General features: G+C 34.3%; 1 protein-coding gene and 2 non-coding genes across 8 annotated transcripts; 2 read left to right on the plus strand and 1 right to left on the minus strand.

Moving 5' to 3' along the window:
- The first annotated feature begins 4,494 nt into the window (after nt 1-4,494).
- Nucleotides 4,495-95,917, plus strand: garz (Sec7 domain-containing protein garz). 6 transcript variants are annotated; one of them, XM_069849350.1, is made up of 33 exons: nt 4,495-4,769; nt 9,039-9,138; nt 9,233-9,331; nt 10,947-11,065; nt 14,890-14,998; nt 17,801-17,907; nt 23,031-23,196; nt 23,987-24,685; nt 26,536-26,783; nt 28,961-29,138; nt 31,131-31,246; nt 31,388-31,523; nt 32,865-33,022; nt 34,932-35,134; nt 37,224-37,347; nt 37,562-37,770; nt 38,633-38,869; nt 40,676-40,952; nt 42,418-42,535; nt 43,383-43,525; nt 45,990-46,105; nt 47,327-47,486; nt 48,046-48,268; nt 51,268-51,440; nt 55,598-55,823; nt 56,120-56,307; nt 61,808-61,966; nt 64,177-64,488; nt 67,182-67,347; nt 69,969-70,204; nt 75,284-75,760; nt 80,717-80,908; nt 86,538-95,899. In XM_069849350.1, exons 1-32 carry the CDS (start codon nt 4,668-4,670, stop codon nt 80,894-80,896), a joined length of 6,264 nt encoding a protein of 2,087 aa, XP_069705451.1. In that variant the 5' UTR covers nt 4,495-4,667; the 3' UTR covers nt 80,897-80,908; nt 86,538-95,899. The 6 variants fall into 6 exon arrangements, with proteins under 6 accessions (XP_069705451.1, XP_069705450.1, XP_069705449.1 ...); XM_069849349.1 differs by having other exon boundaries at nt 80,717-80,903; XM_069849348.1 differs by having other exon boundaries at nt 80,717-95,917.
- Nucleotides 53,176-53,282, plus strand: LOC138692323 (U6atac minor spliceosomal RNA). The gene has a single exon (XR_011330071.1). It is a non-coding gene; the product is annotated as a U6atac minor spliceosomal RNA (small nuclear RNA).
- Nucleotides 76,825-76,900, minus strand: TRNAC-ACA (transfer RNA cysteine (anticodon ACA)). Its single transcript has one exon. It is a non-coding gene; the product is annotated as a tRNA-Cys (tRNA).
- Nucleotides 95,918-112,518: the final 16,601 nt, after the last annotated feature.

A 112,518-nucleotide genomic window follows, 5' to 3' on the forward strand; every position in this document is an offset into this window, starting at 1 on the left:
TTCTAACAGAGCTTCATTTTTTATTCTGTATGTCCACTTCACACGCTTCATTCTTCTACATATCCACATAGGGAAACCATAACACACGGAAATTCCGATATATTAAATCTGCAATGCTTGGGAAAAGTGGCATGTCAGTTTCCACAAACATTTTTTATTAATTTATTGACAACTTAGGAAACATCTGCTCGCTTGGGAAAAGAGACATAAGTATTTCTCCCATTACAATAATTCATACAGAAGAAAATCAAATCGACATAAACCAGTGTGAAGACAATTTCTTTCCTTATCCTGTAAAATTAACATTTTTGACTTGTGCCACTTTTCCCCGAGCACTACATAAATATGGCAAGGCGAATACTAGAGTTTTAAGTGTGGAAAAGAGACTTGTCGTTTCCGTATGGGTCCACGAGTCGTTACAAACTTGAAAAACCATGAGTAACATCATGCAGGATTCCAGGGCTGATTTTGGTAAGTTGCCACAGAGCATAGTTAATTTGGGAGAGAAAAGCTTTCAGCACGAGATGTGTTAAAGATGCGAAGCGAAGTGAGAGACCCTCCAATCGGCGAAAAACTGGTGCTGCAGTAAAGCAAATGACAGGTAATCTATGGTGAATTCTCGGTCTCATCTCGTCAAATACTATCTCGCTATCACCACTCCCATCGATGCTAAATAACCTCGTAGTTGATATAGCGTCGTTAAATAACAAAGTAAAAAAATGAAAGAAGGCTCAGGCGGTTCTGAAGAAAATGTCAAATAACAGTTTCCAGCATGTCTTTCAGTACTGCAGACAAGTCGGGTCAAGTGCATACAGCTCAATGGGGACTACTTCGAAAAATACCAAACCAATCTTGACCCTGCCTAAAGTACTTCGTAAGTACGAAATACATTCTCAGTCTTTATTGACTAGCCCTCGTATAAGTAAGGCAAATTTTAAAAATTTATGTTCTAGGAACAACCGTTAGAAAGAGTATTATACATTCATAAACATGTACCTATTTATTTATTTATAATTATTAATGGGCTATGTAATAGGCGCCTAGAATCAAAACCCTCCAAGTCCATAGAACAAAATTTGTGGGAAAATGGAAAGAAGTGTTTACATATGAATAAACGTTCTAGGGATATAAATAATGCTTTTATCAAGTATTTTACTGTATTATCATTAAATACAGTCAAACTAGAGATGAACAAAACTAACTGCCGCTCTCGCTCGCTGTGTTCGCTGCATTTGCCTTTCGAGTCTCGGCTCGTCGTTCTCGCTGCGCTTCGAGTCTCGCTCGTCATTCTCGAAATAGCATTTGGTCGGCGTGGAAAGATTTCGTAACTTTGAATAACATACATCATTGAAATAAATAACAATGTTCTGGTTTTATTATATTACCTATGGTTATAAATACATACATACATACATACATACATACATACATACATACATACATACATACATACATACATACATACATACATACATACATACATACATACATACATACATACATACATACATACATACTTGATCTTAAAGATATGAAAAGAAAATTCCTAGCCTTTTAATAAGGGCCTAGTAATTAAATAAAGATTGGGGAACGGATTATTATACACTGAAAGGTAGACATGTTTCAAAATAAATAGACTACTTGATTGTTTATATATATATATATATATATATATATATATATATATATATATATATATGACAGTTCAGTCATGTATAAACAACTGTGACGATTCAAGGCTGCTTGACTTCGGAATGTCGGGACTCATCAATATCGAGTCTCGAAATACTCACAACCAGTCTTTACGTCAAGGACGCGACGTAATACAACATTGTCGTGCGGGTTTTCGGCTTTGCGGGCTTAAGGTTAAATTAGCACTTAACCGATTTTGAAACTGAAAAGTGTATTTGGAGGTTTTTGAAAGTAAGAGAATTATTTCTAAGCATAAACAAGAATCAAAGAGGAAAACATTTTAACTTAAATCTTACAAATTATGTAGGAAATGAAAAACAGACATGAATTATTATTATTATTATTATTATTATTATTATTATTATTATTATTATTATTATTATTATTATGCACATGCTTTAAATATAACAGCAGTAGAAATATGAATATGTTACACTTTTTAAGTTCATACAGATTTTATATAATATTGTCGCATTCCTCTTCCTCCATAGTGCATGCGAGAACAACTATTTATCCTGAGCTACTGGACAGATTTTGTTTATATTCATTATTTACGAGTAAATTTAACCGGGGATAATGCGTACGGAATATAATGATTTCAAGTAAAAAAATAATTATCTTTTATTTCAAATAAGAATACACAATAAGAAGCTATTAATTTCAACATTTAGCGACGATTTCCTTCTTAATATTTTGTATTACGTACAATAATGTATGAATTCAGCATCGGTAGAAAAACAATTGCTAAAGTAAAATATTATGTATTAAATACATATATACATTTTTTTTTTTTGCGAAGCCTACAAACAGGTAGTGCAGTCATAGCTTTATTGTTTAAGAATTACTGTTTTTAGTCATTAATAGCCTATATTTTGTAAGCAGCCGTTGAATTACCGTAAGTTGTTGCAATACATTTTAAAACAAATATCCGTCATTTTTAAATACCGACTTTCGTAAATATAAAAATATTATAAATATTACAGAGTGGCCCAGGGAAACAGGAAAATTTGAAACGAATTTTAATGAATGAAGGAGTAAGTGAAATCTTGAATTTAACAATGAAAATTATTGTACATGTTATGCCATTATGAAATAACATTTTCATATTATTTTTAAAAGATCACATCGCTACGGCGTAGCTAATTTCTTCTTGCATATTCCGTCAGTCTGTTTGGAAATTCTTCATAGCACGACCTGACATTTCATTATGGGTGTTAGCGATCTCCTCTTCAATCCATCTTTTCAGTTCGTCAGTAGTTGCAGGACGAATGCGATACAAAAACTCCTGAGATGATTCATATCCTTTTTACCCACAGCGCAATAGACTTGTAAGGCATGTCTTATTGTTTGGTTTGACTATTTATAAGGTTTTGTGTTACTCACTCTTTGCAAATACTGAATCTGGTCTGGTTTTAAAAAGCTGTTGAGATTATTCTCCATTTTTGGTTTTCTGTGTGTTGTTTTATCTAAATAAAAACACAAACAAAATTAAATACATTTTCAGGCATAAACTATGTCAAGAAAATTAAGTGTTAAACACTTTTCAGTATTTCTGATCATTTAACTTTAAAATAAAGATACTATTTAAAAACCTGTACATTTTCATTTAAATACTGTACCTGATTTTTAACCTTTCTATTATCTAATTTCAGCTTTGTCATTTCATCTATAGTTACCATTCTGAGACTGACAGTCACTGACAGGCTCTTCGTTTAATAGTATGCCTGAAGACTCCTCTGAAAGGAAAAGAAAACATCACTAGTCTAAAAAACTGAAATGATCATTAATATCTATACTAATAATTGAGTAATAATAAAACTGTAACCAAAAGTTTTTCTGGTAATTTTCGACTTTTAAAAAATAATTGGTATTAACATGTATAATTAACTTTCCTGAGACCAAAAATCATATTTTTGTAATTTTTGTCTGTATGTTTATTAACTTTTTATGCAATAATGGATGAACCGATTTCTATGAAAATTAATATATAAATTGAGTCCTACTTAGAATTTAGGCTACATGGCATTCAAAATACTTTAAAATGAGAGTTATATAGGGGGCCGAATTAATTTTAGGAGAATATTACATAAAAAAAGTTGCTTTAAAAAGTTTCCGACAAGTTTTATTCTGTGCAAAATTTTGATAGGACTGATGATTAACGATGTATATCAGTTTTAAAATAGCAATGCGTTTTACGTCAGTGTCGCCTCAGACTAATAATATAACGCAGAGTGCCTCTGTAGGTGCATTAACACGGTTAAACTTTTCTTTCAATTTTACGCATTCAAGCAATGCATACAAGATTTATATTTAATACCGGTATTAATTTATATGTATAATATAGTGAAGATGACGTTCAAAACTGCGCGCCATGTAGACACAAAATCTTCATACAGCCTAATTGAACGTGCGTTTTAAACTTGATTCTTTCAATATATTCTTCCTATATTGCATGCATAAGCGCATGGAAAATTGAACCGTGTAGATGAGCAAATCGGTAGAATACTCGGTAGAGGGTCCCTCTAGTCGAGGGAGTAGAATAGAGTAGTAGTCGTTGCTTACGTGATTACACATTTTATGAGATTATGTGTAATCTCGTAAGCAACGGTAGTAGTAGAGCTGTTGAGTAGTATCGAACGCTCTCTCTATTTCACTTTAATGCTCGAAGGTTGTCCTACACACGCAGCTGCCCTCTGTGATATATCTGCAAGCTATGTCGACTTTGGAGAGTCGATACTGGGAATTCGATTAGTTCCAGCACGACACTCAATCGTTTTCATTTTAGTATATCGATATAAATCGATGTAGTTTGTACAGGTGGGATAAAAAATATTTTGTGTGTTGTCAATCAATGCATCTGTTTTGGACGGAATGGCGTGACATTTGACATTTTTAGAACAAAATTGAGAGAATCAGTGCAGCTCGTGTGACTGTGAGGTTGAAGGAGTACATCGGAGCTAACCAACGGAGTGAAGATGACGTGCCCAGGCAATGGTATCTACGTGGTGCAGGGGGAGATGGCGATTCTCCTCACCGCAATGAGGAGAGGAGCGCGGTGGTCTTCGCATTCTCATCAGGTTAATTCAAAAACTAAATTTTTATGAAGTCCCAGAATGAAATGCAACATATTGTGACGAATCGCTGTTGATTGATTGATTGATTTATTTCTTTGTGTTCAAAGACATCCCTTATTCCATTTCAATTCTTGTTGGTCAACTTTTAAAGTAACATTTTCTGTATTGCACATGTTTAAACCAATTACAATATATCCTGAACTATGGAATGCTATTATCTTGTACTGCCCTGAATTTTGTGTTGTAAAGAATGATACATTTCCTAATTCCAATTTATGGCAATAAAATTCCCTTCAATAATCCATTTTTGTAGGTATTTACCATTATTGACAGCAATTGTTGGACAGTTTTGTGTAGTAGTATGGTACCCAGTGCTGTAGTGGGGCCGGAACGCACCGGAATGCAGTTCTAGTAAAAAATAACATTAGGGTTCCACAGTTCCAGTATAAATACAGGAAACGACTGATGAAGCAATTTGAGGGCTTCTGAAGTAGCAGAGTTCCACTATTTTTTTTCAATTACAACACTGACGGTATCGGTACCAAAATATTGAACCACGTCAGTAAGAACTATAGGCTACCTCATTCATTGAGCTTCATTCAGTTTGTTTCATTTATAGGTACACATACTGAATTCTATTAGTCTGAGTATTTACAAGGAGACCTAGGTCTGTTTACAGATTGCAGGAATTTTCGTAGTATTATTTTTCAGCTGTGATTGCTTGAAACCAGCTTTCCCTAAGACTTCTAATCAGGAACATCATGTTCTTTCATCATGAAGCACTATAGCTGCATTGAAGTGCAGGCTATCTGAGTGATGAAACGCTTTAAGTGTTGCAACTATACACAATTTCTTTATAACCTAGATACCGGTACTTAAAACATATTAACAATTCTCACGAAGGGCATTCAGAAAATCACTTAACAGTTCACTGTTATATTATCATATTTTAGAATGAGAAAAGTGGGGAAATCCAGAGTAAGTTGTATTTATTACACTTATTATACATATTTCTGTCTTCAACATTCTTCAAGAAATCTGTCTTACTTACATGCATTCCATCATGTGGACATGGTACATCTTTCATGTTTTATAAAACTGTTAAGACAATAACTCATTCTGTCCATTCGTCCACTGAATATTTAACACTGGAAATATTCTTTCCACAGCTGGATTATGTGCAGGTATGACAAAAGTAATAGGCTTATGTACACTAGTTTTAACAATTAATTATAGCTACCCAGCGGAACAACTGCTCTTAGTGATATATTTCAGCAACATTATGCCGTTCAAAAATTGGTAGGCCTACCAGTAACTGTGCATCTTCATGGGCTATATTTTCAAGGAACAGTACGGAATCGTCAATAATAATAATAATAATAATAATAATAATAATAATAATAATAATAATGATGATGATAATAATAATGGTATTTACTTCTATTAAAAATAGCACATTTTTTCCACTGCTTGCCATTCTGGCTCTTTTTCCAAAATTAACCAGTGAAATAGCCTACAACCAAATCACTATATTGCGTCATGCACTTGCTAATATAGCTAATCACAACAAACGGTGTAAAAAGCATGCATGTCTTTCTGAAATAGGCCTACACAGATAAACTAAATTTTCATTATCGCATTTATGAATAACATCTCTTACTTTTAAGGACAACCTACAAAATTGTTTTATGATCTTTCTTTAGAACTTGAGGCAGATACTCAAAACAGAGTTACATTTCTAATACAGTTTTGTTTCCTCTTTCAGTACCGTACACAGTATTTGTTATGCATTAGGGCCTACACTTTGTAATACAAACCATAAAGTGTTTTATGAATTCTAACTTTCAGATATTTTTGACAGCAGAAGATTCAACAGATTCCTACTAGACGTCTCTCAAAAACACGCATTTTTACTCAAAATCTTGCTTGCTAGAAGTGCAACTCGATGTGTGCGCCTTAAGTTGCTCTGCAGACATCTAAATGGTATTCAACCTCCTGCCAAGTGTTCTGCAGCATTTATGGAGTCACTAGCGCAGCTGCATTTGTGATGCGTTGTCTCAGTTCCTCCAAAGTGTTAGTTCTGCCTCTTTGGTACACAGCATCCTTCACAAAGTCCCAGAAAAAAAGTCCAAGGGGTCAGATCAGATGACCTGGGTAGTCAGGCAAGGGGTCCTCGTCTTCCGATCCATTTATTGGGGAATTTTTCATCCAAGAACTCACGCACCCATTGATGATAATTGATGGGGCCCATTCTGCTGAAAAACCGATTCTGGGGGAAGTTGGTCAAAAATAAAGTTCGCAACATGTCCAGATACACATTTTGTGTGACTAGCCTCTACGAAGAAGAATGGTCCAATGATTCATGTAACACATTTTCCTTCTGCAAGTCATAGCACGCACTGAACTTTCTGTTGTGGTGTCCACATGGTGTTTACCATAGAGTGTTTTTCTACAAAATGGCTCTAGGCTTGATTTAGTGCCCTAGCAACAAACAAACGAAAGTTACGCATGCAGCTGTTTTCAAACTTTGTTGCATAAATTTGGACAGTTTCTCCATCTTGTCAGATGTAAATCACAACGATATCTTTGTGATTTTAAGTGGTGAGCATTTATTACTCGATCCCTCTAAGCGAGACACGGTATATAATTGCCATGATGTATGAAATGACTCTCGTGCAAACTGAACATTATGCTCCATTTTCTACCTCCAAAAGTCCGAAAATAAACTGATGGAAACAAAGACTACCTGAGACTGGTCTATATAGGAACATTCTGTATATTATATCTAACAAACTAATAATAATAATAATAATAATAATAATAATAATAATAATAATAATTGAGACTGGGTTTTTCCGAGGTTTTCTCAACCATAAGGCGAATGTTAAGTAATCTACAGCGAATTCTCGGCCTTATCTCACCATATACCATCTCTCCATCACGAACTCCATTGACTCTAAATAACCTAGTAATTGATACAGCGTCATTAAATAACTTACTACAAAAATAACAATGGAGTGGTGATTTTTCGTATGTTTGAAATATGAGTAAATTTAGGAAGAATCATGAATCTCCAACAATCTATGATGATAATACCCTCACAGTAGCCTATTGAGAATCGATAGCAGTCAAAATGATCACTGCGACAGTTCTAGCATTAACAAAACATCCCTACTTATATGTCTAGTGCACTAAACAGATGTTGAATTCTTACTTGCATGGTTCTCAAAAGCCTGGCTTTGTAGAAATGTGTGCTCCAAAGATGTGTTAAGAGATAGAGTGTTCTTCAGAACTACATTATTAAAAAATATTCTTTTTCAGATGCTTGTGATGCTCCATTTTGATTATTGCGATTCCTTGCTGATAAATGTAGCCCATAACCTAGCAGAGAGATTGAAGCTTGCTCTTAATATGTGTATGAGATTCATCTGCAGTACACGCAAATTTGATCATGTAACACCACCCTTCGAGTTTTTATCATGGGTTCACCTGAAGGAATGAAGAATCATACATTCATTGACACTGCTATTTAAACTCTTGCATATCTCTATTCCTACTTACCTAGCAGCATCTTTTCAGTTTCTCACAACAGTACGGAATCACAATCAAGCATTTTTTTTCTCTCCTTCATCACATCCTCGTATACAGTGTCATTACCTCGTCTTTGGAATTATCTACCCAGTGACATCAGGGATTGCCAGATGCTATCGAAATTCAATACACATGTTTTGTCTAACGAAATTTATTATTAATAAGTTACAGTACCAGATGTGTCGATTACAGCCTTTGTATAATAGGCCTAATTTATTATTTTATTTCTTGTTTACATTATTAATGCCCTTTCTCTTTTAGCCTAGTTATTTAGATTAATAATATTAATATAGATCTTAAGCTTTGTTTAATAATATACAAATTAAAAATTTTTAATGTATTTGGATTGTCTTCTTTGTTTTATGTTACTGCCATTGTAAACATTCTTATTTTGTTTGAATAAACGTTAATAATAATAATAATAATAATAATAATAATAATAATAATAATAATAATAATAATAATAATAATAAAAATAAAAATAATAATAATAACAACAATTTTTCCGTTCAGAAATAGACTTTTGGGTATTTCACCATGTTAAATTTCAGGGCACTGGAATACCCATAAGTCTCTTTCTTATCGCATTCACTGTTAAGATTTAAAAACACATGTAATAATAAATTTACTCACTCTAATTTTGTAAGACACATAATAAACGTTTCCTTAACTTTGTTACAGGATGAAGAACAGGACTCTCTCATTAGGAGTTTCACTGATTTGAAAGACATCCTAAACCAGATTGGAGATCTTCGTGAGATGGATCCAAATAGTTTTCTTGGTATGCTCATCTTACTCATCTTACATTAAATTGTGTTAAATGAATGTAAGAATTATAATACTTACTTAAATGATTTATGTTTGTTGCATTACAGGGCCTTTCCTAGAAGTGATTCGGTCAGAAGAGACAACAGGACCTGTGACGAGCTTGGCGCTGTCTGCAGTAAACAAATTCTTGTCATATGGATTAATTGGTAAGAATCCTACTTATTATAGTCGTAGAAGACATTCGGACATAGAACTACATTTTTCTTCTCACAATGTATACAGGAGTAACTTGGGATTTTTTTTTTTTTAAGAAGTAGGCCTATATTATGTTTCAGAATGTTACCAGTTATTTAATAGAAATACTTTAAATTAAAACGTTATTGTGGAAATGAAAACAGAAATATTTATTTCCTAAACTTCTTATTAAAATCCCTTATCAATTATTTTTTTGGAAATAAATTAATTTTGGGCAATATGAAATTAAAATGCAGCATCTTTTCAACTCTTTTCCCCTTAAAAATTATAATGTGTGAATGTAACATAGATAAACCACAACACAGCTACCTGGCTATTACCCAAGCTGCTTGCAGACTTCACTTACGCAGACAACTTGATATTATTGATATGCTGTGCAGTATCGATAATTTGACACACCATAAAGTATTAATGTAAAATATTACTAAATATGAGCAGTTAAAACTTTGTTTATTCATCCAAATTAAAGGAGATACTGAAACTGTCTATGTTCTTGTTCCAAACATTTGTCGCACTTTGTTAGGAAATGACATATCACTCATTGCAGGACTCCTTGAAAAGTGGAGGTGATGTTTTACAGATGCTATTTTCATTTCTTCCGGGATATGTGGATTATTTTTTTTACAGTTTATTTTTCTTGAGTTTTCGAGAGATAAAAGTGAAAGGAAAATGCAAAATCACGCCCTCTCTCCAACAATTATCTGTGACAGCACATACAATCGATTATTCCAGGGACAAATTTCATACGTATTTGAAGATAGAATTATCAGTAGGAATATATAACCATCTCGATCCCCCCCAACCTAAACCTTTGTGACTTGTCTTTGGGAAAACTCTAAAAGACGAAATGTACAAAAATAATCTACTGGGTTGCAACAAATGAAAAAAAAAAAATATCCAAGCAAACATTTCCGCCACTGCTCAACAGGAACTGCAGCAAGTGATGTGTTACTTGTTAAGTAGGTCTGGTGCAACAAGAAGGCAGACAGTTTAAGCATCTCCCTTCTTAATTGGGTGAGTAAGTGATGTTTTCACTGCTATATTTAGTAATTCCAGTCCGAAGATGGCAGGAGACCATAACAGGTCACTAGGCCTATTATGTGATGGTTGCGCGCAACCGCAAGTGTGCGTGCACACATACACACAGACCACCCCTCCTCCCACTCTCTCTCTTTCTCTCTCTCTGTCCTGCAGGACAAAATTCTGACACAAGAGCGACGCTGATATAACTTCGACAGTTGCGAACGTCGGTATTTAAAACATAATTATTTAAATTAAATTTACATAAGTGGAGTCTCTCAGCAGCTCAGCCAATAGCTGGATCGCTGCAATGAGAAATTTCTACATTCTATTCTTCCAGTATTTCACTATATAAATCCTATGTATGATAGAAAAGGAGATATTAGATTTATTTTTAATACAGTTTCAATTAGAATATTTTCAAATTGTACAAATTATGTATTGTCTGTAACTGTTATGTTTTCTTATAAGACTTGCAGTCTGAGTATTTGAGATTTAATATTGAAATATTAATTCAATATTTTCTGAATTTATTTTTCACATCAGATCCTGCAGGTAAATCGGTACCAGCCACAGTGGAGAACATTGCAGATGCTGTTACACATGCCAGATTTGTAGGCACTGACCAGGCCAGTGATGGTGTTGTACTTATGAAAATTTTACAGGTGTGTTTATTATGGTGATACACGTTCTTAATTTTTACATGTTATTTGTTTTATATATACGTGTGTGCGTGCATTTCTTTATTAGCAATTTGTATTGTAAACTTCTTCATTATGTACAGACCCAGAAACAAAAAAATTTGGACCATCTGAATTTTCCAAGTTCCAGTTATAACATACTGCGCATGGTCAGTAAGCACTGTTGTAACTAGAACTTGGAAAATTCAGGAGGTTCATATTTTGTTTCTGAGTCTGTAATATGAATTTTATGAAAATATTATTCTTCTGAAATATGTCTGTTGTTGTAAACAACTTAGAAAAATTATAAATATTAAGACGATGTTTTCAAATAAAATATAACAATAAACAATTAAGGAATTTTATAAAAGAAGGTGCATACCAATGTCAGATTTAACAATAATGTTCCTGGTGAGTTTTTTGAATGTATTATTCATAGACTACGTACAATGGTGGGTTAAAAGTCACTTTCCCCAAACACTTCCTTACATTTAATTACATTCAGTTTACATTTGACTACACATTCCTTCAGAGATTTTTTTTAAAATGGAGGCTTTAATCCCTCTATACACGATTCACAACCTTTGGACACTGTTTTACAGATGGCAGAACATAACTCACGATTTTCATCAATTTTCACGAATGACTGTCCGATCATCTGTCGCAACTGGTGCAGATCCTGCGGTTTCTGAGCAAAACCTTCATTTTTCAGGATACTCCAAGTGAAAAATCACATGGTGTCAGGTTGCATGATTTGGGTGGCCATTCTGTTGTGCCATGATGGCCAGTCCATTCATGGAATTGCTGATTCAAGAAGTTCCTCACTCCTACATCAAAATGAATTGGTGCTCTATCCTGTTGGCATATTAACTGCATTTTGACAAAACGAGGGCTGTTTTCAAGTTCAAGAATAATCACCTCTTCTAAGATCTGAAGATACAGGTCGCTGGTAACCATTCCTTCTAAAAAGAATGGCCCTATGACACCTTCAGTCCAAATGCCATCCTAGAAAGTTACACCAGCAGTGTTTAATTCTTTTGAGATAATTTCATGTGGATTTTCACTGGCCCAGTATAAGTCTCGCAAGCAGGGAATACTGATGGAAGGAATGCGAATGAAACACTGCGATAAGGAAGAGTGGGCGACAGGAAAGATCACGAGATATTAAAGAGTACAGTCGGAAGAGAAATGACATCGATAGAAGCAGTCTTGCGTTGTGATAGTTACATTACGACTTTTGTTTGTTCCATTGCATATGAATACATGTCTTGTATCGCACGGTATTATTATTTCATTCATAAACATATGTTGCACGTTTAATTACCTTCGAATTTTTCTCTTGCTACGTTCTTTATTTTCACAGCAATGTCCTCATTTGTTCATCTTCTTGGAGAGACAGTACTTCCATCAATTCAATTCAATTTATTTGGCCATTAGACATACAGTTTTAGGCTTCGTCAGAATACATTGATAAAACATATAAATACATTTTTAAAAACACTAATAATAGAAACGGTAAAATTTAAGTAATACAATGAAAACATGAAATAATTTGAAACTTTTAAATTGAAGAAAACTAACTAAATTGCAATTAAACTTATTTATTAAAATACAATTTCATACAAATTTGTGTTGAAAAACTCAGCAACAGAATAATAATTGTAACTAATCTAAATAACTTTATTTATTAAACAACAATTTCGCGTGAATTTATGTTAAGAAACTCATCTACAGAGTAGAAAGGATTAATTAAAAGCCAATTATGAAATCTAGCTTTGAAACTATTGGTTGGTAACTTATAATATTGACTGGGAAGCTTATTATATAATTTCATCCCCATGACAGAAAAATTTGTACTAGTTTTATGTAATCTACAGTATGGAATATTAATTTGTTCACTATTTCTAATTTCATGATCATGTATATTGGCTATTAATGAGTAATTGTCTATATTTTGTCGAGTGTAAGGGACTATGTCGTATATATATATATATATATATATATATATATATATATATATATATATATATATATATATAAATTTATGACAGTTAATATCTGTGATTGTTTGAAAAGAGGTCGACAGTGTTCAAGATAGTTTGATTGACATAGAATACTAATGGCTTTCTTTTGCAAAATCAAGAGCTCCCAATTTTGCTACCATTTTCCCAGAAAATTAAGGCATAGCTAATTATCGACTGAAAGAACGAAAAGTAGGCACATCTTAAATAATTTTGAGAAACACAAGTCACTAATTTCTTTAATAAATATATAACTTTTGATAATTTTGTGCATATATATTTGATATGTACCTCTCGCCCCCTCAGTGTGCCTACATACGCACGTCAAAACAGACAGCAACGCCACCATTGCTTTTAGGTAATCGTTCCTTGTGCGAGCTATAAACACAATTGTGTTGGTTCATTTTGCTGTTCAGCTTAAATGAGGCTTCATCAGTCCATAGAATTGTTTTCCAAAAGTCAGGATCAACTTCATTTCAAATGCAAGAAACTAGCAGTTATTACGTACAGACACAACCCAACACAATAAACACAAAACAATAATAACAAGACATGACATCAGAAAAACAGCTGATGCACGAACATGGTTGTCAACCCATCACTTATTACACCAGCTCTTCCTTCATTCAAGTTATGACATCTGTATTTTATGTGTACAAGTATGAAATTTAAGAATGTATATAGAGGAAAGTGACTTTTAATCCACCTAGATAGTTGGAGTGAAATTTAGATTGTAATGCAAAATGGTCGTTATTTCTTAACAATTGGTCTTTATTTTTCTCGCTTAAGTCGTGACAGATAAAATAACATATAGACACATTTGTTTTTCAGAAATATTTACTTCAGTAATATAAATACAAAAATATTCTTCAGATTTAAAATTACTGCTTACCGAACTTTGTAACTTTAGGATAATTTATGTAGTTTACTTGGGACAGATTCACGTGAAATTAACCATTTAGGAGACAGAGCAAAATGTAAATATCAGTGATTGTTTTTAGTAAATATTTGCATACACCATATACCTACTTAGAGACTAGAAATACCATACTTTATTGTATCTATAGCTTATCAGGTTTTACTCATAAAGTCGCAAAATTACGTAATATGTTAGGTTTATTACGTAATGCATAGTGTATATTGAGAAATTATATATAACAGCATCTTATATTAATTTTATATTTTATGGTTTAGGTATAAATTCATTATCAGTGTTTATTTTTTATCATTTATAATTCTTTGAAAAGAATTTTCAGGAGAGACTTTTTTTAATTTACTCTTAACTGAATATAAGTATAATAATGAAATTTATCTATGTTGGTTAAAGTAAGACCTTTTTCAATTTAAAATACAAGAAATTTTATTATTTCAAACATTAGAAAAAATATTTGACTTGTATGATTAGGTACAACAGAAAAATCGACTTTTTTTTACTTATGTGCCTTTTCCCACCTACCAAAGAATTTAGGTGTAAATTCATTACTAGTGTTAATTTTTAAGAACAATAGTATTTTAAAATAAGTATGAAATGAATAATTGCTATACCTAATTAAAGTGAAGTCAACGAAGTGTTTGCCTTTTCTCAAATATTTTGAATTACCTCATTAAAAGTATATCATTTAAAATTTTCTGAATACGTTCTTATATCTTTATCATTGTTATCAAAATTTATTTCGATCTTTCCATTCCTTCCATTTTTCTTTAATGCCTTTCTGCATTGTTATAGCCTTGGAACGCATCATGAGGATAGCATCCTAAGTGACATGTTATTATATTTATTAATTACAGGTTTTGAGAACATTAATGTTGTCACCTGAAGGAACCATGCTGACTAATGAAAGTGTATGTGAAATCATGCTGAGCTGCTTTAGAATCTGTTTTGAATCTAGACTTACAGGTGAGTCTCGTCAAGAACATTTTACTTTTCATTTTATATGCACATCAGTTTTTCTCTTACAATGAATAGTTTTTTTTTTTTTAATGAAGTCACTGAACATTAAAAAACTTGTGTTGTTGTAGTAGAATAAGTTTTGCATTTTATGTTTTTGTTTTGACTTAATTACGTATTTATATAATTATATACATATACACAGTAGCGTGCAAATTAATCCAAACACGACATTTTTTACATTTTCTGTCATTGTTGGCCTCACAGCTGCTCATACCGCTTTAATTGACATCTGTAGTACGTGTAATTCCATTGTTGAAGGTCTGTCGTTATTATTTTTTTATAATATGTGACATTTTGCTTGTCGTTTTGTACTTATAAGCATTTCAGTTGTGTTGAAGACTTAATACTGCAATCCCGTGTACATTCTGTCGTCTTCACAAATGGATAGAACTCCACGAAAACGGTCTAAAATTATAACATTAGCACAGCATTCTTCTATGACACAGAGGCAAATTGCTGCAGAATGTCACATCGGTTTGGCTACTGTTAATTCGATCATAAAATGATACAGGGAGACTGGATCCATCACATCCCAGAAAAAAGGAAACTGTGGCCGGAAAAGGAAGACTTCACCTGCTGATGATCGTTTAATTGCCAGGGAAAATAAATTAAATCCTAGACTAACTGCTGTCGACTTAACCCGCGAATTAATGGCTACCACTGGGGCGAATATTCACATCACAACAGTGCGGCGTAGGCTTTTGGAAGCTGGACGAAGGGCTCATAAGCCTATTAAGAAGCAACTGCTAACCCCTGTTATGTGCAAAAAACGCTTAATGTGGGCAAAATTACATCAACACTGGACAGTGAATGACTGGAAGAATGTACTTTTTTCCAATGAGTCTCATTTCGAGGTCCACAGCCACCGTGTTTCTTACGTATGGAAAGGATCCGAAAAAGTAACAGCAGCTCATCTCCAACAAGCACCCAAATACCCCCCTAAAGTAATGTTTTGGGGTTGTTTTACACATGAAGGGCCTGGAGCATTAATACCTATCAAGGGAATGATGAATTCTGACAAATATATTCACTTATTGGAAACCAGAATCGTACCCCAGCTGCAAAAATCATTTCCGGATGGCAGAGGTGTGTTCCAACAAGACCTGGCACCATGCCATACGTCTCGAAAAACTACAGAATTCTTCAACAAGAAAAATATTCAGGTACTCCCCTGGCCAGGCAACTCACCCGACATCAACCCCATTGAGAACTTGTGGTCAATTTGCAAAAGAAGAATGCAAAAAATTGATTGTTCTACAAAGGAGAAGATGATTTCTGCCCTCATTGGTGTATGGTTGCGCAATGAAGAAATGAAGAATATTTGTGGGAAATTAGTGGAATCCATGCCAAATCGTCTCAGAGCTGTTATTAGGAACAAGAGAGGCCACATAGATTACTGAGGTATGTCTTAGATCCTTTTTTTTATCCCGTTTGAGTGTTGTTCAGATTAATTTGCACGCTACTATATATATATATATATATATATATATATATATATATACACGTAATATATAATAAATTAATGCCAAATACAAGAAATAGGTGAGTGGGTAGAAACACGAAGATCACAATGGGCAGCACACATATCAAGGATGTCTGAAGATCGTATGACTCGAATAGTAAGAGACAGCATACCAGTCGGCAAGAGGAGTCCCATCGTCCTAAAAGAAGATGGAGCGACTCCCTGGAACTAACAGGTCTTTAGGCCTACATCAAGAAAAAGAAGATATAATAGAATATATTACAAATAAGAATTACCTCACAACTATATTGAAATCCTACACAAAGCCAAAGCATAATAAATATATGAAAAAAATAACAAAGAGTTAAAAGTTACATTGATAATTGACTCTTCTGTCATTAAATACACATAATTAAGAATACTAGTAAGCAAGAAATCAGCAGTAAGAAAATGAGTCGTCAAATAGTGACTATCATCAGAGCAATCTGATTTAATTGAATATTGCACTCACTATTAGGCTGCAAGTACTAGGTAGGTATCGTATTTGAAATGTCTGCCATCTTGTTGAATGCTTACCTCATACCTCTTCATAAAATTCTGGCACACATACTGCAGTACCGGTAATAGTCTGATGATAAGATATTGTTTTCCAGATCCTGCAGTGTGTATTGCTTTGTTTCGTAGACCTTGTCTTTAAGTTCTCTCACCAGGTAAAAGTGAGATGTGATCTCAGTAGTCACAAATTATGGCTTATTATTTTGGTCGCAAAACATAGATTAGGCCTACAACACATGTGTAAAATAATTGAGGACTGTTTTTGCAAAACTTGCTAACTGCAAAATTTGCAAAATTGAGATTTTGGGGGATTCGTTAACATAAAGCAGGCCTCTACACGATGTTAAAGTTATCTTAGTAAAATTGCATTATTTCTCTTCATTGTAGTGTGTCAAAGTGTGATGGTTGCACCTATAACCTATTTGTCTCCATTCAGTTTTTTGTGTGTCCTGTAAAATTTAGTTTTTTCAGTTATCAAGTTTTGCAATTGGCCATTTTGTACCAAATAATGGCAAAGAATATCTGCCTATATTTTGTGATAAAATATTGAGCCTATAAGCACTAATCAGTATCATCGAGACTTTTTTCAATTGTAACACTGCCATCTCTTTGTTTAGTTAAAAAAAAAAAAACTCTTTGTTGCATCTTTCTTCAGTGATATCTGAATTGTGTCATTGTGAGACATGGTACTAATTTTCGTAATATATATTTTTTTTTATTGTATTATGTAGAACTTCTTCGCCGGTCTGCAGAACATTGTCTCAAAGATATGGTTCAACTTCTGTTTTCGAGGTTACCTCAATTCTGCGAGGATTTGAGGATTCCAGTTAACATTAAGGTAAATATAATAATCTTGCAGTATAAGAGAGATAAGATTTTTATCTCAAGACTATTAATTCCAGCTTTCTTATTATACAAAATAATAATGAATGTATTGTGATAATATGGCAATGAAATTTTAAGATATTGAAGATAAATATTTTGGCACAATCAGTTAAAAGAACATTTATGTTCTGTGCCTTTTATTTTGTATACCGTATACAAAAATAGTAGGCCTACATAAGGGATATTCATAATGTCTGTATTTAACAGTGAAATAAGTAACATAAAAATATGCTTGTTGGTTTCCTTATGTTCCCAGAATGTGCTCTGTTTTCTTGCTTGTATATTTCTGGGCAGGACTAAATACAGATTTTCCAAAATACTACGGAGGGTTGTTTCTGATATCTGGTAACGAATTTCGGATGCTTTTATAGTGCTGCATGGTGTGTGCCAAGGTCAGTGTTCCAGGAGGTGACGAACCCAGATGCGTTTCAGTCTGTGTAGTATTCACAAGTGTCCAGCTGCAATAATGCCGAAGCAAATTACACCGTATGGGAAGACTACATTAGGCCCTTCCTGATGCAAACTAGCTATTCTGCTATTATTGAAGCATGCAAGAAGCGAAATTTCACAGTGTTAAAGAAAGGGATGAACTGCGTGTTGAATAAAACAGGAGAGGTCTGCATGGGATTAATTCCGACATGCAAAAACCAAGCGAACCCACGACCTGCAACCAGCCTTACTCCAGAGGTCATGAGCAATCCAGCCACACAAAAGTAGGTTGGGGACGTCTTTAAAAACTGTTAACACTATCATCAGCCGGGATTTGAACTTGGAGAAACATCACAAAAGCAGAGTACACAAATTATTGGATCATCACATTGCAGAACAACACACACACAGTAGGAAATTGTATGAAAAGCACCTGGCAGGAGAAAGATGGAAATTTGTGGTCACTTTAGACGAAGCGTATGTCTATCTCAGTGACTGCAACAAACCCCACAGGATTTATTACCTACAAGAGATGAAAAAAAAATTAAAAAAATGGTACTTAGAAGGTAAGGAAACTTTTTCCAAGGGGTTTATGATTATCGCTGGATACTGTTATAATGGGAAGTTACCTATTTGCTGTGTTGCTGAAAAGGCCAAGGTCAACTTCAACTCCTGTACTATCAAACTGAAGTCCTGACCCCAGTTTACTACACTGAGATCCCGATTCTGAATGGTACAGACTCAAACAAAGTGTGGGTGCATCAAGATAAGGCGTCAAGTCATACTTCTGGTTCAACCCTCTCATTCTTGGAGAGAATGGAACAAGAAACAGGAATACACGCTATACCCTTCAGTGGCATTCCAGTGAAATCACCGAATGCATTGCGCATGGATTATTGTGCCTTTGGACTTCTGAAAAGAGCATTGGAAAATAGGATCCTCGTACTGTAGAAGGCCTATGGAAAGCTTGTAAGGAGAAGTGGGAACAGATGGACATGGCTGTTCATTCATTCATTCATTCATTCATTCATTCATTCATTCATTCATTTATTTTCTTCCATAGATCTTACATGAGCAATGAAGCTTTAAGATGTGGAACAAGTCAAAATTTTACAATATTACAATTACAATTTTTACAGTTTTACAGTGTAGTAATTTTCTACAATGATGAGGTGAGGTCCGAGGATTCGCCAAAAGATTACCCGGCATTTGCCTTTTGGTTGGAGAAAACCTCGGAAAAACCCAACCAGGTAATCAAATGAAAGGGGGAAATGTGATCCCGAGGACTCGCCATATCCCGAGACTGTGCTTCGTTAAAGTCTTCTGCAGTGGAAATTGAGGTTCAGAGCTGTAGCCAGGATGAAGGGACATCAAATAGAGCACGACAAGTAGTGCAGATGCGGCTTTTCCTAGGTAAGACCTAAAGTGAATTTCGTTACTAGAGATCGGAAACAACCATTCGTATTTAGTACTGAAGGTCTCGTCTGCAGCATAAACAAGACTTGACCAGACTTACGAGAACCGAAAATAAATATATAAAACACTAGATACATTTGAAACATTCCTCTTTTAGGATCAATTTATATAACTTTTCAGTTAAATCTTCATGACTATTTGACTATAATTATGTGTGTGTATTCCGCCTTTGCTTATCATACAATTAAATGAATAAATTAATTAGTCATATTTTTCATTAACGTTTTCGGTACGTAAATTGTACCATCTTCAGATGTATGTATATGATGCTAATTGTTAACCAAGCCTATGGGTACATGTATCGTAGACTTAAATGATCAGTGTTTTTGTGCATACTGTGCTATGTCGGTGAAGTGTTGCCATGGTTACATGAATGAGTACCTTAACTCTTATATACTATTTGCTGGTACAACACGTTATCAAAATTAAATTAGAATGTTTCAGTTAATATTTAAAACACTATTTAAAAACACTATTATAAAAGAACACAACTCAGGAAAACCCCTACTAAATGAACAAATAGCTAACATAAATAATCCACTCTTCAATTTATTCAAACTATTCCCGCCCAAACAATCACACAGATTTCACCGATCCCCCCTCTACTTCCTGTAACAGACAACATAACTTAAAAAAAAAAAATACTGTGAGCAAGCCCACCGCTTTAGTATCAGCCTAGCATCAAGCATGAGCAGACCAATACACGTTAAAACTGTAAGTTACTTTTCTTACATAATAGGCATTACCCCTAGCAGTTAACCATAACCAATACCAGTTAAAGGAATTTCCAAATTTTCAATTACAAACATTCCCAATTTCAAATTCATAGACTAATACTTAATCATATTGTTACAGACACGCCAGGCGATACTAAATCCATGGACTTGACAACCTTCATTCTGTTATAACATTACATCTATGGGTACAAATCACAGTAATGCCATCAACTATTATAGAAGTGTCTCAACATCACTTTTAGCAAACATAGCCATGTTAACGATACTGCGTCCAGCTCAACGCTAAATAACAAGATCACCACAACTGCCTCATTTAACTTCACATCTGCAAACACCACACAATAAGTGATCACATACTTCATATATTTAAAGTGATGTACAAACTATGTGCTTTTTAAACAGTTTTAAACAGTGTTTTTTAAATAGTGTTTTAAATATTAACTGAAACATTCTAATTTAATTTTGATAACGTGTTGTCCCAGCAAATAGTATATAAGAGTTAAGGTAATCATTCATGTAACCATGGCAACACTTCACCGACATAGCACAGTATGCACAAAAACACTGATCATTTAAGTCTACGATACATGTACCCATAGGCTTGGTTAACAATTAGCATCATATACATACATCTGAAGATGGTACAATTTACGTACCGAAAACGTTAATGAAAAATATGACTAATTAATTTATTAATTTAATTGTATGATAAGCAAAGGCGGAATACACACACATAATTATAGTCAAATTGTGATAGCTTATCGGTATACCTTCAACATGAAATTCATGACTATTGTTACTTGTATCTTACAGTGGTGGCTCATGGCTGAAAATGAGTGTGCTACAATATAGAAAATTCACTTTAAACAAGTCTTCAAAATTTGGTTTACTTACTCACTAGTGGCGTAGTGTGAAGTCCATGCTGCGCTTTTTATTGCTGCAGAAGCTGTCAAATACTTTGGAGTTGAACACCTCCATGTCGGCAACCAGCAACCAAAACTTTAAATTCGAATAGTATTCTGGTGCAGTCAGGCCATGTGTCTGAGGTTGAAGGAGTAGAATAGGAGTACAGGATCTTTCAATTGAATTTTATTAAATATAGTACATATAAATAAGCTAATAATAAATTTTATAAACAATATGTTTCAGTTTTATAGAAAAGTTTAATAATTAACATAAGAATAAAATAGTCGTCCCTACATTCTGTGATCAGTCTTCTTGGCTGATGTTATACCGCCAGCATTCCATTGTAAGATGTTTAGTTGATTCTGTACCATTAAAGTAGTCCCCGCCCGGAGATCCGATTGGGGGACTATTTTACCTCCGGATAATTTTACCTTAATGGTACTCATTTCATATTGGAGTGAAAAATGGCAAGTTGTAGCCAATTTAAGTAATTCCCGATTTACCACGAAAATCGTCTGTAGCTGCATTTAGATTGGCAACAGGCCATGATTGTTTGGCCAAACACCTGCATAGAATTGGAATATATCAGTCCCCTAACTGTCCATTGTGCAACTCAAACCAAGAAATGGATTCGGAACACCTCAAAATCTGTGCTTCAGTGGCTGGTCATGATAATATCTTTGAAAAATATTGGAGTGCAAGAGGTCAAATGACTTTATTGTCAAACGCCTGGGATTGGAAAACAACAACAACAACATTCTGTGATCAGGACTTGTAAAATAGACACAAACTCACAAATAGTACACTACAGCTCCTCAGAGATGTCGTAATGTCCACGTTATATGTAGATTGTAACCCAACTACAAATAGTCACTCATTCCTGATTGGTTGTAGATTTTATAAAACACCAATGCGAACGAGCCATTTCAACTCGCTGCTTGCTTTTGCAGCTCACATTGTTTATAATAGGAAACCATAGATTACGTCAAACATCAAGCGAATATAAGTTCTGTGTGCATGTGCAAGGTTCGCTGCATTTCACTGCTGTTCATTGTGATAAGGAAGTCAGCACACATTACCGACTGGGACTTGCAGACAACACACAAGCTATAGACAATAGCAGTTCCCGATTCTTCGTACATTGGAGTGCGTAAAATGAATGAAAGTTAAAATAAGATTATGCAAGGGACAGAAAATTAACTGTGTGCTGCAGCACTGCAGCACATAAGGAGCGGCTGCCACTGGTATTGTAGTGTGCTTAACTTCACTGTCATTTAAATATAATGAAGTTTAAATTAATTAATTACGTTGAAATTATATAATTAGTTCTGCCACTTCGACTGATATTATTACAGTTACAGATTAGAAGAAACAGAACCTTTTAGTTATCATTAACTAATATTAGGAAGTTCTGATTTTCTTCATCCTTGTTATTATATGTGTTATTTCTGTTGGTGAAATAGCATCACATATTTTTTTTTTTTGGTACATGAAGAAATTGATATTGTATATTATATGCAATTTGTAGAAATTGAAGATGAGAACAGGAGGAATGGATCCTTCGAGAGGCAAGCGCAAGAGTCGGAACTCACAACGAGCCAAGGCAAGTCGTCCAGTTCAGAAACCTGATGACAACTCGGTGCAGACAATGAGGGAGAAGGCAGCTTCTAACCATTTGGAGAACAAATCACAAGGTGAATCAATTTATTGTTCAACTTTATCTCATTCATTCATTCAGTCCACACCTGTGGAGTAACGGTCAGCATGTCTGGCCGCGAAGCCAGGTGGCCCGGGTTCGAATTCCGGTCGCGGCAAGTTACCCGGTTGAGGTTTTTTCCGGGGTTTTCCCTCAACCCAATACAAGCAAATGCTGGGTAACTTTCGGTGCTGGACCCCGGACTCATTTCACCGCCATTATCACCTTCATATCATTCAGACACTAAATAACCTAGATGTTGATACAGCGTCGTAAAATAACCCAATAAAATAAATAAATTTATTCATTCATTTATTCATTCACTCGTCCATTTGCTATCTCATTTGTAAAAAAGGTTAAGGTGTCCCCTATACATTCGATCTGGTGATGTGGATTGAACTCGGCGTAACTCAGTGGATAGAGCGCTTGGTACATAGAACCAAGGACCCAGGTTCAATCCACGGCACTGGAATGAATTTTTCTCCTCTAATAATAACAGTCGAATGTTGTTTTATATATACCACAGATTTAGAATGACATAGAATCTCCAGCTTTATGTCTTTCCAACAGAAAACCATATTTTGAAATCTCTCATCCAAAAAAATTCGTTGCTCTTGGGCAAGTTTGAATCTCATTCAGTATAGAAGCAAACGTGGTAAGCACAAGACCACCAAGAAAGATGGAAGATAGGTGAACAAATATCTACGCCGTGCTGGATTCTTAGGTAATGAGTAGAGTTTCCAGAATATGATAGAGATATTAATTTCTCTTTCTTGCTTTTTTTTCAGCAATAAGTGATGATTTAGCCAGTCCAGTTGAAAAATTAAGTGTACCAGGAAATCTTCATCCCTCATGCCTGTCAACCTCACCTATTTCCTCGGGTGGAAATATTGTAGACATGCAAGGTGCAATTCATCAAGAAACTCCTGTATCAAATGATGAACCAAGACCTTTCAGGCTAGAAGAAAATTCATCTGTGGCAACTACCAACCAATCAGAACCCAGTGGGAAGATTGAGAATGAAGACGTATCTCCAGACTCTACAGGCACTGAGAGGTGCCCATCTGTTACTGAAAATGAGGACACTCAGTCTAGTTCTTGTGTTGTTATTAACGTAGATATGGAAAATTCAGTTTTTGATGATGGAGATGGTTCCTCAGTGTTGTCGAGTAAGACTTGTTCTGTAGAGGATGTCAGTTTAACGGGAGTTCAAGAAGACAGTAAACCTATGGTTTTAACACAAGGTGTTGAAGAAGAGGTTCCCACTGACACGAGATTAGAGACACAATCAGAAGTGAAGGCAGAGTCAGAGTGTGCAGAAACTGAAAACAATGTTAGTAGTTCTGCTGATGATTCTAAGCTAAGCACTGAATCGCAGTCTTTAACCGTTGAAGAAGAAGAGGGAACTAATATGAAACAGGCAGAGAGTCAGGAGTACATAAATCCAAGAGGAGTGCGGTTTATGAGTCAAGAAATTGGTCAAGATGGTGAGTAAATGACTGTCTTTAATCATTCAACACTTTTGAAATGACTGTATAATGTAGAATATTCATGTACAGTGGAACAGTGAATAAGTATTCAATTTATTTACACAGTAAAACTTCATTTATACATTTTTATGGGGAGGGGGGAGGTTTCTGAAGGAAAAAACACGCAAGTGAGAAAACCATAACTGAAATGACATTTAATAATATCTGAAATAGATTTAAATACTGTATGGGAAGAACGAGTTAAGTTAATTTGGGAACATTTTTACAAACAAAATTACAGTATAACTTCACAGTTAAGCCATCTTTGAGTCTGTACTACAGTACCCAAATTTATAACACAAATTCAATTCTTGGTTCATACCTGTGGAGTAACGGCTAATGCGTCTGGCTGCGAAACCAGGTGGCCCAGGTTTGATTCCCGGTCGGGACAAGTTACCTGGTTGAGGTTTTTTCCGGGGTTTTCCCTCAACCCAATATGAGCAAATGCTGGTTAACTTTCAGTGTTGGACCCCTGACTCATTTCACCAGCATTATCACCGTCATCCCATTCAGACGCTAAATAACCAAAGATGTTGATAAAGCGTCGTAAAATAACCTACTTAAAAATAAAACACACACAAATTCTTGAAGAATGTGACATTTGTAGGAAATCTTAGCTGCTTAAAGTGAAAACTGACTGATATATCACATTTCAAATTCTAATTCAAACAAAATTACGAAATTGACTTATCTTGCGTGATCTTCATTAATTAATAGCGTGTGATTACTTTACCAATAAATCACTTATTTTAGACGGTTGCTCTTGAGGAATACTGTAAACTATGCCTTCAAATTATAATAATTGTTCCATAATTTGTTTAGTTACATCATAGTGTTTTACGAAATGTTTCACTGTTTCTAAAGCAAGATTGTTGGAGGCAAGCAAGGGCAGCTTTGAATTTCCACGAATTTGAAAGTGGAACACATCTTAACAATGAACACAGGCTGTATTTTCGCGTTCTTCCATTTGAATGGCAAACTTAATTTCGAGTAAATCTGGTTTAGAACATATACATGACATTTCATATCTTCTGGAGTTTAAAATACGATCGTTAAGTGTAAAAAACGCATAAACGAAAGAACTGTAACTTGGAGCAACAGTAACAAATATAAATGACACTCAGGAGAAAATTAAACCCAGAATAAATATGAGAAATGCCTGCTATTATTCAGTTAAGAAGCTTTTGTCATCCAGTCTGTTCTCAAAAAAGCTGAAAGTTACAATTTATAAAACAGTTATATTACCGGTTGTTCTGTATGGTTGTGGAATTTGGACTCTCACTTTGAGAGAGGAACAAAGGTTAAGGGTGTTAGAGAATAAGATGCTTAGAAAAATATTTGGGGCTAAGAGGGATGAAGTTACAGGAGAATGGAGAAAGTTACATAACGCAGAACTGCACGCATTATATTCTTCACCTGACATAATTAGTAACATTAAATCCAGACGTTTGAGATGGGCAGGGCATGTAGCATGTATGGGCGAATCCAGGAATGCATATAGAGTGTTAGTTGGGAGGCCGGCAGGAAAAAGTCCTTTGGGGAGGCCGAGACGTAGGTGGGAGGATAATATTAAAATGGATTTGAGGGAGGTGATTGATATTCAGTTCAATCTATAGTCAAGTAATAATTGCTTCGAACTTAATCTTCATCAGTAGCAGATTTTCCAGGAAAATTATTTTTTTTTAAGTTACTAAGAATGAAGGAACATTATTAATTACTTACTGTGCTCATCCTACTCAAAATGGCGTCTTCTTGAAACCTTACCCTATTCTTTCTCCTTACTCTGCTCCTCTTTCTATTTACCACAGCCACAGTGGCAATGCCTACGTGTTCAGGTTCGCAGCCGCTGGTCCCATATGGAGTGGTGTGTGTTCGAGAGCTGTTCAGGTTCCTCATCTCACTCTGCAACCCTCTGGACAAACAAAACACAGAGACAATGATCCACATGGGGCTCACACTTCTTACTGTGGCACTCGAGATCGGAGCTGACAGCATTGGGAAGTACAACTCTCTGCTGAGTTTGGTCAAGGACGAATTGTGCCGTAACCTTTTCTCTGTAAGTTGTATACCTTTTTCTCTGTTAATAGTAAATCTGACTGGAAATTGATAATAGTTTCGAGTTTTTGAATTCTTTTAAATCCAAATTCTTGTATTTATTATTGTTTATGAATGATTTATATGTATACAAATTTTAATGTGGCTGCCATGGTGATCTAGTGACTAGAGTATTGGACGTATAATCCTGTCCACTTGGGTTCAACAAAGAACTGCAGTAGCACTTTTCATACTGGAAACAGACCACAATTGCTTAGATGAATATCTTCAAGGAATGGAAATAATTTGATACAAGCTGCTCCCTTTGTGGAGAGGATGTAGCTCCAAACAAGGAACACCGTTACATGCAGATGACTGGACCCAGGGAAAAAGGACCAAAAAGATTTGGCAGAACTCTACTGGGAAACACGAGAACTAAGACCCAGTTTCTTAAACCTTTGTTAAATTATAACAGTGTGTTATTCCATTTTAACTGTAAACTTAACAGTTGAAGCATTTCTTCAACTACTGTTAGTACTAACAGGCTGTTAAAACCTATGTTAATTTAACTGCCCAATTTCATGCAGTTAAATCATTTAACTCTCTGTTAGCATAGAAGTATCCAATATGGCTGGTGCATTAGATGCTGAGCTTATATATTTGGATTATTTAGAAAATGATATCCATGAATACATAAACAGAGCGGATGATTTCTGTGATTTGACAGACCAGAAGTTCATACAAAGGTATAGGCTATTTTCTGCCAAGCCTCACTTTTCGCTTTCAACTTAGGTCCATTTGTTTATTTATTCTCATTAATTGGTTTATACTGCGAAATAATTTCCAGCAGAAGATTTCTTTCGAAATTAGTCCCATGACTTCTTTTTGTTCCAGTGTTTTCCATTTCATAACAGCAATACCAATACGCCGCTCCATGCTATTGTGATACAGACGAGGAAAGAAGCAGAAATCAAATCTGAGAGAATAGAAAGACTTCTATCCTCTCTGAATCAAACAATGGAAACAAGCGAGAATCGCAATTGTCAGAGTTCAGAAAACAGAAGTGAGCCAATACTTGTTTATAGGTTATGGTTAAACTCTAGAATCTCTGGTCCTAACAGAGAGTTAACAAACAGAATGTTAAAATGTGAAATGTAAAGTTGAAGAAACGCAATATTTGTAACAGCAATTCATACTTTTCACTTACAGTTAATTAACGCTATGTTAGGTGCATTTTAACAAAGGTTGAAGAAACCGGGCCTAAGGCTCATAACGCACTACAGCGAGAAATATGAACTATGTAGTATGTGTGGAGACAGCTAGCAATGCTTATGTCTTCATACTACAGCGAGAAATATGTTTCTACACAGTGGAGCCATCTCTGTATAGATAATTAAAACACAAATTTTATTACATCATACAGAAGGCAGTTTGATCAAAGACCTTGTATATAATACTATACAAGGTCTTCAGGTTTGGTATACGCTGATAGAAATAAAGTTACATAAATTTGAAAATGTGACTTTCTATTAATTGTTTAATTTCATTCACGTAATATAAATTTTATAGGCTACAATTATGTTATGTTACCTGTGGGAGCAGAAAATACAGATGGTGGGGTAGCTATGTTTTCAAAAATTCACTATCCGACCAATGTCAACTATGCCTTGTTTCGAGTGTTACTCTGTGCTAAAGGAAAGCATTTTCCATAGCTCGACAAATGCATTACATATTTCTCGTTGTAGTGTGTTATGGGACTAGTAATGTGAAACCAAGCTACAGTCATTTGAAAACAACAACATAATAATTTCAGATTGCAACTTAGACAAATGAATTGAGGAATTTATCCATGAGATTTTCAAAAATGAGTTTAAAATTATTTGTAATATAGCAGGAGAATTCTTGAGAACCATTATAATTGTTTATTATAGTATATAATAGTAAAATAACAAACCTTTTAAATATTGGAATGTCATGCTAATTATGACTGTCAAAAAGTTTGTACAGGAATAAAAATGAAATCCTATGCAAAATTGTTCATGTTGATATATTTCATATGTTTTATTTCTTATTCATATTTCTTTATTCATACATTTGTTTCAGTTCGTGGTTTGCTAATATGATACTTATTATAGTTAAGAGAACACTATTATTGTACTGTGTTACTCCTCAAACCATTCATTGTTTTTCTTTGTGCAGTTGCTGAACTCAGAACGACTGTCAATATTTGCAGCAGATCTCCAAGTTTCTTTCCTCCTTTTCGAGAGTTTGCGGACTCATCTGAAGTTTCAGCTAGAATTCTACCTCACTAGAGTAATTGACATCATCATCTCAGACTCTCCAAAAATTACATACGAACAAAAAGAAATAGCTCTAGGTAAGGTTGCTCATTGTAGAATTTTTTTAAAATCTATGTAAAAAAAACATGTTATTTTAGAATATTTTACACTTTATTGTTATGCTGTTTGTTTCCTTCCTTGAATTCAGAGAGTATTTTGTTTTAGCTGTGTCACAGATTTTGTTAACTTTTTGTGTCTTAGTAAGCATGATGATAGAGATATTCCGATAGTCAATATAATGTAATATAATCTAATAATTTTATTTAGAGTTCAGTCTAATTGACACATCATAGTTTAAAATCAATAACACTTGCAAATGTAAATGATCATTGCATATTATACAATTGAAATGCAAACATTTTCGCCCTTGGGCATCATCAGGCATTTGGCTCACAATTTTTACCATATCTTTGGTGTGAAAGCAAAGATATGGTAAAAATTGTATAAGATATTGTGAGTCAAATGCCTGATGATGCCCAAGGGCGAAAACGTTTGCATTTCAATTGTATAATATGCAATGAACATTACATTTGCAAGTGTTATTGATTTTGAACTGTAATAAGTCAATTAGACTGAACTCTAAATAAAATTATTAGATTATATTTAAAGTTTTTGTGTGTTCCCCCTTAGACTCCCATTGTTCCTGTTTATGTGCAGGTTCATCTGTCCTCCTTATGTTCACACTGGTTATACTGACCTCATTTTCGTGGAGCAGTGCTATCAATTACATTACCAGTCATATAATCCTATTTACAGGAAACAGTTTTCTGATTTCAAAATCTGTTGTAAATAATCCTTTTCTTCATGGCATCTGTCTGCATATAGCCATTTCTCTTAAACTATTGTAAGAATTTTACAGCAATTTCTCCAAACTATTGTTTGGATTTCTCCCCCTCTCCCAGGTTCCGTATTTATAAGTCAATTTATGCAGGAATGATGCAATGAAATATAATTATTACAAAAAATTAATTGATCTTTAACCTTATTTGAAATCAAAACCATACAGTGGTGCTCAGTTTCAACAGTCATCACATGATTTTATTTGTACGTTAATTATATTTTTAGGCAACCTTTTCTGAAAGTAAACCTTTTTAACAGTTTGCAAGCATGTTAAAAATTTACTATTTTACGGTAGCATGAAAAAAGTACTTTTAACACTAGTGCAGAAAGTATTTTTAACATTTACTTTCAATTGTTTGCACTGATTGTCAGTTGTTTCCCACATGGCCGCAATCACAACTAATCATAAAGTCATTCAAACAAGAAAAATACACAAATTAAATTAATTGCTTCAACAGTTATTTCATTAATAACAATAACTTTTTACTGCTGGTAATAGATTTACCATAATTTACGGGAAATAAATTAGGGTTAGACATCATCTGAATGAGTGGGAAGAATTTTTTCTCTGTACTTACTTGAACATTATTCTTTACCTTCCACCATTCCATAAACCTGTTTTATGTTGCATCATATTGCATTTTTCACTTTGCTAGTAATAATTCCAATATTGCTCTTCCTGCAACTTCTTGTACTTCTTCCAATTCACTTTTAGAATTATTAATAATTATATATTAATGCAGTAACATCTTCCTTCACTACCGAATATAGTACCTATGTATTATCTGAAAAATATGTTATCAAAAACAGCTCTGCCGCCTTTAGTTTGAATGAATGGGGTTCTACTGTAGTTAGTGATTTTTCACCAGAGATACCAACATTTGATCACTTACAGTATTGTCTTTGTGATGTATAGAAGGATTGGAGGGAGGATAGGTTTTTCTTTATTATTAGGGTTTATTATCATTCCAGCATTGTTAACTTATTTTTATTCACTTTAAAAGGCTTAGATGAGATTTATTATAATAGGTCACAGTTTTAGTAGTTTCTTCAGCAATGATTTTCCTCTTCTTCTTTTCTCTCAGTTGTAGTATTACTATCTGAATTTATATTTGTGTCTGTATTCTATTATAATGAATACTTGTGCAGAATTTTAATAAATATTTGTAACAGTAATTTTCTGTTCTCAGATTCCGTGGTGCAGCTATGGAGAATTCCAGGTTTCGTAACTGAACTCTATCTCAACTATGACTGCGATCTTTATTGTCCAAATTTATTTGAAGATCTAACAAAATTATTATCCAAGGTGAGATTATTTACATTAAATCATTAGTCAGTTTTTACTTTTGTCAAAATTTGAGATTTGAGATCTTCTGACTATTTTTCCTTCAAATTAATTTACTAGCTTAACATTTCTATCAGAATATGTTTGTATTATATATTTCAGAACGCATTTCCTGTGTCTGGCTTGTACAACACACATCTGCTTTCACTGGATGCATTGCTAACAATCATAGACTCCATTGAAGGACATTGCCACAGTCGGATACTTAATGAGCGACAAGAGGATAAACGTGCTTTAGGTAATTAAGATGGAAATTACAGCATAAAATGTACAGAAGTGGCAACTTTAAGTTGAAGGGCAAGAGTTATTTCTGATAACATTTATTTTTGATTTCCATCACCATCTTTTTTCTCCATTCTGATGAAACAATTCTGAATAGATAGTCATTGCAGTTTCAGTTCAGAGGTTATTTTAAATAATTTACATGTTTCTCATAACACATTGTGTTTGGATAAATATTATATTGTAACTTTAATTCAAAACAATAATGAAATTTTATTGTTTCAACAATAGTCACTTTCAATAATTTAGTTTAAATACTCCCGTCAACAATGGGATTTCCACTCCACACAGTAACACAGTATTCGTTATTGCACTCCACAGACGACAATGACAATTTACTTGGATTATTGAGAACAACAATGAACTGTTAATCTTAACTAATGTTCACAAAGCACTATTTACAAAACAGAACTGTCAGTTTTCAGTTCACAGTTCGTTTGCCTTGGCTAGTTCTTCTAGCTCAGTCACTCGAGTTCACAGTATCTCGAATCCCAGACCTTCAGAGACAGTCCACTGAACTTCGAACTCAGGTCCCCCAACTGCGGTCCACTGCACTCGAACTCAGGACTCGGACGCTCACACAACTGCGGACACACTCAAGTCGAACTCCGGTCTCGAAGCTGGCTTCACTGCTACACAAGACTGGCTGGCTTGCTGTCCAACGACTACAACAACAACAACTGCTCCTCGCTCACTTGCCTCTCTTCTTTTATAACCAAACCATAGTTTCCAGAGAGTATGATACTGGAAATTTCTACTGATGTCCAAAAGATGGCACCTCTCGAATTCTCTGGATTTCTCCCCTCACTGCCGCGGTCGCCATCTCTCTCCTCTCTACGCCACAGCACATGCCCCAGGAAGCAGATGCGGTGCAACTTCTGTGCCGAACCACGGCCGACTTTGCCCTCCTTCTGCCGGTCGTGAGATTGTTTCCCGGCTGTCACAATATATTTTCATTTATTTCTTTCCTAAGAATAGTTATTTTATGATATTAGCATTGTTTGGGTCAGAAAACTTGTGACAGGCATAGAAAATTTCCTTTTGTTATTTATATAGAAATAGAGTATGAATTTAAATGGCTAATGGAATGGAATATTTTCTTGCAAGCCTGCAAAAGTATATTAATACTAACAAAGCTATAATATTTTAAAAGTCATATTATATTTACATTTTTCATTTCCCTCACCAAACAAATTCACAGTAGAAAAGACAGTATCGGTACCTAGAAACTACTACAACTAAACACACCTCATGAAGCCTGAATTTTAAAATTGTTTACTCTCTCTAATAATTGTAGACAGCAGTGCAGTTAAGGCATCTTCGTCAGAGGCTGATTCAGATGCTGGAGTCACAACAATGTTAACTTATGGTTACATTCCACGTGCAGGAAGGCAGCGTATCTCTGATAATATTCCCACCCATGAACAGCTGATGGCCATCAAACATAAAAAAAAAGTGAGTGAAATTAGATGCAGTTTTTGTTTTGTTAATTTGAGTGGCATTCTTTACAAACCAATTCAAGCAGTATTGCTGCTGAGATATTGATATATTCTTTAAGTTACTGAAATAAAATGATGAAAGAAATGGAACATTTTGAAGAATAACGTTTCCATTGAATATTGCCATAAATAAAATAAAGCAAATAATCTAAGTTTATAACGTAATAATATTATAATTCATTGTCTAAAATTAAGAAATATGCTTAATTATTAGCCTAAGCTAGGATTACGAATACCTTGTATTTTGTATGACTTGAGGCTTTCCCGACTTTGATAAGAAATAATTCTTCTTGGGTTCTCAGCCAAGTGAGTTGGAAGCAATTATCCAGCTCACCTGGCTGAGAATCTAAGAAGAATTATTCCACCTTGTATTTTGTCCCGAATGGTATTCAGAATATATATTTGCTAAATTGTGTTTTGAGAACAACACTTTAGTACTCACAAGTTCAGATATTTATTTATGTGCACTGTATTTTCATCCCGATGTCAACAAAAAATGTATTCATATGCAAGTAATGGCTGTGATGGAAGCAGCATTGTTCAAAAATAAAAATAAAAAATATATTGGCTGTTCCATTTAAAATAAGAAAGTTGGAGTTCCGAAGTAGAAAAAACTCGATAATACCATTATTGAGTTCTTAGTATATGGTTATCCCTACACACCAAGTTTCATGTCACTGAACCACATGCTTCAAAAGTTATTTAGGTAGTGCAGGACTTTTAACTAACCCTGTATGTACATGAGCATTTGTTGACATCAGGATTAAAAAGATATTGAACAGACTTTAAAGGTAAGCGTTCACTACATCGTATCACACTGCTCGTACGAATCACACACAACGGATATTTTAAGTGCAGTGTGTTCACTGTAACGGCTTCACCTCATAGGCTCATCGGATTCCCTATCAGCTGTTTAAAACATGACCTCGTGCGATGTTGACATTACTGAAAGCAGAGGAGTTGAGGTTAGGTCTATTAATTACGTCTATTAGTGAATAAGAATTTGTAATTGCTTCATGCGTCTTAATTAAAGAGGAAGAAACGAAAGAAATATTGGTTACATAATATATTTGCAAGAAACGACTTGATTACTGTAATGGGAACGCCTCAAATTATATAATTCTTCGCAATTTTCTACACGCGAAATAAGTTTTTCGTCTGCCATTTTGGCGCGACACTGAACATGGCATAACATAATAGTAACAGTTGACCAATTAAAATTGATTTATTAAAGAAGGCCATGATCGCACGCATCGGAAAAGTTGCCCATCTGAGAAATGTGGACAGATTTGCCACGAGGCGATGCGTCCGATACGATGTAGTGAACGCGGTTACATAACAATTACAGCAAAGATAGTCTTTTTCCGATCTGTGCGATTTGTCCGATGCATGCGATACGATGTAGTGAATGCTTACCTTAAAAGACAGCATTTTTACTGAAGCAAATAAACATTACCATACTTATATAATTTTAGGAGATCTTGAAGGCTATACATGTGCGCAAAAACGGTCTAACCCTCATTACTTAAAAGAGGAAAAAAATCGAGTTTTAAAAATGCTATATGAACAGGCAATAAACACAAGAACTTCGATAGGATATAGTAAATAGTATCCCTTGTAGCGAAGAGATATAAGGACTAACCTGGAAATTTTCAATTTTGTGGGATAGGGCGTTTTACATATGTCTTCAATTATATACATAGGAACTTGGTAATAATAATTTGATTGTAAATATTAATTCAGGAAGTTTTATGACACTTGTATAATGTGTTATGCATCAAACCAAATTCTTTCGAATGTTGTGCAGAACTGTTTGAATTTATGATGTGCCTTATTAAGACTTAACCCATCATTGTATGTTCTAGCTTCTTACCACAGGCTCAGAACATTTTAACTCAAAACCAAAGAAGGGTATTCAATTTCTACAAGAGCATCACCTTTTGTCAACACCTCTTGACCCACAAGAAATTGTGCACTTTCTACGAGAGAACCCACGATTGGACAAGAAAATGATTGGAGAATACGTTAGTAACAGGACCAATTTGGCAGTGTTGGAGAGCTTTGTTAAGTGAGTTGTGTGTAGATATGATTATGATTTCTTATATATTATTAATTAATACTTTTGTATTATGCTAAAATTTCAAATGGATGCATTGTTTCACTCTTGAAAAGATGATCTTCTCTCATAGTATTGGTAGGGGAAGTAATTCTAGAGGATTTTTCCTAAAATAGTAGTTTAATATATTAAGTAAGTGGAACTTTTATGAAAGTGTAATAATTTGGAGATTAAATCTAATTCATCATCAAGCAAAGAGAAGAGAACTTGACGTTTGTTATGATCAGAAGCGAATTTTAAGCTTTGGCTATTCTAATCTATAAAGTAAATGCCATTTTTTCCTCAAGCAATCCCATATTCTAAATTTAAATTTTTTGAGGGCTAAGACAGTTTAAAAGTTATTCATTAATAACTATGTTTACTACTTTAATGTAATGTTTAATAAAAATAGACTGATAAATGCGTTTTAAAGTTGTTTGACATCAGCAGTAGAGTAGGCCAAAAAAAAAAAAAAAAAAAAAAAATTAGTACTTTTTATTTCATTAAGAATTGTTAAGCTGTTTTATTTATGGTGTGTTCGTGCATGTGAAATGGGACCATTTGACAGCTTCTTGTTTCAGATATAATCTTAAAAAGAAAAAAAAAGGGGGGGGGGAGGATTCAAACTGGGGAATTTTTTCTATACCTTTGATATGATCACATCCTAAGCAATAAACTGTATAAATATTAAGGTCCTACATCAACTGATAATGCTCAAATCACTATGTATGTCTTAAACTAGAAGCTGCCAAGTTGTCCCTTTTCATATGCACGCACATATATTTAAACATTATGAAGATGAACATGGATTGCAGTACATAATTAAATAATAAACTTCTACCATAATAGACACACATGTGTACCAGGTCAGTTATATTGGCTTACAATATGCTGTGACCAAAATACCTAAACTATCACTTTCGATATCTTGACTTTTGACTAGAAAATTGCTTAGTTAGATCGTCATAGACGTCCACACCTGTGGAGTAACAGCACGTCTAGCCGCAAAACCAGGTGCCCCGGGTTCGAATCCCAGTTGGGAAAAGTTACCTAGTTGAGGTTTTTTCCAGGGTTTTCCCTCAACCCAATTTGACCAAATGCTGGGTAACTTTCGGTGCTGGACCCCGGACTCATTTCACCGGCATTATCACCTTCACCTTATTCAGACACTAAATAACCTGAGTTGTTGATACATCGTCGTAAAATAAACTACTTAAATAAATAAAAGTCGTCATAGACCAATAAATTATATTCCAGCAATTCTGATTAATACTAAGGATAACTAGTGCATTGTATTTGTCCTCTTTCATTTTTTTTTTTTAATGTAAGTAATCCTTAACTCACTTTAAACAAGAAAAGCTACGTCCATCAGAGGAATTATTTCTAAATTCAAGTGGATGGGTGTCAAGAATCTACAATTTGTCATTAGAAGATCATGACTAGAGGTGGATTTATCAAGAAGCAAATTTCAGAGGAAAATCAACAAGACATGGCCAACTATGAATACATCTCTTTTTAACCACAAAACAATACCGATTATTAGTTTCGATTTTAGCCACGGGTAATTGGTAGACTAGCTTTGAAATAATGCAATGTTGCCATATCTTGATAACAGTGCAGTATCAGCATACGTTTATATGACAAAATATGTTTGTTTTGGTGTATAGAATACTCTGCAATACTTTATAGCACATAATAATTATGTATGACTCACCCTATATAGCCTTGACAAGTTGCTTTAACTAATATTTGTAAATTATAAAGATGGTCCATGAAGAAACTCGTTAGAATTCATATTTTCTTGCAAGGTTAATTTGAACAAATATTTATACAAAACAAGTACATCATGTTCATTTAGTTTCATTAAAGTTGGCATGAATTATTTAGAATGATAATTTTATGTACAGTAAGCAATAATAAGTTTCACAAATCTATTGTAGAGATTTATAAAGCATTATTTACTGTTCATACAAGACATTGTGATTTTATTGTAATGTAAATATTTGAACATATTATTTATGACTTCATTATTAAAAATTGTGTTGGTTTCATTTCTTTGTAGATCATTTGATTTTACTGAAATGAGAATTGATGAGGCTTTGCGATTATACCTTGAAACATTCCGACTGCCTGGTGAGGCCCCACTCATTTCACTCATCATGGAACACTTCGCTGAACATTGGCATGTATGTTGCTTAAACTTAATCATACTGTAGTCGTTATTTGAAGTGTACAAAATCAAAATGCATGCTGTAATTTAGGTCTGATACACGTAGAGCACTTTTTAGCTCAGATGTAATTTAGAATGGTAACTTCTATCTTCAATGCCAAATATTGCATTATGTGACAGATTATTGTTTTATGCTTTAGCGTCATTTTACATGCACTTTTTTCTTTCAGAAACAAAATGGAGAACCATTTGCTGATGCTGATGCAGCATTTACTTTAGCATATGCTGTTATTATGCTAAATGTAGATCAACATAATTACAATGTAAAACGACAGAATATCCCCATGACTGTAGATGAATTCAAAAGAAACCTCAAGAAAGTGAATGGTGGACAAGATTTTGACCAGGAATTGCTAGATGATATCTACAATGCCATTAAGTGAGTAGACTAATTATAAAATAGTATAATGTGTGTCAAATTTTGCGTTCTTGTTAAATATTTTATGGCATTTTGAATTGTAAAGGTTGTTTAACAGAGATGCATCTATGTAAGTAAAGTATGACTTAACGGGCTAGCACCTTTTATTTTACATTTAAGGGACTAGCACCTTTATTTTACACGTAAATAACTATATGGTATTTTGTTTTATTTTCCTACCCTAGTAACTGATTATGGTGTTTTTTTTCCATCATAGTAACTGATTAAGACAATTCTGAATTGTTACTATATGTACAAATTCTCAATAATTTCTGTTCCAGTAACATGCAAAATACAATTATTAATTTATTTTCTCTTAAGATATACGATTCAAAATACCACAAAACGTTATACAATACACAACCGTTATAAGAACTCAACATGCTCACATGGATAACTAAACTCTCTGTTGCTCATTTAGTTAAACTCCATGCTCACATATTAAGTTCTACATAATGGTCCTGTATCGTAAATAGCTATGACTTACCAGCAGTTGGCTTCTGTGAGAAGTTGGTTGAATATTTTTGGTATGGTTTTTGTACATTTGTCTGCACTTGTAATTATTTATCTGTAACATGGCCACATTTATACAAAGCAGTTTGGAGAATTTCCTAAGATATGAACTTCAGGAAGGAGCGAAGATTACGGTGCCTCTGCAATCAAGAAGATATCTTATATTTAAAAAACTGGTTGTTATCATTTCACTTACAGCAGTGTGTTTCTCCTGTCCATTAATTTGAGCGCTGTCATGAGAATGAGAGAAAATAGGCAGGAGATGTCATTATGCAGCTTATGTGTATTTCATTTATGTGGTTTGTTTTAGATCTGATGAAATTGTTATGCCTGCTGAACAGACAGGGTTCGTGAAGGAAAACTATCTATGGAAGGTGCTGTTACGAAGAGGAGCTAGCAAAGATGGTATCTTCATACATGCTCCTAATGGTTTATACGATCACGACCTCTTCTCACTCATTTGGGGCCCAACAGTTGCTGCTCTCAGTTTTGTGTTTGACAAGAGTAATGATACTACTATATACCAGAAGGCGATATCAGGGTTCAGGTATGTATTTAAATATTGAATATCTACTCAGTATATTTTATAAATTAAAAGTATTTATTTGTTTATTACATCATACTTGTGATATGAGATTTATATGTGAGAATTAAATGTTGAAAATTATACTTTAAACAAGTAGATAGTGTTCTGAGGCTGTACAGAAGCATTCATTGGTATTCCCAGTCAAAGTCAATATCAGCTTGTATTATTATCTCCATATGAGGACTTCAGTTGGGAAATGAAAGACATATCGATATACAAAAGGCATTGTAAGTCCTGCTAATTGTTGTGTAATCATAATAGCATTCAGCTTTTTGTTTACTGTGTATTAAGAATAAATTGTAGAAAATAGCATGTCTTAGGTGTCTGAGGTGGCATACAGATGCATTGTAGGAATGTGGAAAGCAGGTCAGATGTATCAACAGTTTAACATGTGTTATTTCGTGACAATAGGTATAATCAATTTAATTTTATTTGTATTTCAAATGTGTAGTTACATGTTTTAATGAGATTCAATTTAAAGTTTTGTATTCATTCATAGTTTTCTGCCCAAGAGTAGGTCTTTCACTGCAAACCCAGCATTCTCCAATCTTTTTCTATTTTCTGCCTTCCTCTTAGTTTCTGCATATTATTAATATATTTTAGCCTTCCTCTTAGTTTCCGCATATGATTAATATATTTTAATGTCATTTATCATCTTCTTCTGCCCCGAACTTTTCTCTCATTCACCATTCCTTCCAGTGCATCCTTCAGTAGGCAGTTTCTTCTCAGCCAGTGACCCAACCAATTTCTTATTCTGTCTGGTTGAATAAAGTCGTATTGTAATTGAAGGTAACAAATTCTTTACAGGAACATGTTTAGAATTCACACTGGTTTGATTTAAAAATACATCACATAAAAAGACTCATTCCTCCTCATAGTCCTACAGAGGAACAAAAGATATCGTAATAAACAGTTTGTCAGTATTCTTCAGTTCTCACAGAACTGCACGAAATCACAAAGTTCTGTATACAGTAGCACAAACTTTTTATTTGTGTCAGCACTCGGATCTATATCGTATCAGCCAGACACGTTACTTCTATACCACAAGGCAGTTTCTTCTGGAAAATAATGCTATGGAAACAATAGTATGACTTCAGTTCGTTATCTTGCCAACTTAACTCTGAACTGAATGGATTTAGAAATATTTGAAGTCTAAACACATCACTGTCATATTTCGACTGTGTGTTCTATGTCATCTTTTGAGAGTGTAATATTGCTGGTAGCATTCCTGTGTTTGTAAGTACATTTTTTTCTATTTAACCAGTAGCATTGTTTTATTTCCCGAAGCCTTACAAGCGCTGTAGAGTATGGAGTGAGTGAATGTATTGTTTTATTACACATTTAACCTCACTGTAAATTAATAGAGACATTTGAATGAGCAGAAGAATGCATTGGACATGATCTCTGTAGGAAAGGTAAAAATGGAAATTGTATTTTTTTTTTTAACAAAATTTCATTTACACTGTTTGAATTTAACACAGTTCAACTCCTCAGGATATTATTTATTGTACCTCTATTGTAATGAACATTCTGTGTAAAATTCCCCTTGCGAAGTGTTACAAATTTAACAACAAAATTTTAACCTAAATTAACAAAATAATGAGCTTTGAACATGTTAATTTCTTTGATTTCATATTGTTGCTTATATTCAATCTTTGCAGAAGCATGTTATGATTCTCTGTAATTGAATGTGCTTCTAAATATTTCACTTCATTACTTGTCCTATATCTATTTTTTTTAATTGAAATTTAATTTTTCTATGTGCAGGAAGTGTGCAATGATATCAGCTCACTATGGAATGAGTAACGATTTTGACAATCTAGTGATATCATTATGCAAATTCACAACACTACTCAACACAGCTGAGACACCTGACAATCTAACTATCTCGTTTGGTGCAAACCCAAAGGCACAGCTGGCTGCCAAAACTGTATTCAATCTTGCTCATCGTCATGGAGATATCTTGCGAGAAGGATGGAAGAATGTATTGGATTGTATGCTCCAATTGTACAGATGTAAGCTCCTGCCAAAAGTTATGGTTGAGGTAAGATTTTTTTCTACTTTTTATAGCGAATATGCCTGATACTCAGACATATTATTCTTCTCTAATGGCTGAATTTGGGAGCATTTAACCCATTATTCTTGTTGCCTCCCAGTGGAGACCACTTAGGTTGTTTGATTTTTTTAAACTCCTTGTTTAATTTGGGACACTCTTGTAAGTGTTATAGTCCATTATTGGTCCTTGTTGTTCACAGAGGGTACACTCGTCTTTTTCATACACTCAAATTTTGCGGAAGTGGGCAGCTAAGCATTCGTGTCCTGAGTTCAAACGAAATATAGCTATGGCCTCCTTTCTAGGTCTCTGACAGTTGTTGTTCCAGATTTTATTGTTTGCCCAAGCCTTCCCTCGTGCTTATTGGCTAATTTTATTTTTTTATTTTGCTTTCACATCAGCTTTTATTGTGCGAGAGAGGGTATAATGACTTAGTTTTTTATTTTCTTTGTGGAGAGTAGTACCCTTTTTTGCTAGAAGATCTGCGGTATCATTTCCTGAGACACCTACATGTGATGATATCCATTGAAAGTGTATTTGTTTCTTTTGATTTTTTTAGAAGTTTTATTAGCTTTCTGGCTTCAGTGACTGTTGTGATCACTGGGTTATTATTTGAAGCTGTAGGTGAGCGATGATTCAACATGGTGTTGAGGAATTAGATGTTAATTTGAATAAGAGGAATATTACCAGTATATTCAAAGTGCCAGATAGAGAAAGAGTTTTTTTGTATACATAAAAGTACATTCTCCCTTTAACTGGCTTGTGCAACAGCACATACAGTCTACTATTCTATGCATGAATTTCATAGAGTACATTAGAACTGCAGTTATCCGGATCGACTTTCAAGAAATTTAGAAATTATTTTATTTATTCAGTGACAGAAAATGTTTTTCTTTACTCAAAAAAACTGCAAACATTTTGCTTTAGAATACAGAAGGCCTAATACATGAGTATTGTTGAATTCTGTACTGCAATATGAAGAGTTATTTTTAATGTTTCATTGTAACTACATACAGTACTTAAAAATACTTTTTTTATTAAATATTTGTAACTTTTGTTCTTTTAAAAAATATTTTTTGTGTTTAAATATTTGTAACTTTAGTTCGTTTAATAGATGCAGTACTAAACTTTCACAATAACATGTTGATAAAGTGATTTTCATCTCTGACCTAATCATCCAAATTTCTGCATATCTGGATCATGCCAATCCATAATTAGTCTCGATAATTGGAGTTCTACTGTATTCGAGAATAGGATTATCAGTATAAATGTGCAGTTCCTCTTAATCACTTTCATCTCTTGGAAACTCTAAATGAAGTGTAAAAAAATAATCCACATATGGAAGATCTAAAAATAACTTGTGCCTGGAAAAAATATAACTTTGCTTTCTCTCTGTACGTAAGTAATAGTTATGTTCGTATTTTTTCATATTCTAACACCTATTTAATTGTTGCAGGCTGAAGATTTCATTGAACCAAGTGGGAAAATAGCTTTAATGAGAGAAGAAACACCTTCCCAAAAAATAGAAACCGGTCTGCTTAGTTCCTTGTATTCCTACATTGCACTAGCTTCAGGTATTAAAACTTAATTCATGTCAAGATACGAGGTGCATTTGAAAAGTTCGTGGCATGACACATAGATGGCATTGAAAACGTGTCAACAATGGCGCCATTGTTAGTGACCATTTACATTAATTCAAGTACGAAAAATCATAATTTTCTGTTTTCTGCATTTTGTGTAGTTTAATTTTGAAGTTAGTGTGCTGAATAGATTGGCAAAAATGCAAAATATCGAGCCTCGTGAACTATAACCGAGAATATTATTCAAATCTCCTTTAGCAACTGAAAGAAAAAATTTGCGAGAAGAGGCGAGTATGGCCAAGAAGAAAGTGTTGTTTCATCATAGCAATGCACCTGCTTACATTTCTGCAATCACTGTTGCTAAACTACACCAGCTACGTTTCGAATTGTTGCCGCACTCCCCTACTCACCAGATCTCACATTCGCAGACTTCTTTCTTTTCCCAAAGCTCAAAACTCACTTGGCTGAGCAGAAATTTTCGTTAAATGAAGAGATTATTGCAGTAGCAGAAGGCTTTTTTGCAGACCTTGAGGAATCTGTGTACAAGGAGGGTATAGCAGCAATGCAGCACCAGTGGACCAAGTGTATGAATCTCAGGGGGGATTATGATGAGAAATAAAGATTGTTTCTGAGTAATCCTAGTTTAATTTCAATATCAAGCTATGAACTTTTCAAACAACCCTCGTAAGACCTGATTTCATGTTATTCTCTTATTTTGTTATTCTTTTCACTGCACTTTAAGTAACCATTATTCTAAATCAAAGAGTTTAGTGGGATTGTTCTGTAAGCAAGTTTTCTGTAACAAAAAAATTCTGTACTTAATAAATTTGTTTTGATTCAGAGCCTTCTACTCAGAAAGTGCCATCGCCTGAAGACCAAGAAAACATTCAGAGGGCACATTCTTGTGTCAGAGAGTGTCATCTTGAGCATCTTATTAATGAATCCAAATTTCTTCGTCTGGATTCCTTACAGGAATTGGTGAAGGTATTTATCTTATTTTAAACGTATTCATTTGCGATACATGTGTAATATAAATATTTTAATCAATGTGAAAAACTTTTCCATATGTGATGTGTATGTGTTTTGAGATTTGAACGTACCATTTTGAATTAATCTTACCAACAAAATTCTGCGATTCCTAATTCCCTAACTCATTCGTGATCAATTTTATAATTCTTCAGCTCAAGCAGATAACCATTTATTTATTTGCATCTATGTCTGTGTAATTGAATAATGAAAGTTGCTTGTCCTTGCATTGTGTCAAATACTTCAAAACAGCGGTTCTCAACCTTTTTCAATTACATACCACTATTTTTAATTTAGAATATTAGCTGCACCACTAACGAAATTTATAATGGCAAATCGTCAAGTGTCGCTCCCATGGTCATAATATATGTTTCTATGCTCCAGTACCAACAATTGATTACTTTATTTAGGCATGTTTAATTAAAAAAAAAAAATCAGTTAATATTTGGATTTTTTTAATGGAGTGTTTCATAAAATATACAGAAAACAGCTATATATGTTTATTTTTATGATAATCTATATTTTTATTTCACACTTTAAGTATCACCAGTAGTATGTGTACCATGGGTTGAGAACCACTGCTTTATAAGCAATAATTATTGTTCTATAAATCTACCAGACCAGGGACGTAACTAAGGAAGGAGGGCTTTATGAAGTTACAATCTCTCCAAAACGTGAGCAGTTTGGGGAATCTGTAGTAGTTATGTTGGATAATTTAGCATTATGCCAACCATCTACACTGTATCCTATCCTTTTCAGGAAGCTCATCAATATGTATATATTTTTTTAATGATGAATATTCTTCATATTTAGAAATTCCTTCTGAAACAAATTATGATATTGAAAATAGGAAACCCCCCCCCCCAATCCGAAAAAAATCCTGACTGTACCTCTACACCAGATTCAAATTCAATTTCTGGTAGGAAAAAGGAGCTTTATGTTCCCTTTAAGAAACTGTGCTGTGTTGTCTTGAACAGTGGATTTGCAAATGTACAGTTTTATGTGACGTAAAAAAGTATAGAGTTAGTCATGAATGTTTCCATTATCACATCATAGGAACTAACAAAGTACAGAACAGGCAAGACAAAATGACATCGCTCAACTAGTGATTTAATGGCCTCCTCATACTATAGCGGTAGCCCATCTCCCACTAAACTGCGATCATAATTTGCAGCAAGATAAACTCAAAAAAGCTGACTTTATTGTTGGAAATTATGACTGTCTACATTCCAGCATATTTCACGTCTATTCAGTACATTCCCAGGCACTTTCTCTAGTTCACTTTGATTTATGTTCTGTATTTTTTGTCGGATGTTTTCCTTTATCCTAGCTGCGTCATCTGGGAGCAAAAACACTAACTTACCCAGGATTTGTACAGTTTTAATTTCGACAATTTATTGGCGTGTTAAACTGAGGTTTCAGACATCCCTACCTATTGAGCTAATCGGCACAAAGATTTCCAACGGCTTTGTTCTAGTCGAAAATCTATTTCATCTAATTTTTCCTCTGTTAACCCTTAGAAGCCAGAAGACTTAAACCACTATTGCACGCAAATGTCTAACTCTTAACCAGGGGTTCGTATACCTGCATAATTGGGTAAATTCGTGTTAGGTTCGTTAACTGAGCAGTTTAAGGCACACAAGATATGTCCGGCCAGCATATTGTGCCTAAGATGCAGGTTCGTGTCTTGGTCACTGCAGACAATTGAGCCTGTGGTAAAGGATGGGGAGGGCCCATGTCAAGCAATCGGTGTAATGGTACACATGTAAGCTGACGGGGTTCCAGTTGACTGCAGTTGAAATGATTTTGCTCCTTTTTTAAGAAAGAAAAACATTACAAAAAATATTTTTCATTGTTTTAATAATTTGCAATGTCCTTAATGTTACATAAAATTAAAGAATATCAACGTATTTTATATATAACATACAATTTATAACATATTATATCATGTCATGACCATAATACTAGCTGGTCACTATAATGGACACACGGCTCCTAAGGGTTAATATTCGTTTATTCACTTCAGGCTTCTCATTTTGAACCAAGCCCCTGTCGTTAAATTTTTTACGAGCTTGTATATTCTAGCCTTATCCAACACAAGAAAATCGGGAAACTGACTACAGAATTTTTGGACACATTTTCTCCACGAAGATTAGTTTGTGAAAGTATTGCAAATAAAAATGTGTTGTTCTGCAGCTTTGGAGCAGAAGCAGAGCCGTAAGACCCGAGAGCATGTAGGAGCTCGCAGTTGTCTAGTTTCCTACAATTGCAGTGGCATTTCATTTCGTCTGCTCTATATATATATATATATATATATATATATATATATGCATTAAATGGAATATCCATAGAGCAGTAAATCTTAAGTGTTTTATAGGTTGATTATTTATGACGTACATACTGCATGTTACATATTTTGCAGGCATTGATATTTGCTTCCCATGGACCAGTAAGCCATATATCCTCTGGGATATCTTATGATGAAGATGCTACTGTATTCTTCCTAGAATTGCTCCTTAAAGTTGTTATTCAAAACAGGTAACGTCTTAATGTAAATTACTTACCATTGTAGTAGATTGAGCTATTTTTATTTTCTTTTTGCAAATATGTCATCCAATTGATTAAGCTTGTAACATAATCTCTCCTCCTATCATTCCATATGATCGAAAAAAATTCATTTTTGAAATTTGAATGTAATTAAGTTTCCTCAGAACAAATTACTCGTATAGGCATGATGCTAGATAGTCTAGTAATGGAATATCATGGAAGAATTATATAATATGCAGCCAGTTTTTTTATTTATTCAAGACTATGATTATGCTGGCATTTTAGTAGCTAAATTTTATTTATTTATTTACTTATTTCTGTTTTCGTATTTATATTACATAGTATTCATTATCTGTTCTTCGTTATTTGCAAAAGTAAATCTGGTTTTATTCATATCATTTCAACGTGACGTGACAAACACATTAAGAAAATCAGAGGATGATGCAAACAACATCGAAACTAGTCAATCAGGTAACATAACACCAACAATTTATAATATTAACGCAGTGAAGTCGTTATTTATTTATTTATTCAAATAACTCAACAGTACATCTTTGATTAAAAAGATATTAAAAATTTGATACAATATAATCACAGTCTAGTATATACTGTACAGTCATGAAGCTCAATACATAGTAAATATGCATCTATAGATAGTTGCTAATCACTAGGGTCGCTAACCGCCTCATTACAGACAATGCAAAATAGTACTGGCATGGTCAATTGTTCCTAGCACCCTCACAACTCAAGCTTCGTGACTGTATAAAATATATACTAGACTGTGGCATAATCGTACATTTTACACTACTGCTTTTCTCGTCCCACTTTCCTTAACCTTCTTTCTGGCTCAGCATAGTTTCTTTTCTTAAGGGAAATGAACTATAAATTAAGTCGGAAATCTACTTATTTTTTATTGTATAATATAATTATAACATTACAAAAAAATATTGAAATGTTTTCAATCATTCTTAGACATTGAGTAAACAATATTCTTACATAATGAAATATAAAATTTAATCTATGAACATTTGAGCAGCTTTAAGAGAAGGTAGATGAATAAGTGGAAGTACACAATGCATTTATCATCATCATCATTATTATTATTATTATTATTATTATTATTATTATTATTATTATTATTATTATTATTATTGATGTGGTTGTGATATGATATATGTTATGATATGATGATGAATTGATGACCTGTTTCAGGGATCGAGTCAGTACAATCTGGCAGAGTGTATGCGATCATATTTACAGCCTGGTAATGGGCGCATCTGCATGTGATCATCATTTTCTCATGGAGAGATCAGTGGTTGGTTTGCTCCGTCTTGCTATACGCCTAATGAGGAGGGAGGACATGAGTCCAGTGGTGAGTTCTTAAATGATTTAATTCCGTTCGTATTAATACAGTAGTAATTGATATTCTATTTGTCTTTCTTTTCGCTATGGACTCTTTCCTCTATTTTACGTTTCTTTTTCTAGTCTTCTAAGCTGCTTCTTGTGCAGCTTCTTTGAAATGCTGTTTGTAAAATCGCTGACTATTATTAGACATCGGTATATGCACTAAAAGCTAAAAATGTCACCAAGTGAATGTGTCCATTAGAGGATTTTATGTATTAGACCCCAGTGGATCTGTTACTGTCTTGCACCAGCATTTTTGAGGTCATCCTAAATTTTTTCGTCCTCTTGGGACATAAGATAGCCTCGGCATAGCTCGGTGGTAGAGCACCCAGTGTGTAGAACTCGGGGTCATGGGTTCCATTCCTGGTACCGAAGCTAATTTTTCGCCTTCTTTAACAAATAATAATCATAACAGAGAATTCTGTAGGACCGAAAAATTAACAATCTTTATTTCGTTTTAAAATTGTAATACAGTAGAACTACTTTTAAGGATATGCTCATATTCTTACATTGCCTGTAATATGTAGGTTCTGCAATCTCTTCGGATGCTGCTTCTTCTGAAATCTGCAACATTGTTTCGAGTGTCTCGCCAGATTGCGTATGGTTTGTTTGAGCTACTTAAAACCAGTGCAGCCAACATCCATTCAGACACAGATTGGTCCATCATTTTCACACTGTTGGAATGCGTTGGTGCTGGAGCACATCCACCCAGAGTTGTTGGAGATAGCAGTAAAGAAACAAGTGATCAAGGTTTGTTACATGCTTATTATCCATTTTGTTTTTATTCATATGCATTAAAATCAGTGGCAGTTCTAGGGAGTGTTATTGGTTAAATGCTGCATCCATTGCTGGAAAAGAAGAGTAAATTACGTGAACAGTCTTCCTGTATGAAAATCAGTGGCAGTTCTAGGGAATGTAATTAGTTAAACGCTATATCATTGTTGAAAAAGAAGAGTAAATTTCGTGAACAGTCTTCGTGCCCAACTGCTTGCTCTGAAGGCCTCTTTAGTGGCTTTAAGTGCTGCCTAGATTTGAATCCTAGTCAGGTCTTAATGAAATTTGTAATGGACAAAGACGATGCAGATGATATTTCTTAGAATATTCCCATTTCTGTCATTCCAACAACACCATCCACCTTCCCTTAATTTCGTCTGTCATCTGCAATAGTTATAAATACAGTAGAGCGTTGATTATCCAAATATTGATCAACCGAAACATCGGTTAACGGAAAGCATTCCAGCAGTAAATTCAAATTTACGTGCGCGCCATGTAGAAGTTTCGCTAGCACTGTTTGCGAGATTTAGCAGCAAAAAAAAAAAATGAGTCTCAGCTCTGAAGCAAAAAAAAAAAGTTGGACTTTTTTTTCCTACTTTAATGATCATTTTGAACTTGTCAAACTAGGCTAGTTAGTTCTCTGTGTTATTTGTAAGACGTGTGAGACAAAATATATATACTGTATGTACAGTTTTGTCTTTAATGTCAGTGTTTCTTTGTTTCATACTGCTCCTGTGACACCGGTAAATTTGTTTTCTTAAATGATCAGTTATCCCCAGTTGTTTCGGATAATCGATGCTCTACTGTAGGTGGGGTGAAGTCTTGGGGAAGTACGGATTCCAATACCGATATAGGAAGGGCTTGAGTCCCTGGACCATGACAATTATCAGATACTCGTCTGGGGATAGGACCCGACTCTGTCAGGGCCAGAGCAGGATGGTTTAAGTGTGAGCATTGGTTTCAAGAATACCACCCAGATCACCAGTAGGCTTTGACAATCATCACAAAATAAATACAGGGCACACAATGGGTCATATAAGCCTAAGTGTAAGGCTCCATCCTGGATCTGGCCTTCAAAAGGCTCTGTGGCCATCAGTCACACGAGGCCTGACTTAAGCTTGCTTGTGTGTGTACTTAACAGGGATCAAATGGAAGGAGTAGCTTGTATTTACAGCTCGGTAATATGACATTGTTTAGTTGTCACAGAAGTGTGCGCAGTTAGTTAATTGCTGTTCTGTTAACACATTGAATGTCAAAATTTAATACTGTATATAAACTTCAAATTGCCGAAATTGATAGGTGGCGAAAATGTAACCTGGAAGTGCATAGAAATAACAAATGGCTTTATGGCTGTAATGCATGTGTGCTTATTAGAGGAAACAGTTCCTGGTGTGAGGATAGTGTTATGGATCTTATGCATCTTAGTGAAAAAATTAAATAGCACGAAAAATCAAAGCAACACATGAGTAATGAGCTCATCTATGTTTAGAAAAATAAACATACCACTATTAAGCAAATCAAGATTTCAGGTATAACTCCCTGTAAAGTTGATTTGAATAATTTCGAGGGAAAAATTGTTCCGGGTTCGATGCCCGGCCCCAGAACAATTTTTCCCTCGAAATTATTCAGATCAACTTTACAGGGAGTTATACCTGAAATCTTGATTTGCATAATACACGTCACTGTTCGTTAACAGAAAACCACAATTTAAGTCACACGGAGTTAGTGTGCACTCGAAGTTGGTTGCTTGACGGTTGTCAGCCCACTTTGAGGTCTGTGGATATAGAGGAAAAATTGGATCGGTGTCGGGTTGAGTTCCCGGGTAGCTCAGTGGTAGAGCGTTGGTACGTTAAACCAAAGGTCCCGGGTTCGATGCCCTGCCCCGGAACAATTTTTCCCTCGAAATTATTCATACCACTATTAAGTTCGCACTATCAGCAGTCAGTTGTGCAATATAACAAACAAGTTAGGTCCACTGCTTTGGAGTAATGGTCAGTGTGCCTGACTGAGAACAGCAGGTCCAGAATCGAACCTTGATTGGGACAGGTTGCCAGATCGGGGTTTTCTCTGGGTTTTCCATCAACCCATTAAGAGCAAATGCTGGGTAACTTTTGGCGCCGGAACCTGGGTTCATTACGCCGTCATTGTCACTTTTATCTTCATCCTGCCTACTTTCATACTCATGTCATCCTATCATATGGATCGAACAGAATCTCGCTTAATGGGTGTCCCAACCTCAGAATAGGATTCTTCATTTTAATTGGCAGAAAGTAGACAGACACAAATCGCCACACACTAGTATGCATGACATTAGCAAAATAAATAAATAAACAAGTTAGTAAAAGCATATGTATGTTAAATTTAATTATAAACTGTATTTACTTTTGTGATAAACTTGAGTTGTCATTAAGGGGAAACAATAAATTTGAATATTCTGAAAATAAGAGTATCTTTCGTGAGTTAAACAAATATTATTATTATTATTATTATTATTATTATTATTATTATCATCATTATTATTATTATTATTATTATTATTATTATTATTATTATTATTATTATTATTATTTGTGCTGAACTGTAATTGTCCACTGGCTGTTGTACAGCACATTAAATATAAGTAAATAAATAAATTATTATTATTATTATTATTATTATTATTATTATTATTATTATTATTATTATTATTATTATTATTATTATTATTATTATTATTGCTGCTGCTTCTGTTGTTACTACCATTCAAGTTGTCACTGGCTACCACTGATGAAAAAGTCCTTCTTCTGGAGACTTAAATAAATAAATTTCTTTCTGAGATATAAATTCCAAAATTTCAGATTACAAATTTGTTAAAAAGAACCTATAAATGTGGTAAATCATTTAAGAGTAAATGAGCAACAAGCTACATACAAAACAATGTATAGATCAAGATTGATTTTCTAGCTTCTGTAACTCTTTTTTTAACTGATTTATAGCTGCAAAATCAGATGGAGATGTTCCCCATGAGGAAGACAGCGGTTTGGGTAATGAGCGTGGATATACTTCAGACTCAGAACTTAGTAGGGCAACTTCTAGACAGCACAGTAGCCTCACATCAAGACCAACTAGCCCAGAACTATCGCCTAATAGTGGTGGAGGATGGATATTGGTGAGTACTTGTGCATTGTACACACTGCATAAAGTTGTGACATATTCTGTTAACAGCTGTATCACAAGGGTAATGATATCAGAACAATTAATCTTCCCATCAAACTATGTGAGATACGTTTTATATTTGAGAACATATTTCAAATGAGATGTAGTGATCCTCCTCCCCCACGTAATTATATTCTCATAAAATTTCAGTATTTTTTCAATAGATTCCATTCTTTTTTATCAGTTATCCGAATACCCTGTCCCCAATTGTTTTGGATAATCGATGCTTGAGTCCCTGGACTATGGCATAGGGGATAGGACCCGACTCTGTCATGGTCAGAGTTTGGTTTTTACCTTACTTTTCTAGTCATTTTGCATTATCCAAGACGCACCACGTGGAGTTAATCAGATTGGGCCCCCTCCTCGTAAATGCACAAAGAAGTTGGAGCTGACATATCAATATTCAACAAATTCTCCCATTTTATACCAGTGGAGAAAAACAGGGCAGCCTCTGATACAGAAGTAAAAGCAATTCAAGTGGTGCTTCTGAATCATATTAGAATATTACTACAATATCAAAAAGTAATATTACTTGTACACTCCACAGAGCCATTCAAATCGTCACATCTAATATAACCCCTAAAAACAATACAAAAATAGAGTGCAGAATAAAAAAAATGAGTTTGTAGCCTCTACATGCAGCAGAAGTGGAACTACTGAAGTTGTAAATGTGTAGTAATCTTCTTAAATGCTCACGAGTGTAATGAGAGACGATGTTAAATTTAACGATTTATACTCAGTACTCTTCAGAATTGGACCAGCCTCATGGGCTAGTGATCAGATCTTCTGACTACAGTTCATAAGGTCCCGGGTTCGATTCCCGGTTAGAACACAGAAATTTTTTCTTAAAGGGGAATGTTCCTGTGTTCGTCCATGGTCTGGAAATTAGGTTAGGCTTAGGTTTAAGACCTCTCCTGGCACTTCCTAATCATCTTATCATATCATCAGGACAGCATAATTCCGCGTTCCAGGTGCCTCAACCTCAGGAGTGGGTTACAAATAAGCCATTGCCAGGAGAGACCAGAGATGTCGAATGACAACCTGGTGGCATTGGAGAGGGGAAAAAAAACTCTTAAGAATTGAACATGAAACTATAAGTTACAAATTTTTCGAAAGTCTGCAGATTCACTCACGTCATTGTCATCAGACTTTGCTCCATTTCGAAATCCATGCTGGTAGTTTGCCTATACAATTATTATAAATAAATAATGCCAGTAATGGTAATTATATATTAATATAATAATAATTTATAGGATTGTATAAACTTTGTGTACTTTCCAGCATGCTTTTCTGCTGTAGTTGCCTTTACTTTGAGTGCTGCAGGGGTGAGGGAGGTTACAGATCTTGGAAAGAAACAAAGGGAGTGCGCATTATTGTATTTGGTTATATAAAACGCACCCTAATTTTAAGGCCTATTTTGAGAGAAAAAAAACAGGCATCATATATACGGACAAATACCGTAAATGCGCCATTTTATGCTCTGAATTATGGTCCTAGTGAAATTTCTAAAATCTGTAAATATATCGCTCTTGTTTAGTGGAGAAAAATGTATACAGTACGGGAAAAATTAAATTAAATTCTAATTTTTACTTACAAATTTTTTATAGTAATGTTATATTTATCTCCTGCGGTCGGCACTGTGTGCTGTTTTGTAAGTATATATACAGCAGCGTGGAAGTTACGTATTCGTGTTGTACGAAAGGAGAGACGGTTAGCACTCCCCTAGACAAGGATGGAATACACATATAAATTGGTTAAGGCACTGCTGCCTGTCAGCACTTAACCACATTTTTTTTTTTTTTAATTGTATATATGCGCATGATGAATGGAATGTTTTATTTAGTTGCAAGACTTAGTTCTTCTTTCAGAGTAATAGACTTATTAGGATTGATTTTCATATAGAATTATAGCATAGAAGAGCTTGTATTTATATATACATACTCAAATCAATGAATTACCACATTCACATTGGGCCATCCCCCCCGACCCCAAGTCGTCTTCGTACATAGACTCATGAAGATGATAACACACCTGACGGAGAAAGTTACAGTGAATGAGTTTAATAAGATTAATTTCTCCCTATATCACAGTCTTCTTCAAGCTAACAACAAATTCGCATGTTTCATTAGGCTATTTTAAAACTGTAATAAACATAGTGTATGTGTTCAAATCCCCATTATTCCTTATTTTATTATTATTTTATTTTTTCTGTCTCTGTCTCCGTGATAGGAATTTACTTGAAAATTAATACAGTGGAATACTAATGTTAAAATAATATATGAAATATACTTTAAGGAGACATTTAGGCTCTGCTTTGTAAATGTCCTTTTACATATTGTGATAAAAACTTATATCTGAATACTTACTGGATTTAGATTAAATATTTTTACTAAAAGGCCAGTTTACATGGGGCAAATAGAGAGGAAAGGCAAGTGAACAAGTACCCTATTCAAAGTGACTAGCTTTGTGTGGACATTAACTTGACCAAATTTTGAAGCAAGGCATATGATAATAACTAAATTGGCAAGTAATCAGGCGAGGCAAGTGAATAAAAACTATATTAAATGACCACTGATAGTTTCATGTAAAATTGGTCTTTTTTTAGAGGGGTGGTTGCTTAATAGGAGGAAATGCTTCTTCTTTTTTTTTTTTTTACATTTTTTTTTTTTACAGAAATGTGTTAAACTACTGTACGTATATGAAATAAAATAACTTGAATTGTATTGCTGATTAATATTATAATAAGTTATGTACAGAATTTTTACAATTTTATCCTTTAACTCATTACTTCCACTTTAGAAAATCATAAATGGAACTCATCATTTCATTACATATAATTATATTCGCACAATCTTTCAGTGGCATGGAATTTCACTCGATTATAATATTTTCCTTCGATTTTAAAACTGAATAAAAGTAATCTGAATTTTGACCCACATTTCACCCCCCCCCCCCAGATAAATCACTTTCTCTTTTACTAATCACTTTATCTTGAACCTCCAGCGATAATACACTCCTCTTTTTACTGAGCATGTTTTTTACTTGTAACAGCTTTATACTGAAACTGTTAAACAAGGGAGCAACTACTGTATACTTAATCCATATTTAAATTTTAAACGAGCAAATTTATCCATGATCTGTGAAGCTCAAATGACCGAAACAGACAAAATTATGTATTATTTATGAACTATGTTGATGTTCTTAAATACTATCTTAGACTTAATTAAAATAATTTAAAATAATTTTGAAATTTCCCACCCCCCCCCCTTGAAAAGGAACAAAATCATTTCAACTACAGTCAACTGAAACCCTGTCAGCTTCCATGCATACTATTACACTGATTACTTTACGTGGACCTTCCCCATCCTTTACCACAGGCTCAATTGACTATAGTGGTTGGAACGCAAACCTGCAATCTCAGATATAATATGTTGGCCAGATATACCTTGTGTGTCTCTTAAATCACTCAGCTAACGAACCCAACACGATTTTACCCGATTATGCAGGTATACGAACCCCTGGTTGAGTTGGAAATTTGCATGCAATAGTGGTATAAGTCCTCCAGCATTTAAAGATTAACATGAAATTAGCCCTAGTCATATTTTCTTTTCGTAACTTTTTACATGAAATAATTTATAAGTGAAATGGCATATACACTGTATCTCCAAAGATGTCTGTCAAAGAAAGTAATTATTCTTTACTTGCAGTCGAATACTCTTTCAGACAAAGAAATTTAGGCTTTTAATATATCTGCACGAAGTATTTTGTAAAATTACCTTTAATGTATGAAAATAAAAAAGGAACTCAATTTATAACATTTCTATTTCAATATTCCTACACGTAAATCGATTTGTAAATACATGAGAAAACATAAGATTAGTGAAATAGTTGATCTGACGAACCAGAGGTGACCACATTTTAATTTTTATCCAAAGACCTTGAAGTAAACAATTTTTTTATTTTCGGATTGATTAATTACAAAGCTTAAAGAATGTGTGCGAACATGTGAACATTGAAAACAAATTCAGTGAATATCTACTGTTATTATCTTGTTCTTCGAAACAAGATTAAATATCTGTTTCATTTATTTTATTTTGTTGTATTTTTCAGGTTGGTCGTGAAGGTGAAATCCAGCCATTAACAATCCGTCCTTTGCCAGTTAATCAATTCAGCATAGTGCATGAAAGGGAGCTTCTGCCACATGACCCATATGCACTGGTGAAATGTTGTGAAAGTCTTGCTTTCCTCGTAAGGGATGTTGCTCACATCACACCATACAATTTCGAGAACTGTGTCCACTGTGTTCGAACATTTGTAGAAGCTAGTCTCAATGGAAGTAAGTATCTTGTTTTACTTCGGTCACTTACAGTCTAGAAATGAATCTCTGTTTCAAAATAAAAGCATTTTATCCTGTTTGACAGCTTTGAATTCATTAAAATTTTTTCTGTATGTCTGTAATTATATATCTCTAATCAGAATAGTTAAATGGAAGTTACATTTTAGATAACTAGATAATGCTAAACTCTGGCATCTTTATCTGTGTTAAAATAATGCATGCTAAATGTAGTTTCATATCTAAAGACAGATTCAAAGTAAATTAAATTAGAAGTATAAATAATATTATATTTTCAGATGACAAACGAAGCATAAAGAAAAGTCCAGGATCCCATAGAGAAGCAAAGACACGCAAGAAAACTTCCAGCAAAAGAAAGGATGAGAATAACAGGGCACGAAGTCCCCAAAATGCATCAAACCCTTACGATGCCGACGAAAGTGATTCAGAGGAGCTCCCCAGTGGATACCATCAAGTTTCCATACAGGTATTAATATTAATTGAATCTTAAAATTCATTATTGATAGTTTTTAATTTGTTCTTCAGGCAAGCGGTTCATTTTTCTGGACTGGCAGATAAAGAACTGAAAGCAGATGCAGTTTTAACAATAAATTTTCGTAATAAGCTAATTATACAGTAACGTAGGCTAGGTATTATAGTATGACAGATTACTGAAATGAATAAATATTAAAAAATTGTTGCTTTATTTTATACTGTCCCAAAATTTAGTGCTAATTGAGAACTATTCGGTTGTGTAGTGAACCTTTAAATAATGAATAATTTCATGGTGACAGTAAAAATAGGAATGGAATTTCTCTTAATGGATTTTCATTAAAGGAGCAGTCCGCGATAAAATTCGAAATTTGTATTATATTATAGGATGTTTACCTAAGTAATCCTTAGATTAACGGCGTTTGTCTCATCTCTCTACGCCTTTTAGTTTGTGAAATATTAAAGGTCTTACTGCAAGCTCTGACGTCATAACCACTGATCGCTTCATAAGACTGCATTGTAGTTCCGTTTGACATATAGTGTAGACCGAGTAAATACAAATTCATGTTACAGTCAGTTATTATTAACTCACTTAGGACCTATCACATGCATATACTGTAATAATAATAGTAATAATAATAATAATAATAATAATAATAATAATAACTTACCCAAACTCTATCCCACTTTAAATCCCGTGTACAATGCATTCTGTCCCATTGTGTGATTAGAACGACTTGGGTCTGGTAAGGGTTCAAACTGAAAAGGTTTAATATTTTGATCAATTATAACCTAAGTCAACGTCTTCACTGAGCAAGTGAATGTATGCGAGACATGAAATATTCGTTATGAAGAGACTACAGATACGTGTTTATCTCACGTCAGCAATAAATTAGTACAAGGTTTATATTATTCTATTGCACCATAGTTGTTGAATCACACTGTTTAGGCACCGGGGCTATGTTTGAGAGAACTCTAAAACATGTGCATCATCGAATTGCAGTAGTGGATAACCGCGAGCTACTTCCAACACATTTCTCTGTATATCTTCTCTCCACGCGTTTTCCTTCCTGCTGTATGTTTTCCATCCATCGTTTAGTGGCTTTAGGGTACTGGAGTCTGGAGCCAGTTACAGCTCTTTTCACGTTGTAATTATGGCCCACTATCGCAATCACAGTTCTTGTTACTGTTCCATCATATGGAAAGTGTTTTCTCTTAGGAATGTAAACCAATCTCTCGTTATGATATGATTCAAGTTTGCTGGTGTGACAAAACTGATTAGTCTGCTTTAAGTCTTTTAAAGGGCAGGGTTGCATACAACATTTTTCAGAGCATTGTAATCCATGGGTCCAGGTTCGATCCATTCCCTCTCGCAATTGTATGGGTGAATGTGTGCACATTTTTTATATGTCTCTGTTCGTGTATATTACAAACATGATTTAATACAGAAATGAATCTGTCTTCTAAGTCGTCAGAATCACCTTCACATATAGCACATAACCACCATGAGTGATTTATGATGCTGTCTTTCCACATTTGTATTTTCTCATATGTTTTTTGCGGCGGCTTTAAGGTTTTTAGATAAGCTTTTTGCAATGTGCCAAATGTCAAATTGATGGTCCTCATGAATTTCCTAATTCCTCTATTGCGGTCCGACAAAGAGAGGGTAATGTTCATTTTTTCTTTTAGGCGATCTAGAACTTTTTCGCATGCTGCTTTTTCAAAATTGCCTACAATTAGGCCTTTTGCAGAACTATGAAGTCAATAAGATTATCTGAATCGAGGTCCATTACACTGTAAGTCACATATTTTGCACTGTAACCAGGTGAGTCAAATTGGTCATCACCGCGATTCACACGTTTTTATCTTTTAGGGAATTGATAAGTTGTTCATGAATGTGAAAATAACTACACCTACTGTTGGTTCTACGAATTTTGAAATTATTTTATAAAATGTTGTCTTGCCAATGAAATATAGTTGTAAAGTTTTTTAAAAATATTCAAACAATTTGTACCTTATACCTGACGAATTAGAATTTGAAGTTTCTTTTTCAATTCGAAAAGATCTGTCTAAGTCAGTTTATGGCTCACTCACATCTGATTCACCACACACATTTCTTAGCGTCTCGCACCCTATCTCACACTGCACAGCTTTGTTTATATTAGGTTTCTGTGAATTTTCAGCCTCCTCGAGAACTACACATACGTCAATATTTTTAGCTATAGGTGCATCACTGCAACTTGCTGTTACTTCTTCGATGATCTTTTTTCATTTATAAGCAGAAGAGCGCTTAGTATTAGAACTATCTTGGGGAGATTCTCCTTTCAAAATTAAGGACAGCAGTTTTCTTCATTTTCATAGAAGTTCTATTGTCTTTCATTAAACGTCTTTTTAATAAACACGATTCTTCGAAATTAATTTCATGGAAATGATTAGAACACACAACAGCAGTTTTTGATGGTGTAAAATCTTTTCTGTTGATTTTCTTCGCCCATGTTTTAAATATTTGCGGTGACTTTTCTTTGCTCGGAAATACATGAAATGATACCCCTTCTCCATGTTCTGCTTTTGTTCTTCCCTCTGAACACGAAAAATCACACCACCACGGCATTTTACACTGTGTTACGATACAATTTTTTCTGTTTAGTCTACTGTAGTTCAGAGTCGTTCATATAAAAGAAAATAGCCCTACATAAAACCACAACGTTGGTATGTGCTGTTTTATGATTAAATGAAAAGCAAAATATAACTTCACTCAATCACAACAAAGTCCGAAATTCTGTTCACGTGTATTACGGCGCAAGAAGATTATTTAATACAAAGCGCTGCACTCGGGATGTTCTCGGCCTACTACGCAATCACACCAGTTCAGTGGCTGTGATGTCATAAGTATTTGTGCGGAGTCATCCTCGCATTGACATGCGGTAAATTACATTCTACTTAGAATGAAAAACGTGTTTGATTAAAGCCAACTTAATTTTGTCGCGGACTGCTCCTTTAACATTAGAACAGAAAACTGATGATTCATTAAATCTTAGTAATTGTCTTTATTATAAATGTTGTTGTTGTTTTCTAATTCCAGGCGTTTGACAATAAAGTCATTTGACCTCTTGCACTCCAATATTTTTCAAAGATATTATCATGACCAGCCACTGAAGCACAGATTTTGAGGTGTTCCGAATCCATTTCTTGGTTGGAGTTGCACAATGGACAGTTAGGGGACTGATATATAAATGTTGATAGTGTCTTTCGAAGGAAGGGTGTATGAATCCTCTTAATTTCAAATGTTGATGCACTTTTTTGGAAGTGAGTGTGTGTGAGTCCATTGGACTTACAGTAAAACCTTGTGTTAATGAATGATTTCAAAAGTTCCAGCAGAACTACCGTAAAAACAGTGAAATTGATTCCTGGTTGTAAGGAACCCAGCTTTAAGGAAAATCCCACTTTTAAGGAATGCATTTGAATATATTTGTGAATACAAAATCTGTTTTAGTAAAATTCCAATCCTGTTCCAAACATTTGTGATCAGTTTCTGTATAAGATATGGTGGTGCCAGTGGCAATTCGTCATTATTGATATCTCGATTAATAATAAGCCAAGCTGAGGCCAAGTAAATTTAATTACAGTACGAATATGTTATTGTGACTGTTTCAAATAGGCTTAACATATTGTATATTTCCGAAAGTATTGAAATACTGAAACAATTGTCTTTAGAGACAATTAATATTAGGTACCCTCCACAAAACTGGCTTCATTTATACACCGACGGATCCATGATCTCCAGAGAACAAGGTGCCGGTGCAGGTGTTACATGCTGTCTCTTCTCACTTTATAGATCACTTGGATATGGAACAACAAGTTTTGATGGTGAAATCATTGCAATAAGTGAATGTCTCAGGAATCTTCTATGCCACATCAATAAATTTAGGAATGCAGTTATATTGTCAGACTCCAAAGCAGCTATTCTATCAATCGTCTCTAAACACACACCTTCATCTCAAACAGCAGAAATAACTAAAATACTCTCTCAATTAATATCACTCAATAAAAGAATTGTATTCCAATGGATACCATCCCATTGTGGAATCCTGGGAAACGAGAATGCGGATGCTTCAGCAAAGAAGGGCAGCACTGCTACTTACAGACCTGTTACTAAATCTACGTATTACTCTGTGAAGAGATTTATTAAATCTACATACTTAGACTTCAACAAACAAAATTTGATAACACAATCCCAAGGGAAAAAAATGGAACTCTCTGCATCAAAATCCACAGTTAATTCCCGATTTACCACGAAAATCGTCTGTAGCTGCATTTAGATTGGCAACAGGCCATGATTGTTTGGCTAAACACCTGCACAGAATTGGAATATATCAGTCCCCTAACTGCCCATTGTGCAACTCAAACCAAGAAATGGATTCGGAACACCTCAAAATCTGTGCTTCATTGGCTGATCATGATAATATCTTTGAAAAATATTTGAGTGCAAGAGGTCAAATGACTTTATTGTCAAACGCCTGACATTAGAAAACAACAACAACATATTTCCGAAAGTTTATTGTTAATGTGTGTTTACTAATAGTAAATGTAATGACTGAGTTTTAAGAACCTGTTAATATCAGTCAATCTTCTTAATGTATCCAGCTGTTTGCTGACAACATAAGGTCCACTATATTCCACTGTAGTCTTTTCAGTTCTTATTTTACATGAGAAATGAGGGCTATTTTGATTGGTGTTCATTGTAGATCCTGTTGCTAGTAGCCAGAGTTGGGGTGTAGTCAATATATACTGCAGGGCTATGTCTTCTGCATCTGGTACTGATGATTTTAATTTACATCTTTTGTGGTTTATGGATGGACAGTATAGAAGAATGTGTTTCAGATCTTCGTCATGATTTTTACACCACAAACAAATAGGAGTATCAGAAAGGTGAAATCGGTGTAGGTACACTTGTGTGACAATGTGACCTGTTCTGACTCTTGTTAAAAAAAGTTTGAACATGTCTGGACAAGTTTTTGTACATTTCCAGGTCATTTTGGTTTCTTTTGTATGGACTGTAAAATTTGTCCTTTGTCAGAAGAGAGCCAATTGATGATCTATAGGTTTGTAAAATGAGAGAACTTGTTAATATAATGTAGTTAAATGGCTTAAGGGTGTTTCAGTTTCTGCTCTCATCCCTTTCTTGCTAATATTAAGGGAAAACCCCCTAAAAAAACCTGTATTTTAGAAAAAAAAATTAGTCATACAGACATTAGTTAGAAAGGGATTTTTGTAAATGAATGGATAAGTGCGTGTTCTCCATATGTATAATTTGTTACTCTAAAATTTCAGTGTTTTTATTCAACATTTGTACTTATTGTATGTAGCTAAGTATGTATGTCACTGAACTTTTCAAGACATCACTTACAATAAAAGTAGCCTGTATTTAGGCTGGAACTACATAAACAGCAGATATTTATATTTTTAAGTGCATACATTGTTACACGTTGTTCCAGCTGCTGGATTTGATGCATACACTTCATACTCGCACAGCACAGATTTTCCGGTGGTGGGCTGAAGAAAATGGAGAAACAGATTTTACATCATTGTGGGCCCAAGGCTGGTGTCCATTGCTTCAGGGTATTGCAAGACTGTGCTGTGACTCTAGGCGACAAGTTAGTACTGTATTGGAATCAGATATGCCAGAAGTTTGCTATTTAACCTTTGATTAGAGTCCTTGAAAAGAAAACAAATTTATTTATTATTAGTACCGTAAAGTGGGGTGACTTTGAACAGTAATTTAGCGCCTTTCTAAATTAAATGCTGTACCCAATTGCAAAAAAAACTGTTTAAGTTGTCAATAAATTAGTTCAGTTTTTTCGCAATTGGGTACAGCATTTAATTTAGAAAGGTGCTACATTACTGTTCAAAGTCACCTCGGCATTCAAAGTCACCCCACTTTACGGTAGTATTTATTTATTTAACCTGGTAGAGATAAGGCCATCAGACCTTCTCTGCCCCTCTACCAGGAGATTCCAACTATAATATGAAGAATAAAATTACAATTAGTATTAAATTTACAATTACAATTACAAATAAAATCACAATTAGTATTAAATTTGCAATTACAATTACAATAAAAATCAAAGTGCGAAAAGATTACCTGACTTATGAAAGCTAGATAATTTATCATAGAAAAACAAAGAATATTTTATACTTACTGAATTACAAATTAAACCTATAATAACAAAGATTAAATACTTAAAAGGTCAACATACAACAGTGGTCATAAGTAAGATTAAAAATAATGGAGATAATTATTACAGTTGTCTGAACACTATTTATTAACACCAGGTTAAATAAATAAATAGTGTTCAGACAACTGTAATAATTATCTCCATTATTTTTAATCTAGAATAACAAAATTGTATAGTGATGAAATTACTGGTTATTGAAATATTTTGTGATAGATTAAGGAAACTATTTACAAGAAATCAATTACTGGCCAAGTGCCTAGTAAGTTTGCGTTTGAATTCAACTTTATTTCGACAGTCCCTGATTCTAGCAGGTAGCGAATTCCAGAGTCTTGGCTACTAGCCAAAAAAAAAAAAATTATTTTATGTGTGAGATGGGTATACAGAGTGTTAGGATAGTCGCAGTGAAGTCAGTTTAGCAAGTGAGACAGCTAAATATGAAGGAGTAGTTGGTAGCACTGCCTAACTGGAAGTCCCATCTGGTTTGATCCTAGCCTTTACCCCCTCTTTCTTAATCTTGTCTCCATAACCATACGACAACTAATAGTAACAGTATTCTTCAGGAAATATGAATGACCCATTCTTCAACTAGTGATAACAACATCCTTAAGAGGGTGTAAATGATCACTTCTTTCCAACCGGCATTTGCCTTTGTGACTGAGGGAAACCATGCAAAACCCCAGTTAGATTTGTCAGCCATGGGGTTTGAACCCAGGATCTCCTGAATGCGAGTCTCAAATGTTACCATCTGTCAACTCGCTCATTCGACCACTTCTTGTCTGGGTGATTCACTACGACTTTTCTAACACAGTATACATTAAAGGGAATGCCTCTCACTGAATTGGCCCACTAGGATAGCAGCCAGTATAGAATAGTATGTATATACTACATATTGTCTCTTGTAACGAGTTTGTAAAATGCATGAGTGCAAAAATAAGTAATGCTCATTTCTCTAAATCACTTACGAAAGTAGTGCTATCTCTGATTTCTGTTAGCAATATTACAGGGAAAAGAAACACTACTGTCATATGCGTGAGTTTAAAAGCTAAATTATTACAAGCATCGCACTGTGTACCAGTTATGAATCTGGAAATAGTATATTACGATGCAAGGTGTTTTTTACAAAATCGAGGGAAAGTTTGAAAAACGAGCAGAGCGAGTTTTTAAATTTCCGAGATTTTGTAATGCACTTCACAAATTTGTATTTTACAACATTTTTTGCACGATAATATTTTTAAAATTGCAAATACAATATACTGTATTTTGCATTGAAAATTTAGAGCAATATTATTCCAAAGCCTTTGCAAAACTATACTGTAATGGTAACTAAGTAACAATAAGTGTACTGTAATGGATCTATTTCAGTATAGTTTTATATTATGAAGAATGGTTTCCCTAGCAACAGGTTCTTGTGTGGGAATTGTAACTTTCAAGACTTAACAACAGTAGCTGTAAATACAACAAAAAACACGATCGTACAGTAACTGTTATTACAACATTGTCCCACAATACTTACAATCTATTCTTAACTTCGAACTCTCTATGAGAATTGCAATATTTTTTTTATAAAATTCTATCTTTTAATTGCTTGTTAATTCCATTTTCACATCACATAATCTTGTTTTGTTCAGGTGCGAATGAGTGCCATAACGTATCTGCAGAGAGCACTGTTGGTACATGACCTCCAAACACTGACAGCCCCTGAATGGGAGTCTTGTTTCAACAAGGTTTTGTTTCCGCTGTTGGCCAAACTGCTAGAGCCAGTCAGCCCGCAGGATCCTGCTGGAATGGAAGAGACACGGATGAGGGCTGCTACTGTTCTGTCCAAAGTGTTTTTGCATCATCTCACTCCACTGCTGTCCCTGCCTACATTCACAGCCCTCTGGCTCACTATTCTTGACTTCATGGACAAGTATATGCATGTGGACAAAAGTGATCTCCTTGTAAGTTTAATGTATAAATATCTGTTGGATAAGTTTTTAGAAAAAAGTTCAAATTTTGATTGAAATTTGACACATTTCTGGACAAACATTCTATTTACAAATAGAATGTTATTAATAGCGAATATGTGAAGAATAAAAGAAACAGGAATCAAGTGTATATCTTTTCAAAAGTAAGAGGCAATTTCAATTGCACGTATCTATGTTATTTTTATACTTTCTTAGTAGTAGTACTTAGAGCTAGTAGGCTCTGAGGATGGTGCGTGAAGCACTGAAACAGCTGTTAAGCCACACAAATCTTACATAATTAACACGAGTAAGTCCACTAGTTAATCAATTAATTACTTATGGCTTTTAAGGTACCTGGAGGTTCATGGCCGCCCTCACATAAGCCCACAATCGGTCCCTATCCTGTGCAAATTAATCCAGTCTCTATCATCATATCCCACCTCCTTCAAATTCATTTTAATATTATCCTCCCATCTACGTCTCGGCTCCCCAAAGATCTTTTTCCCTCTGGCCTCCCAACTAATACTCTCTATGTATTTTTGGATTTGCCCGTATGTGCTACATGTCTTGCCCATCTCAAATGTTTGGATTTAATGTTCCTAATTATGTCAGGTAAAAAATACAATGTGTGCAGTTCTGCATTGTGTAACTTTCTCCATTCTCCTGTAACTTCATCCCTCTTAGCCCCAAATATTTTCTTAAGAACCTTAATCTCTGTTTCCCTCTCAAAGTAAGAGTCCAAATTTCACATTGTTGTTTTTATACAGTTTTAAAAATACTGACACTTTCTTATTACTAGAGCTGAAAAAAAAAGTATTGGTTATAGGTTACACTGCATCGTACATAGAGCTGTGTTTACAAAATGCCTGTGTGCATGTGCGACTAGTTACTGTAGCGGCTGCTTGTACAGTCCACTCCATATGAATGAACTCATAATAGAATTTACATTTACAGGATTACTTATGTTTCAAATTAATTAACTCGGAACAAGTTTTCATCTTGTGCAATTTCGACTCATGATGTTACCTACTGCCCGTGCCTCACTTCCTGAGCTGTTTCTTTGCGGGGCGAGACGCAGAGGGACAGGGTAGGAGGAGCTGCGTACTGCATGTGCCTAATACCCTACGTTCAACACATCGGCCTTTTCAGGATTCCTTTCGTCAGCTATGGAGCAAGATCAGCCATTGACAAGCGAATGTATAGGCTGTCCCCTCACGAAACAGATTATGTCCCCATCAATTCCTGTAACTAAACACTAATACCAGTTGTAGACTACAGTCTCTACAAGACATTATCGACCTAATCGCGATTACGGTTATCACGTGTACACATCCGTAAACTCTTTCCTCAATGGCAGTGTTTCTCAAACTTTTTCCACCGCGAAACCCCTTTTAATCTAAAGTGTAACTGCGGAATCCCTGTAATATTTTATTAGTGTTTAAATTAACAGACAAGTGAAAGCTAGTATCTCAATAATTCTGTTCAGTGGGACGAATGTATTTGCTTTTTAAGCCTGCAATCTGGTTTTATGGCGGAAAGTTGTAGTCTCATTTCTATTGTACTTCTGCATTTTGTCTTTTCGATATTTTGTTTTAGTGAACAGATGCGCAGAGAATCCAGTGATGAAAGTGATAAATATTATGGGTATTTTCCGTTTTAGATGTTCATTAAACATATTGTTATTACGCATATTCTTGGATTATTATTATTATTATTATTATTATTATTATTATTATTATTATTATTATTATTATTATCGGTGGTTTCATGTTATTATTGATTCATATTTCCGTAACATTTATATATATTTCTATAATATCCACTAAGTATAAAATAGCCACCGGAGCAGTCCAGTCGGCTAAGGCGTTTGCCTATCGATCCAGAGTTGCACTTGGGCGCGGGTCTGATTCCCGCTTGGGCTGATTACCTAGTTGGGTTTTTCCCCGAGGTTTTCCCCAACCGTAAGGCGAATGTCAGGTAATCTTTGGCGAATCCCCGACTTCATCTCGCCAAATACCATTTCGCTATCATCAATCCCATCGATGCAAAATAACCTAGTAGTTGATACAATGTCGTTAAATAACCAAGTAAAATCATATACGGCTCACAGAACCCCAGAACATACTTTGAGAAATGCTGCTCTATGGTAATTCAGCAGTTGTCCAAACTGAACGAAGAGTGGCCTAGTGTGTACTTACATTTTAGGAAATTGCCATCAGAGATAATAGCGATAGTGGTAACCACGATTAGAGTATCCATTATTATAACCAGTAAAGATCCCTGCGATGGCGTAGGATAATGTTTTCAGCACATGTAATATGCTGCTGTGCCGCCACGTTGCACCTCCCGTAACGTTCCGAGCAGACCTAAGAGGCGTGGTTATAAGCACTAGGGAACTCTCGGTTCAGGACGTGAGACACGGGCAGTAGCATCATTTTCATGTAGCACAGCATTTGCTCGTACAGTTGCACCACTGACATTTCGTGTGCTACCTTGTGCAATTTTTTAATACATATCCCAAAATTTGTAGTTCATTTTTTCTGTATTTTGGTGTTTAACTTTTTTTTTTTTTTAATGTTTGTAATTACTACTACCACATGACGTTATTTTATTTTTTAATTCAAAATAATTTATTTTTGCTCATAACTTCTTGCACTTGTAACCCTATTATATAACTTACTTTACAGTATGAAGCAATACCTGAGTCACTGAAGAATATGTTGTTAGTAATGGACTCAGCCAGGGTGTTCTCCAGTCCTGAAGGTTATTCCCAACTTTGGACAATCACCTGGGATCGTATCAATGCATTCCTGCCAACTCTAAAAGAAGAACTTTTCAAATCGCATCCTGCAGGTAACACAACTTGCAATTTTATGTAGCTTTCGAATCTGTAACTATGCTTTCAATTTTTTTTTAAACCTTGCACTAGCAGTAACCTATGCAGAAACAACTTAGTAGACTCAAGAATCTTCAAAATAAAATAATACTTCATTGGATACCTAGCTGTTGCAAATGGCATCTTTATCCAGTGCCTTTGCTCTCATTGATCAGTCATATATGTATTGATTAAACAGTGATGTCTACAGTATAATAATCATGAAGAAGATCTGAAACAATTTTATTTTACATATTGTCATTGTGCCTCCAAAATTCACTATGTGTTTTTAAGAAGATTTTGCAAGACAAAGAAAAAAAGCATTGCCAGTTTTAATTCCTTCGATTTTCAAATCTGCTTTGGGAACAATTTCATCATTCTTCCTGTAATTATTGAAATTATACCGAAAATAGCTTTCAAAATCAATGGAATTAAAGTACCAAAGCTTTTTTCTTTGTCCTGCAAAATCTTTTCAAACATACACAGTGAATTTTGGAGGCACAGCGATGATATACTGCGTATCAATAAATATAAAACAAGCAAATTAAAGTCGTCAATATCTGTCACACAAGACTCAGCTCTGCAACACATACCATATTTAAATTCAGGCTACAGGCTGCTACAGTTCTATTTTGTCAGCATTCTGCTGGCTTCAGTAAAAGAATTGATTATTTTCACTCATCAAACTGATCCATTTAAATGCTATAGTGCTACAAATTTATTATTAATGTTCACCGATATTTTCTTCAGTGTTATTAAGATTTTTTACTTGTGCACTTAAGTTCTGATAGCAAAATATGAATTGTTAATTAAATTTAGTTATATGGCTTTTATCCGTGGTCATTTAAGAAGACTACATTAATAATAAATAGAATAAGGAAAACATTTGACAGGTCTAAATTTGAATCACAATTTTGCTGATACTGCTGGTAGGTTAATATCGAATACCAGTTGGATATAATTTATGCTCATTTTTTCCGTTAATAAAGGCCATAGATTAATTCTGTCATAGTTTACCGTACTTTTTCGAATACCCCATGCACTTTTTTTCCAAAATATACTTACTTACTTAAACTTACTTTACGTACTTACTTCTTTTAGAGAACCAGGAGGTTCATTGCCGCCATCACATAAACCCACCATTGGTCCCTATCCTGAGCAAGATTAATTGAGTCTCTATCATCATATTCCACCTCCTTAAAATCCATTTTAATATTATTCTCCCATCTACGTCTCAGTCTCCCCAAATGTCATTTTCCCTCCGACCTCCCAACTAACACTCTAGATGCATTTCTGGATTCACCTATACATACTACACGCTCTATCCATATCAAACATCTGGATTTAATGTTCCTAATTGTCAGGTGAAGAAAACAATGCATGCAGTTCTGCGTTGTGTAACTTTCTTCATTCTCTTGTAATTTCATCCCTCTTAGCCCCAAATATTTTTCTAAGCACCTTATTCTCAAACACCCTTAACCTCTGATTATCTCTCAAAGTGAGAGTCCAAGTTTCACAATGATATAGAACAACCGTAATATAACTGTTTTATGAATTCAACTTTCAGTTTTTTTAAAGTAGACTGGATGACAAAAACTTCTCAATTGAATGGCATTTCCCATATTTAGTCTGTGTTTAATTTCCTCCTGAGTGTCATTTATATTTGTTACTGTTGTGCCAAGATATTTGAATCTTTCAACCTCTTTAAAGGATAAATTTTCAGTGTTTATATTTCTATTTCGTACTGTGTTTTGGCCACGAGACATAATCATATACTTTGTCTTTTCGGGATTTACTTCTAAACCTATCTCTTTACTCGCTTCAAGTAAAATTCCTGTGTTTTTCCTAATAGTTTTATACAGCCACTATGTTTTTTTTCCGAAATATACAAGTAAAAAATAAAGTTGCATGGCTTATCCGAAATGACATTGGCAACATTGCCCGATTTTCTTCCCACACTTGGTAGCACATGCCATTGTCTTCTGACACGGGTATTTCAATTCTTCACGCAGTTAAATGGCGTTTGGATTAGCAGTACATGTATCAGAATCAAGTTCAAATGTGATAAGTGTATAGTCTGTGCGTATTATATTTTCAATTCTGAAAATGAGTAACTTACCACTAAAAATATGAGATTGCAATCCTTTACTTGCAGCAAAAAACTTAAAATTATCGAAGATGAGGAGGAATATGGAAATCAAGATGTCTCCTATTAATGTTGGAGGATAACGTGTAAACAGCTGATTAAGACATGTGTGCTTTGCATGGCCCTAGGGTGGGTTTGAAATAAAATTTATTTACTTATTTATTTATTTATTTATTTATTTATTTATTTATTTACTTACTTAACTTATTTATTTAACTGTATTTGTGTTTGTTTTTAATTTGTCGTGAATACATATTTTGCTGATAGTTTTAGTTCTATTCTCACCCCTCCCTCCCCCCTCCGCTTTAAAAAGTTGCGTGTGTGGCTTATTCGAGAAAGTACGGTATTTGTTTAGGTAATCGTTCAAGAAGCAATATAAAGATTCCTTTCTTGATGTAGTTTTCTACAGATCTTTTGAAGAACTGTGACTCAATAATTCTCATCCCTTCACAGTTGAAGCTCAAGCAAGGCTTGGAATGAAAACAGAAGAAAGTGGTGTTGTAAAAAACTGCAATACGAGTCTAGAATCACAGGCATCAGTGCCACCCGCCACTTCTCCAACACTACCAGAGTCTGCTCCTGTCAGTGAGCCTGTAATAAGCCGAGCCACAAGCATCATTCTGCAGCCTCCAGCAGTGGCTCCCACACGCAATGTGTCTACCCCAATCTTCACACATCTTGGGCAGCAGGTAAGTTGTAAAGTGTTAAAACTAACATTCTTGTGAACTATCATTATTCCCTTTGTAGTACCCCTAATTTTTATACAGTTACTGGTTACCACAATCTATAATCCTCTTTTAGTTTATAATATTCACTCTTTCCTAAACTCATGGGGCACATAATGTCTGAGGGGACGACGAGGATGCGATCATTTGCATTGCATTATGACCACCATTTTGTGTTTACTACTGCTGAACTTATCGATGAAAGCTATCCTTAACTGCCCATTCCATTCCATTCTCTTTTCGTTTCACGTTTCCACACCTTGGTGTTTGAAGTAAAATGAGAGAGAATACCTGCATTTTTTTCTCTTTCTGCCTGTTTTACTCTGCCTCTCTTCTCTTCTCTCTTCTCCTGCTGCTCTCCTTTTCTTATTATCTCACTCTCCCACCTTTGCTTTCAACTTCTGGCATTTGTTTACTAAAGAGATACATATGAGATGACTAGAGACTGGATTTTAAAGGGAATTCCTTTTTTTATACATCTTGATTACACAACTATTAACACTATATCACTTCGGAATATGTATTATATGTCTTTCTTGTGTTAAATTCTGTCGTACCTGGTTAACATGTTTCGACCTGTTATGGGTCTTCTTCAGAACTGGTTGTTGCTGTCTTGGCGCCTTACAAAACACATCCACATATGCAGAACGCATCACAAATGCTAACCACACCTACAGAGACATCAACACAGACGTGGAAATTCTACACATCCAACCAAAAAGCCAGAAACTAAACACACTAGAACAATACGAAATATACAGACACACGAAAACACATCAAATTCTCAACATACAACTCAATTTCAGAACACACACACACTCTTTGACTCCACATTACACTACACAAACACACCCCCACAGAAACAAAACAAAAGGCGCCAAGACCAGCAACAACCAGTTCTGAAGAAGACCCATAACAGATCGAAACATGTTAACCAGGTACAATAGAATTTAACATGAGAAAGACATATAATACATATTCCTTTTTCAATTTCAACACGAAACCTGAAATAAGTAATTACGATGTTCAAAACTATCTTCCACTGACCAAATTATGTGGTTTTGACTTCCTATTTTTCCCTTTTTTAGTCCATATTCCCTTTTTTTCCCCTTTTTAAAAACATCTCTTATTTTGGTCCTTTTTTGACAGAATATCTCAAACATTTAGATAATTTTCCTATATTTTTTCCGATAGGCCTATAACTTCCTGAGCAAGCAAAAATAAATATCGTTCTTCTTCTGATTCTAGACATTGAAAAACTAATAAAGTGTGCTGATTTAGAGTTTGGGATAAAAAGAAAATTTTCACCTCTGGTTTTAGTTGATGTTGAGTGGTCATTTTCTGTGTATAAAGACATTCTGCATTCAAAGAGGCAGAATCATATTGAGACATATTGAAATGTTGAATGTGATCAAATACAACACTTTCCTTATGTTGTGAAGCGATAAATATAAGCTTGTGTATGGTATGTGTATCCATGAATGTGCTGAAGTGTGTTTTCAATTTAAATAGCACCCTTTTGAGGGAGTAATATAGTCCCTTTTGAAGTCCTTTTTTTGACTATAACAAATACAACACTTTCCTTATGTTGTGAAGAGATAAATGTAAGATTGTGTGTGCCGTGTATATCCATGAATGTGCTGAAGTGTGTTTTGGGGAGTAATATAGTCCTTATTAAAGTCTTTTTTTTTTTTTTTGCTATAACTTCCCCCCCCCCTTTTTTTTTTTTGCCCTTTTTTGATGAAACATTTTCCCTTTAAAATCCGATCTCTAGAGATGACTATTGTATTCATGAAACAAGAAGACATATGGAGACCTGTAGCTGATGGTAATGTGGTTATGTTGTCCGGTTAAAGTAATGGCGCACTCTTGCTGGTTTATCTTATTCACTAGCTCATCTCTTAACCACGGTTTTTCGTGTCACAAACCAAAGTGAAACTATTTCCAGCGTCATTTTCAGAAACTGTGGCTTCCTCCTGATGCATCCCAGAGCTTCCTGTTGAATTTCAGTGAAGGAAGATTTTATTTTCATTACCCACATATCCATATTTATGTCTTTTAACTTCTGAGACAGATGATTCATATCTCTTCTTACAGCACAATCCTTGTTCCTTTCTGTACATTCCAACAACTTCTGTCTCCTTCATTTCCCTTTCAGCATGAGCCAATTATTTCACCATCAAAGACCAAACTTTTTCCTATGACCATATATTTCTTCTCTTCACTGTGACCACAGAATGAGTTTTCACAACATGCTTCAAACTACAAATCACTTCCTATGGTTAATAGAAATTTTTTTGTATAGTCATCTCATCATCGGCTCTGCACCCCAATATGGACCATAGCCTCCTCCAGCAAATTCCGCCATCTTTTCCTGGGCTACTATTTTTCAATTCTTGCAGCTCAGCTTCCTCAAGTCGTTTCCTCCTCCATTTATTTGTAACATACAATACTTAACTTTAAACACTAAATTTTCTTCCAGTTAATGTGGCTTAATTTAAGCAGTATTAATAAATTATAAATGTATAATACTCTCAGAATTTTCTACAACAATAATACATCCAAAACCTTGCATTTGAATATTTCAAAAGATAACACACATTAAATGCCAAGTCACTTAATTCCCCTAAGTATGCTTATTGTACGTATTTAACTTAACTTTACTTACTTTGTTTTGCTTAATTGCTTGACTATTTACTTATTCGTTTCTTCTTTCATTCCTTTTTATTTTCTTGTCTACTTGTTGTTTATCCATTTGCATATTTATTATCAGTTATTTGTTGTTGATGAATGCTGACTAGTCACCTGCTGGCCTCACGTCGGCAGAGGTGAACGATCATGCAACCAGTGCGGGAATAATGTGTAGTCAGCATGATGATTCCTCTCAGTCGTTTTTCGAAACTGGATTTCGCTACCTAGCTTAGTTCCCAAATTCATTACGAAGCTGGGTGGACATCATCCCATACACTAGTCAAAATTTCATTAGAAAATATCTTGAATCAACGCGAAAAATGCAGTATTCCACAAAAAATATTAAATTCCCTATGAAAGGAACCACAATAGAACATTACTGTCTTTCAGGACGTGCAATACAATCTTTTGAAATTCAAGTCTAGTATACTGGCATATGCATTTCAGTAAGTTTTTATGCTTTAAAGATATTAACAGAAATTCTGATACAAATTTTACAATAATATTTCAAAATGTGATGTACTTTGTCGTACTTTTCATTCAAAGATTTAAAATTAATCCTTGATCTACCACGAAAATCACTGCAACCGTGTTCAGATTGATTAGTGATCAGAACCTCCTTTGGATTGGCTTATTAACTTTCCCTAAATGCGTGTTATGTACAAAGGAAGAGAATATGGACGTGGAACAAATTGCAAATCTCTTGAAACTTTGGTGAATCTTACGTGCAAATAGTGAGAAGGAAGATAACTTTATTGTTAAATCCTGAGCATTAGATACATGCACACTTTATCATAGGAAAATGTTCTATTATAATTGAATATAACTGAGTATATAGTCCTGAACTGAAGGTGATAATGCCAGTGAAATGAGTCCAGGATCCAGCGCCAAAAGTTACCCAGCATTTAGGGGTTGAGAAAGAACCTTAGAAAAAACCTCAGGCAGTAACTTGTCCCACTTAGGATTTGAGCCCGGGCCAGCTTGTTTCATACTCAGACATGCTAACCATTATCCCAGAGCGGTGGACGAAATCCTTTCTTCACTGTATTGTGATTCTCTTCCAGTCAACAGTAATATAGTTCAAAATTTCTTGGTTGCAAGATAGTGAATTGCAGTGGCGAAGCCAGTATTTAAAGAGTGGGTAGGCAGAAAGCCTTACTTTAAATTTTTTTGTACAGTAGTTCCAAACGGCGAGTTTTCTTGGTGGCAAAATTGTCAACGACACGATCCTTGAACAACTGGTCACTCATCAGTTCTTTCACTAGCTTTTTCTCAATGGCAATGGTATTAAGACAGCTGAGTCTTTCATTGATCAAAATTACTTAAGTATGTTTTTATTCTTTTCAAAGTACTCATACTCCTTTCAGAAGAGACTGTGGTCACTAGTAAACTCACACTTAATTCTAACAACAAAAATGGTCTTGAGTAACTTTTGGGCCGACTAAATCAAAAGGAGCATTTCCCACTAAAGCAGTGTTGCCAACAGTGTTTGTGATAAAGTCCTTAAACAGCAGTAAAAATTCACTATAAATATGCTATCAGTAGAGAAAATTTTTATTCCTGTTGCTAAGAGGGCTTTAAAATCTCGCTAAATTAACAAAAAAAATAATACAATACAAAACTTTTATCTATGTTGCCGCTGAAAATTAGTTAAAAATAGCTAGATCTAGCTACTATGAATTGGCAACACTATGACTGCAAGCGAGAGAAAGTTTGAATATTCTTTATTGGTCACTGTGGTTATGAGACATGCCTCCTTGAGACGTGGAGGAGGTTGCTAGAAATTCAAACAACCTCATGCTATTTTCCGTTCCCTCCAATCCCTGCCGTAAAGCCAAAGCCTGTTGAAGTGGCAGAAGAGGCAAGCAAGAAATTGTCTCACTCGCAGATGCCCATCACCCTGGCCGAGCACAACAGACAGATTTTGTCGTTGACATGTGCCACTATCTAGCGGCCGATGAGTGAAGAATCCTGTATAAACTGCTGATTTTCTCAATCACAACAATTATTAAGGTCGACAAATTTATGTTAGTAGGCTTATTTATAATTCTTTATCTTGAGATTTTTTCTGGGTAGGCATTGCCTCAATTGCCTCCACATAGCTTTGCCACTGGTGAATTGTTTTATTACCAAATGGCTAAGCATTCGAAACAACCACATTTTTTATTAATTTCACACATTATCTAGTTGTGCTCGTATATGGAAAAGCTGGTTTAATTCTTCATTCAAAATACAGTAAAGGTCGAAATATAAGTTTAAAAAATAAATTTGTAGTGCTTTGTATCCCATTCTCTTTCCCTTGCTTGTTATATTCATTTCATGTAAAACATCATTACCATATGTCTGTTTCAGATTTTATCTACATCAATTGGTCCCCCTGTGCAGCAGATTCCTACACCATCCACTATCCCTGATGCAGCTGCCGCCCAGCCCTCAACTCAAGCTATTTATTCAAGTCCTCATACTATCCCAATGGAACCTTGCAGTGCACCTGTATCTTTAAATCACTCTTCATCATCATCACACCCACTGCTTTATAATCAACCTGAAAATATTGTTCCTCCTATATCTTTATATAGTCAACCTCAGAATCCCATAGTCTCTCCAGTTTCATTGTACAGTCAGACTCAAAGTTCTGTTCCTTCTGTAACATTGTACAGCCAATCTGTCTCTCCCATTCCTTTGTACAGTCAACCACAGTCCACAGCAACATTGTATTCCAGCTTCAACAGCAGTAGTACATACAACATTCCCAGTACTTCCGACCAGCCAGCGGGCAGTAGTACAGGTGTCATGATCCCATCACATTATTTCCACCAAGAAGCTGGGGTAAGATACAGATTTAATATATATTTTGAGGTTTTTTCACGCATCTGTAATCTGTAAGACTTATATGAGAAGAAATTTAGATTATCTTTACCTTAATTTTATCCATTAATACTGCTTAGTTTCTTCATGCAAAAAATGTACACACAAGTCTAGCATTGTCTTTTCCATTCTTACTCTTGATTATGGTAAATGGCTTGCTTAATAATATAAATACCGTATTTACTCGCGTGATTCCCCTCCCTCCCCACGATATAATGATACTGGGTAGTGCTGTTTGCAGTATTTTCGCGTATAAATATGAATATATATGGTGACCAGACGTTCTCTTTTGTCTGGACATGTCCTCCTTTTTAGGCCTTTGTCCGGGGTCCGGGCGGATTTTTAAAAAATCGAGAAAGTCCTCCTTTTCGTAACTTGTATGCTTGATATTTTGAAATTATCTGCTTTGACGCCTTTTCAAGTAATTTGTCTGTAGGTGGCAACAGCATCAACGGAATATACTCTTTGCCAATGATCATAACTCCCTTTGCTCCTCCTTGTTATGGTCGTTGCTCATAGGTAGCTAGTAAATTGAGATGCAAGTGTAAATCTAAATAGATATTTTCTGCTCTCTTTAATAATTTTATTATAGTTTCCATGACTTTTATATGTAGCTAACTATAAAATAATTATTATTAAGTTTTTCATAATTATTTTGTAATAAAATAGATATTAACATATTTTTAATATGATATAAGCCTAAATCTGTACTGTAAATAGTTTGTAATAAAATATATATTGATGTAATTTAAAGTATAATATAGGTCTAAGCCTAAATCTAAGTACATATTCTCTGTCCTCTTTTTTCAAACAATGTCCTCATTTTTTAAGCTTTGTGTCCTCTTTTTTTATCGATCTGAATCTAATCACCCTATGAATGTATCAAATATTTTTTTCCTCTGGTTCTGTCAAACACAGACTAATGTCCTTTGCACCATGTGATATACAAATATTGGTGAGTTGAGTTGTGAGCTGGCCACAGAAACAAATTATCATCCATTACTATTAAATACGAGAAAAATTCGTACCGGCACCGGGAATCGAACCCAGGACCTCTCAGCTCTGTGCGCTGAGTGCTCTTACCAACTGAGCCATGCCGGGACATGATCCACGGCGCCGGCCAAACCCCTCGTAATGCTATTTTACGGCCTTACTACCTGCACTTGAGACGATACACGTCATATGTATGCAGGAGCACATATTTTTTATATGACTTTGTGGCCATATCATCCATTATTTTAAATATAGGCATGGCAGAAAGAAAAGTCTATTGAAAAAGGAAAATTTGCTATTGTCAACAGTTAGGAACATGTATTCTAAAAAGTTTCAATCTCACACTTTTCAAACTTTTCTCCATGTTATTTGAGAAAATGAGTGGAATAAAAATGGTATTTTTTTCAATTACACAAGCACAATGTGACAAATTCCTATACGTTTATTTTGTCCTATAAAAACTTGACATGTCTCTCCATATTTTCACTACTTGAATTATATTTTTAAATAGTAATCCATTCATTTTCAAGAACTATATAGTTTACATTAGCATACATAATTTCAGTCCTTTATCTTAAGTAGTTACTGAGTAAATGGCTCCTGAATTCAGAACAATAAAAAATTATTATTTTTTCAATACTCTTTTTTTTTTCAGCCATTCCTGCATTTAAACAATGAAAGATAATGTATTTTCTGTAGCAGCTCACAACTCACCAACATTTGCTTATTACACAGTACAAAGGACGTTAATCTGTGTTTGATAGAAACGAGGAAAAAAATATTTTATATATTCATATTTATACGCGAAAATGCTGTTAACAGCATTACCAAGTACTCTTAAGGATATATTTTTCAGAATTCTATTTTCCTCTCATTACTGTAAAAAAAAATATGGTGCCTACATTAAAACAGTTACAATTCTTGCTACAACAATTTCCTATGTTGGAGAGCAAGAGAGTTAATGGTTTTATTGCCAGCAACTCAGCATTAGTGTACAACAACATTTTCCTCACGTGTAATTTCCCCCTTTTTACATTAAAAATTAGAAACCTCTCTTTTCCTTTCAAGAGCCTCTTATATGAAGATTTCAAGTATCTTAAAAATACACATAGAAAACCCAATGCATTTATCCATCCGTTATACAGTGAAAAACACAGACTATTCCTCTGACAACAAGAAAGAAATTTTCTAAAATTATGTTTTATTTAATGACACTCGCAACTGCCGAGGTTATATCAGCATCGCCAGTGTGCTGGAATTTTGTCCCACAGCAGTTCTTTTACATGCCAGTAAATCTACTGACATGAGCCTGTCGCATTTAAGCACACTTAAATACCATCGACCTGGGCCGGGATCGAACCCGCAACCTCGAGCATAGAAGGTCAGCATTCTACCGACTATGCCACCCAGACCAACTACACAAGAAAGATGATCTGAATTTGTTGTTTGATGAAAGTAGTGGAGTGTAAAATATATGTACATAATTAATAAGTTAATGTTAATATGAATATTTTACACGTCAAGATTAATACCATGATTCGAGGTTAGTCAAGGTCAGGTTCCTGGCACCATAACCTGCACACAATGGTACAAAGAAAAGCCTCAAAACTACCCATAATTACTCATATTGTGTGGTATATATTTGAAGTTATTCAGTATTAAAGATTAATTTCAATATTACATGAATTATTCCATGTTATTTATGACCATTTTATTCCCGATATTTTGTTTTCATCACCTAATTTCTCTTACCTCGATTTTTCGTCTCTGAATTTTGAGAAAAAAGAGGGAAATAACGTGAGTAAGTACGGTACTAATTCAATGAGTTCACAACTGGTATGACTCTATTCATAAAATAAATCTGCTAATTGGAACATTGAAAAATGCATGTGGTGAAACAGCAAAGTAGTTTCAGGTTAATGGTTTCTCTTTAAATTAAAAAAAAATCACAGAATATATTGCTCTTATTAAGGAATGTTGCTATCATAGATGTTCAAACACAAGCAAAATTATTAGGATTTACAATGTACACCAAATTGGCATGGGAATACCATATAAATTTGTTACGTATTAAACTCTGAAGAGTCATTTATTTATTAAAACACTTAAAGCTACTTATACCCCAAACATATCTTAAAAACTCATATTATACATTTTTCAAATGTAATGTCTCATGGTATTTGGATATGGGAGAATAGCAGTGCTATATCCAGAGTTCTCTTTCTTCAGAAAAACGCTGTTTGAATGCTGATAGGCTCTCCTTACTATACGCATTGTAGACCCTTATTCATCAGAGAAAAAATTTTAACTATTGTGAATTTATACACACTTAACTAAAAGAACCTCAACAAGTATATTAATAAATCTGAACTTTACATTACAGCACGAGATATACCGTAATTATCTTTCTGAACCAAATGTTAGACTGACCAAATCAAAGAATTATTTTAGCTCGATTGCTTTGTTTTAATGAATTACCACAATAAGCACAATTGCACATTTTAACACCTTGCAGTGTATATTGTTAATTTTATTTTTGTTTCTATTTTATTTTAACTTCTATTTGTTCTGTCATTTCATTTTACATTTCTTCTTTGTTGGTATAGTTTATAGCTGTCTGTAGCATCATTCTTGATGCTCATGGGATTAAACACAACCCATGCACGCACGCACACACACACACACACACACACTCACACTCTTTCAATTAGAGCTGCCTTTCAAACTGAAACTCATAAAAAAAGAAATTAACTGCACAAGAAGAACAGAACATACAACAGAAAATCAGGGGAAAACTATATGAAGACTTAAAGACCCACAAACACCTTGTAACAAAACCAACAAAATTTGGCATTGCCCAATTCCAATTAATTATTGGGTATGATTGCCTCTCTGAACATCATCTTAGGATGAAAATAATCAAGGATGGCCACTGCCCTTTGTGCAAGGATGAGAATGCAGTTTTAAACAAGAAATATCTCATGATAAATGCAACCAGCTTTATATTGGGAAGCCAGAGATAAAATGATCAGTATCAACATCCCAAATGGCCACCTGCAACCAACCAACTAACCATTTCATAATAAGAATTATTAAAAATATTTTTATAGTAATTATTATCTTAATGTCGATATATTAAAAATTGTGTTAATAAAAAATGAGACATCAACCAAAAATAACAATAAGAAATGAAACATTACTTTCAACTTTTATTTATCAAATTACGGTTACATGAGTGAAATAAATAACATTCACTAAAATAATATAATAAATCATTTTTAGATTTAGTAGTGGCGGAGATGGTGGTGGTGGCAGTGGCAACAGCAACAGCGGCAATCTAACGCCCAGGGACTTGAATGAACTCCATTCTCCTTGCTTTCCAATATAATTTTGATGCTGAAATCAATTCTAATTCAGCTAATGCTGGACATGTGTGAAGATGATCTGTTGTTGTCGATATTTTTCGACTTGATGAAAACAACAGCAATGCCAATTTAATGCCATACATAAAAAAAAAGCAAAGACTATCGTTATGGCACCCATTACAAACTGTGAAGTATCAACATACAAAAAAGAGGAGTGGAAAATAAACATCAGCAATAATAAGGTTTACAACATGTTTTTTTATTACCAAAGTCCCCATGAAACTATAAAAATGTATTGAGATTTCTAATGAATGTCAGTGTATTTCTCTATATAGTATTAAAATTCTACTTTAGGTTAAGATTGTGACCATCTTAAGAGAAAATTTTAACAATTTCCTTTCAGTAACGATCATAATACAACAGCCTTCAGTTGTTTCACTCACATCTTTAAGCTTCATTCACTTTGTGAGCAATATCAAGTACTTTGAGATTCAAGCTAATACTTGCTATGTAGATCTCATAAATCTAAGTATATATTGTTATGTTTGTGTGTTGACAGCAACAACTATTCCCTGTGTCAGTGCCTACATCAACACCTGCACCAGTAGTTGCTAGCACTGGATCAGCTGGTGTGGCCTGCTCACCAAACGTGTTCTTGTTGAACCCAAATCTTATAGAAGGAGCCAGCATTCCAACCCTTCCCATTCTCTCTCCTCCAGGAGGAGTCACTGACCAGTGACTTGCTGGTAAGGTATTGAGAAATGTTACCTGTACTTCATATGACAAGTTACCACATAGCGGAGCGAAAGTTATATACATAAGAAAGAACAAAAAATTCTGTTTAAATATGTATTATATTCAAATGAAATATATACTATAATTTAACTTTGCCGTTGTTATTGAATGTGTCAACAAACTTGTATAAAAGAGGAAGTTGCGTGTTTTTTTTTTTTTACAATTGGAAATAGAATGGTTCAAATTTTGGAGGCTTGGTGTTGCAAGGTATCTGCCAAGTAAGAGAGAAAATAATTCAGTTTATACTTTACCTCTTGGGGGATTGAAGTTTCTGCTTAAATATATTTTTAAAAACAGATTTCATATTGTCATTATCCTATTGTGTTCCATTGCCCAATAAAATTTTAAATTAATGTACTTATTTTCGTCACGATCTATTTTTTAAGGAAATTTATTTAAATAATATTCTACATTTAATTTTTTATAGGAACACTTTACATGCTTTACAAAATGTTAATTTTTATGTTACCACGAACTAAAAAGACATTGCCACACAATTTTGTTGACAGGAAGTTAATTTCTGGAAGCCTTAGTAATTAGCAGTGAGATTAAATAGAAGTATGTGGACAATACTGGCAGACAAATAAGATTTTAGATGGACAATTTAAATTGGAATTGATTTTTCTGCAGATATACAGTATAATGGAATTATGCAATACTATATGAAGGTTACAGAGAAAAAGCGATCAGTCACAATTCTCTTAAGGGTGATGGTCATGTCGTCATCTAATTCAGTATAGTATTACTTCAAAATTTATTGCAGTTTTTAATAAAAATTGGGAAAGGATAACTTTATCCATGGTGATAATTCTTCTTTGCCAGTTTTTATAACCAAAACACACAAATTTGTCAGTAGGTAATATACTGAATTAGATGATGTCATGACCCTTATGAGAATTGTGACTTTGTTTTTTCTCTGTACCTTTCATATGTGATTAACAACCAAAAATTAAAGCTTAAATGGAACAATTAAAGATAGTGCTGTATTTATGAGATACCGATATTTTGTTACTATGTATTGAAATCTCAACACCAAAAGAAAACATGACCAATTTGAGCAACTTTGTTGTATGGAGCATAGTCTGTTACAGGAGTATGTAAGAAGGATGCGTAAATCCATTACTATTTATTTGTAACGTTTGTGTTCTGAACTTGATGGAGTTCTTCCTTTTCATCTAGGGCATAACCAATTACTATAGCACTTAGGCACTAATGGATGTCTTGCTGAATAATAATGCCAAGATGCAAAAGAGGTATGTTAATGGATATGACAGAGGTTGAATTGTAGGATTACGAGTTTATTATGGAATGTCTTTATACAATATTGCCGCTCATGTTCTTCGAAATACCAATACTACTATGGTGGAAGAACGAAGAAAAAGTCGATGAGAGAGCTCTGGCACAACACGTTGAGCCAATGAATGTAAAGATAGACTCTTCTCAGGATGGTTTTAGCAGAACGACTTGCAGGCATTAGTTTAACAATGAAGGACATTAACATGGCACCCAATACCTGCAAGCACAAAGCCCACGGTTATAGGCTATAGTGATGAACCCATCAGTGGAAACACCTAGGGTTACCAGATTCACCAACATGAAAAAGAGGGCAGTAGGATGGGAAAATGAGAACATTGTAGAAAAAATGAGGACATGCCTGCTGGAAGCAGAGAAGAAATGATATTTAACAAAGATCTAGAGTTTAGTAATTTTGAAGTATATTGATAACGGTAATAAACATGAATTAAACATTTTAAACATTTACTTTATAGATCTCTTGGATATGGAACAACAAGTTTTGATGGAGAAATCATTGCAATAAGTGAAAGTCTCAGGAATCTTCTATGCCATATCAGTAAATTTAAGAATGCAAGTTATATTGCCAGACTCCAAAGCAGCTATTCTATCAATAGTGTCCAGACACACCTTCATCTCAAACAGCAGAAATAACTAAAATGCTCTCTCAATTAATATCACTCAATAAAAGAATTGTATTCCAATGGATACCATCCCATTGTGGAATCCTGGGAAACAAGAATGTGGATGCTTTAGCAAAGAAGAGCAGCACTGCTATTTACAGACCTGTTACTAAATCTACGTATTACTCTGTGAAAAGATTTATTAAATCTACATACTTAGACTTCAACAAACAAAATTTGATAACACAATCTCAAGGAAAAAAATGGAACTCTCTGCGTCATAATCCACAGTTAATTCCCGATTTACCACGAAAATCGTCTGTAGCTGCATTTAGATTGGCAACAGGCCATGATTGTTTGGCCAAACACCTGCATAGAATTGGAATATATCAGTCCCCAAACTGTCCATTGTGCAACTCAAACCAAGAAATGGATTCGGAACACCTCAAAATCTGTGCTTCAGTGACTGACCATGATAATATCTTTGAAAAATATTGGAGTGCAAGAGGTCAAATGACTTTATTGTCAAACACCGGGCATTAGAAAACAACAACAAACAACAACAACATTTACACAAATTACAGATATTAGCAATCAAAAGGGTCTGACTTCAATTTTGCATTTCTACATTTTATTTTCCTTCTATTTCTTGATGTAAGCCTTCTTAATGTCTCTTACCTTCCATAATGTGGCCTACGGATTCATATATATATATATATATATATATATCATCTAGGGGCAGAGTCCTATAGGTAGATGAAAACAAAACACCGCAAAGCATAATACAAAAGGAAGTCAATGTAACAACTAAGCTGAGTAAAAAGCAATTAAAAAGTTTGCAAAAGAACATGATAATAGTTACAGAGTACTTGTAAAACAGAGCAAGGAAGGCTGGTACACAAGAGAACACGAAAGTTAACAAGTAAGAATTAATAATACTGTAATAAATAAGAGTGACGCACAATATGCATAAGTTGGTAGCACTTCACTTGTCTCAACTTTGATTATAGCAACATGTTAGAAGAGAGATTATAGAGTGGCCATTGTGCCGCCATGTTTGAAGAAAATTGAAAATGCATGGTTCCAATGTTGAAGGTTTTAATAAACTTGTTTTCAAGGAGTTTGAGGGGGGAAGCCTTCTAATTAATACTTTAATAAAATGTTTCTTGCTTTTTTTTTTTTTTTTACGTAGTTAGCAAGAGGTGCTTGCAATTCCAAAAATGGTTTCCTGATCATACAATTAGGAAATGTTGGAGAACAAAGCCCCCAATTAATTATTCCATTCACCATTTTTAGATGTAGAAAGGTGCCCAATACAATTTACGAAACAGTTTTGGATGTGCATATTTGAACATGAACTTGGCGATGTATCCCGCATAGTGTCCCCCCCCCCCCCCAAGTACCACATCTTTACCACCTAATTTTTGGAGGTTTTTCTCTGTTCTGCGGTCTAGACATACCTCTCGACAAAATGAGCTCCAATCCACTACTACTATTGTTTTTTATGCCAAACACGACTTCAGAATATGGTGTAAATATTTATGTCGTTAATGCATTTTAAAATTATGGTGCAAGGAATATATTTTTTATATAGGCCTATTATGTTTGTTCTACTCACCATTTTTAGATGTGGAATGGCGGATATAATTTACCAATAGTCTTGAAGAAGTGATAGTACATTCGCAGTGGTTTGGGTACGCACGTTTGAATAAGAACTCAGTGCTGTATCCAGCTTAATGTTTTTCCTTTCTTCCATATCACGGAATTTTCTCACGAACTTCGCGCCACACACATTCTATGTTCTGTTTATATGCATTTGTTTCAGGATCAATGAAATTGTACGAATAGTTAACTGTTAAATGTCTGTAGCCTTCATCTTCTAGATAGTTACCATGACTTTCAACAATCACAGAACCTGTCATCTTCTAGACAGTTGCCATGACTTCCAACAATCACAGATTATTGTCGTACCTGGAATTATGTATTTTTTAATCACATTCAACAGAGTTTCTTTATCTCTTTTTTTCAACGGGCACAATAAAAATTCTTTTTCAAGTATTTCATTCCATGCCACCAAAAATTCATTGTCCTCCTATAATTCTCCCCACATTGTATTTTCTTTTCCCAATCTGCCTCGTCTATTTCTACTACAACGTCCTTACTACCTAATTTCTGGGTATTCTCTATTTCGCAGTCTAGACATACCTCTTGGCAGAACAAGCTCCAGTCCACTTACAAAGTAATAATATTAGTAAATTTACTTGCAATTTGTAATTTGTAGAATATTTCTGTTGCATAATGCTAAGAATAAAACTTACAAATTACAAGTAAAAATACTGTTATTATTAGTGAATTTTACAAGCTTTTGTTGCATAATTGAAACTAATATTATTAGTTAGTAGGGTTTAATAATAGTTTCCCTACAAGTTAGAAATTTATCCACAGTTACATATTATTAGTGAAGTTAGCCTATTTGCGGCGAACAATATTAAACTAAATCATGATTAATCATCTAGCTTTTAATTATTCAGATGAAGAAGACTTACAAAAACTTGTAAAATTCACTAATAATATTAATATTTTTACTTGTAAGTTGTAAGTTTTATTCTTAGCATTATGCAACATAAATATTCCACAAATTACAGATCACAAGTAAATTTACTAATATTATTCCTTTGTAAATTATGCAACAAGGTTCAGGCATCTCCATTTGTTGGGCCAACAGTTTTTCTAGCAGAGACAGCCCAATAAAAGGAAGTAAAACAACAAATTCGCATTCGTTTCATCAGAAATAAAATCCTGATCGAGCTCTACATCTAAAATCTTATCAAATATAGGCCTAATGTTTACAACTGTAGCACATATTTGAAAACCTAAGATTGCAAAAGTGTGAAGTTCACACAGTGAAAAACTTATGAAGTAGTAGATATATTATGTGTGTACAGTAGTGGCAAAAAAAAAAAACTGGACCGACCCTTTAGCTGATTCAGAGCCTTGTTCACTCCAGAGCACGATAGACTGGTAACTAAGACTTTCGTGGTTCGAATCCTCCCTGGGAAGGAAACTTTCTTTTGTTCCTTATTCAAATTTATTCCCAATACTTTTCGATTGCTGGTAAAATTCATGTTCTGGAAATAATAAGTTAAGTAGTAAAATATCGTTGCAATCGAAAAGTATTGGGAATAAATTTGAATAAGGAACAAAAAAAAGTTTCCTTCCCAAGCAGGATTCTAACCACGAAAGTCTTAGTTACCAGTCTATCATGCTCTGAGTGAACAAGGCTCTGAAATCAGCTACAAGGGTCGGTCCGGTTTTTTTGCCACTACTGTACATTACTTGTCATCATGTATAGTACTATTACGACTTTTTTATATAAGTTTGTTGAAATCTTTTTATAAAAATGGCAGTCGGATGCTTAATAAGGAATCTTTACATTAAATAAGTAATTGTTATTGCTCTATATTGAAACAAAGTACAATTGTTTTTAACTTGTACAAATAATGTAAGTGTGCTTTCTTCCCAGTGTTTATAACAAAGATGAATGATAAATTGTTGTCTTTATCTGTGTGTTTCACTGCCTTTTGTATTATTTTTATTACCGTTATTTATTTTTAAGATTAAAATAGATCCTGGTGAACTGTTAAGTTCTGTGAATGTGTTTGGTTTCAGAGCACTCATTTTGTCCTGATGCAGCACTTTATTCAGTATTTGTGTCAATCAAAAGGAGGCTATCTAGTTTTCTGTAATCTTGGTAGCCGTACTTACAGGACGCCTGTTGTACCAGTTAACCAAGTGAAAGTGAATTTTGAAACTGAGGATAAGGTAATGTTTGGAATCAGTGAATAGTCTGTTTCTAATAATTTATAGTGACCAATCAGCATGTTTTGTCACTATCAAGGCAATGTTATGCCAAATTTTTAAAATAAGCAAGATGCAGTTCGCAGGTTGTATTTTTCATCATTGTTATAAAAATTATTTTATCTATACTATCGTGAGTTCATGACACTTTGTGATGCCATACTCAGTATGTTATAAATTGTAATTAAATCTTTTGCTCAAAATTAAATGCCCAGAGAATTCCACGTTAAGAAATAGTAATATACGTTACAAGACCAGTATGTTGACATTTTCATGTTCAAGGAAAAGATTGAAAAAGCGAAACGTAGTTGAGCTTTCTTAATTTCCGAGAACATGAAAACAAACATACCGCTCGTGTATCGTACATTATTTTGTGCGAAGATCGTTTATTACATACCTGAAAGAGGAATTTCTAATTAGTTGCAATGAAATCTCCATCTTGGTTTCTGTTCAATGACGGCAACTTTTAAAAACAAAAATATCTATCTTCAAATTGTTGCTATAAAATGTTTGCTGTGTTTACTATATTCCAGCAGGCCGTGATATAGTCTGTCTTTTTTTTCCCCCAGTCTATGAATGCGAACTTAAAACAAACGGTAGGGTTATGTAATGATTTATTTTTCATTTTAATATTTTAACAATATTATTTATATAACATATTGCAGTAATAACATCGGCATCTGGAATGTTGATTTTTTCACGGCTTCCTTAATGTTACTTGCATTACAAATGCAGTAACTTTTGTGGTGTTATAGAGTTTACTTAATTTTTGCAAATATTTAAAAACAATAATTAACAGTGCAATTTAGGTGAAATTGCAGTGGTAAGTTTCCAATTTATAATTATTACTATGTTAAACGTCTCTAAAAATAATATGTTAAAAGCCTAAAGCAGTAAAATGAATATGGCACTTAAGCGGTAAGAAGAGGGAAATTGTTATGTGTGTTACGTTGGGAATACTGAATGTGGTATTTCACACTTGCCGCGTATTGGTTCTGTGCGGAAAACAAGCAAATATGCACGATCTCGTACAAAATAATTGATTTTATGGGCCTTGCCTAATACATTGTACAAGCTATGTGGTAGGTAGGCGTTTCTATGGTAACTGGTCATTTGATGGAATAGCCCCATATGCTCAATGCTTTTTTTCTTAACGTGAAATCCTCTGTAGCTATAATAATTTATCTTATTATTATAGTGAATCTGTACTTACTAATTTTCCATGCTTATTGTTGTAAGATTTAAAAATAGAATTAACAGTTAGAGAAAGTGACATCTTACGAAAAAGGATAAAACATTTTTATTTGAATGCTATAAAGCAGTGGTTCGCTACCTTTTGAGTGTTACGGACCCCTTGAACCTCGTATTTTATTTTGGCGGACCTTCAAAATATTTTGTATAATTTAGGCTGGTAATCATATTCTACTCATTAATAGAGATCATGGAAAGTTCGTTAAGAAGTAATTTTTACATTATTGCACACTATTTTGAACAATTATTTTTTCCTGAAATTGATGAACAATACACAATAATTATTCATGTGATATTCATTTTCATGTTGGGGTGGGTGAGTTAAGGGTAGGCTCCAGCTCATCAAATCCCTCCCCCCTCCTGCTGGCATCGCCCCTGCACACAAGTATTTGCATACAACCTAGATTGCAACAGGGGCGTTGTATAAAACACGATTTTTAAACTCGAAACAAAAGATAATTCATTCCAACAGTTCTTTTTTCCTTCCTCCCCCCCTTCCCCCGAGGGCAAACTATTATTTGTCACCAAGAAGGGGGTCTCATGCACTTGTTTTTTCAATTACAGAAAGGATAACACTCCTTAATTTGAATTATTATTTGTCACCAAGAAGGGGTTTCTCATACAGTTGTTTTTCCATTGCAGAAGGGATAATATCCCTTAATTTTAATGTCAATCAGTAAAGATGTTTTTATACTTCCAAAGATATCAGATGAGAGTGCATGACTGCACTAGCAACATGCTCACAAACGGACACTATATATGTACGACACACGCCAAAAATGCTGGCGCCAGCTGTACCACAGTCTACTATATACAGTCACGAAATTTGAGTTAATGAGGGTGCTATGAACAATAGATTGTACAGGTACTATTTTACATTGTATGTGATTAGGCGATAGTAGCGATCCTAGTGGTTAGCAACTATCTATGGATGCATATTTCCTACGTATTGAGCTTCGTGACTGTATATACTAGACTGTGGTTGTACTCTGAACATTAGAATTTAAAAAACTAAAAAATCGGATAGGTACATATGACTTGCAAGCAGTGGCGTGTGGTGATAAATAATCCTGGTGATGCACAAATATTTATTATCATCATCATCATCATCATCATCATCTGGCTACATACATTTCAAAGTGCGAAAAAACCAAATACTCCTACCGGTCAGACTGGAGTGGGGATTAAGTCAAGTAAAACAATGACGTCATACTCGAATCTAAAACTGAAGCACTGTGTTTTGAATGTTGCCTGACTATTATAGTAACTACTACATAACTATTAACATTTATGTTACAGACGTACACTATTTTGTTAGTCAAGAAATTAAAGTTATTTTTTTCTTATGTAGGTTCATTAATAGCAAAATAAAGTATTCAATTTTAATTGTAGCACACTGTAAATAATATTATATTCGCTATATTGTGTTTTATAACAATATTCCACACACTCTAGTGATCTGGTTCACTTGTAATACACTATAAAATATAATATTGTTCTGCCAATGTTGTGTTTTATAGAAAATTCTCACGTTTTTGTGAAAAGAAAAAAAATCTGCTCTTCTCTCTTTCGATTTCGAAAATCTGTCTGTGACTTTGTTGTTGAAATTTGGAATTTCAGAAATAAATCTTCTTCCAATGGATAACATAGATAAAGCTGTGAGTATTTCTTGGAGCAATGAATTTCTAAGAAATATGTTGACACATTTAAGAGTAGAAAAAAATTGCTCTGCCTTTGATGTTTTCATCGGAATTGTAATTATAATCTCCAGAAGTCTTAGACATTCTCCAAATGTTTCAACTAAATTTCTCTCAAGAGTAGAGTGCATTGGCTCCAGACATGCATGTGAACTCGTTCCTACAATAAATCACTCCTGAACTGTTGAGGTATTTGTTAGGAAGGCACTGCACATATCTTGGAAAATATTCTGGCAGAAATAAGTTAGCAGCTACGAGATGACCTGTGAACGAGAACCTTTCTTTTGCTTGGCAAATAATTAGTACATCACAGACTTCTTTGGCTTCCATGATCCTCGTGAACTTGCTTTCTCGCCTCTGCTTTGCTGGACTCTCTTCGTCATAATTTGATGAAACAATGAGAGCCAAAGTACAAAGTCATCTTTCACTGTTCTTTTCAGCCCAGTTGTCTGTTCTAATGTGGCTTTGTGTTTGATGTCTTCGTGCATTTCGATTGTCTCCATATATTCCAAGATTTCTTCTCTGTACTCGTAAACAGTGTTTACAGTCTTATTCTTCTTCTTCTTCTTCTTAATTAGTACTACAGCCCAAGAGTGCCTTGACTTCATTAATGATCCTCAGAGCCACCGGCGTGGCTCACTCAGTTAAGGCATTTGCCTGCCGGTCTGAAGTTGCGTTCGGGCACAGGTTCAATCCCTGCTTGGGCTGATTACCTGGTTGGGTTTTTTCCGAGGTTTTCCCCAACCATAAGGTGAATGCCAGGTAATCTACAGCGAATCCTCGGCCTCATCTCGCCAAATACCATCTCGCTATCACCAATCTCACCGACGCTAAATAACCTAGTAGTTGATACAGCGTCGTTAAATAACCCACTTAAAAAAAAGATCCTCAGCCTGCTTCATCCAATTCCGGATTCCAAACCTCACCAAATCACATTCCACACAATCCATTCAACGCGATTGTGGTCTTCCTCTCAACCTTGTTCCCTCTATTTTTTGTGTGATAACCATCTTAGCCTTCCTAAGGTTCTCCATACCTCCAATATGTCCCAACCACCTCAATCTAGATATTCTACTGAAGGATTCAATATCTGGTTCTTTAAACATATCGAACAGTACGATAATTTAGTCCTGACAGTTGCCAGCGACATGCACCTGAGTCAGGCGAGTCCATTTAGTCACGCCAAGGGATGTTTGAGTTATTTACTCGCTTGCCTTTGGAGCGATCGAATGTCATGCGTGCGGTAGAACGGTATTTTTCCAGTACAATTAAGCTGTACTGCATTCCTTTACCGACCGCTCGCCCTTATCTCTACTCCAAAACTCTCTCCACTCCTCCTATTACTTCCCCTCTTTCACGTCGCTGAGCTGTCAGAACTGAATAATCAGTCTGTACAGCTCCTTGTTGTATCTGATTCTCCACGTATTGCCCATCTGTACACCTCCGAAAATTCTTCTCAGTATCTTTCTTTCCAAAATTGCTATTTGTGTACATGTTTCCTTTTTTAATGTCCACGATTCTGAGCCATATGTTGCCATTGGCCGAATTAGAGTTCAGTTTGATTTCTCTGGTTACTATTTAGCTTTCAAGCACAGGTAAAAGCACATAATAGACTCTGTTGGTCAAATTAATTCTTCTCTGAATTTCATCTTTTAATTCATTATTATATCTTAAGAACGAACAAAGATATACAAATTCTTGAACTTTCTCAAACATATATCCTCCAATTAGTATGTCATTCCTGTTATTGATGGTATTATTCTGAGGTTCACAACTTCTAGAAATGTTCATGTACTTAGATTTTTTTACATTGATCTTGAATCCCAGGGCCTTAGTTTGCGAGTGTTTACAGTGCGAGAGTGAAAATACCATCTCGTTGGTACAGGGAAACGTTTCTCTATTATCTTGTCTAAAACATTGGTTCTCTATGGAGAATTAGAAAAGAATGTACAAAATCCTCCAAGAATAGCAAAAAATATTTTGACATTGAGGCTGCATTTGCCATGATGAAGTTCAGCTGATGGGCATGGCAGTGTACATATTGAGCATTTGGATAGAACTCTTTAATTCTTTTTTGCAATCTGTTACTACTCCTACTCATGACCGCACATCCATCATAAGTTTGAGCAATTAATTTACTGGGATCTTCTCCGACATGTCGATCAATTTCCTCCTCTATGCACATAAACAAAGATTCGGCATTCTGTTCAGGAGAGTTCTTACAGGCCCAGAACTCCTCTACTGGCTTTCCATTTGTAATGTATCGATAAATCACTACTAGTTGAGTAGCATTCGATATGTCTGTCGTGTCATCAGCCATGACTGCTAAAAAAGTCAGCATTCTTTATTTATTTTAAATCTCATCTTGGCATACATCCAAAATGGCTTGAAGGATTTCGTATAATGTTTGATATGCCCTTAAACACTGTTGCTCTTTCCAAATGTTCCTTAAATCTGCGTCTAATTCAGAACTGAAATTGATGAGTCCACGAAAAATACCAGCATTTAAAGATGAGTCTCCTTCAGTGTGACTTCTTAAAGCCAACTCAAAAGCTCCACAAATCTGCACGCACATATCTGTTCTTGGTAACTTTATCATTGTGAAGTTCAACAGATCTCCTCTAACTTGAATATAATTGTGCCTGTATGTTTGTTTGATCCAACACTGCTAAAGTTAACGTATTATTGATGTGTGCAGCTGAAGAATCGTGTTTTTTAATTCTTTAATTCATGCGGTTCACATCAATCATATCTGCAGAACGATAATTAAAATTACTTAGTTACAGCGCACAGTCCTAAGTTCAAACAGAGAAATAAATAAAACTCATAAAACATAGGCGTTTTTTATATTGCAGCTGCATAACCACTCATATTTTTCGTAAGTCCGACTGCTGGATTTTCTTGTCGCTCCTCTGTTATTGTTCTTCGTCGCTTATAATTTCAATTTAGGTGTAGATCTACACAACTTCTTTATTTTGATCTTTTCATGTAATGGTCTTCCAGAAAATGTCTTATTTAAAAGACTTTGCACACTACTCATTGCAACATTTATGATGCAATGAGCTAACTACTGTAGACAGCTTGAGAACACATCTGAAAGTGCTCCTACGCACTCTGTACCATAGACAAATATGTAAATCTCTGTATTGCCTCTCTACCCTTCTAGTGGAACTCTACTACTGTGCATGCTCGAATGGAACAGTGTTGAGTAGCAAACGTAAGTCCCAGACATCAACAAGACCAGTGCACGTGCAGTGCTGTTTTTATTTAGTATTATAATACAGTAATTATATCGCTCACCGCAGCTCATTAATATTAATTTAAAAATATATATTTTATTTGAAGAGGTGGTGCACTGCTTTTGTGCTCCTTAATGGTGCCCATACATACAGTCTGCCTGCAGTTCCGTTCCGAACTGTGACAGATCTGGCCTTCAGTTAAGATCGCGACATACACACGCAGGCGGTCGAAAGGCTTGCGGTTGAATAAAAATTACGCGAAACTGTGTGTGTATGTTTGTATATCCGCATATTGTGCCTGCAGGTCGAAACTTTCAGCTTAGTAAAAGTTTTGGTTTTTAACAATGAGTTCTACTATGAGTGATCACACATTTATTAGTAGATTTATTGATTTACCATATATCGGCAGTTACCTGCTTTGTGGAACATTAAATCTAAAGCATATAGCAACAGAAGACTAAAGTTACAAGCATAATATGAAAAATTGGTGACCTATTGCAAGACCGTAGACAACAAAGCCACTGTAGATACAGTTAAGAAGAAAATTAATAACATTCGCAGTGCTTTTCGTAAGGAACATGATTTTGTTATAGTTACAGTTTTTGTACAGTTGGTTCTAAATAAATATTTGTATAATGCACAGTATAGTTATTCAATACTTACTTTCATACACTCCGCCTTCAGAGCTTTATACAGAGTGTCTCCAATCTTTAGGGTCAAAATTATACAGATGATAGAGGACTCTAAACTGAGCATTTGACATAAGGAACATAAGGAAATGGATACTTTAGATGCCACGAGATCTTGAAAGTGTATGTGACGGACGTTTCTGTAAGCTGCTTTAATTTTCATAACAAACAACTGCCAGGCACTTCCATGGTGATATTTGTTATTGCTTACAAAATTTCATGTGTCATTTTAAAGCATTTACCGAGACAAGTGGTCGCCACTTTCAACAATTACTCTGAGCTTAAGTTGTTGCTATGAGGTGTATGTTGTTTTGGAAATAAAACATTAAATGTCTTGTTATTTGCAAGAGAATGTGGTTATAACACTGCCCACTTCATATCCATGATCGCTTGGGCAACAGATTCTTACCTGCCTGCCTCCCTCGTTGTACAGACACCAGGGATATTTAAGAGAGTGGAGCAAAATGTCATGCATTGTTCTGGATGTATCAAGGCTGGTGGTTACCACTTTGAACAGTTGCTATGAGATGTAAGTTGTTTATGTGTGTAAAAACTTAAAGCAGCTTGCAAAAATGTTCTTCAAACTTATTACTTGTTCAAGACCTTACAGCTACTGAAATGTGCATTTCCGACCACTGGTTCCTTATGTCAAAATACTCAGTTTAGAGTCCTGTACCATCTGTATAATTTTGATCCTAAAGATTGGAGACACCCTGTATATAAAATTACATGTTTCTCGAATGATTTTTCCAAGTGCTTGTGGAGAGATGACTGCAGAAAATTTTAAATCTTCAAATGAATGGCCAGTTGCTAAATATCTTGACATCACTACTAATCTTTCGTGCGCCCTGATTGCACTTCTCATTATTGTATTTTTTTCTCTGAATATAAGATTAGATCATTTTCAGTAATTTTCCGAAACATTCATCAGTTCTTAAATATTTTTTCAAATCTTCACTGCTAGTATTTTGCAGATATTCCAGAAGTTTGTGTGATAAATTTTCACGATTTAACAACCACTCTTTCGTCCACAGCCGTTTTCAATTTTCTTTTGACATGAAGAGCAGCAACATTAGAAGCGATGCAATCTTCATTCTGGTTTTTGTGACGGCACGCACCATTTTCACAGTGGAATTGAACTCGAACTTTTCACCTAGGTATCTGATTGCTAGACTGTGTGTATGTGTATGGTGAATAGACAGTCGAACTGCAGTCCTGGGACTGTTCGATCAGACTGTCAGTTCACAACTGTCATCTCGGACTGATTAATGTGGGCCTGCTTCAGTTTTGAACTGTCGTTCTCAACTGACAGTCCCTGAACTGCAGGTGGACTGTAAGTGTATGGGGATCATAAGAGACATTGCCACTGCTTGCAAGCCAAAAGAAGTTCCTCAGGCGAACTCATTCCTGTTAAATTGTCTCACATGTCTGAGTTTAAAGCTGATAAAAAAAAGCAGAGAACGTGATAAAGTTGATCTTAATTAAAATACTGTTTGAAAACATGCCTTGTTTTCAGGGGTCCATGGACCACAGGTTGGGAAACGCTGTACTAGGTGATCTTACGTAATTATGCTTCCTAGCTTCTTCAGGTGAAATTTCTGCTGCATATCTTTTTAAGAGATTAGTTTTATATATTTTTTTCTAATGAAATTTTAAGAAAACAAGAACCACTCTCAAGTTACTATAGGAGTATCTACTTAACATTGTACGTTGAAATGAGTTACAAAAGTATAATGAATTAATGTATAATATTTGTTACTACTAAAATAACTACACTATCTGTAAATATGGAGATATGTTAATGGAGTTGCGTTTGGCTTTTCAGCTGCAAATCCCATGATAAAATTGTTTTCTATGTACAGACATCTCAATCATGCTTTCTTAAAAGTTTAATTCCTCATTCACCAAATGTCATGAACCAATATGCATTTTAGCTTTGTTTAAAAAGTGGTTAATTGGTAAAATTAACATCCTGTAAAATAAAATTAATTGTTGATGATGCTTGTACGAGCATTATAAATAATATATAAAAATAAACATGTCATAATAATATATATAGTATGAAATATGTGTACAGTCTGTAAAAAGTTGATATATTTTTATGGAAATGAATCTGAAACATTCTGTACATTTCAGCTGTTAAGAATGTATTTAAAAAAAGAAGAATGTAATGTATTGATTCATGATCTATGTAAATTAATAAATTTAGCTGGGGATGTAAAAATATAACAATGAAATATTGAAAGTTCTCTTCATTTGAAACCTTTAATACTCATTACCAAAATATTCCTTTTGATATTAACACATTTAGTCACAGTTTTAATTTAACTTAGTTATTTCTGTATGTTTTTACTTCTTTTAGCTCTCTAAAGACTTCCATAATTTAACATGAGTATGCAGAGTACTGTAAGGTTATCAAGAAATATACAGAACATAGGCATGTAGATACAAGGTGAGTCAGGAGTAAAGGTACATGGTTTGAGGGGTGATATTGGTGATTCTGAACAAAAAAGTTTGTATGAACATATGTCCTGTTCTTAACGGTTTTGGAAAAAACTAGCAGAAACAATGAGGAACATGAAAAGTGCAGGTGATAGTAAATTAAAACATTGTTACCTTATGTTCTGTTTAATTGTGTACTTTTCTTTGCAGAACATGTTCAAAAAATCCACCGTCAACTTCAATGCACTTTGCAGCTCTTGTAGACAGCTGCTGCGTTGCTGATCTGAGTTGATTCAGACATTCCTTTACTTGAGCAAAGCATGTAAAATGTGAGCGAGAAGTTTCCACTTTGCGCTTGTAGACTTTGCCCTTAAGCCTATTCCATGCATAGTAATCCAGTGTAATGTCAGGTGACTTCAGTGGCCAAGAAATTACACCACCGCGACCAATCCAATGCCCAGGATACGTTTCACTGATCCTACAACAACCTAATGTCGTTTTGGTTGTGTCCATGTATGAGTGCTGATGAAGGACATGAGACTGACGCCCATGTTTTTCAAACAGCTATATGTCAGTTTCTGTTATGAACAGGGCATATGTTCATAGAAACTTTTCTTTTTCAGAATCACCAATATTATCACCCCTCACACCATGTACCTTTCCTCCTGACTCATCCTGTATTCATTCAAGCTATCTTTGTTATTCATATTCATTCATTATCTAAAACTTTATTTTGTAATTCGGTTTGCTAATATTGTTCCAGATTTAATGGTTGCAGTTAATCAGGACGTGCTGTATTGCCTACCTAGTTAAATTTCAATGTCTCCCACTATTGAAGCAAACAATTGGCACTCAGGCATAAATAATATAGAGTTTTCGCACTCTCTCAGTACGCTAAACATTTAACGCTATGTTAATGTCAGTTGTGACATATTTGGTGATGTATGTTAGCATTCGTAAAACTTTGGAAAGAGTTCATTATACAATATTTCCCGCTCGTTTAACATATATCTTGTAGCTCCTATGATAATCAATCAGGCTGTAATTTTTTTTTAATTTATAGCTCAATGTCTAAGGAAAGCATAGAAAAAAATTCGAAATGAATATCTTTTTTGAAAAATAAGAAAAAAGGAAATACTAACTTTGATGTGATCTGTTCAGAATAGACATGTACATCTTCAAAAGTTGATAAGCAGTAAACTTTTTTGTTTTTCACGTTAGATGGGGGTCAAAACGAGAGAAATGTTGAGAAAGAATGGAAATTACAGTACTTTTAAAAGTGGTCACTGCTCAAAATCTTTACTGATTACCAGGTTACAGTGAGCTAAACAAAGGAGCATTTTCGTTTGGCAGAGTAGTCACGAGTCAACATTTTTATCTAATTAAACAAGATAGCTGACATATGTGCTCATAGGATGAGTTTGAAACATGTGCTGTTCCAGGATAAAATTTATGAACTGAAATGTATTCGTGTTTGTTCCTAATTTGTTGTGAATACATTTGTTGAAAATTTTATTTTAATAATTTGTTTCTTTGAGACTTTCAAAAGTGGCGTGCACAGCTTATTCGAGAAAATACGTTATTCTCAGCCTGAGTGGAATAGTGCAGCTCTTATTGCTTGCACAACATAGCATGCTTAGATGACGTCGCTGTATTAACAGAAAGTACTACCAGATTTCCCCAATGTCAATGCTTCAAGCAAAAAACTCCCTAAATATATATATATTTTTATCCAATGCCACCAGGTTGTCTTTCGACATTTCTGGTCTTCTCGCCTGGCCGTGGCTTAGTTGTAACCCATTTCTGAGGTTGGGGCGCCTGGAAGGTGGAGTTACATTACCCCGATGATGTGATAGGATGATTATGATAATGTGGTGCCAGGAGAGGTCTTAAATCTAAACTTAACCTAAATTCCAGACCATGGACGAATAATCCCCTTTAAGGAAAAATTCCTGTGCTCTAACCGGGAATCGAACCCAGGACCTCATGAACTATAGCCAGAAGCTCTGACCAGTAGACCATGAGGCTGGTCACTCCCCAAATATGGTTTATCATGTTCAATTACCAAATTCTGAACTGTAATAGTCCAAATGCAACTCTAGGACTGTCCTTGTCAATAAGGGATTGGCATAATAGTGTGTTAAATTATTTAATAAGTGGCGAGAAACAGGTTCTGTTCTTGATAAGAAGAAATGTTGTCTGAAGCACGCTCTAACAGTATGAACAATTGAGAATGGAGCTAAACCCAAGAAAAAGTATGGGAATGGATATATCGTAACATTCTGTGGTAAGAGTTTTGAGATGTCTTATAAATTTCTATATTGAAATTTCCCTATAAAGTGTCAGTGTTTAAATATTTTGTGGCTATATGAACGGCCAGAATACTCGGCATTGATATACCGAAAATCCATATTTTTTACAAGATAATTAATTTCGAGCATTAAGTGAACATTTTTGCAACTGCTGATGGAGCACGAAAAGAACTGTTTAATATTCCTAAATTCTGCAAATTTTCAAACACGTACGAATAGGTATAAAGGTGGTCACTTAAAATTCTTTGTACAAACTAATGTAAAATTGTGTTTTCATAAAATGTGTTTTCATGTTCATCTAATGCAAGAAATGTAGCTATGGAATGACCTTTTTTTTTTTTCTTTTTTTTTTTCGTGACTGGTGTAGATTATTATTGCATATTTAAAAGTTATAAAACATTATTCTTGTAACATTATTCAATTGACGAAAAATGTAAAGTATTTAAGGAAATGGACATATGACATTATGTAAATAAGAAAAATTCTTCTGCCATAAAACATTTTATTTTCATTGGTAAATGTTCTGGTGTGTTGTAAAATAAGTTTCATGAAAAACAAAACTACTAATAATACAGTAGTGACACAAATCCATAAACACAGACATGAAAATTATATGTATATAGATTATATCAAAAGAATGTGCACCTTTTGATTCAGCTATCAACATTCATATCACTCATATAACACAAAAGGTATAAAATTATTAATATCTTGAATATATGTATCAACATATTTACTTACAAAATTTCAATTCAACTTGAACATATTATATAACAGTGATACATGCAATATTGAGTGTGCATAACTTCTTAATTCAGTTGTTATAAGTAATAAATTTTCAATTTTTGAAATTCAATACTTCTACAGTAATTCAGCTACTGTTCCAAAATATTCGATCCAAACATCATATATAAACTGTTCCTTATATTTGAAAAAAAAAAAAACTCAATGTAGAGTTTTGTAAGAAAAAAGTTATTATACACAATAAAACATTATCATGTTACCTTCTTAGCAATATTGTACGTTTGTGAAAATGCTAATTGAATAATTCTCAGTAAATTATTACGTATTACAAAAACTGTCTTCAGAGAAATGCACACTTGAAAACAAGCCATGAATAAGATAAACCAATTATAGAATGAATCAGACATGAAGTTTACTTGGAGTATTCAAATCTTGTTCAATATGTAACAACCAAAATTCATCTTGGTAGAAATAATGCAAGTAAATACAATGTAGGAACAAACAAATTATAAGGAATGCTAATTACTAAAGGATATAAATAATGAAAGCATGTTAAAATTACGACAGATATTAAAATACTGAATCATAAAATCTGTGTTGTGTAAAATCTTTAAATTTCCAAATGAATTCTTTGGTGCAACAATTAACATCCTACGACTGGTAACATTGGTAACTTCCGGTCTTGATTGAGATTACCTCCTCCTAGTGAAAGGCACATTATCTAATTTAAGGAACTTCATATAAACAAAAGAGAGCATTTAACACCTCAACTAGAGCATATTATTTTACAACATAACATGCTATTTGTGATCACTAAATAATCCACACTATTAAATCTCCAGGTAAACGAAAATTTGAAGTAAGATTAAAAGTGTAAACAAATTTTAACAGGTACCGGTGCTATTTTTGATTGGATGTTATGACACGGGTTTTTTATAAGTAATGTTTCACTACACAAAATTATTATACCGTAGGTTGGAACTACTACTTTCTCTATGAAGAAAATGTCTGATGAAAGATGACAATATTTAGAATTATTAGATTATTTTTCAAAATGGATTAATAGTGTAAAATAGTCACTGTAATTAATACTGTCCTTTCTTAATGTGAATTTGTTAATTGCTGCAGATTGGAAATTTATAGATAGAGTACATTAAACTATATGGAAAATTGAAAACAATATAATCACAAACACAATCACGTGTACATAATGTATCTAGTAAATCACAAGAAACATAAGTTCCTTCAACAACAAACTGTATATTCATATTTATACATATTAAACATCATCATTATCTAATAATATAAGTACTTCTTCTGCCAAACACACTAAATATTCTCATAATGGAGCAGGACTCAGGACTACTTAATTTATACAAATCAGGACGATTCTCTATAGTCGTCATTACTCCAACTTATATAATATATTCTTTACATATACTGTCTGTACAGAAGCCTGAGATTGCCAAATTCTTCAAGCCAGAGACAGCTCATCCTATATGATAAGCAGTTTCGAACTGTCAAAAAGGAGAATGCACAACATGACAAACATTCTTAATTACAAACACAGTTATTATCCTTACAAATTACTACGTTTCTTGGTTTGTTTAATTTTATAATTTGTTGCTAATATGTATCTTTGATAACTTTTATAAAGCAGTATGCTTTTAAACTTGATTTTTAATCAGGTACAACAAGAACTTTTCCAAATAAGCCACAGGATTTCGAACAGTAATTACTTGTATGCCATTATTTCATTTACTGATAGAAATTCCCTCAATCCAATGTCTGATTTAGTAAGCAAGAAGGAAAATGGACACTGAAGAACTGTAATTTAGTAATGAAACTGACAAATGATTACATCCTGTCTGAAAGAAACTGACAAATGATTACATTCTGTCTGAAATAGAACTAAATGGAATGTTTCTGAAGAAGCATAATAATTCAGAACACATTCCAAGAATTCTATTGACGACAAACTTCTAAAATTTAACTGCAGCACTGAACTCCATTATTGTTGTAGATCAATTGTTAATTTTTTTTTAGTCTTTTGTCTATGTTTCACGTGTATTTATATTTCTAGTAGTGTGGAAGAGAAGGTGTGTTGGCCTTAACTCTACCAGAATAAATAAATAAAATATGAAACCCGCTGAAATATTGAAAACTTAGGTTAATTTAAGACGAGAGGAAGCCTGAAATAAAATTATGGAATGTAAAATACATTCTTGGCAGTGGGCTTCAGTAACAACAGACTGTTTGTGAACCCAGAAACTGCCCTAGAAGAATTATGAAAAATTAGCCTATTACAATACTTAAGGGAACACTCAACTACATTTTGGAACTTTTTTCCTATCTGAGCAATCTTTTTCAGATTTGGAGAAAAAGTTTAATATACACATGGGAAGTAACATGCAAAATCTCAGCTCATTGGATCCATTACTTTTCAAAATAAAAAATATTTCAATTTTTAATCAATCATTAATTGAAATATCACTTTTAATTATCATTTTTTATTTTTTGGCTTTGTGCATTTGACTGTGCCTTCTCAATGAAGAGGGGAAGAATTCTGTGTATTGATTTAGTTCTATCACGTGAATTAGTGTAAAAATATATATTTTTTATTTCAATGAAATTAAATTTTAAATTTTTTAGTGATTAAAAAATCATAAATAGCTTCAAAAAGGTAATATTGTAAAATTGATACACAAAATGACACTTTATCTCCAATTTTTAAGTTGAGTGTCCCCTTAAGATAATACCAATGAACACTATATAAATTCAACAATGAAGTCAGAATTGAATACCAATGATTGACTTTTTGTAAGAATTTATCAAAATTCGTCGGTAATTGGCTAACAATTCAATGTTCACCGACTTTTCTGGAAAAATTAGCAAAACTATAATTAAAATTACACTGGTCTACAAGGAGAATTCATAAAGCAAATTAATGTGTTACTTGGCTAATTTTGAGCTGCTAATTTCCACATCACGTATGTATAGTTTATGAGATCCGTAGGAATGGTGAAGTCCGTCAATTCATGTCAAAGACAAAAATGGATTCCATCAGATAGATATATAGTTATCCTTATTATAGGCCATGGAGGCTTAAAGTGTAGGCTCCAACCTTCACAGACAGTTGGTGTTAGTAGCAGTAGGGATGTCAGTCCCATGTGCTTACCTCTTATACCTCCAAGGAACACTTCATAGTACATATTCAATTTGTGTTTGAGGCTGAGTCAACCCCCCCCCCCCAAGGTCACAATGCAACTGTAAAGTTTAAGTCACTGGAAAAACCCATAACTCCATCAGAAATTGAACCTCGGGCACTACACTACCGCATGCCCCCATACCATTAAAAATTACATTATCTGTATATTTTTAATTGATTAATCTTCATAACACTCGCAGGCATTTTCATGTAATTTCAGTTTAAATGTAGGGAAATCCGTGAGGTTGCAAAGTTGTTCATGTATCAGCTAGTACAGGGTGTATGTAATTTCAGCTTAAATGTAGGGAAATCCGTGAGATTGCAGTTCATGTATCAGTTAGTACAGGGTGTATGTAATTTCAGCTTAAATGTAGGGAAATCCGTGAAATTGCAAAGTTCATGTATCAGCTAGTACAGGGTGTATGTAATTTCAGCTTAAATGTAGGAAAATCCGTGAAGTTGCAAAGTTCATGTATCAACTAGTACAGGCTGTATGCAATTTCAGCTTAAATGCAGGGAAATCCATGAGGTTGCAAAGTTATGTATCAGCTAGTACAGGATGTAGAATTTCAGTTTAAATGTAGGGCAATCTGTGAGTTTAAATGTAGGGAAATCCGTGAGGTTGCAAAGTTGTTCATATATCAGCTAGTACAGGGTGTATGTAATTTCAGCTTAAATGTAGGGAAATCCGTGAGATTGCAGTTCATGTATCAGTTAGTACAGGGTGTATGTAATTTCAGCTTAAATGTAGGGAAATCCGTGAAATTGCAAAGTTCATGTATCAGCTAGTACAGGGTGTATGTAATTTCAGCTTAAATGTAGGAAAATCAGTGAAGTTGCAAAGTTCATGTATCAACTAGTACAGGCTGTATGCAATTTCAGCTTAAATGCAGGGAAATCCATGAGGTTGCAAAGTTATGTATCAGCTAGTACAGGATGTAGAATTTCAGTTTAAATGTAGGGCAATCTGTGAGGTTGCAAAGTTCATGTATCAGCTTGTACAGGGTGTATGTAATACTAAAGTTCTCTGTTTTGTACTATTCCTTTACTGTCAGATAGTGATAGTGAATTACTTTCTTCAGCAATATTCCTTGTAGTGTTATTGAATTTTCGACGGTTAAATTGATTGTAGAGGACAATATACCATGCCTTGGAAGTACAAAAATTGTCTCCAATGCATTTCACTATGTATGTGATTAATTTGCAAAGATAACATTGTACAATGACACCAGCCCTTAAGCAATTGCATAAATTAAAGTTTCAAATCCCACTAGGAGTCAAGGTAAAAATTGGGCACTTTAGGATATGTACTCGTCATTGAAAGGGATTGTGTATGTGATTCAACAAGAGGAAAAATGCAGTGTCATTTGCTATTCTCAAGGAATGGCGAAAGCCAAAGAAAATTATTATGTTATTTTTGTTGTGTCATTGCTCAGAATACGCATAAAATACGTTATTCAATACTATATAGATCAGTGATGGGGAACAGTCTCTCTCAAAGAGCTTAGCTTCTCATGCTACCTTGTTGCTGTTGTATTTAGGTACTCATGCTGACTGCTCTGTTTACAATACGAGTTCCTCGTCCCTGATATACTCTGCAATAAGGCCTATCAATCATGAAAATTTGCGAGCTCCAGAGCTCCTGTAAAGGACTGGATAGTTTAGAAGGAATAGAATGTGAAAACTTCATTCCATTACCAAATGATGAGCACCTCCTAGAGGAAAAGCTTTCAAAACCAAAACTTTTTAATCAGAAGGAACTAAACCATCTCATTATAAAGACGTTTTTATGCCAAAATACAAACCAGAACCTCTTGCTTTTAAGTTGAAGGAAAGATACCTTCTATAAAATGGTGTCAAGTTTGCTATTTCAGTCTTACAAAATTATGTGATACTGATCCAATCGTTTATTGCCACATCCGTGGGTCCCATCCAAAAACTGCATCAAGAACATAAAACCAACATATTGCAAACTTATCATTGACTTTTTACAGCAAAGTCTAAAAGCTGTGTTTCTCCATAACGGAAATTCCAAACCTGTTTCGGTTGCTTATTCTGTGTATCTTAAAAGGAAAAAGGAATGTATGACACGTACTGCTACTAGAGGTAAATAATTATAGTGACAAGAGAGTGGAGATCTAAGGGTGATTAATATTTTGATAAGTATGCAAGCAGGCGTCGCAAAATTTTCTTGTTCCCCTTATATTTGGAATAGATACCATATATATGAACATTTACATTAAACGTGATTATAAACTAAGGATGACTTATGAACCGGAACACAAGTGTCCAATGCTTTACCTCTTGTAGATCCAAAGAAGATATTTCCTTCTCTTTACATAAAATTGGGATTGATAAAGTCCTTAGTGAAGGCCATAGTGTAGACAGATTCAAAATAATTTCAATAGCCGAGGCAAAAATTTCCTCCTATAAGTGATGAAAAATTAAAATAAGGCATATTTATTGGACTCAAAGACTTGAGAAAATGTTAATGATAGAGCTTGTATTGAATTTCTAACCAATACAGAATAAAAAGCTTGGGTGAACTTGAAACAGGATCTGTACAAACTTCTCAGATAGAAAGAAAGAAAGATTCTGATTTCAAATAAGGTATCTGTTCTACAATCATATAAGGAAACGGGATGTTGCATGTCTTGTGGAAGTTCACTTTATGCATTGTACTCTGATTTAGATTTCTTGGTGAAGTCGGTTGACTAGCAAGGTGGACGTTTTCACTAAGATATAAGCCTATGCAACATTATGAAGGTTTCTGGAACGACTCCATGATGATATATTTCTGCTGGATGTTGTACCAGAAAGCTCCAAAGAGGGCGCACCATACAAGAGAAAGTCATATTTTCATTGTTATTTTTAAAAAAAGTGCATTTATTTTTAACAAATCATATAATCTCATGATTTACAATTATGTATATTAACGTATGGTACAAGAAACACTAAAATATAATCAATGACAAAGCATACCTAAAAATAAAAAAAAAGTTCATTTCATCTACAGTATATGTGATGGAGGAAAAAAAATTTCACGAAGTAGACCAGTGTATTATTAACCATTTGCAGCTTTCTTAATTTCTATTGAACAGTAATATAAAGAAAATTAATATTTTTCAAACCAGTCAAAACCACTGCTTATATAGAGACGATGCTGTCTCCTTTTTCTATCACGTTTCTAATCTCGCATCTAATTCCACTTTCATATTCACATTAAAATTATCCAGACATTATCAGATTAATAAGTATTGTCTAACATTTAACATATACTAAAATCATATCTTCACAGGATGCTAGACACTGTTTCCAGTTGAACAGAGCTTTACCAATCTGTCTGTGGAATTTGTAAATTAAAAGAATATTTTTTTTTAATACACAGACTAACCACTTTAGTATTGCACATCATGTGCTTTGACAGATTTATTTTATAGTTTTTATCATAAGGCAAACTAGATTAGACATTTTAATGAATGAAAGGAGGGATATCATTACCCTTCCCTCCACTCTTCACCAGCATTACCAAATTTGTCTGTCAAATTTGTAAATTAAAGGGATATATTTTTTAAATACAATGACTAACTACCTTAGCATTGCACATGAAGTGCTATGACAGATTTATTTTCTAGTTTTATCATAAAGCACAACTAGATTAGACTTTTATTTTGATTTTGTACATAATAAGATTAGTAATTTCATTTCAATAATATATTTTCAAAAACTCATATTATTTTGTTTATTTCTCGTTGATTGTTCTGTGCATGTAGTATAAATTGTCTGGAAGCACTGAGGACATGAAAAACAATTTTGAATAAAAATACTGCAATAACGTATTACTCTTTCTTAAAAATGTATTGCTTTTCATGGTAATATGGTATTCAAAGTACTGCATTAGCAATTACAACTGAAAAAATTGTTCCACAGTCTTTTCATTATGTACAACTTCACTCCCCGACACATTATCAAACAGACTAAAAATTAGCAAATTCTGTACCGACGAGGATAAAAACATACTGTACAGTCATCAGATAATCCTCGTTAAATTTTCCAAACAATTTTAAAATCATTCTGCAGCGTGTTTACTACCTGATATTGAATATAATCTGTATATGAATTTGCTTTGTGGACATGACATTAGTAGTGAAACTATAGTTTCACATTTTGTTCTTATTCAAAAAAACGTTTAAAAGAAATGGTGATTATAAAAATATTAATATTTTTCTATTATTCTGTGAATTGCATCCATATAAACCATAAAGCCTACAATACATTAAAGCCATAACTAAAGGGTAGAAGTGTTCATTTACACACATATGGCACATACAGAATTCTTTCTTTGGTAAATATACTTTACTATCATTATATATAAATACATAGAATATTCGAACAACACCAGAACAAAAATAGTCATTTAACATAAAAACACCTTCCCCTGTAATAATTGTAAGAAGCTCAGAATTTCAGAATTTCACAAAAATAAAATGTCGAAAAATCAGTGCTATATAACACATTACAAAAGAGTACCAATTAAGTGTAAAACTATTATAATTAACGTAAAACTTGAATCAGAATTCTTTAAAGAGGTTACCAGGTACTCATTTTATCTTAATAGCAAAGGATCTTATATTTAAGGCACATCTGGCTAAGAAAATAATATGCATGGCATATTTTACATAAGCCAATATATTTGTATATAAAAATTTCGAAACCTGAATCTGTACCTAAAATATGCCTAAATATATAACTACAACATTTTAAGTTCCGAGTAGTGCATTTCAAGAATTAAATCTAAATGTGCTTAAAAGTAATTTCTAAATTGTGTAAAAAATATTGTCCAAGGCTATGAGGTGATCAGACCAAAGGATCTTATATTTAAGGCACATCTGGCTAAGAAAATAATATGCATGGCATATTTTACATAAGCCAATATATTTGTATATAAAAATTTCAAAACCTGAATTTGTACCTAAAATATGCCTAAATATATAACTACAACATTTTAAGTTCCGAGTAGTGCATTTCAAGAATTAAATCTAAATGTGCTTATAAGTAATTTCTAAATTGTGTAAAAAATATTGTCCAAGGCTATGAGGTGATCAGAGCATTTGTTACAAAAATTTATTTTAAAAATATAATAGTCAAGGAGAAGTAAAAGTACACATTACCTTATGTTCAAGAGCACACTGTTTCATTAATGTCCTGTAAAATCTGAAGTGGATATGTTATGTCAAAACTTGTGTGGCTGTAGTGTTCAATGGCAATATTCCAGTACTAAAAAAATCTACATTAGACACTACAGCATGGGCATATTCATTAAATCCTAATTTCATCGTAATTGTTCAACAATAGTACCGTATTTTATACACTAACATAATTCTAAAATTGCATCTAGCACTGAAACAGAAGCAATCCATATACTCATATGCAGCAGCATTGCTCTCAGCTGACTATATTTAGCTGATCCTAAAATAAGTCCTCCAGCATTCTCCATAGCTACAGTACAAGTTCATTTCACCATATTAACTCATATTAAGCAGCAATTTGGTTTTTGTGCGTACGTACAGCAGCTAATAAAATGAAACAGAAAATGGAATAAATTCTTAAAAGGATCTTAAACGCAAATATAATCAATTAAATGTGGGTATGCAACTTCAGATTGTAAGGGAATGTACTAAAAGCGGGATAACAGTACAAATGCGAGGGCAGAATGGTTGAAGCAAATAAAAGTGAGTAGCCTATGTAATGAAGTTAAATGTTCCTAAATTGATATTTCCGCCTTTTACATAGTTCTTCGTGTATATATAATAAAGTTAATCCGCTTACCAGTAAAAGTTTTTAATCTAAGAGAGCAAAATGTAAGCAAGGAAGTTGTATTTATGTTTTGTATCGTAATTAAAGTCAATGTTCAATACACGCTGAAGAAAACAAAATGCAGTAAAACAGAATTTATTTTTTCTATTTTCATTATATTACACTCATAATAACCAGGGTAGTTATATACGTAAGTTTGTAACTTGATTTTGTCAAATTCATATGCTCTTTCATATTTTAAATATATTGTCAAAAATGTTCCCACAAATTTTATCTCTAGTTATTTGAGAAAGAATCGGGATGTAAAACGAATTTTTGTAAAACAAATTAATGGATAAAAACCAACAGGTGCAGGCTAGAGATGAAAGTGTATAGCTTCATAGCTTCAACCTGAATTTTACTAGACAGAATTAGCCCAACTTCTTGGCAGCATTCAAGTTTTCTGCCAGCCAGTGCTGTTTGCCAACTCGAATAATTTCTGTTTCCTTCCCCAGTTACTGTTGTTTTCCTCAGAACGATCGTAATATAGTGGGTCTTATCTTGAACACCTATATGGTTTTTACAAATATCAAGTCGTTAAATACACATAACAGGCAGGTAGCCGTATGCCCTATATAACTAGTTTTGACATAGGCTACACATGACAAAGTACCCTTCTCATTATTGCTTTGGTAATGCCTAAGTTTTTCTTTCCAGAAATGAGATGCAATCTGCGTTAATGTAAGTTAATATAAAAGGTAAAAAAAAATACAGCAAACCCATTACTGCTGAGCAGCCAATATTTCCTGCATCTCTTTTGTGTAATAGTTTTGGGAAATAACATACTAAATTTTTCCCTCAGTTTTGAAGCAGAGGCGGCTTTGATGAGTGGGCCCAGACTTACAAAAATTGTGTTAACTTTCTATTGTTATGATTTTATTTCAAGAGCATAATTGAAAAATCTCTGCGGTGGCTGAAATGGTCAGACCTTCAGACTGTCACGCAGGCGGCCCAGATTCGATTCCTGGTCAGGTCTGGGATTTTTTCATTCATAGAACGGGATTCTCCCGTTTTTCTCCAAATTAGGCATTTACATCATGAAATAATCCATAGTGACACTTGTGGCAGACAAGATCGTAGTTGGGGTTTTTCCCGGGGTTCTCCCGTTTTTCGCCAAATTAGGCATTTACATCATTCCGTCTCCATTTCATTGTCATTCCGTAGCATTCCCTGAACGCCGGCCGGCGACACATGGAGGGGGTTGGCCTAGGGACGAGTGGGGTTGCCTGCTCGAATCCTGGACCAGAGAATCTTAGTGTGGTCGGCCGCTGTGAGTTTGGGAATGCGTCACCAGAGGGCTAGCGCAATAGATCTGAACAAGGTCGCAGTGCTGGGCCATAGTGCCCCCCTCCATTAAATTCAATTAAAATAATTGAAACTTCATACTACATTCAAATTAATTCGTATATTTTATTGATGAAACTATATCCATATTTTGTTTGTTACTGAAAAGCTATTTTAATACGCAAGACTATCTTAAGACCCACTCAACTCAAGATATCCTTCCTAGAATCGGCCTGGTTTTCAAAGTGATTTTGACTTCTATCTCATTTATCAATGAAAGGGTAAATTTAGAGAGACAATACCTCTCATTGTTGAAAATTGGACGTTATTTCTTGTTTTCGCAATATCATTTCACATATCCGTTAGAAAAATGTGTAATGTCTGCAACATTTTTTTCTATGACAACACTACAGTAACGACTACTGTCAGAAAAGATTGTGGTATCGCCTAGCTTTGTTTACAAATACTTCTCTGGGAACCGCATGTTCATTCCCAGAGAACAGTAGTTAATAATATACAGGTTTTGTTAAGCATTACGTACAGTAGGTTTATAGAAGAAAGTGAACTACACTATTCAGATAGTTTACAATAAGATAGAGGTTATGAAGACTACCCTGAAAACGATCTACAGTGGATGCTAATGGCTTCGAAAAAGAAAAGGTAATTCATAACAAATAGAGCTAAGTACGAAGACATTACGGCCAAGATAAGGAAAATATGTATCTAATTTCCAAATGCTACAATTAGCTACTAGAATACTGTAGAGTTGCCATATTTTAGGAAAACAGTAAATCCAGAATTGACATGTCGCATGTTCTATGATCATGTAGGCCATGTCCACCCAAGAACGAAAGTTATGATCAAAATATAATCAAACACGCGCGGTGTAAATCATGGGCGCACAGTGCTCTTATCGGCTCCTGTGAATTGTATTTTTAATCGTGACGGCTTGTGTATATACTGGTGCGTAAGGATGAAATCATACAATTGACTGGCCTATAAAGTAACGTAAGTTTTCAAATGCATTTACATTTACGATGAAGTATGTTAGTTATAATTTATAATCAACTGCATAGATTCATGATTATTAAGAGGAAATGGAAATTGATACACTAGTCAAAAGCATTCTTAAGCGTTCAGACAAATTGGGTTGTTCAATTCCTTCTTCCCCACCGACAAATATTTGTTGTTCAACAAATTGAAACCAACGTAGTTTTGATTGTCCACTGTAACAAACTTTTCTCCTCCACCCCCGCCATCATGACCTTCAGGTTGAGTACGCTTCGTCCCTGATCGCATGTGATCTCGGGTTTCGCTTTGCCGCAAGTACTGTAGTTCGTATGGGGAAAATGAGTTCTTAAAAATGTTTGTCTGAAATTCTTAAATGTACGATTTTTCCCTATAGCCTTTATGTCGAACGAAAATAGTATGCCTTTCATGTATTGATAATACAAATACTACTTGTATTAATTTCTTTAGTAAAATACCGGTAACTACCGGTAAGTTACCAGTATTTAATAGTGAACAGAACTTTTGTAGCCACTATTGGTTTATTTTATTGTTTTACTAGTTTGATACTTTTCTTTGCTGTACGCAAAATACGAATGCATTGCTTCCAGACGCGAGAGAGAGAGAGAGAGAGAGAGAGAGAGAGCGAGCGAGCGTGCGTGCGTGTGCGCAGGTAAGAAAATAAGTAATTTTGTTTGCAAACCTATGATAACACTCGTAATTACTTGAACTTTCTGAAAGGTATTGTATCTGCGGAATCAATTGGAATAATATAATATGAAAACCTACGATTATGACAGCTAAGGAAAGATCAATTGCAGTTTCCAACCAAGAAGGCACATGTCATGTTAAAAATTAAATTTCTCAGTTCATAAAAATTCGTAACATAAAAATACGGTTTATTTAAGTTTTCTACTGCTCGCGACGCTAACACTACAGTCACAAAAATTGAGGTGATTTTTTGCATTTCGCGCGATACAATGCTCCAAGCAGTTAGCAACTGAGAGTACTAGCACAGTCTAATATATACAGTCGCGAAGCTCAATATGTAGTAAAAAAGGGTAAGCGATGCTGTCCCGTGTGCACCGTTGTGCAGCAGGAAGAGATAGAGAGCATAACAGCTAGCAGTTACTGGTGCACCATGTGCGTTTTCCGCTGGTAAGAGACGCTGGCCCCAGGGTGCTCTGTGCTGACGACCCCTGTACTAGACTGTGGTACCACAGTCTACTATATACAGTCACGAAGCTTGAGTTTTGAGGGTGCTAGAAACAATAGACTGTGACGGTACTATTTTGCATTGCCTGTAATGAGGCGATATTAGCGAACCAAGTGGTGAGCAACTATCTAATGTTTGCATATTTACTACCTATTGAGCTTCGCGACTGTATATACTAGACTGTGGTGGTACTAGGAACAATAGACTGTGCGATAGTAGCAATCCTAGTGGCTAGCAACTAAAGTTCAACTGTCATTGGATGCATATTATTCCCTACATATTGTGCTTCGTGACTATGTAAGTTACTAGACTGTGCTTACACTCTGTAGTGACCCAAATGCTGACATTCTGTAGTGGTCTAAAAAAAGTCGCTTTGTGAAGTGATGCCACAAATATGAACATAAACTGATTTATAACATATCCAAGTCATGGACGTATTTCAATGACAACAATGTATTGAATTACTATTTTCACCCAGTGGAGCTCGCACATATTTTCCTAGCATAAATGCTCGCTCCAGGTCTGTCAGACCTAATCTAGATGTTAAAAAAATGATCTTAAGGTATTATACAGTGTTTTTTTTTTTTTTAATGAGAGTTTAACTATGTTTTCACATAGTTACGTAGAACGTAAACTATTTGCTCTGGGTCTCAGTGCAAGCTTTGCCGGGTTAAGGAAGAATCTTGACAACGATTAATTAAATTAAGATAATTTTCTGAATATTACACAGTGCAGGGGAGGAGGAATCTGTTTAGAATATGCTTCCACAGAATTCACTCTTTATAAGATCATTTTTTTTCGAATATCATATACATGTAAACTATGTCTGAAACATGAAATATCCAG

This window comes from Periplaneta americana, chromosome 16 (assembly GCF_040183065.1).
Source record: "Periplaneta americana isolate PAMFEO1 chromosome 16, P.americana_PAMFEO1_priV1, whole genome shotgun sequence".
Taxonomy (NCBI): domain Eukaryota; kingdom Metazoa; phylum Arthropoda; class Insecta; order Blattodea; family Blattidae; genus Periplaneta; species Periplaneta americana.

Coding starts and splice junctions, on each gene's coding strand:
- garz (XM_069849348.1), top strand. CDS start 4,668: ATGACGTGCCCAGGCAATGGTATCTACGTGGTGCAGGGGGAGATGGCG. Junction 23,197..23,986: donor TTTGGAGAACAAATCACAAG/GTGAATCAATTT, acceptor CTTTTTTTTCAG/CAATAAGTGATGATTTAGCC. Junction 43,526..45,989: donor CCTTACAGGAATTGGTGAAG/GTATTTATCTTA, acceptor CATATTTTGCAG/GCATTGATATTTGCTTCCCA.